The sequence below is a fragment of the Callorhinchus milii genome, unplaced genomic scaffold, assembly GCF_018977255.1.
Source record: "Callorhinchus milii isolate IMCB2004 unplaced genomic scaffold, IMCB_Cmil_1.0 Scaffold15, whole genome shotgun sequence".
In the NCBI taxonomy this organism is placed as follows: Eukaryota; Metazoa; Chordata; class Chondrichthyes; order Chimaeriformes; family Callorhinchidae; genus Callorhinchus; species Callorhinchus milii.
In genome coordinates, this window is record NW_024704756.1 from 3,235,547 (window position 1) to 3,357,442 (window position 121,896).

The following is a 121,896-nucleotide window of genomic DNA, read 5'->3' on the forward strand; positions in this document are numbered from 1 at the left end:
CCAGTCGGTTCAGTGGCTTGGCTTACTAAGGCGGCGCTGATGTGACTCTTCACTAACTCCAGTTAGAAAAGTCTCTTTAAGACCTGGAGTCTGAGGAAACTCCATCTGTGTAAGCAGCGAAGTCCACCCTTGCAACTGAGGCTAACTTTGAACTTGTCCCGTCCTGTAACGCTGCAATGTTTTTCTGTTATTTAAGTTACAAGGGCTAGGCGTGAGTCAGCCTAAAACGCTATCAATCTCTGTCCCAAGGAACCGAGGATCATCACTAAGCGGCAGCACTGACGATATAACAAACAATTGTCTCACTCATCCTGTAGGAACAATCTCTTGCTTTCTACACCCTAAAATTCTTTAACCATTGACATGCTTCTGCTACATGTATTGACTCAGCAGCAACTGGGTTCTTAATAATAATGATATTCCTTTCATTTGATATAGCGCTTTATCACGTCGTTAAGACATCTTAAAGCATTTCACAGAATATACTGTAAAGCAAAACATACCTAATTATTTTGTGGGCAAAACGTACCTAACTATTCTGCTAACATAGAACACTCCTGTTACAACTACAGTCCTGATAAATTTAGCGATTATTTTTGGGTGGAGGGCAAATAGTCTCTAAGCAATGATTGACAGCTCCACACACATTCGCCCCAACTGACACTGTAGATCTATATTGACATTTCAATGGAAAATCCCTTTGCAATGTGACCCCCATTACATCCATCTATGACGTAATAATAAAAATATCATATTTGGTATGTGAGTCTAGTGTAATCTCTCTGTGACCCTGCCTGACACTTTCTTTAATGGTGTCCTGGACAACAATCCTGTATCACCGCTGGCCAAACTATGGCCCACAGGCCGGTTCCGGCCCACAAGTGGCCCACCGAACATTCACACTTGTCTAGGTAAGTCTGTGTTCAATCGGTAGTGTGTTTCTGGGTTTTTATTGATTGAATATTTCTTGATCTATGGCATAATTCAATCAAGAAATTTAATTTTGTTGACCGACCAAAAAAATCGGCCACTGCTGGACTAGATAAATCAATCATTCACCGAATGACTATTTATAGGATATGGCTATGTGTATGCCAAGTGACATTTGCCTACACAAACAGTCACTAAGTTCTTTCTCTGTAAAGTCGACAATGTTGAGGGTGATAACTGCAGTGTTACACAAAGACAGGTAATGCTGGACTCTGTGTTTGAACTGATTCAACTGTGAACTAATTTCCTCTGTAGGGCAACAAGAGGGCAAGGTCACAAGTCCAACTGTTTGCCCAGAAGAGTGAAGAGATTCCTCACCAGTATCTCTGCTCCATGTAGACGACCATTCAGTGGAGCAAACCAATTGGAACTATGTTGAACTTGGATCAAAATCAAGATGCTTCTCTGCTATTTGCTGTCTGAGAAATGACCTCTGATTCATGTATTAAAGGTCAAGCTACTCTTTTTGGAAGAGAGTTTTTTAACAAAAATCTTTGTGGGTGGCTTTCTTGTTCTGTTGGGCAATTGGCATGTTCTTGTGTTCCAGGAAAACTATGATTTACAATGTGCAGACTTGCGAATATCTCAACTTGGACTGAATTTCCTAAGGATTGCAACTCTGAAGTGATTGCGATTCAGACCCTCACCTCTGGGAATAAGGAAAACAAAACCCAGGATAATACTTTCAGATGCATTGAGCAGAGGGTCACGGGTTCAGGATCATGAAATGCGGTTTTAGAACAGACACCAGGAAGTCTCTCTTTACACAATGGGATCACGGACAATCAGAACTGTGGAATCATTTAAGAAACAGCTTGATGCTGTGATGGAAGGACGGTAGAGTGTGTGTTCTGAAAGATTAGATCAAATGGACCAAAGGACCTTCCTCCCACAAACCTCTTGCGTGATCCTGTGATCTTGTGACTGTTGTGTTGCTGACTGCCAAAATAAATGCTGAAGTAATAATAATCCTGGCAGTAGATGTAGTACCTCCACGTCAAGAGGACGTCACAAAGAATACAGAATTCACTGTAAAGTGTAGTGACTGTAGTTTTTTTTGTAGGTAATCAATATGTTGTATCACTACACTTTTACTTCCAGACCCTCTGTTAACTAGGGGCTAACCCATCCATTCCACTGGGGTTAATCAGAACATTGCTTGCCCCGATCAACGTAAGGTGTTATATCAGATGCAAGGATTATTATTATAATAACAACAACAACTTGCATTTATATAGCACCCTTCATGTGAGGCAGCCTCTCGGAACACTTAACAGTGGCAGAGCCTGATGCTGAGCTGGGTGGATGGAGGAGGTGGTCGAAGAGGAAGGGCTTTAGTCGACCTCTAGTTGATAAACACAATCGCCTTATCTCCTCTGCCAACAACTTCCCGTCCTCACAGCCCTAGAGACCATCTACGGAAAATAAAGGGCTTGATGCTCCGTTGATTAGTAACTCATAAGACCACACAAGAGGTCCTGGTCAACAAGGTTTTTTGGCACATGGGATCTCCTCCTCCAGGATTCCATCCTGCTAATCTCCCACTGAACTGATTCCTCAATGAGTCCAGTGTCGTAGCCTTAAACACATACTTATCAAGTGGGGTGTATTATTGTCCATTCCCCTAGTGGAGCATTGCCTACTAGATATGCAAGGGCTTTTCAGTTGGGAGAGAAGACGACTCAGAGGAGATTTCATAGAGGTGTGTAAAATTTTAAATGGGATTGAGAAAGTAAACCCAGATCAATACTGAAGCGTGGATTAAGACAGTAAGCAAGAGGACATGGGTTTAGAGTTGCAAAGGAAAATTTCAGGTTAGATACCAGGCAATTTGTCTTTACGCAGAGGGTAATAAATGACTGCAACAGGTTGCCAGGAAAGGGTGGTGGAGGGGGGAAGGTATAGTAGGCTGGGTGGACTGGAAGGATGAGATTGGATGAGCTAAAGGGCCATCTTCATCCAGTCCTATCCTATTGTGATCTCTGGTAATAAGCCCCAGTTGACAGTCGGACCTGACATTGTGGAGTTTCACAATTATCTACAATTTCCCTTCAAGTCACACAAACAATCGTTTCTTATCCTTGATCCGAACCTGTGAGCCTTAGGATGTACACTAAATAATGTTCCTAATTACCCTGAAACATGACTACATTATCATTGCTTTACCATTCTTCACATTGGCCCCTCAATGGGAAACGTTTTGAAACGTGGTATTGCGAGACCGCATGAGAACTACCATTAAGTCATGATAATAATTGGCACTTCAAAGCTTCTAATGACAAGAGAAAATGTTATCTCTAATTGGACATTTGATCAGTCTCCTCCAGACATCTTAAGAATGCAAGGATCATTTTTCTCACAGTTCAACAGAGTACGAACTAATACAGCCTTTACATTACTAGTCTGCCTCCAGGGAAAAATCTTCCTCCAGAAGCAACTAATAATTTAGTCCTGGTATTCCCAACCCAGGAAGCAGAAAGACCTGACTCACAGTTCGAACAACTCTTCCCATCAGAGCAAGAACGAGTGCCAAAAAAAAAGCCATGGTTCCGAAAGTGGACAATTCATTATCCCTGGAAAATGACCTTCACGGAAAAGGTGAAACATTTTCCCACATTTCCAGAATCCCTTTGGGTAATATTGGAGACCACTTAGTCCCTGAACTTCCACCCAGTCTGAGCCTGTAAGATTAGAACATTAGAACATAAGAATTTGCCAAACGAAAGAAGACCAAGGTCCATCCAGTTCACCTTCCACCATCCTGGCAGTTGAATGCACATGTCATGTCCCAAACTACATATTGTATCCTGAGATATTATTTCCTAATAGAAATCTACCTAATTTGTTCTTCAAAGAATCAACGCTCTCTACTACCATCGTCTCCCTAGGCAGACTGTTTTATTTTGTCTTAAAATTTAAGATTATTCAGAATGTGTGAAGTTCATAAATTCAGTACCAATTTGGAAGTCGGTTTCCCACAGTACTCAAAAATTAAGACTGAATTTAAGGATTTGCCATCATATTGCAGTTTGGTTTCCAAGGGTGAGACTGAGTGCATTTTTAGGCATTCACTCCTGTGTTACTGATCCCATGGAGGAGACCGGTAGAGTAATGGGTAGCACACTGGCCTCACAAGCAAGAAGACCCGGGTTTGATTCCTAAGTGGGGTGAAACCTTAGGCAAGTTTACTTACTCCAAATGCCTCTGTTTACCTAGCAGTAAGTAGGAACCCGGTCATTAGTTGATTGGCGGATCACCTTCTGGGGTAATGATTTTTACCAGTGCGGTTAGTAAGTGATCTTCTTGGTTATTCCTTGTCAACAGGTTACACAGCTTGCCGCCTTAACAGCGTGGTTGCTCTGTGGGAAGCAGATTCTATACTATAAACAAATTCATGTGCTCAGGTGATCACACTGTGTGGAACGGCCATCTTCTGATACGAAGGCAACCATTATTACTGCCTCCATCACTGATTAGAACATGGCTTCTATTGCCTGTACCGTCCAGTGCTAGATGATACTCTGTTTAAGGTCAATTTGACCATTTGACCCAAAGAAATAATAGGTGGAGTCAAAATAGCTTTGAGTTATTTTGCAGAATATCAGAATATCAATGCCTTAGTATTAAGAGTGTGAATTAATACATTGCCCTCTCTTTCAAACACTATCACAATTCAGGCTACATAAGATCCTATCTAACTCATAGTCAATATTACAAGCTCTCTCTATGTGTTTTGAGGCATGACTTGTGAAAATGCTTTGAAGCAAGCTTTGAGGTTCAGCCATTTGGCCCTAAGTAAATCACACTCAGCGCAGACTTGTGACTCAAACAGACCTGTTATGTTTCATAGTCTTCCCTGCAGCTCTTTGAAGATCACACTTGAATCAGCACTCCAAAGTGCGTCTTCTCTCACAAATCTCAAGGCATCTTCTTAAACTGGGATTTAAAGGCATCCCAATCTGCCAGGAGTGCCACTCCCTCAGATCACAGCCCTTATGACTATAATCAGACCTTTATCCGATTCTCTTCAAATGGAAAAAAAACGCACAAATACACTCATTCTCCGACTTTTTTCAAAGAATCAGTGAACAAACTGAAAAGTTTGCAGTTTGCCGAGACTTTTCTTGAGCCGTATCTTGTCTCATCGCTTTCAACAACACCAACTTGCATTTGTACAGCGCCCTTCGCGCTGGAGAGCTTTCCCCCTGCATTTGCAGAGGATGCCACTATCGGTGAGCGCCCCAAAGAACTGCACCCCAGAGACAAGAGTGCTACCAACTGAGCCAGACCTGACACCTAGTTAATATTTTCTTTGGCTCTATCCGTGACAGTGAGATATTCTCAATTTCAGTCATGCATACAATACACGTGAATGGCTTGCTCTCACTCCCAGTCCATCTGACTGACCCAAGAGCAAAGGCAAAACAAGGCAGTGGCCCTCAAGCACAGAGCTGAGCTGCTGTGAGATACTGAGGAGTGAGAGGCGGAGAAGCCTACGCAGACAAGTGGAGTGACACATGCATTACACTGCAACCTTTACAGTTTAGAGCTGTACAAGAGGAACAAACTTCAGTGTGTGAGGGAGTCAGACCAACTGACAATAACCCTCTCACATGCACCCAGACATCAATTACATGCATGACTGGGAGGCGAGCACTAATCCATTGCCATAGTTACCACAGAGCTCGCAGAACTTTAGCAAATATGATTTTTTTCCCCTTTCAGCTGCCTTGTGCTATCCTCTCCCTGAAAAAAGAATTGAGTCTGCAACCAGTTATTACATTTCAGCATAGACCCATAGAGACATAACTTTATATCACAGAAGGTTGAAAGGTCGACCCATCATGTCTGTGCTGCCTATATCCGTAATAATAATAATCCTTACATTTGGTAAAATGAACAAAAATACAATTGGTCATTCACTCTGTGGCTGTTTGTGGGACATTGCTGTTGCATTTCACTCACAGAATATGTAGTCAATCCACTTTACAATGAAACGCTTTGAGACATCTTAATGATATGCAAAGGTTCCTTATCAAATGCAAGGATTATTATTATTATAATTTTTATTATTATTGCCCCTGGTCCATTATAGGCTGCCTTTGACACCGAGGTTCAGCTAGCTTCAGTGCTGTATTTTGACTGTGACTATCTGAATATTAGTTTGAATATTGGATATATATTGAATATATCCAAAAAACTGCTAGTTCACATATTTATATAGTCAGTGGGTTCCTTCTTGCGAAGGGTCTCAACAGGAGGTCAAAGGACTGGATGGTGCATCTTACGTAACTTATGAGGAACATTTATTGTGACTGAGAGACCCACAGTGCATACCTTATTCATTGTCTACCCTCAATAGGCTTATCCAGCTCCCTGAACTAGTCTTAATGAGCACCCGAGCAAGGCCAACCGCCAAATCAATGAATTCTTTATATATAATGAGCAGAGCTGAGTCTCAAGGTCAGCGTTGATGAACAATGACTGCACTATCAATGAATGCCATTTAAAGGGGCTTGATTTGGGGAGGGAGGCCTGGGTTTCACAGTGTGCTTCAGAGTCCGAGCAGATCAATGCAGTGGGAGATTTAAGATAGTACTTACATTTTGAGCAGATTTGTCACCCAACGAATGTGTTTTGTGCGGTGGAATGATACACAGGCACCTCCTGAGCCCCAAAAGTAACTGAACAAGACCTCTGGCATGTTTATCATTCCTATTGTAGCATTGACTTGCTTTCCACCATCCCATTACAGAGAATGTCGCCCCCCCTCCCCACCCCCCCACCATATGAGAGCTGTAGCAATGTTATGTGTTCTTCCTGAATTCGTAAATTCAATTGAATTGGCCTGTCATCTTATTGTTGGCGATGGGACTTTGCTGGCACAGATATACCAGCCATGTTTTCTTGGTTCCCTTGGGCAGTGGGAAGGGGAGACTATGTTCTAATTTTAAGATTATGCCCCCTTGTTCTGGATTCCCCCACCCACTTTAAGACGTACTTCCGATGTGAAGAGGTGCTGTGCCAAATGCAAGGATTATTATTTTTATTTATGATTGATTAGAAACGAAAGTGAATGGTGTTATACAATACAGAGAAAGGAAAAGGCAGAAAAAGTCTAGAATATTTCCAGACGAAATTCTCTTCGACGGTGCCTTCAGCTCCCCTCTCGACTCTCTACCCCCTCCTCGCTCCCTCCCTTACCTCCCCTCACCCTGACCATTTCCCCCCTGCTCAGGTCTCGACCCAACTGTCCAGTGCCTTGGGACGTCCTCCCGACGTGAAAGGCGCTCGATAAATGAAATCTTGCTGTTGTTGTTGTTGTTGTTGTATGTGGCTGTTAACAAGAGAATTGGGTGTGAGGCAGAATGACAGAGTTGCATGACTTTTTCTGCCTTTTCCTTTCTCTGTATTGTATAACACCATTCACCTTCGTTTCTAATCAATCATTAATAAAAATAATAATCCTTGCATTTGGCACAGCACCTCTTCACATCGGAAGGTACGTCTTAAAGTGGGTGGGGGAATCCAGAACAAGGGGGGCATAATCTTAAAATTAGAACTAAGCCATTTAGGAATGAAATCAGGCAGGTTTTCACCCAAAAGGGAGTGGAAATTTGGAACTCTCCCCCAAAAAGCCTGGATGCTGGTATCAAGGGATATGGGGCAAGGGTGGGTAATTGGAGTTGGGGTACAGATCAGCCATGATCTTATAGAATGGTGGAACAGGCTCAAGGGGCTGAATGGCCTATACCTGTTTCTATGTTTCTATGTCTTTGTACGTAAAACAAAATTCACTAAATATTTCCAGACGAATATCATTGAATTTGGAATAACTTGGGGAGGAAGGCCTCTCAACTCATTTGGAATAATCTTAAACAGGATTTATCTGATCCGGTTTAAACAGATGAAAGAGCAGTGTTGCTGGTATATAGTGCAATTATTTGTCATTGGTGGCTATCTTCCACATTTCTTTACGTTTCTCTCTGAAGTTTGGCCAGTTTCATACTAAATTGCTGCTGGCAGACATTCCTAGAAACATTTCCCAATGACCACTGACCTATTCCATACCTCTGAAAACTTATATGACTCTCAGGATAATTTTTCTATTTTCATACAATACTCCTTTCTTAAAAATTACAGAATTTAATTTTTTTTGGCGGGGGGGGGGGGGGTGGGTGTGTGTGTCTGACATATGCAGAAACCATGCTTAAGAGTATCCAAACCAAACTGAGAATTCCATGCATCCCATCTACATATGGAAATCCCAGAGATACACTGTTGGAATGGAATGCCTGGAGGGACTCATCCAGTTTGGGGACCCCAGAGTGTTGGGGTACTACTGGAGTCTAACCATCTAAAACCGCATCATCTTGTAGCATTGCCTGGCAAGAATTTAACAGCACTTAAGGAGGCCATTCAGCCCATTGGGCTTGTGTCATTCATCTAAACAAACTATTTTTAAGTCCCACTGACTTGTCTTCCCTTCAATCCCTTTTTTTATATTTTTCCTTTCCAAATATTTATCTCATTCCCTTTTAAAAGCTATGAAAAATTCTTGATTCAACCACAGATTTTGGTCAGACATTCCATATCATCAATAACTATCTGTGTAAAAATGAAAGACACTCCTATCATTGTTTTGTTAATGATTTGAAACTGATGTCCACTAGTTACAGACTCACTGACTGGGGGAATAGTTTCTCCCTATTTATTTTATCAAGATGCCCTCATAATTTTGAACCAGTGAAGCCTTGAATATTTTAGAGTAAACAGTGACAACATTGGGATTATTGACTTAGGGATCACTGAGTCTCACAAATATTCCACAAAGCAGATTAATTGGTCATTCACCTCATCGCTGTTTAGTCAATGTGTCTGGGACAGATTAACTGTTCAATGAGTGAAGCGCTTCTTGACTGTATCAAATTGATTTTTTAAGAATTAATGTGTCCACTTATTTTTTCCTATTTCTCTCCTTACATTTTTTTGTGGGCAAACACAGCAGCCAATTTGTAAACAGTAATGTCCCACACATAGCCATGAAGTGAAGGTCCAATTCTATTTGGGAGAATTGTTGGCCAGGACACTGGAGAGAGAAACTTCCTTCTTTCTCCAAAAGTGCCGTGGGATATCTAATATCATATGCCTCTCTGCTCCAAGCCTTAAATGCTCCAAGATGCTAACCCACATGAAGAAAGTTATATAAATGCAAGTTGTTGTTGTTGATGCTAGTCTGGCCTGCTCTTGCTAGGATGCAGGTCCACGGACTCTGGTCCACATTATAATAATAATGATCTTTGCATTTTATATAGCGCTTTACACATCTTCTAGACGTCCCAAAGCACGTCACAGAATATGCTGTAAAGTGAATATAGTATATTTGCAGCCGAAACGTGGCAGCCAATTGCACACAGAGTGTCCCACAAACAGTCGTGGATTGAGTGAGCAAATTATTATTGTTTTTGTTTTTATCAAGGACTATTATCCCCAGTAAAGTGATCCGCCAATCGACTAACAAAAGGGTTCCTACTTACTGCTAGGTAAACAGAGGCGTGTGGAATAAGGAAACTTGCCCAACATTTTGCCCTGCCAGGCATAGAACCCAGATCTCTTGATTGCGAGGTGAGTGCTCTAATCAGTGAGCTACAGGACTCCACATTATATGTTGAACACTTTTCCTCTGACACGTTGCTATCAAAATGCATCCACGGAAGGTGATTTGATTGGTGCCAATTAATTAACAAATTGTACGGAGCAGAACATGATTGCCAGTGCACCTTTCAAACAGATGGATTGTTACAGTGGAATCAAAGAACATTTGGTAAAAAGAAAAATTGCTGAATAGGAAATTAATCAGGCAACACTTAGCAATAAAGGATAAGGCAAGGAATTCAAGTACAAGCTCAAAAAAGGGAAGGTGAATGAATCATTTCGATTGAACTGTTTTTTTTGGTCAGCCGGATGTGTTACATGTGCAAATGCAAACCCATGCTTAAGAGCCAGATGGCAATTTTACCTCCGTTTGGAAATTTCTTTTTGTCTGGAATAGAGTGTGCGCTATATCAAATGTAAGGATTATCATCATTAAAGTGATAACAACACTTGGATTCAATATAACAACAACAAATTACATTTTATATAAAGCCTTTCATGTCGGTAGGACGTCCCAAGATGCTGGACAGTTAGGGATTTGGACCCGAGCAGGAGGGTGGGATCAGGAGGGGTGGAGGGCACGGTCAAAGAGAAGGGTCCTGTTTGGTCGGCCAACAGAATACGTTTCCTTGACTGAATATATTTATGCTGTAAATCAAGAAATATTCAATCAAGAAAAAACTGAAGACACTATCAATCGAACACGGACCTGCCTAGACAAGTGTGATTGTTCCGGGGGTCTGCTTCACGATGCACAAGTTGACCATATTTTGTAAACCAATTCCGGGGAAACATATCTAAAAAGATGAACTCACCACAATTGCTGATTCTGTCAGTTACTGGAGAAGCATGTTGGATTAATGGCTGTATTTCTCTGATGACTGTATCTGTTTTGGAACTTTATTGCTCTTGCTCAGTTTGCTGCTGAATTCAAGACGGGACAAATTTGGCCCCAGGGACACAATACATTATCTAGGGACTGTCCTCAGGAATCAGTGAAGTATGGTCATCCTGTCCCTCAGGCCACTTCCGACCCACGACCCACAGGTTGGCCACCATTGATATAGAGACTACAGTTGGATACCTAACAATTTGTCCGTAATCTTTCATGAGAGCTTGTTTTTATTGAGCATGTGGCTTTTTTTCCCCTCGTTCAATTTGCACACAATTTGCCACCAGCTGAAGCTACTCATAAGCTAAGCTTCAATGGTTTATTTCTATTTGGTTTATTTCTAACAACCCCTTTCCAACTTGTTTGGCCTTTTACACTGGCCCTGTGAAGTGCTTTGAGATGTTTTCCTATGTGAAAGGCTCTATATAAGGGATGATTGATGATGCTCAATAAGCTCTTATATCAGGTCCTCTTCCAGCTGATGATAAATAGGTTATTTAGTTGATTGTCGGATTACTTTTTCGGTGGTAATAATCCCTTCAAAAAAATAACGACTGTTTGTGGGCCATTGCTGTGCTGTCGCGTTTTGCCCACAAAATATACAGTCAATTTACTTTACAGTATATTCTGTGACGCACTTTGCGACATCTGGAAGATGTGATAAGGTACTATATCAAATGCAAGTATTATTATTAAGTGACAAAGCATACTTAATGGCACGATTATGTCTATCCAATAATATTCCAATAGGGAGATGTGGAGTCCTGTAGCTCAGTGGTTAGAGCACTGCTTTGCAAATGAGAGACCTGGGTTCGATTCCCGGCAGGGTGAAACCTTGGGCAAGTTTTCTTACTCCACACACCTGATAATAATCCCTCAAAAAAAACCAATAATAAATTGGTCACTTCAACCCATGACTGTTTGTGGGACGCTGCTTTGCGCAATTGGCTGCCACATTAAGCCCATCAATATACAGTCAATTCACTTTACAGTCTATTCAGTGAAGCGCTTTGAGACATCTGGAAGACGTGAAAAGCGCTATATCAAATGCAAAGATTATTATTATTATCATTTAGGAGGAACTTCTTCCCGCAGAGGGTGGTGAAAATGTGGAACTCACTTGGTGGCCGTAAGTTGTGATTGAAACAATGAGCATCAATATATTTCAGAGGAAATCTCATGCATACATGAGGGAGATGGGAATAGAGAGATGTAAGGAATAAAGGGGACCAGAAGGGGTGTGAGCTTGTGTGGAGTTGTAAACACCGGTGTGAAGCGAATGGCCTGTTTTCATGCAGTAATGCGCTATTGACCCCTAGTTCTTTGGATCTGGAATGTATTTCCTGAAAGGGTGGTGGAAGCAGATTCAATAACAACTTTTAAGAGAGAAGTAGATAATTATTTGAGAAGGATAAGTTTGCAGGGCTATGGGGAGAAAGCAGGGGAGTGGAATTGAATTGGATAGCTCTTTTCAAAGACCCGGCACTGACCCAATGGGCCGAATGGCCTCCTTCTGTGCTGCATAATTCTACGATTCTACATAACTCTTTGCCAAATAAGAAAACACACTTTATGTTAAAGATTTCCTCATGGTGACATTTCACCTGAGGCAGTAAATTAACATTATTTCAAATTGAACGCGATTGCACATTAGGAAATCTGCAGATTTCTTGCCAAAACAACTCGTTTCTCTGCCAAGCAGCAAATCAAAACACACTCCCACCCCACTCCCCCTCTCTACCGTCTCCTAACCCCACCGCTAGCTGTGCTGTTGGCAATTGGTCAGAGTGTTTTGGAACTGATTCAGTGCTTACAAGCAAGGAACACATGGTTGTCTGAGCAGGGGAATTGAAACACATCTGCTTTATCACTCTTGCCTGAACCTAGGAGGAATTATTGCTGTAGGACATGTCTCTGGGAATCATGTTTTGCTTGCTAAGGTGAATCCTGGGGAAATGGAGCTTTTTGTCTATTTTGCACAAAACCAGCCCCGGTCACGTTCCTCACGGTTAATTGCCGACAAGATCTCCCTCTGGGTCCGCCTCAACAATGTGCTAACCTTGGTCTTGGACAAACACCCCCTAGTGTGTTAGCCTGGCTCACTGGTAACACTATTGCCTCTGAGTCAGAAGGTTGTGGGTTCAAGCCCCAGTCACGTTGGAATTTGGAATCATTTGCATTTCCAGAGATCCCGTTCTTCGGATGAGATGTTAAATCAAGGTCCCATCTGCCTGTTCAGGTGGGCACTAAATATCTCATGGCACTATTCAAAAAGAGTAGAGAGTTTCTCTCTCCCGGTGGCTGTTTGTGGGACTCTGCTGTGGGTAATTGGCTGCCGTGTTTTGCCCACAAATACAAAGTCAATCCACTTTACAGTATATTCTGCGACGAGCATTGAGACAACTCGACAATGTGATATGGTGCTATTTCAAACGCTGTGGCCGAGTGAGAGCGGTTGTGCGGAGGTTTGTGCCCAGGCCGCTGTCCACCAGAAGCTCCAAATTCCAACTGACCCCAGTGTCGATTTCTTTAAAGTTAAGATGGTGCAGAAGTTTGGAAGGCACTTAAATTCAGTCTTGACTTGCTAAGCCATTTTCCTGCAGTTCTTAAAGAGCCGGATTCCAGATTATTCTAAAAAATTCTAGGAATTCTAAGAACACGTCTCCTCAAGGAACAGGCTCCCTAGGGTCTCAGTGGAAGAAGAAAATGTTGTTTGTTTCAAGAATAAATTAGATAGATTCATGCTAGAAAACAATATCTACGGCTACGTGTATAATTTGAGACACAACATTTAATAGAAACATAGAAACCGGATTAGGCTATTCAGGCCCTCGAGCCTGTTCCAACATTTGACAAGATCATGGCTGATCTGTACCTCAAGTCCAATTACTCACCCTTGCCCCGTATCCCTTAATACCCTGACCTAACGAATATAAATGACTGCCAGGATGGTGGAAGACAAACTAGATGGACCTTGGTCTTCTTTCGCCTAGCAAATTCTTATGTTCTTATGTTCTCAAGAAGAACTAGAGCCAAGACAAACCAAATCAAGTACCCAACTCCACCATAGATTGTGACATGTAACACACTCAGATAAGCCCTCTGAAATTCACTGCAATTGATGCTTTTAAACCTGAAGGCCTCAGGTTCAGTCCTCACATCGGGAATTGAGTTTCGGCAACTAGAATAATCCTTGAGACGTCTCAAAGTGCTTCACAGAATATACTGTAAAGTGGATTGACTTTGTATTTTGTGGGCGAAACATGGCTGCCAATTGCACACAGCAGTGTCTCACAAATAGTTGTGAATTTTTTTCTTCCCACAAACCTTAAAATCAGAGTTTCATTTACCAGGAAATGGGATTTATTTCCCTCATTACCCAGTAATGGTATTTACTAGTGTGTGACCCTAAATGCCTAAGTAAATATGGAACAAGGAAAGAACATGTCTTCAAGACGTCTCAAAACTCTTCAGAGAATATAATGTAAAGTGAATTGACTGTATATCTTGTGGGCGGAATGCAGGAGCCAATTGCGCAGAGCAGTGTCCCACAAACAGTTGTGGATTGAGTGACCAATTTATTATTTTTTGAAGGAATTGTTACCCCTGAAAAGCGATCCACCAATCAATTAAACAACCAGGTTCCTACTTACTGCTAGGCAAACAGAGGCATGTAGAGTAAGGAAACTTGCCCAACGTTTTGCCCTACCGGGAATCAAACCCATGTCCTCCAGGGTGCAAGGCGAGTGCTCTAACCACTGAGCTATACGATTCCAAGAGTAAAGCAGTGATGCTAAAATACTACAAATTATTGGTTAGACCACAACTGGAGGAGTTGTGCATTCAGTTTTGGGCACCTCACTTCAGGAAGGATGTTAAGACTGGAGTGGATGCAGTGGAGAATTACCAGGGATGAGGGCTATATTTATGAGGATAGATTGGAGAAGTTGAGTCTGTCTTCATTGGAGCAGAGAAGAGTTGAGAGGGGCCCGATAGAGGTGAACAAAATTGCGAGGTGTTTTAACAATATTAAAAGTACATTGTCACTGATGAGTAACTTAGTGTTAACAGTTAATCACCGATCAATGGTAAACTCCAGTCCCAGTGTATGGTCAGAACTGTTACTTGAACAAGGTTTAAAGTAAAAAGAAAAAATAAAGCAGACGTGCATGAGGTTAGGAATGTTAACTGCTGAGCTTTGGGAGGCGCTCGGGGGGGGGGATTAAGTTAGAAGGAGAACCAGAGAACAAAACAGCAGAGGAACAATTGGAGGTAAGGGGTGATAAGGAAGAAAAATTAATAATAATTGATAATAATAATCATTACATTTGATATAGCGCCTTTCATGTTGGGAGGATGTCTCAAAATGCTTCACAGGATACACTGTAAATTGTAGTGACTGTATTTTGTAAGTGAATGCAGCAGCCAATTTGCGCACAGTAACATCCCACAAACAGCCATTGAGTAAGTGACCAATTTTATTGTTGGCCAGGACGTCGGGAGAAATTCTCTTCTCGCTTCTCTTTTCGAATAATGCCATGGATTCTTTATCATCCACCTGAACAGCTAGATGGGGTCTCAGTTTAACGTCACATCCAAAGGACAACACACCAATAATGCAACACAATCCCCAGGGCATTGGCCTGTCAGCCTAGATCAGGGGACTCCAACCGGTCAGTCACCAATAGGTGACATCTCGCACAAGCTCAATAAAGACAAGAGCCACCATTTAAACATTACAAAGTTTAGATTTTTATTCCAAGATGCGAGAAATACTTTGTGCATCTGCCTTTGTTTTCAGTTTGACTGCTGAATGATGTTGTTCTATTGTTCCTTCCTTTTGTCTCTTGATCATTCCAAGTCCCTGACTGTCCTGCGCCTTGGGACATCCTTCCAACATGAAAGGCATAAATGTAATTTTGTATTGTGTTGTATTTGCGATAGCGATACCTAGTGGGGATCAACCAGTTGAAGACATCCTGGTCTAAACTATATGAGTGGAAAGTCCCAACGTGGGGTTTTGAATCTACAGCCTTCTGATTCAGAGGCAAGAGAGCTACCAACTGAGCCCGGCTGACGCACAATACATCACACACTCATACATAGGAAATAAGGATATTTAGTCGGGGAAATGGGATTAAAAGATAATTTAATAATCTGGTGGAAGATTGGGGTTGAATGGTCTCCTCCTGTTCCTAAATTGCCAATAAAGCTAAGACATATGAGTTGTGTTCAATATTTATAGTTTTTTTAGTGTTTCTGGTGTGAGGCGAGGGGGTGGGGAGTGGGGGAATGGGAATGGGAGGGAGTAAAAAGGGGTTAATGATTGCGATCCTCCAACTTTGTGTCAAAGAGAGAACTTTGTTGTCAGACAACGATAAAGGCTTTTCTATTCTCAGGTCCTTTTATTTCCAAAACACAACTCTCCCTCATCACAACAGAAAAAGGGAAATTCAAGCCCCCATGGCTAGTGGCCAGTGTTTTATTGTTGTTGCGGGGAGGAGCCAAACGAAGAGCTGAGGCCTGTCTGCACAGATCACCAGCAATTCTGCAGAGATAACCAGAGCAAAGATTGTAAGAATTACTGTAATTGCAGAAGTTACAAGAAGTCAGCAGACAGGGTATGGTGTACAGTCACAAGGCGTAATGGAGGGGGCCTTGGTGTAGCTCAGGGAAGACAATGGTCTCTGTGTTTGACTATCAAGGCAAAAATAATCAATAAGTGCGAGGCGGGACCCTTGACTTGTAAATGAGGCTCACAGCTTTTTATGTGATAAACTTGTATAACAGCTGAATGCCCCCAGGACCCAGAGCAATATATTAGGAAGGCAACAAAGAGTAAGTATGCACCCCCAACCTAGTCAAGAGTCACGCCAGATAGTGTTGGAAACCAACAGCAAGTTTCAGGAGGAGAAGTCGACCCAAACGTCAAATGCGCTTTCTATTTTGAATTTCAAATGATCCGTTCGAACCACTCAGTGTCGCCCGTTGTCAGTTTCTCCTGGTGTCCTGGCCAACGAGCCTCCAGATAAAATCGGTCAATAATGACTGTTTGTGGGACACTGCTCTATGCAAATTACCTACAAATAGATTACTGTATCTCTGTATCATCGGCGCTCTATGAAATGAAAGCATTATTATGATTATCCACAGCTTTCCTTTCTCACTCCCATCCATTCACTGACCAGGACCGCCTTTTTCTCCTCCGCCACATTGCTCGCCTCCGTCCGAACCTCACACCCACAGCAACTGAGACCCTCAACCATGCATTCGTCACTCCTCGGCTGGACTTTTCAAGTGCCTGCTCGCTGGTCTCCTCAATTCCACCATACACAAAATTCAATTAATTCGGAACTCCGTAGCCTGGATACTAACACCCCCCAAAACTCCGGACCCCAGTCCTTGTTAGGCTTCACTGGCTCTAATTACCAAATGGATCATCTTCAAGAGTCTCACTCATTTTCAAATCCGTTCATGCCCTCGCACCTCCCTATCAATCCAATTTGCTTACCCCCCCGCCCCCCTGCCCCCCACTCCACCACTTGCTGCCTCTGCTTGGCTGGCTCCGGCCTCCTGTTTGTCCCTCATCCCCTTCACTCCAACATCGGCGGCTGAGCTTTCAGTCACTGTGCCCCGAAGCTCTGGAAATCCCTCCCTCAATCCCTCTGCCTTGCCGTCTCCCTCCCCACTTTCAAATCCCGCTTAAAGACCTTTCTTTTTTATTGTGCTTATGGTCACCTCAAATGAAAGTATTATATCGTTGTTGGAATTTATGGAGGTTCCCCCCTTTAACAACCTAACGGAATGGCTCAGTTTGCTATCAGCCTGGCTTTGTTGCCAGCTCCAATCCCAGACTGACCACTGACAGATTGTCCCAGCTCCGATCGGCTTTGCCTCCGTAAGGAAACAATTTCTTCCCCATAAATTTAATTTGCCAAATCAGCGTGAATGCTGGTAACCCTCTCCCTCCACACTCATTAGCACTCACCCACCTCCGACCTCCCCTCCACGGAAATGCTATCTTGCAACAAATCCTATCTGAAATAAAAGGAGCGACATGGTTTGGTCAAGCAGCTTTCAGTGATGTCGGGCACACTGTGCAGCACACAGATTCCACAATCCTGATTAGCCACAGAGATTATAATAATAATCCTAGCATGTCATTGAGACGTCTCAAAGCGCTTCACAGGATATACTTTAAGTGAATTAATTGACTGTGTATTTTGTGGGCGAAATGCGGCAGCCAAAGCCACACAGCAGTGTCCCACAAACAATCGTGGATTGAGTGACCAAATTTCTGTTTGTTTTTATTATTTTTAAAGGGATACCCCTGAAAATGATCTGCCGATCGCCTAACAACCAGGTTCCTACTTACTGCTAGGTAAACAGAGGTGTGTGGAGTAAGGAAAGTGGCCTGAAGCTTCGCCCTGACCAGAAATCAAACCTTGGTCCTCTTTCTTGCGAGGCGAATACTCCCAACCTCTACACGATAGGATTCCACATTAGTGAGACACAGACAGATGCAGACACAGAGTACCTGGGGAATACTGGGAGTGCCCTCTTGCAAGGAGGCTACAGGAAGGAAAAGCCCTCTGGGTTACTAAACAGTCCTATAAACATACTTTAACAAATAAATCAAACCGCTCTGACAAATAAAATAGGCCATGCATCTATCTATTCTGATAAATTTCTCCAACAGCAAATAAGGACTTGATTTCAGCAGAACAATATTCATCACAGAACCCCCTTTATGGTTTCTCACTAAACCTCAGCCGCATGACTTCTTTCACAAAGCATGTCTGGCTATGTTAAATTAAATCAAAGTCGTTGAACAACATTTCCTCTGTGATAACACCAGTAGGGCTCAGTCCCATGACTGTTACAGCTACAAGACTGGTTCACAAGTTGATTTTATGCAACATTGTTTTCCTCATAATAAACTATTGAAGAAGGATTAATATCAATATATCCATCAAAGAATTATTACAGGATGGATTGGGGTGTGTGAGAGAGCTTTTGTTGGGTAATCAGATCTTACTCACGTGAATCTCTGCCTTACTTTGAAGCATGCCATTGCTGCCTTTGCACCACTCAAGTGGAGTCGTGTAGCATAGCGGTTAGCACGCTCGCCTCGCAAGCGAGAGGACCAGGGTTCGATTCCCGGGCAGGGCAAGACCTTAGATTTAATAAGTTTCCTTACTCCATACGTCTCTGTTTACCTAGGGATAAATCGAAACCCGGTTGTTATTCGATTGTCGGATTGCTTTCCGAGGGTAATAATCCCTTCAAAAAAAAATAATAATTTGGTCACTCAATCCATGACTGTTTGTGGGCTCCTGCTGTTTACGATTGACTGTTGCTTTTCACCCACAAAATATACAGTGAATTCACTTTACAGTATATTCTGTGAAGCTCTTTGAGACATCTCAACGATGTCATCAATAATCAATAATAATATCAAATGCAAGGATTATTATTATTATATTGATACACAACACATCGAGCCCCGAGTATTGGGGACAATGTATCTGTAAGGGAAGAGTCTGTGTGAACCAAAATTTCTTACAGTTTCAGGCTTAAGAATGTTGCCTTTTAAATATAAGGTGGTGCAGGTTTTTTTGAAAGCTCTTAAATTTAGTCTAAATTTGGGATCCCGCTTTCCATAGATTTTAAAAAGAACTGGCCTTCAAATTAAACACTTTCCCAAAAATTCAGCACGGACTTAAATGTCAAAATGATGGTCTCGAGACGAAGACCATGATAAATTGTAGGGTCTCTCATTTCTCCAGAATTGCCACATGCCTACAGGGGATCAGCACCTTGAGACAGGCTCCCACCATGAAAGGTGCTGGCTGGTGACTAGTGCTCTGACAAAGTGCTCTGAGACGCCGTCCGGCGTGGAGGGCGCTATATAAATCCAAGTTGTTGTTGTTGTTGTAATGGCGGGGGGGGGGGGGGTGCAGGGGTGCACGGGAGGTGGGGTTGGAGTGTGGAGTGTGGGTCAGTAGGAGTCTACATATACGTGATCCCACTGAAATTTTCAGTCCAGAATTTTTTTACATTTTTTAGGATGAGGATCCGGTCCAACTAGGTCCGAATTCCGGATACCTGGAGTCCGATGAGACGGGTTTACCGTAAATGCAGTGTGTTCTTGCTGTAGAGCTGTCTTTTACAAACATTACACAAGATTCTCTGGCCCCTTTGAGTCACTGAGCCAAACCCACAGCTGCCAGAACTTGCCTTCGCTAGACTTGCTGCATAAGCCTTAGACACGTTGATTTGTCTCACAGTCACACACAGGTAGGCTAGCAACGAACACACTGTGCGGTACTGAGACCCCAGTGTTACAGTGAGACCCAGCAAACGTCTTGATGTGCTTGCGGTCACAGAGAGTTCTCACAGAGAGCGCAGAGGAAACATACGCTGTCGACACAGATGAGCTTTTTTTATATTTTCATGTTAGTCAGGGGACACGCCTTTTCCTCAGATTAAGAAAAGGAAAGCGGGCAAGGCCTTAAATCCCGGAATGCACAGCTTGTGAAGAAAACCAAAATGTAAACGGACAATCTGAATCTTCAAAGTCTCACGTCCATCCTGGCCTCAGTGTGTTTTGGGGGACTTTTGCGTCATGTCATTGTGTCTAAAAATAACAGAGGAACATAAGACATATTGAAGGAAAGGGTGACCTCAGTACATTAGGTTGATTGACTGTGAAATTATCCCTGTAAAATGCTAGTGACATGGATGTGGAGTCCCGTAGTATCGTGGTGAGTGCCCTCGCCTCGCAAGCGAGTGGACCCGGGTTTGATTCCCGGGTGGGATGAAACTTTAGGCAAGCCACCAATCTTCTAACTCGGAGATGAGAGTGACACCAACTGAGCCAAGCTGAGACATGACTTTATCAAGTTGCTCAATCTTTCAGATTCCAATCAAAATATAGCATTTGGATCTGTATTGGATCAAACACAGCCAGCAACACTCCTCCTGGCCCGAGCCACACACAGGAATTCAACCTCTTGGCCCAGATCCATCAGCCAGAATCAGAGGCTGTGATGGAGGACACATCAAGGGACGCAATACAGAAAAAATGTATACACAGATTGTAGCGCTCTCGCCTCTTGAGCAAGCCAAGCCTCACATCAGGACTTGAGCTCATCGTTTTAGTTGTCATACAGTCTCAGCACAGTACTGGAGAATGATGCACTGTCAGTTAAGAAGTTAAACCAAAGTATTTCAGAATTACCTTGGTTTAATTTTCGTGTGTTCAGGTGGACCCTAAAGATAATCCTAATAATAATCTTTGCATTTCATATAGTGCTTTATCATGTAATTGAGACGTCGCAAAGGATTTTATTGTGAAGTGCAGCTACTCTGTACATTGTAGGCAAACTCAAAAGCCAATTTGCGCTCAGCGTTGCACACAAACAACCAGGAAATGAATGATCAATATTATTTGGGGGATTGTTGGCCAGCACACCCTTTTTCGAATTGTGCCATGGGGCTTGAAGAGGCAGACAGGACCTTGGTTTAACATGTCATCTGAAGGACAACACCTCAGATAAAATTCCCCCACCACTGCATTGCAGTGCCAGCCTTGACTGTGACCTCAAAGACCCGATATGGGGTTGAATCCACAACCATCTGACTGAAAGGCAAGACTGCTACCAACTGAGCCAGGCTAGCACTTAAAGATCCCATTACACTGTTCAAAAATAGAAGGGAGTTTCTCCGGATATCCTGGCCAACAATCCCCAAAGGTAATTCGGCATCCACTGTTCATCAGACTTACTTGTGTTCAAAATGTTTGCCACATTCACCTAGAAAAACGGTCACTACACTTGTCAAACCTAACACTGAGCCAAAAATTGCAAAGGGCTTTGCACAGCTTTGCACAGCTATTAGGCATGAAATGTTTTGAGTTGTTTTGATGTGATAAGGCACCGTAAAAAAACTCTAGGCTTCTCCTGACCTGTTCTTTACTTCTATAATTTATTCTTTCACAAGGCATTAACTGGATCATATATAATGGAGATAAGGAATAGGATCAAATGTGTCCCAAGTTGCAATGTGATAGCTCTGGCAAAAGTACTGACGGCAGCACTGGCAGGACTGACAGCAGCCGTTTTAAATTGTAAACGGTGACTTTGAAGTTCTGCGTGAAGACTCCCCCATTCGCTACCCACATGTTATCATGTGCTGTTTCCATGCCTCTTATCTTAATGTCAGATCAGAATGAAGACCAAAGCATTATTACGCCTTTATAAGAATGAGCATTGTAAGGAGCTGCTCTTTTACATTGCCCGGTGCTGGAACAGTATGTCCATAGTTTTATAATAAACAGTAACACTGGTTATTGTGCCATGTGTACTTAGAACATTTCTCATTTGCCTCTTCTTATTCTATCAATTTACTATTTGTCACAGTTGTGAACGTGTGATTAATTCACTCGAAAGACACTTTTCTTGCGATTTATTCGGTGCACAATAAACAGAGATATTTTTGGACGTAGTAATACACAGATTGTTTCCCATAATGAGTCTGTATTCTTTCATTGGCTTTGCTGGCCAGGACACTGGGAGAGAAACTAGCTTCCCTTCTGAAATAACGCCACGCAATCTTTAACATCCACCTGAACAGGCCTCGGTTTAACATCTCATTCGAAGGACGGCATCTCCAACAATGCAGCACACACAGTATTGGAGGGTCAGCTTAGACTATGGATGTTCCAAGTCCCAATGTGAGACTTGAATCTTCTGACTTGGAGGTGAGAGTGCTTCCAGCTGCTTTGACTGGGGCAATTGTAATCCTTTTCATGGGTTGTTCATTTCAGAATCAATGGCATCAATAATTGTTTCCATACAGTTTACACCAGGTTTATGCTAGTCCCACGATACAACAGTTAGCATTGATGTGGTACCTTTCGTATAGACGAACGTCTCACAAAGCATTTAATAGGAACGATATGGAACCCACTGATAATCTTGGGCTAGGGTTCAAGTTTAGGTTCTGATTGGAGCTGTGGCTACGGTCAAAGTTTAAGTTTTTGTTTGAGTTGTGGCTAAGATTAGGATTAGGGTTTAGGGTTTTGTATTCAGTATGTGGCTAGGTCAAAGTCACAGACATTCACGTTGTCTGCAACCAGTGTTCTAGTGGTTACGCTGTTTATCTCGTTGGTTATTAGAACAGTATCCTATTTATTCTCTCATAGTGATTACTGAACAGATCATATCTTTCAGCATCTGCTCTCTCCCCCCCCCATCACTCCTCCCCCAAACAAACTCACTCACAAACCATGCTCATAGATGCATTCTTTAATATACACCATGTTCATAAAGTCCTGTTAACACCTAGCCCCTCCTCCTTCCCACCCTGTTTTTTTCTTTACAATTTTTATTTTCTGTTGCAGGTGAGTTGAGTGTAACAATGTCTGATCCCAGTAACTCCCTCCTCACTCCATCATGGAACATGGTGACGGATCATTATCTGCCATGAAGATGATGGAGCTCACTCACACAGAAACATAGAAACAGGAATAGGCCATTCAGCCCCTCAAGCCTGTTCGATTACAGAAACTCCCTCCTCATCAGCCTTCCCAACTCTTCCCTTCACAAGCTGCAGATCATCCAAAACTCTGCAGCTCGTGTACTCTCGCGCACCAGGCTCCGTGACCCCATCACTCCCACTCTCACCCGACTCCACTGGCTCCCCATCCCGCAGAGGATTGAGTTCAAGATCTTTGTCCTCACCTTTAAGGCCATCCATAGCCTCGCCCCCTCCTACCTCTCTGACCCGCTGACTACCTACCAACCTGCCCGCTCTCTTTGTTCATCAGGCTACGGCCTGCTCCATGTCTCCCACCCGACCTACTATCGGTGACCGGCTTTCAGCCTCTCTGCCCCCGCACTCTGGAACTCCATCCCACGGTCCCTTCACCTCACTTCCTCCCTTGCCTCCTTCAAGGCCGGTCTCAAGACCCTTCTCTTCGACCGGGCCTTTGGTCTCCCTCCCACCTCTCTGCCTTCCCTCACCCCTACACCATCCCTCCCCCATGCTCGGGCCCCAACACCTGACTGTTCAGCCCTCCCGACATGAATGGCGCTCTATAAATGTAATTTTGTTGTTGTTGTTCCACCATTCTATAAGATAATGGCCGATCTGTACCTCAACTCCAATTACCCGCACTTGCCCCGTATCCCTTGATACCCTGACCTAACAAATATACCGATCCTCTGGACTTCTAAAAACTTTAAACAGTTGTACTGAATAGAATGAAGTACTTCTAAATACAATTATCATTCATTCTTCCACATGTTTCACTTGTTGGTCAGTGCAGTGAAAGAAATTGAAAGAAAAAAAAAAACATGAGGGGTGCAGCAGGACTTTGTGAACACCCTGCCGTTTGCTGCGTACGTGCTTTTCAAAACATACTGAGTGCTGAAGAATCGTTTGATTGAAATGTAGGTTGTTCTTTGTAGCTAAGCGATGGAAGGCTGTCTTGAGTGCATTGGCTGGAGGTGTCTGGGCTGAAGCCATCTGCTGTGTAGAGCCGCCCTCTTTGAGACACGCTCTCAGTATTGTGTAGCTATTGGTGCCAGTGCTTTCAGCTCTCAAACACAGAGGGACTGAAGTCTATAAAACATCCTCTGCCTCTCACTGTCCCATCTTAGACACAGCCAAGGGTCAGAGAGAAAAGACGGAAAGGGGAAGGCACTGGGTTCACCCCCTAACCACTATTCCCAGCTTGGTGAGAATTTGGAGCTTAAATCAGAACTTCTGCTGCAACTGTTATGGTGCAAAGTGAAGCTGCTGGAATCTGTGACATAGCAGCAAGTCTTTCCTACTGTGGACTTTCTCGTCTTAAACAGGAATAAAAAGGTAAAGAACTGTTTGTTAACTTATATCTTGAAAAGGAAGGAAGGAAAAAAGGAAAGAGACAGAGACAGAAAGATAAAAAGAAAGACAGATAGAGAAATAATAATGATGATGAGGATATCATAAATCAATTTTTAGTAATACAATAATATTTCTGTCAGGACTTAAAGCAAAAAGTTCAAGGGAACACTAGTTATTTTATCTGATATTGCGAACGTTAGCCAAATACGAGCTGTCAAAGAGAAATATTGAAACCAGCATTAAAAACTTGTGCTGAGGATTAGAATAAAGAGTTGTGTTTGTCAGTCACGCTCATCTGAATTTGTATACTTGGGACATGTGACTTGGAATCTCAGCAAACTTTTCAATCAATCCGATTAGTTGTTTTGTTTGTTATGAAATTCATCTCATGATTGGGTCACGAGTCCAACAAACCATCAAAAATAAATCTGGCAGAATATGGGTCTTAAACTGTTATACTCAATGCATGATTGTCTATGGGACCCTGTTGTGCGCAATTGGCTGCAGCATTTCGCCCACAAAATAACAGTCACTCCTCTTTACAATATATTCTGTGAGGCGCTTTGAGATGACTCAACGATGTGATAAAGCACTATATCAAATGCAAGGATTAATATTATTATTATATATATGTTATTGCAAAGTCCAAGACAGATTGCAGAAGCTGTCATTTCAAACAGTCAGAGATTGTGTCAAATGAGAGGATTGTAATGAAGAGATGACAGAAACCTCATGAAAGGGCATAACTAACCTCTACCACTTAGAAACATGTATAAACCATCAGGAGAGGACAATACATTCAAAGATCTGCCGTTTTGTGCCTCTCAAACTTTTGCTACAGGCAACAATATTTAATAATATAATATGATATAATTCAATATTAATATTTCAATCCTTCGCTCTGTTGTTATGCTAGATACCCTGTAGCACAATCCTGATAACCCTTTTTTAAATAATGACTGATTCTTTCCTTGCCGAGAGCATGACCATTACTTTACATTCTAAACTCTTTATTAAAACGTTATTTAAAAAAGATGAAAGCCCTATCTATACAGTACAGTCAGGGCCAATTTAAGATGGTTTGCATATCAAATTGTGTCTGAAACTACAGGAATGCAGGTCCTCAGGGGCTATGGATATTCATCCTGTATTTGATACAGTGCCTTTCATATTGGGTGAGTGTCCGAAAACGCTTCATAGAATTTACAGCAAAGTGTAGTGACGGTTTATTTTATAGGCAATCAATTGCGACAGCCAATTTGTGTACTGCAAATTGTCCAGCAAACAGCCCTGAAATGAATGGACAACTTTATCGGGGGGATTGTTGGCAGGACAGCGGGAGAGAGAAACTCTTAGTAACGCTGTCCCAAGTTCCCCACCTCAGGATGTGGTTTCAGAAGTTGGATTGCTGCATTCCGTGCTGCACGGTTTTGTACTGATTTTGTACTGCAGCTAATTGTAAACATAAAAAATAATTTGTTAATTCATTGTGGAGTGCTTAGGCTTTTACTGTTATGCACAGCTGGTTGCTTGAACCTCGCTTTAATAACAGTAACAAATAAACGAAACAAATAAGCAAATCATGGTATATCCTTACACAATATTTACATTCGGATTTTGAGGTGACATCTGATTTTGTTTGTGCTTTTGTTCATCTAGTTATTTGCTGGAGAGCATACTTGATCGTTGCCAATTTTTAAGAGAACCGGACGCTGTTGAGATTTTGACCTGTTATCGTTGCCAAATGGCTGGCATGAACACTGTCGTGTTCGTTGCTGTTCTTCTGAGTTATCACGTTCACACAACTCACGAACAAAATGCATCCTCCAAAGATACTTCCACTGGAGACTTTATGACACCGAATCTAAAATCAAACAGAATCCCAACTCCAAATCCAACGAAATCCAAAGTCATGGTGCCTTATGTCGTTGCGTATCAGAATACTGTCATCCCCCCACCTCAACCCCTTGGGCCAGTAGCACCCCCTCCTCCTATGTGTGTCAAGCAGACAGAAATTCGTCATGCCTTCAAATATGTCAACACTGTGGTCTCCTGCATGATCTTTGTGGTGGGAATCATTGGGAACTCTACACTGCTCCGAATAATCTACAAGAACAAATGTATGAGGAATGGACCCAATGTCCTGATTGCCAGCCTTGCCCTGGGAGACCTGCTCTACATCCTCATTGACATCCCAATTAACGTCTATAAGGTATGGCAGATATGGGGCGGTGGGGAAAACAAGCTTTATGGGATGAATGAAAATAGTTGATTGGGGACCTGGTTCAGACTTCATGGAGGAGCGGTGATCAGCTTCTTTGCAGAAAAAGAGGGTTGGGTGAAGCAATATTGAGCAAGGTCCGTTGGGAATAGGGAACCAGACTCTATTGTAGGGTGGGAACAGGTTCTACAGGGGACACAAGAGATGGAGATGGAAAGCCAGGAAGTACAGGGAAACTGAAATCTATTAACGAGTAAAATGAGGTTATAATGGGAAAGCTACAAGCAGCAGATTAATGTTTTTTGTTCTGCTGGGGAACGACACATGCTGAAACCCATCATCATGCTTCAGGGTATCCATACCAAACCGAGAGTTCCATATGTGTACGCCACTGACACATGGAACTGTCCCTGTGTCTGGAATGGAATGCACACTCTCTCCTTGGAGGGAAGCACTCCACTTTCCTAATTCAGGAGGGTATTAGTCACAGATGGGCAAGATCAGGTTTGGGGCAAACCAGACTGTGGATAGATCAATAACAGGCAAATTGTATTCGGAAAGAACTAAGGTCTATGGGATAATGAATTTGGCTCTATAGAAGCAGCAACAATACAAAACAAAATTACATTTGTGGAGCCCCTTTTACGTCGGGATGACATCCCAACAAGGTATAACTAAAGGGATGTTTAAAAAAAGAATTGGACGAGAACATGCAAAGGAAGGGCATTAGAGGATGTTGGGAAAGAAAAGGGAATTTGGATTAGGATGGGTGAGTTCTTGTAGGAGCAGAGAGTCGTGATAAAATGTCCGAATGGCTTCCTACTGTACAGGACATGTCTATGGTTCTAATTGTACATTGAGTAAAAAGCACTAAACTCTACTGCAGGAAGAGCAAGCATCAAGCATTATTGGGAAGGTGAAAGAACACAACAACAATTTGCTTTTATATAACGGCTTTCACATCAGGAGGACATCCCAAGGTGCTGGACAGTGAGGGATTTCCACTGAGCGGCACGTTGGGATCAGAGAGGAAGGGTGGAGAGCAAAGTGGGGGTGGAGGAGGGAAGATGACTGAAGGCACTGCCGAAAAGGAAGGTCTTGAGATGGGCCTTGAAGGATGCAAGGGAGGGGGACAAATGGAGAAAGGGACAAATGGAGAAAGGTATTAGGGGTCTGGGGTGAAGTGTTATTTTTGTGGCTTGGCATAAACAAGAACAGAGATTAGCAACAAAAATGTACGAGATGGGAATGGAAAGAGAACATGCCACAGAGAAACTCAAGCCACAATACCACCAATACAGTATTGGGAAATGCAAACGGATTAGCCCATATGAATTACCAATTGGCCTCAAAACATTATTTATGTGTGCCTGAAATATGTAGAAAAATCCCATCAGTCAAAATACAATGGAACTGAGAGTGTAAACAGCTGAAACAGGTGGTAGAGACATTGGTGAATAAAAGGCATTTATGAATAATAGAAGGACATCACACATGTCACGTAGACTTGTGGGAACTTTGCTCAGAAAGTAGACTGCGTCAGAGGGAATTCCCACAAGGCAAAGTGACGTACTTCTAGATTACTCAAATAAAGAGTCTCGATTCAACTGTCTGGGTTTCAGACTCCAGTATGATGTGAATTTTCACCACATTAGAACATTAGAAGGATTGCACACAAGCAGAACGTGTATGATTAGGGTCTTGCCTTGGGCCAATCCACTGAACCTACTCCTTGAACAAATTATATACTGTCAAGTTATCCTTAACAGACAGACAAATAGTGGACTAAATAGCAAGCAGGGCACTTTGTTATCCTCAAGAGAATAAATGGCTAAGGAATTTGAACTTTGAGACTTCCAACAACAACAACTTACATTTATATAATGTGCCTCAAGTAGGGTAGCATCACGGAGTGCTTCACAGAGTCTGACAATGAGCCAGGGGGAGAGGGAGGTGACCGTAAGCGTGATCAAAAAGGTGGGATTTGAAGGTGGGGATAGAGGGAGCAAGGAGGAGGGATTGAGGGAGAGTTCCAGAGTTTCGGGGTGTAGTGGCTGAAGGCACGGCCACCGATGGTGGAATGGAGGGCAGGAGGGACAAACAGGAGGCTGGAGCAGGCCAAACTGGAGGCAGTGGGTGGTGGTGGGGGGGGGGGGGGGTAAGCAAGTCGGATAGGTAGGAAGGTGCCAGGGAATGAAGTGATTTGAAAACGAGTGAGAGGATTTTGAAGTCGATCCGTTCAGTGATTGGGAGTGAGTGGAGCCTTCCAGTCGAGTGTCTACCTCCACCCACCTCCCCTGACTATAAACCATATAGAAACATTGAAATTTTCCACACAGAAGGGGGTCCTTTGGCTTATCGTGTCTGTGACACTCTTTCCCATTTTCCCAAATTCGATATTTTGTTATTAACATCTTTTTTCAGCTCTCTTCCCCGCATCCTTTGTTGTTTTTGCTGCTCAAATGGTTATCCAATTCCTGTTACATCAACAACAACAACAAAATTACATTTATAGAGCGCCTTTCACATCGGGAAGACATCCCAAAGCGCTGAGAATACTCCTACATATTCCTTTGTCATTTATAAATCATTTGATACTAATTTTCTGCATCTGACATAGGGCCTATAATGCCTCGAAAATATACTCACAACTTGTACACATAATGTAGTGGATTCATAGGTGAATGAGGCTGCCAACTTGCACACGCCAATATCCTACAAACGGCCATGAAATGAATGATCAATTTTACCCGGAGGATTGTTTCACTAGGACCTCAGGAGAAACTCCCTTCTCTTTTCAAACAATGCCACGGGATCTTTTAAGTTTCACCTGAACAGGCAGACGGGAACTTGGTTTGGCATCTAATCTGAAGGATGGCACCTCTGACAATGCAGAAGCGTTGCATTGGAATGCCATCCTGGCGTGTGAGTGCAAAGCCCCGACATAGGGGTGACTTATTGAGGAACGATTATTTATGACAATGGATCACTGTTAAGTATGGGTTGTTATAGCACTTGTATCTCAGCTCAAACACCGGTTCGGGCTACATCTGAATTTAAAGTGAACTTTATTAAACACAACTGGATCTCTCACCAGAAGCTGCTCCTGGGCATAAGATTAGCCATGTTCAGGGTTACGAACATAACAATTATATGTGTTAATGGGATATTGAATTCCGTATGAAGGACTTGGTTCACTGGATATCTGTGTAACAGGAGCACGTGGGAAACAAGCTGCTATTCCGTAAACTTGGAAAAACGAGAAGGGATTTGGTACATTGGAGATAAATGCTTCCATATGCATGCAGTTGGCTGTATTCACTATTCTCCCGTCCTGTTCAATACTGACATCAAACTTTATTGCTGAACATCAAAAGCAATGCTAACAATAAATCTGCATGACAGCGGCATACTGAGCTAATCTCCCATCTACTGTTAAACAGCCAAAGCTGCGCTGAGAGGCTGTTATCTGTTTCACCTGAACCCGGGAAGGACAGAGACACTAAACCAGCACAAAATATAGGCTAACAGTTGCCAAACAGAATAGGAACACACTATTGTTGCAGGAATTCAATAAATGCGTTCCTAAGAACAATTCCCTGCTTGAGTCAGTCAAGCTATTTGAGAAGAGACAAGGATTCTCATTGGAAATGCCAGCATTCTCTCCATCAAACTATACAATGCATTTTATCATTTGACCCCCCACAATGTTAATTATGACCAGCTAGTGACTATCTTCCTTGGGAGTGGAGTAAGCATGGTCTCCTCGGAACTCAGCTGGCTGTACCTGGAGGCTTAGTGACCCTTTGCGATGGTCTGTTCTTGAGCTACAGTACTCCAAATCACTGCTGATGGCAGACCAATTTGCTTGGCTCACCAACAAGACTTGGAGGGTAGATTGATCACTCGGGGCAGGAATTCAGGAATTGTTCCCATTCAACTCCTGTTAATTCTTCAAGTCAAAGTTGTCCATTTTGGACAAGCAGCAGAAAGCTTGCCAAGCAACACTCCCAATGGCAAGCAATGTGGCTTTAGCAGGTTAAGCACTAGTAGTAGCCTAACACACACTCTAGGGTCTCCAAGTCTTGGTTCTTGACAACTTGCACATAATCTCTTCAGAATTAGATAAACAGGGTGCATCCCTCCAGGGAGAGAGTGCACATTCCATTCCAGACACAGGGAATTTTCCATGTCTAGGTAGCAAACATATGTGAAACTCTAGTTTGGATAAGCTTAAGTATAGTGATCGGTTTCTGCATGTGTCAGACACCTGGCTGCTCACCCCCTACCCACCCCCCCAAAAAAAATGAATATCAGCATTTGTAATGTAAGTTTCAGTTAGATTCCTCCTTCTAAATGCAGCATAAACTAATTTGTTTTATCGTCCGCTGCGTATCTGACACATGTGGAAACCAATTGCTGTGCTTAACTCTCCATACCAAACTGAGAGTTCCACTTATGCATGAAAATTTCACTTTTGTCTGGAATTAAATGAACACTCTCTCTCTCTCTCACCAGAGGAATATACCGATTATCTTATCCCAGAGAATTTAGCTGCAGGATGCCAAGAGCCTTAACCATCTGAACACTGCAAAAACTGCCAAGCTTCCAGTTGCTTATCCAACTGGGGCCATCCTACCCGACAGGGCTTTGACTTGCAGGATTAACAGAAGCCAATGTCCATGAATCCAAGGTCCCAGTGACTGGGCTGTTGCTCCAACTTGTGCTCATGTTCCAGGCTGGCTTGTCCATCATCAGCAGTGTCCTGGAGGACCACAGACCTCAATAACTATCACACGCAACACACTGTCAAATGTTGCAAACTTTACTCCATATTCTCATCTGTTATTAGCGTGGGGTTTCTAATATTTTAATGAATTCAACTTTCTTTTTCTGTTTCCTTTAAACAGTTACTGGCTGAAGACTGGCCTTTCGGGGTTGAAGTGTGTAAGATTGTGCCATTCATCCAGAAGGCATCTGTTGGTATCACTGTCCTCAGTCTGTGTGCTCTGAGCATTGACAGGTACCTTTAATTCTATCTGTAATGGATTCAGAAGTTCAAAGGTCTTTTATCCTAATTGTGCTACCAATTCAGCAATGTATTACTGAAATAAATAGCAATCCTGGTGTTGCCATCTTGAGAACGTCATAAGGCGCTATATCAAATGTAAGGTATACTATTATTATTCAATAGCCTCCTACATTCAATGAAGGCCATTGATAATAATAATCCTTGCATTTGATACAGCACCTTATCATTTTGTTGCGAGACATCTCAAAGATCTTCACAGAGTACACTGTGATAATAATAATAATTACATTTGATATAGCGAGTCTCACATCTTCTAGACGTTTCAAAGCTCTTCACAGAATTTACTGTAAAGTGAATTGACTGTATATTTTGTGGGCGAAACAGCAGACAATTGCGCACAGCAGTGTCCCACAAGTGATAATCCTTATATTTGATACAGGCCTAATGTCTCAAAGTATTTCACAGATATTTACTGTCAAGGGTAGTGAGTTGAGCATGTGCACATCACCAAATAAAATGCATTGACATGATGACCTTGTTGCCTTCTCTTGGTTTGCAGATACCGAGCAGTGGCCTCATGGAGCAGAATCCAGGGGATTGGGATTCCTTTGAGGAAAGCAGTAGAGGTGACAGCCATTTGGCTAATCTCAATTGTTTTAGCTGTTCCAGAAGCTGTAGCGTTCAATATGCTCTCAGTGAAATATCGGGGTGAAGAACTGAGAGTGTGTCTGCTTCATCCATCCCAGACATCAGTATTCATGGAAGTAAGTTTCTTAATAATAATAATAGTAATAATTGTTGCATTTGGTACAACATCCTATCACATCGGAAGGACGTCTCAAAGCACTTCACAAAATTTACTGTGAAAAGGAGTGACTGCGTATTTGTAGGTAAATGCAGCAGTACATTTGCTCACAGTCATGTTCCACAAACAGCAATGGAGTGAGTGATCAATTTTATTTGGGAGATTGTTGGCCAGGAAACTTCCTTCTCTTTTCGAATCGCGGCATGGGATCATTAACGGACACTTGAACAGGCAGACGGGAATTCGGTTTAACGTCTCATCTGAAGGACCGACTGTGTCACATTGAATGATACACATTTAAACCTTACAAGCGATCAGGTTTTTAAAATGACTGGGACAAAATGATATTTTCATGAAGTTTGGAAATCACAAACCAATGTTTATTTGATGCAAACATGATCTATTTAATATTTATAAAGGATCCTTGTCCAGTGCTGTGTTAAAGCTTTGTTCTTGTGAGAACAAATTAGGAAATAATATCTTTCCTACAAAATACATAGTTTGGGACATGACATGTACAAGCGACTGCCAGGATGGTGTAAGGTGAACTGGAATGGACCTTGGTCTTCTTTTGTCTAGCAATTCTTTTGTTCTTAAAGCTCGCACTCATGGTTTCAAATCTTTTCTCTTGCAGCACTACAAGAATGTGAAAGATTGGTGGTTGCTTGGGTTTTACTTCTGTCTGCCTCTGGCCTGCACAGCTGTTTTCTACACCCTCATGACGTGTGAGATGCTGAGCAGGAGGAACGGGATGCAGATCGCTCTCAACGATCACATAAAGCAGGTGAGGGGTGAGGAGATCTGCAGTGGTTAGCGCACTCGCCTCGCAAGCGAGAGGACTCAGGCTTGATTCCTGGGCATGGCAAATCCTTAGTCAAGTTTCCTTATTTCACACCTCTGTTCACCTAGCAGTAAGTAGTAACCCGGTTGTTTGTCGATTGATGGATCACTTTCTGGGGGTAACAATCCCCCAAAAATTGGCTACTCAATTGATGACTGATTTGGGACCCTGCTGTGGGCAATTGGCTGCCGCTTTTTGCCCACAACATACAGTAGTTTGAGACGTCTCAGCAACACGATAAGGTGCTAAATCAGGAGAGGCTAGAGAAGCTAGGATTATTCTCCTTAGAGCAGAGAAGGTTGAGAGGATATTTGATAGAAGTTTTCAAAATTATGAGGGGATTTGATAGGATGAACAAGGAGAAACTATTTCCACTGGCGGGTGGGTCGGTAATCCGAGGACACCAATTTAAAATAGCTGTTAAAAGAAACAGAGGGGAGGTGAGGAGAAATTTTTTCACACAACGAGTTGTTTGGATTTGGAATGCATTGCCTAAAAGGCTGGTGGAGGCCGATTCAATAACAACTTTTAAGAGAGAAGTAGGTGAATATTTGGGGAGGACAAGTTTGCAGGGCTATGGGGAGAGATCGGGGGAGTGGGATTGATTTGGATAGCTCTTTTCAAAGAGCCGGCACAGACATGATAGGCCGAATGGCCTCCTTCTGTGCTGTAAAAGTCTATGATTCTATGATATGAAATGCAAAGATTATTATAATTCTTTGCATTTCCTGTGGTACCTTTTACCCACTAATGAACAGCTATGGAGAAATACTTATGTGCATCTTTTCTTTCCCTCAGCGACGTGAGGTGGCAAAAACAGTTTTCTGCCTGGTGGTTATCTTTGCCCTGTGCTGGCTCCCTTTGCATTTAAGTAGGATCTTGAAGAAAACCATTTACGATGAGAAAGATCCAAACAGATGCGAGCTGCTCAGGTGAAACTTGGCGCATTTATGTTAAGGCAACTTGACTCTACAGATGTGTTACCTAGTCATCACTTAATTTTATTTTTTNCCTGACAAAACTGGAAATATCTGGATCGTGAAACTGAAATGAAACATGTGGTGGAATATTACCTGTGAAAGTTATCACATCACGTAGCCCATTTTCCTGATTGCTTGGGTAATAGTTCAAGTTCGTTATCAAATAGTACTCCAGTAGTAACTTGCATTTCTACAGCACCTTTCATGTAAAACAATGTCGCAAAATACTTGGTGTACTCTAGAGCAAGGAAAATAAGCAATAAGAAATAAGAGATTTCTTGCTGATAGTGGGAAGACAGAGATTGATAGCAAGGTGAGGTGGCGCTGGAACTTCACCCATGAAATACAGTCAATCCACTTTACAGGATATCCTGTGAAATGCATTGAGACATCTCAACGACATGATAAGTCGCTATATCAAATGCAAGGATTATTATCATTATCCCTCTTATTCACTCTCTTATTAAGAGAGTTTCAGAGGACAGGGACATGTGGATGAAAACTCGGCCACCAATGGTGGAGTGCAAGGAGTGGCCTATCACAATAGTAATTTGTGTTTATTCTCAACCATTTCAAAGCGGGTAGAAACCAAATGGTAAAAACTCCCTTTACTGCTGCGCATATGCTGATGTTTAGATGTTATCTTAACTTGGCTACAATGGGTAATACTTATTGTGCAACCTAAATTAGTTCTTTTGTAAGCTTCGCAGTGAAATCCTGTGAAGCTTTTTGAAACGTCTCGATGGTGTTATTACTATTAACTCTGTGCTTCTGTCTTCTCTTAGTTTCCTTCTGGTTCTGGACTATATTGGGATTAACATGGCGTCTCTCAACTCGTGCATAAATCCGGTAGCGCTGTACTTTATCAGTCAGAAATTCAAGAACTGTTTCAAGGTAGGAGTTTAACACAGAACTTGGTTACTTTAGCTTTGGCTGCTCTACCTTCAAAAGCAAGTAAAGTCAGGGAAAAGCAAAAAAAGTGAGCTGCACCGTTTCTGATTGACAAAAGACAAGATAAAATGCATGGGGTGAAGTCAATGATTGGGTGAATTTTGCACAGCTCTGAAAGGATTAGGCTAAATGGCTCTGGAACTCCATCCCGGAGTCCCTCTGCCTCGCCCCCTCCCTCACCTCCTTCAAGGCCCGTCTCAAGACCTTCCTTTTCGACCGTGCCTTTGGTCATCTTTCCTCCTCAACCCCTGTGCACTCCATCCCTCTCTGATCCCAACCTGCAGCTCGAGTGCAAACCTCTCATTGTCCAGTGCCTTGGGACAACAACAACAACAAGAAGATTCCTTTTATAGACCGCCTTTCACGTCGGGAGGGCGTCCCAAGGTGCTGGACAGTTGGGTCAGGACCTGAGCAGGGGGGAAGTGGTCAGGGTGAGGGGAGGGAAGGGAGGGAGCGAGGAGGGGGTAGAGAGTCAAGAGGGGAGCTGAAGGCACGGTCAAAGAGAAAGGTCTTGAGACCGACCTTGAAGGAGGAAAGGGAGGAAGCGGCGAAGGCACCGGGGGATGGAGTTCCAGAGCCTCGGGGCTGAGAGGCTGAAGGCCCGGGCACCGATGGTAGGGCGGTTGGGGCGGGGGATGTGGAGCAGACCGGAGTCAGAGGAACGGAGGGTACGGGCAGGTAAGTAGGGGGATAGTAGGTCGGAGAGGTAGGAGGGAACAAGGCCGTGAATGGCCATGTAGGTGAGGATGAGGATCTTGAATTCGATCCTCTGGGGGATGGGGAGCCAGTGGAGGCGAGCGAGGGTGGGAGTGATGTGGTCGCGAAGCCTGGTGCGGGACAGTACACGAGCTGCAGAGTTCCGAATGACCTGCAGCTTGTGGAAGGAGGTGCCGGGAAGGCCGACGAGGAGAGAGTTCCCATAGTCCAGCCTTGAGGTGATAAAGGCATGGACCAGAGTTTCAGCAGCGTGAGGGGTGAGGTAGTGCCGTAGTCTGGCGATGTTCCGGAGGTGATGGAAGGCGGTGCCAGTTGTGGCGCGGATATGAGGAAGAAAGGACAGCTCAGGGTCGAACAGAACGCCGAGGTTCCTGACGGCTTTGAGAGGTGGAGAGTGCAGCCTTGGATGCTGACGCTGTCAGCGCCTGAGGTGCGGAGGCGCTGACGTGAGCCAATCAGGAGGGCCTCAGTTTTGCACACGTTGAGCTGAAGAAAGTTGTCTCTCGTCCAGGACTCGATGTTGGACAGACAGCTGTCAGGACATCGGTGGTCGTGGAGTTGAGGGTAGAGGAGGAAAGGTAGAGTTGGGTGTCATCCGCATACATGTGGAAGTTAACCCCATGTCTGCGGATGATGTCACCGAGGGGGAGCATATAGAAGGTGAAGAGGAGGGGACCGAGGAGAGAGCCCTGAGGGACACCACACGAGACAGTGCGGGGGCTGGAGGAAAAGCCGTTTGTGGAAACAAAATGAAAACGGTGGGAGAGGACGTACTCCTGACGTGAAAGGTGCTCTCTGTATACACGCAATCTTTTGTTGTTGTTGTAAAATGACCTTTTCTTGTGGTGTGCATCTTGCGCTATCTGTGCGTGGTGAGCTTACACAAGTTGTGCTTACGGTCACCTCCCCCCCACCCCCCACCACCCCCTTCTCCCCTTATCTCATTGTCAGACTCCCCCACTGCGAAGCCCTCTGGGACCCTACCCTGCGTGAAGGGCGCTATATAAACACAAGTTGTCGTTGTCGTCGCTTTCCTCTGACGCCCCTTTGTGTGCCCTCCTCAGTCCTGCTTATGCTGCTGGTGCCAGCAACCCGTCCTGGACTTGACACCGACAGACGAGAAAGCGTACGCTGTCAAGTGGAAAGCGAATGGCCACAAACACTGCCTGGATCGGAGCAGCTCACGTTTCAGCAATAAGTACAGCTCGTCCTGAACTACTGTTTTTCTTTTTTAATTTCTGACCCAAACCAAAGCAAGTTAAAACTATAGGAAAACACTCCCGTTGAGAAGTAGACATTCCCTACCTGAACTCACCTCTTTCCATCATATAGCGTGTAAAGTCTCTTACATCAGCTCATTGCAAGGCATGCAGAAGAAGCAACCATCTTCTCCTCTAAGGACCTTGCAGTCCAGTTCCTGACCCTCATCCTTTTGATTCTGGCTCGCTCCACCACTTATTGCCCTATTGAGAGAGAGAAACATCAAGCCAAACCATCAATTAAACAGTTGTTAGTACTTCCAGCCAGACTTGTCGCAATCTGCATTGGCCCAATGTCTGACAAGGAACTGTGAAGATCTCGCTGATTCCAGTGAATGTGTTGAACCATAAGACTATTAAAGCACTGCCAAATTGGCTAAGAACTATGAATAACTTCAGAGACCCTCTGACGCTTGTGCAGCTGTATTTTCTCTCTGTCTAATGTCTTGCTCCCTGACTTTTGCCTTACTTTTTGAACGAATTCCATTCTGAATCAATTTGGCTGCTGTAGGTGTAAAATTTGTAACTTTGTGTTGCATGCACTGACCATTTAACCACTGAGGCCCGCATAGTGTTTTCCGCTCCAAAGGATCTTATGTATTCAGTGAATCCTACATTAAATGCTGCCTGGTTCTTGCATTTTACTTACATTATGCCTTACAAGTCTCCCGGGCAACCCTTCACATTTCATAGCTGTCACTTGGTGACAGCTCTGTCCTTCAATGAGTTATCTCGCTTTCGCTCACTGGAAAATGAATCAAAACAAGCAAAAAAAGCGAACCGCGAAGCACGGAAATAATCAGCAAAGCCCCACAAGCTTGAGAGCGTGATCCTAAAGTGGAAAATAGCGATTTTCGATTCGCTGCCCAATGTGGGATTGTTGCTGGGAATTGGGCGAGGTATTCTGCCACATTCCCCGAGATACGTTAGGGGAAAAATTGTAAGACAAAGAATGTGTCTCACCCTTTGTCTGCTTATGAATGCTGGGAGAGCTCCAGTGCCATAGCATTCTCTTGGCAAAGAAACAAAGAAAATAGGACGTTGTAAAAATATGAGGTGCACAAAAAAAGTCCAGGTAACATCACTGACACTGCACCGAGAGAAGGATATTGTACGGAATTGCGACGGCTGGAAATCTGAAACAAAAAACACAATTGCAGTGAGAGGAGTATTCACACTAGAACGAGTGTTCAAGTGTGGGTAGTAATCAGAAAAGAATGTGCAATGGGTGTGTAAGAGGAGTACTCATGCTAAGGCAATTTTGCATTGCAAGGGATTTTCACGAGGCGGAGGGACTGCTGGATGGAGTTCCAGACGATGGGGGCAGAGTGGCAGAAGGCTCGCCCGCCAATGGTGGGATGGGCGAGGCGGGGGACGTGAAGCAGGCCGGAGCCCGCTGAGCGGAGGGAGCGGGCAGGATGGCTAGGGGGTTAGGAGGTGGCAAAGGTAGGGAGGAGCAAGACCATGAACGCAGTGTACCCGATAACAATTAGATGGACTGATACGTGCAAACTCCACCTAAGAGCAGTATCATTTTCCAAACAAATACCACAAAGGATTTTAGTTGCACTTAAGGTTCTTTTGTATATCAGAATTAAGCCTTACTTGAAACCTGTAAAGAAATGGTCCTGAGTAAAGGGCATTGAGAAATCGCTTGGGATGAACATGTTCAGATAGGTAACAGCTAACTTAAATGGCTGATGGGCTTCTCAACAAAGGAGAAGTGCGGAAAACAAGCTGAAGAACACACTGGGTTAATCACAGTAAAAGGGACACTAATCTCAATTAAATTCCATTCCACTCCATTAAGGTGAATGTATGAAACATTCACAGACTTGGCCAAATTATCCCATTGATTGGGCTCAAGGGGCCGCAGGGTCTGCACTTGAATAAAGCATGATTGAAAAATAAAAATATTCTCAAAACTTATAATAATATCAATAGAGAGGGTCATGGGGGGGGTGGGGGGGCTCACTTCATACCTTCTAATATTCACACTAAAACAAGCATGCAACATGAAGTGAGGGGGACGGGTGGAGAGAGAGAGAGAGAGAGAAGGCATACTCTTCACCACATTTTTTTGTGCTTCTTGGGAAGATACCCAGCTGTTTGTTAGCTTTACATCTGCTCCATTTACATCATCTGCTCCATTTCGCACCCTGGCTTTTGCTACTAGAACCATTAGTTGGCTAGTGAGCTAAAGTAATAACAATAATAATTCTTGCATTTGATATAGTGTCTTTCACGTCAGCAGGATGTTTCAAGGCACTTTACAGGATTTGCTGTAATGACCAATTTTATGTGGAGAATTGTTGGCCAGGACACTGGGAGAAACTCCCTTCTCCTTTCGAATAGTGCCACGAGATCTTTTAACGTCCACTTGAATAGGCAGACGGGACCTCGGTTTAACGTCTCATCCCAAGGACAGCACCTCTGACAATGCAGCCCTCCCGCAGGACTGCACTGGAGTGTCATCTTAGACTATGTCCCTATACACCCACATGGACAGGTTTTCTTATACCACATCCTGAGTAGCTGACAAACAACATTCCCCCCATACACAACACAGTTGTATAATCAGTTCCTGTACATAACTTGGTATTCAGTAACAAAAAACAGCAGCAAGTACTTTGTGTGACTGAGACACCCACGAGAATTATTCCAATTGTCAACTATCTCTTTAAAAATGTTTATTTTTTAAATCAAAATTATGTACAATATTGTTGTATTTTCAAAACTGGTATCAAAGTTGTTCCATTTCCTCTTGTGGTTCATAAGACTCTTTGTATTCGTTCACACTGGTCTGGAATGAGAAAATAACCCTTGTTATTGGGATGAAATTGAAATGCATTGTGCCCGGCTGATGGAACAGAGGAAGTAATCTTTTTCTATCAGGGAGAATAAGCACTCCCTATCCCTACAACAACAATTACTTGCATTTATATAGCGTCCTTCAAGCCAGACGGCATCTCGGATCACTTAACAGTGGCGTACTCTCATGCGTGACGAATGCTGCCATAGCTTTACATTGACTTTCAGCTCCAGATCAGCTGATGATCAGCCAATGGTTGTAAGCAACCATTCCTGACTGTCACTTCCCATCACCTCTCTGCCCTCATGGCCTGACACGGTTGCTCTTTGTGAGCAAGCGTTTACACCTCGCACAAGTGTCTTCACGCAAACTTGCTGAAAACGGAATCGAAGCACAACTTTTGCTGTGAAGCAAAAAAATGAGAAGGCGCGGTCTCAATTGCTTATTCTTGCCAGGTCTGGGCTCCCCCCGTTCGCTCCAACTGTCTTGTACGTTTGTATTAATTATATGCACTTTTTTTACAAATTGTTAATAAAAAAAACTATAATGTATACAATTCTGTCGCACGTGGAAGATCAAGAAGGATTAGTTAGTAAACAGCGGTGACTACGCTAAGAGCGGGTCAATTTTGAGCGCCTCAGCTTAGGTACTGCTCTTTGTACAGCATGAGGATTAGGCATTAAATGCATTGACCACCACTGCCATTCTGTACCAGCTCCAATTCCTTTCACTGAATTTTCAATGTAAATGAACAAAACAACATTTTTCTTCCAATTGGAAGCATTAAAATTTAAACCAAATCCATTTGTGGTCATTGTTTTTCATTTGTAATTTGTAGCAAATTGTGCCATGGTTGATTCCATCGGTACCGGCTCGGCTCAGCTCAGCTCCCCAATGTCTTGTCCAGTCGGTCGCTCTTCACGTAGGAGCCGAGACCAACGAGTGTTGGCAGGATATACGATGATTGGGGCTTCAAAGCCAAGATTCTGAGTGCACCTCAAATCCACACGTGCTCAATGTAAAGCTATAGCAGCATTTGTCACACATGAGAGTACACCACTGTTAAGTGATGGGGAAGAGAGGAAAGGTCATCGGGCAGGGACAAGAAACAGGAACCCTTGCTTGTTCCCTCCACACCCCCATCCCTTTAACACAAAGATGTGGAGGCCAATTTAGTGTCTCCTCCACTGCTCCAGGTGAACTCAGAACTGACCTTGGAACTTTCCTGCTTTGTGTACCTCAGCTCTGTACCACTCCATATTTAACCAGTGAGCCCATTGGAGGAAGTTCCATCTCCAAATCTTTGCTTAGATATCCACACAGCTAACCTAACATTAAGCAACTCATAACTATCATTCTCTCTGACTAGGATAGCTGTTCAGTATTCATCTGCAATGATTTTCATTCTGAGCTAGCGCAGAGAGAAGAGCGATTATATTTAGGAGGTCAGTTTGGGGTACGTCCCAAGGCGCTGGACATTTAAGAATTTGCACCCGAGCTGGGGGTTGGGATCAGGAGGAGTAGAAGGCAGGGAGGGTGGGGGTAGGAAGGTGACCGAATGCGGGGTCGAAGAGGACAGCCTTGTGAGGGGCCTTGAAGAAGGCAAGAAACTTTAGGATAGAATGCCAAAGGCTGACATGGAACAGGCGCAGAGATAGGGAGAAGCAGGGCCATGCGGGGGGTGGCTATGAAAGCGAGGATGAGGATTTTGAACTTTACCCTCTGGGAGATGGGGAGCCAGTGGAGCCAGGTGACGATGATAGATTCACGGAGCTTGGTGCAGTGGGAATACATTCTAAAATAAATTTTACATTAGGAGGCTGAAATGCCACGGCCCGTTGGTGACACCTGATATTGATAATCCTTGCATTTTTTTTATGATGTTATTATTAATCCTCAAAAGCCAAAAGTCCCAGCCTCACTGCTGCAGCCACAGATAAACAAAACGGAGACTTACCTCGAATGTAGTGAGCACGTGCTGACAGACTGTCATTAACTCACTGAGGCCCCTCCGGAAAGGCTCTAAAGCTGGAATCCCTGCTGTAAAGAAATTCGCAACACAAGAATCAGTAACCCTTTAGATTCCATAAAGCATTTAGAACCACATCTCAATCCATCCACCATTTCCTGCAAACTCCTACAAATATGGGTATATTCCAGGCCTTGCGGACTTACAACACAATACGCTTTTACATTTTATATAACGCCTTTCACGTATGGCGAACATCCCAGTAAACAGTAAACACTGTTGAAAAGGAAGGTCTTAATTGTGATCTGCAAGAGTGGAAGGAGGGGGCAATTCAGAGGGATTGTGGGAGAGAGGCAATAGCTTTGGGGTGTAGTGGCTGAAAGCGCGGTCACCGATAGTGGAGCAGAGGAATGAGGTACAAGCAGGAGACCAGAGCCAGACGAGCAGAGGCAGCAGGTAGTGGAGTGGGGAAAAAGCAGGTCAGAAAGGAACAGAGGTGCCAGGGCATGAAGGGATTTGTAGATGAGTGAGAGGATCTTGAAATCGATCTGCAAGATACAGAGCTTAGTATGGGTCAGAATATAAGTGGCGGATGTTGCAATACACACACATAAATTAGATTAATCACAATATGCACAATCAGGTTGATCCAGAGGACAGAGGGGTTCAAAACAAATCTTGCTGAGTACAGCGTAAATCAATAAACAAAGGCAAGGAGTTCATAGCAGAGCATATGCAGGTGACTAGTGAGAATCATTCACAAAAAGACGTGGTGCCAAGTCCCTGAACAGGAAGCTTGGTATCATGCCTCGGTCCAGGATGTTGAAATGCTTTTTGATAAATTCAGTTTAAAAATACAAATCGGAACATAGATTAAAATACATCTGTGTTCCATGTGTGTTGGTTTTTCAAAAAAATTTTTTAAAATTAACTTGACTTCTTTTAAATAGGAATTTTTTTTTACATTGAGACTTGTGTGGAGTCCGTCAGTGGTAGAAGGTTTGCGTTAAGGCTTGTGGAAGGAACATGCTTGATGGGCTGAATAACCTTTTTATTAAAAAAAATCCATGCGTTCGGATGTGTTTTATGTTCTCGAGATGCTTGTCAAGAAAGGCTTCAGGTTTTACCCATAATATATAATAATCCTTGCGTTTGATATAGCACCTTATCATGTCGTTGAGACGTCTCAAAGCACTTCGCAGAATATACCATAAAGTGGATCAACTGTGACACTAGCTACTGGGTCCGATAAAATAAAGGCCGAGTTTCTCTTCCTGACACAACAGGATCCATGAGTGGAGAGGGGAGAAAAATGGGGACGGGTACACTAGAAGGTAAGGCATTATAAGACTTTGAACTCATACAGTCTAGGTCGACAATGCAGTTCTAGGGGTGCACTGTGTTGTTGGTTGTACCATCCTTTGGATGAGACATTAAACCAAGGTCCGTCTGCCTGTTCAGGTGGATTTTAAAGATCGCCAAACTGAGATACGGCTCAATCATCAATACTCAGAATGCACTCACATCTGCTCCTCGCAAATGTCAAGGTCAAAAGGCTTTAGCATAAAGGTAACCAGGATCCAGAAGTAAACATGGAAACACATTCAGGATATCTTCTCATCTCTCTCCAGTGCAGGCAAGTCTGCCTTTGGGGGATTTGGCTCTTTATCTTGCGCTTGCCTTTCTTTAACATCAGCCATAATTTTGGCAGGATTGAACAGAGCTATATAAATGTAAAACTGATGTCTCTGTTTCATCCTCTGCAGTCTATATTTCTTGGTCTTACAGTGCGCCAAGACAACACCACCTTGCATTTATATAGTGGTCTTTACTCGGGCAGCGACCCGGAGTGCTTAACAGTGGAAGAGCTTGACTCTGAGCCGAGGAAAGTAGGTACGGTCGAAGAGGAAGGTCTTGAGGTGTGATGGGAAAACAGAGGAGGAGGCAAGGCAGAGAGACTGAGGAAGAGAGTTTCATAGTTTTGGTGGCTGAGTGGCTGAAAGCATGTTAAAAACCCAGCAAAAAAAANTACAGTGGAGCTCCACAGTTGGGGTGGGTGTGGGGAAAAGTTCATAAATTTCCAACTAGATTTATCACAGGGAGAAGTTGCTGGTCAGCAATTATGCATTACTCTGCATATGTGCAGATAGACACTAGCTTCAAAAGGCCAGCAGCTTAGCACTCATTAATAAATGGGTGAAGTGGCATTGCAGTCATCACTTAACAATACAACTTCTTGCTTTCATGTAGCTTTTTGGTAAGTAAATGTTGGAGCCCACACGCTGTGCTATTATGATTGCATTCTAACAGGGTTCGACTACATCACGATTTAGTGGAGACTCCAAATCCCACATTAAAAAAAAGAGAGGAACTGGCAATAAGAACCAAGCTTAAACATGCCACAATCATCTTCATTCATTTATATGTGCCTGATGCTGGTAATAATAATAATAATAATCCTTGCATTTGATATAGCGCTTTTCACGTCGGGAGGACGTCCCAAAGCGCTTCACAGAACACACTGTAAAGTGAATTGACTGTATATTTGTGGGCGAACGCGGCAGCCAATTGCGCACAGCAATGTCCCACAAACAGTCGTGGATTGAAAATGACCAATTTATTATTGTTTTTGGTTTTGGAGGGATTATTATTAGGCGTGTGGAGTAAGGAAACTTGCCCAAGGTTTCGCCCTGCCTGGAATTGAACTCAGGTCTCTCGCTTGCAAAGCGAGTGCTCAACCACTGAGCTACAGGACTCCAATGACATAATGGTAATGACATAAAAGTAATTGAATGAAGCTGCTGAATGAATCACAGAAATCTGAGCACAGAAGGTCATTCAACCCATTGTGCTTATATCACAGTAACAGTGCCTCCCCCACTGGAACTATCTTCTCTGAAACATTTAATAATAATCCTTGCACTTGATATGGCAATGGGAGGCACTCGCATTGTTTCGCCCACAGAACTCGCAGCCACTATACTTTACAGTATTTTCTGTGAAGCGCTCTGAGACATCTCAACGGCATGATAAGGCGCAATATCAAATGCAAGGATTATATTACTGTAAAGTGTAACAAATGTGTGTTTTCGAATACCCTGGCCAACAATCCGTCAAATTTAACTGGTTATATATCCTGTGAAGCGAAGTGCTGTGAAACACTGAGCGACGTGATAAGTTGCTATACCAAATGCAGGGATTAGTATTAATGTGCGTACTGATTTACAGCCAAATTTTGTCCAAAAGCACCAGGCTAAAACCATTTCTGTTGACTGTGTTCCAGCCTCTTGCGCACCTTGGTTTCATTTCAGTGCTCAGCTCTCCTCAAGTGCTGGAGAATCATAAAGCAGCGAGGAAACAATGAAAATCAAACACGGACGTTACCTTTTGTTTGAATTCGAAAGTTGATCTTGCTTTCTGAGGGATGAGTGATGCTGTAGCCACAGAACTCCACCTCAGGGCTGAGAAAAAGTTCATACAAAACCAAGGTTAAGCAAATGCACATCTTAAAAAGCTCTGCTTTCGAAAAGTAATCTCTTAGCGTTTATGTAATTTTTAAATCAAGCACCATTCTAACATGTGGAATTTCTCCAAGTTCTTAACAGTAAGAACACAGTGGAATCAGCTAATAGATACTTCTTATATGCCTGAGCCAAAGAGGTGAATCTTAGCATAGTCTCATTCTCACTCTGCAGCTTAGTGGTTAGAGCGGTTAAGCACTTGCCTCGCAAGCGAGAGGACCTGGGTTCAATTTCCGGGCAGAGCAAAACGTTGGGCAAGTTTCCTTACTCCACACACCTCTGTTTACCTAACAGTAAGTAGGAACCCGGTTGTTAGTCGATTGGCGGATCGCTTTTCCGGGGGTAATAAGCCCTTGAAAAAAAAATGTGGTCACTAAATCCACGACTATTTGTGGGACACTGCTGTACACAATTGCCTGCTGTGTATTGCCCACAAAATGTGCAGTCAATTCACTTTACAATATATTTTGTGATAAGGCGCTGTATCAAATGCAAGTTATTATTACATCAACTTTCACATCCAGACAAAGGCTAGTGAATGTGGGTTCCAGCTCAGTCGGGTTATGTAGCTGTGACAAGGTTATAGCTTTGATTCGGCAGGACCACAGTAGGTCCAAGCTATGGCTGAACAGAAAATTGGTTCTCTGCTTCTGTGGTGCACTCACATCCTGAGGCTAGTGCTGTTCAGTCACAAGCACAATCACACGAGTGGCACACAAACAAGTAGCATCAAAATTACTTACTGTATCTCCTTACTGTGAAAGAACTTAAGAGAACATGGAATGAGAGAGCGACCTTCAATCCTACAGACCATGCAAAAAAAACTTCCTCATTGTTTGACATCACCTCCACCCACTCTATCACCCAGGATCTTTACCCCAAGGTAACCAACCACAAACTACAATATTTCCCATTCCCCCATTTTGTAATCTGGCCTCTTTCTCTCGGTAATGAACATCTTCTACCCCTACTCCTCCCCCCCGCGCCCCCCGGCTCACCAGCATCCAAAACATATTGTGCCCCTCTGTACCCTTTAGAGAGTGCTGCTGCTTTTTCCTTCAAGGCCGGTCTCAAGACCCTTCTCTTCGACCGTGCCTTTGGTCTCCCTCCCATCTCTCTGCCTTCCCTCACCCCTACACCAGCCCTCCCCCATGCTTGAGCCCCGACACCTGACTGTTCAGCGCTTTGGGACATCCACCCGACGTGAAAGGCGCTCTATAAATGTCATGTTGTTGTTGCTGTTTGTCAGAGGTGCCATCCTCCAAATGAGACTTTAAACTGAGATCCTGTCTGCCTGTTCAGGTGGAAGTTAAAGATCCCATGGCCCTATTTGGAAAGAGAAGGGAGTTTCCCCCGATGTCCTGGCTAACAATTCCCCAAATAAAAATGGTCATTCACTTCATTGCTGTTTGTGGGACATTGCTGTGTGAAAATTGGCTGCTGCGTTCACCTCCGAAATACAAAGTCACTGCACTTTACATAAACTTTGTGAAGGAAGCACTTTGAGACATCTTGACAAAATGATAAGGTGTTACATCAAATGCAAGTATTATTATTATGTATTATTATTAATACATAGGAAACAATGTCACCAGCGATGCTTGCACATATGCAGTGTGAAATTTGAAAGTCAGACAATTCTGACATTCAGAATACAATTTTTTAAAAAAACACACGCGAAGAAAAGAAAGGGAATTCATTTTCCTTAATTTGGAGAAAACTGGAAAATCTGACGGACCATTTTTTTTCCTTAAAACCACAAACCTGTGTGTCTAGAAATACCCAATGGTTCCCAACCCTGCTCAACCAAGAAGCCTTTTGCACCCTTTAGAGAATAAACCACAATCTCCTCTCTCAATACAAACACAGAACCAGTTTTAATCCACACATGTGGCAGTTCTGTGCAGGGTTTTTTTCCTTTTGAAAGAAACAACAGTATTATTCTTTTCAGTTATTCTCTTGTGGGATTTACTGGAATACGGTTTGCTGTTCGGTGTAAGCTATCTAGCTAGTTTCCCAATTTGAAACAAAGTTTATTACTGGGAGGAGAAACACCTACTTCTTCATAACCATGTACCGCAGGGCGTTCCCAACAGTGTGGTCTTCTTCGTGCAATACAAACGTAATGCTGGAGTCATCAGAGCCATCTGCCTGGACCTGGGAGAGATGGAGACAAACGGCATGGTTCTTATAACAAACAGATCTGGACCAGAAGGCAAAATGCTGCAGATGCTGGAAATCTGAAATAAAAACAGAAGTGGCTGTGAACACTCAGCAGGTTAGACAGCATCTTTGGAGAGGAAAGTTAAGGTCATCGACCCAAAACTGTTGTTAAGAACTGTTAAGAAACTACTGTTAAGAACCAAAAATGCTACCTGACCTGCAAAGTGGTCCCAGATCAGGACTATAGTATAATGCAGATACCGCTAACAGCTATTAAACAGCATGTAGACCTCCCCCCTCCTATGCCTCTATGACTGTGAGACTAATCACAGATCTCTATCACATTCCTTCAGTGCTTCCAGAACACAGCACAGACCCTTACTTCACTCAGTCAACAACAATATAGCTGAGCTCAAACAGTCTATTAAAACAGATTATCACAAGACAGCACGTGGCATCTCCGTAACCCCCATCTTCAATGGTCTCAGTAATCCTCTCGGCACATGTGTATTGGCGAGATCTTGTGGTTACTGGAGCCAGCCTGATTCTCACAATCAACTGACTTGGCATGCGCCATTAGAACAAAGTATTTCATTAGAGCATACATTTGCAGCCTAATTCCAGTATCACGGGTTCCAAAGTGCTTGCCAGAAATCATCCACATAAAACAACTCGGATCACTTGTGATGAACAGAATGTTTTGATTCCCCCTCAGCACGGAGAGCTGCAGTACCACTAATCCCCTAGAGGCGGCCCTGCAGAGTAACACGGCTGTTTGCAGCTCAGCACCGCCACCCGCAGACTCTTGGGGAAAAGACACATCAAGAACAATTTGCGTGTGGACATCAGAGAGAGACACTGCAGAGCTCTGGATGGTCTGCAACTTGTGTTGGGTGGAGCTGGGGGTCCAGAGTAGGGCCATGACGAGGGTGAAGATAAGGGTCTCAGCTGCACGGTGGGTGGGGCGGAGGGGGGGGGCGAGATGAACAATGTTGCGGAGATGAGATGAATTAGCAATTCACCATCATGGTGCGTGGCTGGCCCTTTGATAATACAAGTAGCAGTCTGATTTGCTTACAGTATAGTCACTAGATTTGACAGCAATTACTTGAGAGACACAATGAAGTCACTAGACTTGACAGCAATTACTTGAGAGGACGCTTAAGAGACATTTCAACGTGATCAGTTCATTCATTCCCATTCATGATCCAAGACACTGCTAAATGGCTCAATCTAGTCCCATGTAACTACTCACACAAAGTTATTGACAACGTTGCAGTTACCAATATTGGCCAAAGGTGACCGACAAGTGTGAAAATATGCTATGGCCGTAATATCTAATATTATTATTAGATGCTGGTCGATCTGTGTTCACTCCAATGGCCATAGCATAACATAGAAATCCCATGCATCCCACCTACACATGGAAATTCCAGGGATATTTGTTGGAATGCGCATTCTCTCCCCGGAGGGATACATCCTGCTTACCTAATTCGAGAAAGCATTAGGTGCAGGTGGGCAAGAGCCGCGATTGGAGATCCCAGAATGTGCACCGGGGTAACTGCTGGAGTCTAACCAGCTAACACCGCATAGCTTGCCATCGAGAGCACCGTCCGGCAAGCTTTCCCGCTGTTTGTCCAGCTGGGACCATCCTACCCGTTAGGGCTTTGGCTTGCAGCGTGAACGGCAGGTGAGTCCCGGTCCCCAATGACTGGTCAAACCTTCCAAATCCTGCCAACGAGTCGATCGTCATCAGAACCGAAACACACACGCGCACAATTCCGTGCGGTCGGTGCCGTTGGCGTACGTGGAACTACCAGTCCGGTACGAATACTCATTTTGAGCGCGGTGACGGGGTTTCCGCCCGCGCCGGGCATCCTCGCCCGGACCGATCGAAAAGAAAATGAATGTGATTCGGTCTTTTTTGGGGGGGGGGGCAACCGCGCGTCTGAACCACGCGGAAAAAACCATCACCCAGTTTGAGAGCATCCAAACCAAGACGGGAAGGACCTCCACCCTTCCCAACCCACACATGGAAACCCCAGGGATAGATTGTTGGAATGCCCTCTCTCTCTCTCTCTCTCTCTGTCTGTCTCCCCTCCTCCCCCACCCCCCACACCAGGCGCAGACTGGCGAGAGCCAAGGCTTGGGGACCCCAGAGTGTGCGGTGGGGGGTAACTGCTGGAGTCTGACCAACTAACACTAAATAAATTAAGTGGGATGGAATTCCTGCCCCCAGGGAGAGCCCTGGGATCATCCCGGCCTCCTCTCCCCCCCTCCCCCACACAAGCCCAGAGCCAGCCTGCAAACCCCAGACACACACGTCCTGGTCTCTCTATCCACGCCGCGGCCACACGACTTTCCTCTTGCCGGCCCGCGCGGGAGCGCCGCCATTAGCCCTCACCATCTCCAGCGCAGGCCTGCTCTCGCCCTCCGCCGTTGCCATGCTCACGCCGCTCGCACCGGGGGGCGCCTCCAATATACGTCACTGTCACTGCCCGTCGCGTGGCGCGAGGGCTGCCGGGAGTTGTAGTCCTCCCCCTCCTCTCTCTCTCTCCAGCGCTCCTCGAATTTCTTCGGATCCCTTTCATCTCAAAGGAAGACAACGGTACCTCCCTCCCCCATTACCCTCCTCTACCCAACCCTCCTCTCTCCCCCTGATTCGGTGCTGGAGGAGTGCTCACAGGAGGGCGACCATGAGTGGCCAGAAATCCGTTTGTAGCCCAAAGTCCAACAAATACGAGCCCAAAAGTAGCCCAATACGGAGCGTCGATTTCCACCCTCGCCGGGTGAGTTAGCGGCGAGGCTAATTTAGCTCAGTGCTTTTGAAACTGTGTCAGAAGAAAAGGTCTTCAAAGGTTTCTTTTCTGGGGGGGGAAAAAGGGAAAAAAAAAGTTTTGCAAGTTTAAATTTTTTTTAAAAAAATTGAAATACCCGCCCAAAGCCGTTTATCCCCCCCCGCCCCGCGCAGCGGAGGAACAACCCGCCCGATTGGGCGTGAAACCCGCCCAACCTGGGAACGCTCACAGCGGCACCTGGCAGCGGCGCATGCGCAGTGAGCATGTCGTGTGCGCGCGGAAAGGGGGAGTGAGACGCCTGCGCAGTGAGCACGTGTGCGCGTGTGAGAGAGTGAGGCGCCTGCGCAGTGAGCGTGTTGTGGGTGTGTGCGGGTGGGGGGGGAAGAGAGTGAGGCGCGTGCGCAGTGAGTCACCAGCAGCTGACCGGACGTGTGTGTGTGTGTGTGTGGGGAGCGACAACAAGGCCTGAGAGAGGAGGCAGTCAGTGGGGATTGGGCTCAGCTGAGAGCGGCGGCGGCTGTGTATATACACACACACCGGGGGGGGGAGAGGCAGGAGAGCGGACCAGACACCGGCCATTCCTGCTCCCGCGGTGGTGGCGGCTCCAGGGTAAAAGCAGAGGCTCTGTCGGCGGCTCCATTCCTTCTCCGCCCGGTCCTGGGGCTGTTGACTTAAGGGGCTGTGTGTGTGTGTGTGTGGGGGGGAATGTAATGTCTCCATTTAACTCTTCCTCCCGTGTGTGAGGGAGTGGGGTGTGGGGGGGGATTCGGTGTTGAGTGTGTGGAGCCTTCTGAGAGGCTGTGTTAATGGGGCACAACCCCTGATCTGCCCAACAGATTACCCCCCAGATAACATTGGTCATTTGCTTCCTGGTTGTCTCTGGGACGTTGCTGTGGGCATTTTATAGTAATATAACAGGGCGCTGTGTTTTGCCCACCAATATACACGGCCAATCCACTTTATATAGTATATCCTGTTAGTGTGCTTTGAGATGCGGTTGTGATGTGATCGTAAGGTGCTATATTAAATGCAAAGATTATTATATAACAATCCTTGGGATTTGAATCTGCCTTTCGTGCCGCAGAGTGCTTTGCAGGATTGCTGCACGGTGCGGTGACAGTATTTTGCAGGTGAATTGTCAAATTGGCCGCTGTGTTTGCATGCAAATGCACAGTCACTGCACTTCACAGGAAGGATCCTGTAAAGTGCTTTGGGCATCCTCCTGATGTGAATGGGGTTATAATAATAATAATTCTTGCATTTGATATAGCGCTTTTCACGTTGGGAGGACGTCCCAAAGCGCTTCACAGAACACACTGTAAAGTGAATTGACTGTATATTTATGGGCGAACGCAGCAGCCAATTGCGCACAGCAATGTCCCACAAACAGTCGTAGATTGAAAATGACCAATTTATTATTGTTTTGGTTTGGAGGGATTATTATTAGGCTCTGTGTGGAGTAAGGAAACGTGCCCAAGGTTTCGCCCTCTGCCTGGAATTGAACTCAGGTCTCTCACTTGCAAAGCAAGTGCTCTAACTACTGAGCTACAGGACTCCACAGTGAGGGCATTTGAGCAAAATTATTCCCTCCAGATGTAAAAGGGCAGTTTTTGATCTCGCAGTAAAATTGCCAATAAATACATTTCCCAAGGTCTGAGCAAGTTTTTACAAAGTGATCACTTGTAGAATTTTTCATGGCAATTTGACTTCTGTGAGGTCTTTTAATAATAATAATCATTGTATTTGATGCAGTGACTTATCATGTTGCTGAGATGTCTCAATGTGTTTCACAGAATATATTGTAAAGTGAATTGACTGTATTTGTGGGTGAAATGTGGCAGCCAATCGCGCACAGCAGTGTCCCACAAACAATCGTGGATTGAGTGACCAATTTCTTATCAGGATTTAACTTTTTTTTGGGGGGGTGGGGGGGTATTTTAGGACAAATTTAAATTTCAGCTCTTCAATTACAAATGTGTAACTGACATTAACTGCAGTCTGCATTTTTTTTTACTGTGGTTTGACTTTGTCTCTTACGACATCTTTTAGAGCAGCCATGGCAATTTTGTTTGGGGTAGTCGCACGTGGCACCACTATCCTCGCAAAACATGCCTTTTGTGGAGGGAATTTCTTGGAAGTGACTGAACAGGTACTGGCAAAGATTCCATCAGAAAACAACAAACTGACCTATTCCCATGGAAAGTAAGTATGGTGAAGGTTTTGGCTTATGAAGCCTAATGGCGTGCATATGCTGGTTGATTTGGTGACAAGTTTGCTGAATTTGAATATATATGTGTGTAATTAATTCTTAATCTGTGCTTCTCTGAAATAATGCATTGTAGTGAATCCTCTTCCTGTCAGAGGGCCCATTATAGCCATATTGTAGCTTTTTAAAAATAAAATAGCAACGCTTAAAGCCGTTCTGTAACATTGATGACGAGAATGTGAAATCACTGGCAAACTGCAGGAATATGGACGTGAATCTGGAGAGATTGGAACCTGCTGGAGCTTGTTGCTGCTGTTTACAGTGTTATCTGAACTTTTCACAGTTGTAACCTTGTAACCCATGTGATGTGCTCTCACACAACTAAAGAATCTGGTGTTTGAGTTGTATTTCTTGCAACAAAAAATCTTTTGTGCTCAACAAAGTGAGGACTGTGTGTATTGGAAGTAGTACAATGTGGAAAGAATATAGCATATAAGCATATTTGTTTTTCTTCAGCAAACAAGACTTAATTCAATCTTAGAACATTCTCTGCTGCACCTGTGCCTTTTCTTACACTGACCATCATGTGGCAACTTGGAATGCTATTGCCAATTATTTGCCAATTTAGGGACTAGTTTTTCCCTGTGGACCAATGTCCATGGAATTGTTGATACCTCCCTAAACTGATTTTATGTTAGAATAGTACAGATTCCATCATTCTCGGCTGCAACCAGGCCTGAGAGATGATGAGAGGTTACTGTACAACTTTTTTAAAAGCGAAACAAAGGCTAGTGAACAATAAATAAATGAATTAATGGTGAATTTTCATTTATCTTATTGAAGATGAATGACACGATTGTTGGGTTTAAGTATGCTATAGATTAATAAATGTATAAAATACAGATTTCTCTTCTCCCCCACTTGGTGACTAAATTAGCAATCTGTCACACAGTACAACAAATTACATTTACACAGTGCCTTTCATGTGAGGAGGACATGGGGTGAGGGGACTGGAATAAAGATCCATGATGTGGGGCCAAAGAGGCTAAAGGCCTGCCTGCTGATGGTAGGGCAGACTGATGCTGTACACCAGAATATTGATAATGATGAAGCCCCCAAAAATGTAACTGTTGCCACTGCTGCATAACTAACCACTTTCTATTTCTCCACAGCTACTTATTTCATTATATTTGCCAGGATAGGATAATCTACCTGTGCATCACAGATGATGTAAGTCTGGAATCTTGGTTTAATATTGGGGTTTAGAAGCATATGCCTTGAGTTTGTGTGGAGTTTGTTGTTTCTAAGTAATTAGTCTTCCAAATGCAATTTTCAAAAGTGAGTTTGACATCTATTGTGGCATGCTGTAGGCATGTTTTTTTTAACTTGTTTGATTATCGATTTCAATTGCAAGATGCTTTGTCTGTGGAGAAACCTGGTCCATGTAGAATCATATTACAATACAGGAGGAGGCCACTTGGCCCATCCTGCCAGTGCCGGCTCTTTGGAAGAGCTATCCAATCAATCCCACTCAAGTACGAATCCAATTATCTTTTCAAACCTTTACGTAACTTATGTACAATACCTTTTTTGCTGGAAGAATGTCTTAAACGCCTTTTGCAAAGGCTGAGCTGGGAGGGAGTGTGGAGGGAAGTGGCCCCAATATACAATATCTAGGTCTTCAGATGGGATTTGGAAGGGGGTGAGATGGATTTTTCAGGAGAATTTCATCCGTTCCAATAATATTCTCTCCTTTAATGTTGTACAGGACTTCGAAAGGTCCAAGGCCTTCTGTTTTCTAAATGAAATCAAGAAAAGGTTTCAAACCACATATGGTTCAAGGGCTCAGACAGCACTGCCTTATGCAATGAACAGCGAATTCTCCAATGTGTTGTCTGCACAGATGGTGAGTACCTGGCAGTTTCAACTCGGAGATGTCCATAAACTGTTTTGTGTAGTAATTGTAGTAGATGCACTGCAAGCCTAGAATAGTCAATTACATTGCACATGTGGGGAGCAACACACAGTGATTCTAGACAGCTGCTTTGAGTTGGAGTGTGTAATATACATGTGTTGCTTAAACATTGGGTTCGATATGTCTGGTTTATAGCTGGTAATCTTGGTTGCTGATTCTGCACAAAATAACCCACTATTTACATTATTGATTCCCTTTAATATTTATTAAAAAAATTCCAATGAGAGTATATTTATTTTCATAACTGTTCTTAAACCTGGCATTGTTCTTCTCAATCGCTTCCATAGCCTCTGTCTTAGCTACAGTCGTTCAATGTGGGCTCGGTGAGCCTTTTTGGTGTTGTTAATCTTTCACTTGTAATTGAACAAACTAGTATTTGTTGTGAAATACCTTAGTTATGCTGTGTGCTGAGTAGACATGGTGCATGATTGGGTTGCTTATGGAACTAGTTTTTGTATTGAAATATTCTGTTAAAATGACATCAGCAGTTTCTGTAGACATTGTCACCAGTTTGCTTTCAGTTTCAGCAATGTGCATTGTCTTTGGAGAGCAATACCTTTCACAATGTTGCTGTCAATCTGCACTGAATACTCTAACCTGCATTAATATAAATGTTTACTTCTTCACCACATGAGCAAAGACATAGCCCAGGGGTAGCACAAATCCATACAATCTAGAAAATGTCAGATTTCTCAGTCTTTGCCAAGTTAGGTGTTTCAGCTGCTCCAGCACTTGGAACGTGACAATCTCTCTGCTCATGGAAAAAAATTCAGTCAGTGTTCCTCTCCTGACTTCTGTTCAGTGACCTCCATATGTGTATACATCAAGTGAGAATAGGGTAGGGCTCTGATGTCAAAATAATTTGCTGAAGCCCTTTCTGCAGCTTCAAGAGAAGTTGTATTGGACAGAGCTTATTTATGTAGGCATTGGCAATAATTGTTACCAGACTGTAGTTAATGTCAGCATCTTTATTGGTCTGCCCAAGTCAACTAGAGTGGGTCAGACAATCTGTTTTCTGCATGTAGAATATGGGCTACAACAAATAGGATTAAGACTGAAACTAGTACATTGAATCTATTGTGCTCTTCTATACTGAAGACAAAAACTGATGGACAAAGTGGGATTTGTGCTTGTGTACATGCCTTGCTTTGGTACAAAGTAATGAACTGTGTTTGTATCTCTGGGTTGGTCTTTGTGCCAAGCCATATAGTCTTTGGAGAAAGAATATCTTGTTCTCAAATGTTTAATGCTGTTATCTCTTATCAGTGATGACCAAACTGACTATCAGCCCTCTGGCTCATGGCTCTCATTGTGTAATCCATGTGGTGCATCTATATTTTCAAGCTGCCTTATAAGCAGTATTAATTTAATAAGGATAGCATAGAGGACATTTGGTTCAATCTGACAATTTGCATTTATGTAATGCTTTTAACAATATGAGATTAATTAGAAACGGTCAGTTTAAAAGTAGAAATGGAGACTTGGGGCCCAAATAATAATTGGCAACAAATGGTCTTTTAATCTAATGCATTGCATTAAATTCTATTTTCACATGGAATAATGTGAACTCATTACTAATGTACACCATTATCCTCAAAGCTAGTGGTTTAATGGTGTGGTATCTTTAAAAGACCACGTTGTCGGTGTTGTATTGAAGCCTGTGGATTTTAAATACATAAGCTAGGCTGACACTCCAATGCAGACCTGGGGTGTGCTGCATTGCAGGGAGGTGGTGACATTAGGATGGGATATTAAACTGAGATTCCTCTCTGCCTTTGCAGGTGGACACTAAATTTCCCATGGCACTAAAAAAGAGAAGGGATGTTTAACCCAGTTTTCTGGCCAACAATCCTGTAGCCCTTCAATTCATGGCTGTTTGTTGTGCATTGCTCTGCAAATGGGCCGTCACTTGCTCCTATAAATGGTCACTACACTTTTACTGGATATCCTGAGAAATGTTTTGATGTTGTTCTGAGTGAAAGATGCTATTATACAATGCAAGTATTATTAGCGTTAACTTTTAAATATTTTCTTTTCAGAGACATCTTTCAGAAAACAAGAGCACAGACCGTCTTACAGAGACACAGGTGCAAGTAGATGAGTTGAAAGGAATCATGGTTCGAAATATCGGTACGTACCAAAATGTGGAACTTTGTCTTTTGAAAAGGGAATAATGAAGGTTCTCTGCCACGGAGCACCATTTACTGTTGCCTCACACTGTTCCCTGGCCGAGTGGGTTTTAGTGCTCCATAGGCTACTGGTAGCTTGATTCCCCGAGGCTTGTGATTTATTACCTGATTCAGAACATACCCCGTTGCCAGATGAAATGATGCCAGCATGAAGCTGCACTCTGGGCTCATCGTGTCACATCTTTGAGCTACCAGTATTGTTTAAAAAAAAAAAATTGGGGTGGGCACTCCACTGGGCAGCCAGGTAAACCCATCACTGTGTCTAAGAGTGTCCAAACCAAACTGAGAATCCCATGCATCTCACCTACACATTGAAATCCCAGAGAAAGATTGTCAAAATGGATTGCACACACTCTCCCTGGAGGAACGCATCCTACTTACCTTATTCCTGTAAGTATTAGGTGTAGGTTGGCAACAGCCAAGGCTTGAGAACCCAGAGTGTGCGTCAGAGTACTGCTGGAGTCCAATAGGCTAGAACCGCATAGCTTACAGGCTGGCAGGCTTTCCTGCTGCTTGTCCCACTAGGACCACCCTCCTTGTTAAGGCTGTATTACTACATTCACGGTATCACACCTTACTATACAGATAATACTAATTGTTTAGCTGATCATGGATGAAATGAGCCATTCCTGATTATAATAACATAAGGATCTGTGCGACTCTGTAATTAAATACAAGATGTGTGAGCTTTATAAGTCCCCTCTTTCCTGCTGTTGTGGCACTTCAGTAGAATATTAAGTGAAGTCTGACTTTTATCTTTGACCTCTTGTGATGACTAGAGACCCATGGCTTCCAATAAAATGTTCAATTTAAAGAGCAGCTTAAGTTAGATGTGAAGACTTGTGGAACAAATGTTGTGGTTTTGTTTCTTTTCCAAGTTCACCAAATTTATATGCTTGTTTTTATACAGCAATCCTGTTTTGTCAGAATTGAAATGTATTAGCAATGTACTTCAGTCAGAAATAACCAAATTTAGTTTCCTGTGTTTGTTTTGTTTGGCTGCCTGTTTTCTTTATGGCTTGACTTGGTGCTTTTTTTTCCCCCATCTGCAGATTTGGTGGCTCAAAGAGGGGAAAAATTAGAGCTTCTAATCGACAAAACTGAGAATCTAGTAGATTCGGTGAGTTTCATATATTTTTATACGCTTCAAAATGTTACTAAAAACAAAACCATTAGTGCTAGTACTGGGGGGTGTGTGTGTTAAAGTGAGCACAAATCTGCTCACATTGTACTGTGCAATGGACCAGTGTGATCTTTTGCTCTCGGCTTGAAGAATGCAAGAGCAATGGTGGGGACTGGAGCTTTACTGCATTAATATTGGCACAGTGTAGATTACTTCAGTGGAGATGAGGAGAAGCATGCTGGATGAGTTTGAGCCTAGGTTTGATGTGCTCGTACAGAATTGCATCAAAATTGTCAGTGAGTGAGCCCGACAATGGTGGAACAGAGGACACGAGGGACATGCAGAAGGCTGGAGCCAGATGAGCGGAGGCAGCAGATCAGAGAGGTAGGGAGGTGCCAAGGCATGAAGGGATTTGAAAATGAGTAAGGATCTTGAAATCTATCTGTTTTGGTGATAGGGGGTCTATGGAGCCTGGCTAGAACTGGTCATGCTGTGAGCCCTGGAAATAAAGGCACTAGGTAGCCTTGTCTTTGATAGGTTTTGCAAGGTTCACTCTCTAGTCCAGCACAGGATGGAGTTTCAGAGATGAGACTTGCTGGAGAAAACCAAACTTCGAGACTGCTTTATCAATGGGGTGGAAGGTATGAGAATGCCATCTAAGATCAGAAAAGATGGCGGGGCTGAGATTAATCAAAAGGATCGCGTGGAGGCAATAAAGGTAGCTCTTGTTTGGATTTGTGAGATGAGGTAGCATTAGCATTTGAAAGCAGATTTCCGTTGAATTGTTATCTGGATAAGAGTTTGACTTCTTTTTCTTCCCCACCGCCCTTTGGTTTCTTCCTTAGTCGGTCTCATTTAAAACCACCAGCCGAAACCTGGCCAGAGCAATGTGTATGAAGAACCTCAAGCTGACTTTCATTATTGTCATTGTTGCCATTGTAAGTATACGCTTCTCCAACATGTATAATGTAGGTGTGACGTGTGACCTTGTGCTGTCTCGCAGTGGGCAGTGCCTCCCTCTATAAGAGCCAAGTCTTTCATTGGAAAGTGAAAAGACACAAGTGTCTGAGGACCTTGTAGTATGGAATAGAATTGCAACATCGTTGAATTTTTTTTTCTTTCTCCTCCCCCTCTTTCTCCCCCCCTCCCTCCCTCCCACTATGTTGCACAAAACGTTGTTACTTCCTTCTGTTTTTCAATGTTCTCTGTATTGCTGCCAGTGTTCAGTTACCATTTGGGTTCTTAATGAACACAGATGTGCGGGAGGGAGGGGAGAGAAACCAGATATTTTGGTGGAAGTAAATAAGGTAATTAATCTATTAGACTCTCCCTTCATATATAATTATCAAATGACACTCCCGCCTTGTAACAACTGCTTCGAAGCTCCTAATTAAAATCGTAACTTCTCCAAAAGTGCTGGGAGGGTAAGGTTTTTGGCTCAGTTATGAGTATTGAACTACAGTCACGAGTATTGAAGCTGATGTGAGTCATGCACATCCTCTGTCCAAACAGTGTGCAGGAGGTCGGTGTGGATAGACAGTAAGTGGTGTTTAGGGAGGCTTCCTCACACTAGCTGGGCCCTGAACCAAAGGCAATATCTCGGTAACTACTCATTTTCAACTCTACACAGACTAACATTTAAGGAACAATCTCAAATCTTAATTCATGATTGGATTTCTTATTGCATGCAATACATATTACCTAAAAACTCAGGTTAGCAGGATCAACCAAACCATCACTTACCCTACCTCCCTCCTTTTTGTGACCATTTCCAGCAGAGATCCTCTTCAGTGACTTTTCCGAGGGCTATCAAACTCCGTGATCCCATTTTCACCCGACTCCATTGGCTCCCTATCCTTCAGAGGATCCAGTTCAAAATCCTGGTCCTCACCTACACAGCCCTTGATGATCTCGCCTCACCCTATCTCTGTGACCTCCTAACTCCCGACCATGAATCTCATCTGTCCCTTTTACTGAATTGCTGTATTCTCTTGGAACCAAGAATATATTAAATACAAACCATTATTGTGTTTTAATGACTTCAAAGAATAACTAGTGAAAGGTAATTCCTCCTGACTCTTAAATTGACCAAGGGAGCATAAGATCAGGTCTGTTATTCGAAGAGTTGAGGGGAAAACTGGAAGCATTTTTTTCATTTAGAGGATTATTGAGAAGTGGAATCTTTGTCACAAGTAGCTATGATAACAATTTAAAAGGTAATTGGATAAGTGAAAACAGTATATCCTGTGAAGCGCTTTGAGATGTCTCAAAGATGTGATAAATAACTATATTAAATATTATTATTAGGAGTATTAAAAAAAAGCAACATAATGCTGGGAATTAGGATAAGAATGGAGAGCGACCAGGCAGGAGAATTCAATAAATCTCTGCTTCAGTGTTGCTCAATCATTGTTCTTTCAGATTGTCGTTTACATCATTGTATCAGCTGCATGCGGTGGACTGTCGTGGCCACATTGCGTCAACAAATGAGCAGAAATTGTGGTCCTGTTGGTTGGAAGAACAGACTGATTAAAACCTGAGTTTGACCACTGGCACAAAATGTTCACAGGAGACCCGTGTGTTAAATTTATTTTGTTTCTTCCGCCATAGGTTGAAAGGCTGTAGTTTTTTGCTTGCCTTATTTTTCACACCTTTTTATACTTATTAATTAAAGGAGTTATTGCATTACAACTGAAATAACAAATATTTTATTCTTAGGGCAGTATTCTGTGATCGTGGAATTCAAATTGTTCAAATAGCTTTTGAGTTTTAATTGATATAGTGCATTCTGAGCTATTTAATTCAAATCTGTTGAGCACTTTCTAAAATTGTATGCAGATTTTCCTGTGGCCAACTGTCCCTTGTGGTGACAACTGTGATTAAGACTGTGAAAGAAATCCTTACATTGAAGGCAGGCACCACATCTGGTTTGGACCCTTACCCCTCAAATAGAGTTGTCTTGTGAAGTCCTATTGGGAACAGTGTGATGTTCTTGATTGTCTAGGTGGAAATGGATATAACTGGTTCTGTTCCCGTGTGAACTGGCTAGAGATATCAGAACAGTCTTGTCTACCTCTGGATGACAAAGAAGGAAATGGGGGAGGGGAGGAAGGGACCTTAGTTGTGAAGTCCAAAATGAAGATTTGCTTTTCACGGCAACTTGGAATGCTAGCACAGTATTAAGCAAAAGTGACTTGGAAGGGATTTTAATTTGCCCAATTGAACAGCAATCATTACTAAATTAATGTAAAAAATGTAAATAATTTTCTTATTGCTAGTCATGTGGCCAGTATGTGTACAGTACATCTCAACAAACGGTTAAAGCAGGTGTGGTGCAAATATTAGTTATTGTGATTATAAATAATTGATAGTAATGCTGCTTTATGGACAACTGTTAATCTGTGCTTGCCTTTTTTTATAGTTCATATCTTGAGAATTTGTGCTGCTTTGAGCCCTTTGCAGACAATAAGAAGCATGAATGTAAATGTTTCGCTGACTTTTTTACAGAAATGGATTCTTCAATACTCGAGTGTCGCCTGTTTACCCCAGGGGCCTGACTAACTTGATGACTGTTCTTTCTTGGGAAGTGGGGTAAAGCTCCGTGAAAAATGATCTTATTGGTATCCAAACATGGAAACTTTCCGATATTGCAAAATGAATATGACTTGAGCTTATGCTTTCATTGAGTTCTCCCTATATTACAAGTGGTTCCTGGACAACAGTAGTAAATGATATGGCTTTTTCCCTTTGGATCACTGTCCAGAGTATTTATGAGGGATTACATGGCACAGTGAATAACTTTGTTCTTCACATGTGGGCTATGCATTCATATCTAGTCAACGGGTGAAATTGCAAAGACTCCCAGAGTTTGGCCTGTTTCAGTCCACTTCTTATTGATGTGTGGGAACTAGATATGTATTTCTACCCATCTTCAGGTCAATGTCCCAAAATTGATAACCCAATTCAACTAATCCATGTTGGGTGCAGGCATGTTAGCAGTTGTGCTGTGTGTATCAATGGTGGAATAAAGATGAGGGGTGCATGACCAAGTGGCAAATGACAACCAGTGATAGTGTAACAGGTTTTCTCAGTAAGAGCCAGTGTGTTTAAATGCCCCAACTTGGAGATTCAAGTTGATCACTGGGGTCACAAATGTGTCTTTTTCCCAGTGATGTGCATGTATTTTATGTCTGTCAATTCAAATCTATTAATGAGCACCTAACTTGATAATCTCTATCTGGACTGTTGCATTAGGTGTAGCTGCATGGTTGTGTTCTATATCCCACATCCTTGCCTTAACACTTGCTAATGTAAAACTTTGAGAAACGTGTGATCCCTAAAGCCTGGATTTAATGGAGTTCCTTTTTTTAAAAAATGTTTACATATTAAAAGCATCTCAAGCAATGTGTAACACAGAGCAACTAATTTTCATAACTGTAAATTGAGCAATTTTAGATTAATACACTAATCCTTAATGTAATTCTGATTATCTTGTGCTCTAACACTTGCACTCTGTGATATGCTCACCCTGCCCCCTCATTAAAGCACTTTCTGATATAATACTTCCATGTGAAATGCCCTCTGTAGATGCTGATTGTATCTGTCCCTAGAAAATGCCAATATATTGATTAGGATTGCCGTCCATAACCGTTTTAAATCTTTTAAAAATGGGAATGTAGTAAAATAAATCAATAGAATCTTACTCTTGTTAATGTGTCTTGTAATAAGTACATCAATTGTGGCTGCATATAAAGGGGTTTTTGCTCTTGTACTTTGCATTACATTGAATGGCAAAAATAAAACATTTAAACAATCTTGTTTTCTTAAATGTCAAACGTAAGACAAAATATTTCCAGTTAGTTTTGTAAGGGGTGAAGCTATTGTGAAATTGGTGAGACTTTGGTTGATCAGGTCCAAAACTAAAACAATTATTTGATGATAGATCTGATTTAGCTTGATACAAGTTTGGTTAGACATAGGTGGCCTGATCTGATGCCTGGAAGCTTCCTTTCAGATTTTTTTATGAATGGTGCAGTTTTTATTGGGGTTTTGTAACTATGTGGAAGATTCTTGGAATGTTAGTACTAGCCTCCAAATCCCTGACTATCCAGTGCCTTGGGAAGGTGCTATAGAAATGTAATTTGTTATTGCCCTCTAATGAATCCAGATTTTGTAGTTGGCATTGGTGATTTTAAAATAAGGCTGTTTTAACTGTGGAAGGGCAGGGGCAACAGTTCCCTCAGGTCTGTCTAATTGACAATTTTACTGACTGCTTATTTCTCAAGTGGTCAGTGGGTGTCATTTTCATGCCCAGAAAAAAGATAAGGAATCTCATATAGTGGTAGCAAGTGGCAAGATAACCTTACATGTGGTCAGTATGATGTGTATTGGAATGAATCTGCCACCTTGAATACATGCTGTTCCTTACCTTAAAACATGCAGGATCAAGCTTCTCATGGCTTGCAAAGTATGTCTTCACCATGATACTTCCAAGTATGATCCTTACTATGTCCTGCCTGCAGGTGTTGTAAACAGATGCTTGACTTCACCAAGTCCCACTTAGGCTGTAAATCCAAATTGAAGCTTTCATTTATATAGATACTGTTGCTTCTCTCTTGCAGAAACTTGAAACTAAATGTGTGTGAAGCAATAAGAATTACAAGCTTCAAATCTTGCATACTGCATCCATTGGTGCTTTAAGCCAAGGCTAACTGTGGAGAACATTTTAATTATGAAGTTCATTCATATCCCTTAACTTCAGCTGTTCCCAGACTTGAAGAATTGACCCAAAAGAACATTGCAAGTTTATTTTAAAAAAAGATTTAATTTAACTAAGAAATTCAAGTGGAATGCCATTTACAATCAACATTTACCCAATCAATGCCAGCACAGTGAAAAATAAAACCACATAAAAGGTTTCATGCTAGTGTACAAACTGGAAATTAAGCAGACTTTCAACGCTTCTATCTTATAAAGACTTTGTAATACTGTATACATTAAAAGTAAAGGTCCCTCAGTAATGTCCTTTAAGAACTAAAAATGTACAATGAAAGTCAGTTTGTGTAAATCAGCTGTTTGAGAACTAGAACAGTAAAATTCACATCACAGCACAGACCTGACTACTCACAAGTGAGGTGAGTTGCATAAGAAACTAACTCAATATTGGTGCCACACATTTATCTTGTACCCTTACTTTCATCGTGGCTTTTTATTTTTCCTAACTTGCAAAGGAAATGCAATATGACCAAGTCACACTATCTCCAAAACCTGACTAGGGAAAATAATATAAATGTGCCACAATGAAAGCAAGTCATTCTTTGCCTCTGGCAATAATCACAGGGTTTTCTAAAACTAATGCAGCATAAAAAAATTGCATTCCTCAGGAAAGTATCTAAAGTTTTTAGATGGCCTGAGCAGAGTGATTGGGTCTTCACCCACCTAACTCCAGCAAGGTGTCTAGCTGATCACCAAGTGCATTAGTCCCACAAGGGTGTAGTGCTTTTAGTGAGATTTCAATGATCCTAATCTTGTTCAGTGAGGGGGTTTGCCTGAGGTAACAAATGCAGGTCACTGGTAGTTCCATCCACCGGTAAATACAGACAAGCTCAGGTTAGTTATGCAAGGAGAAAGGGAATGAGATTTCAAAATAATCTCCACTTTGTCAAATACTGGGAAAAGTTTGAAACAGGCAGATTTGGCAGTGACTCAAGTGCAAACAGCTCTACTGGGGGTTTTCATATATAAATAGAGCAAACCAATCTAAGATTTGCCACATATCAAAACACTATTGTTGGTGGGTGCTAAGTGGTTAGATGATGGATCTTCATATTCTGTGACACATCAAGACTGACGAGTCTTGTTTCTTTCATTCCTTATTTTCAAAGCAATCCTTTCTTCAACTTTTTGGCATTGCAAGTACCATTATCAACAAATGTTTCATCAGCATTTTCCAATTCACCTTTGATCCAATATTAAGAGATGCACAAAAGCATAGTTATCAACTCCCCTTGGAGAAACCTCATGCCTAAAAGATAAGAAATACACTGAATAGAGAATGCACATCCTAATACTACATGTCTTGCTCCCAGCCTGCTGGAGAAGATTAAGCATAGAGGGAGCCCAGATGCCTATAAACAAGGCAGGTCTGGAAATCAGTGCTGTAATGCATTGTGTAAGAATACTGAGACATTTCTTCTCATAGATAGCTAGACTGTCCTGCAGAGATTACTACTCCAATCTAATTTCCCAGTCATGACAGAATCCAATTCAGGAAGGCAGTTTTATAAGATATTTAATTTTCTCTCATGTTGCCCATATAGCAAGGTCAATGACGTATTAACCAATTCACACACCACTAGTGCTCTAAACAGCAGGTGACAATGCAGAAGAATAGCTTCGGTGTCACTTCATTTCCCATCTTTTAACCATTAATGATCAATTGCAAATCTAAACCCAAATCCCACCCAGTAAATTTATGAACCTACACACAGCACGGCAGAGATCACACATCTTGCACTGCCAATTGCACAAGTACAAAGGAGGCAGCAAACCTCTAAACTAACTACACCCTAAGAAAATATTCTCAAGAATTTGTTGTACCAGATTTTCAAATTCCACACACGCATATATTCACATCTTGATACATTTGCAAAAGGGATGTTGGTCAACAGCTTGACTAAACAGTTTTCCCAACTGGTGCAATGCAGTTGACACCAAGTTAGAGGAACACAATGTCCTGTCGCAGCAAACACAGGGACATTTGTGTTTGTTGTTGATAAAAATCCTTTGACTGAGAGCTCCAGAGCAGAATTGAATAAAGGAATGTCCAGACACTTGGCAGCTACAGGCATCTCCAAGTAGATTTATGCCACTGACCTAAATCACTCTCCCCATTATCTCAGTTGTGTTTACATTAGGAAATTATAAGTTTCAAACTATAAAGCTTCAAGGCAAAATGTGACGACTTTTGCTGTTTCAAAACAATCTGGTTCCATAATTTTACCCTTTACCACCGGTTAAGGTCACTGTCAGTTTGGAAGGTTTCAGCTTTCAAAGCTTAAATATGTAAACTAGTCGATTTAACATATACCTATCATGGCAAACCCTGGCTCCATATAACTAGCCCAATGATTCAACACAAAACATGGGCCCAGGGACCAAAATCTTAGCACAGGTGACCACTAACATTTAAAGCCAGTCTTTACAAAATACTGTTCCATTGTCAGAGCTTGATTTTCTCCCTCTTCTTCCCCCCCACCCCACCCAATATACATTGATTTCAATTGGACCCAACACCCAGCCAGCTGGGCTTTCACTTCATTAGATGTCAGCAATTTGTGGATGCTCGAGCTTCACTCAGTAACAGCCTTCTTTCCACTTGTCTTCGGCCACACTGCCGTGCGTCTTTGGAGGCTGAAGAGATCTAATAACAGTGGAGTTTGGTTAATAGCAAATAGCAAGTACACAGAGTTAAATACATGTAAATAAATATATTACTAGTTTGCATGATACTACCTTGTCAAGAAAAGTCATTGGAATCAGTTTAGTTAGCTTCAAGGAAAAACATCGGGAATTGCACTCTTAGTCTAAGCCTGGCTCATCAGTGGGCGCAAGGATTATTCCCACTCAGCTCCTGTTAACCCTGCAAGCCAAAGCCCTAATGGGTAGGATGGTCCTAGCTGGACAAGCAGCAGGAAAGCTTGACAGACAGTGCTTTTAATGCCAATCCGTGCTAATTTAGCTGGTTAAATACCCCAACTCTGGGGTCCCAAAGCCTTGGCTCTCGCCAACCCTGCACCTAATACTTTTCAGAATTAGATAAGCAATGTGTCCCACCAGGGAGGTAATGCGCATTCCATTCTAATAACTATTGCTGTCATTTCCATGAAAGGTGGGGTCCAGACAACCCTGTTTTGTTTGGAGGATCACGATTGGTTTCCGCATGTATCACCCAGATGACCCCCAAATTTTTTTTGAATGTACTCTGACAGAAAAAAAGTAATTCTCTTGAATACCAAAACAGAAAGTGTTCAAAACCAAAGGAGATAATCTTGCTACATTTTCTTCCTCCTCAACTGAGGACCTGAGAAAAATCCCTTTCGACTTTGAAAATATTAATAGTTCCTCCAATGGAAGAGATGGAGAAGTCATGATGGGACAAGGTATTTTTTCTGTTCCCTTTAGGGCACTATGAAACAAAAATCAAGCAACTGTAGGTAGTGTAATGCCTCGGATAAATAGATGTACCATCATTTCAAAGAACACATTTTTGAATCTACAGTAAACCTCACACAAGTATATTAACAACAACAAATTACATTTGTAAAGCTCCGTTCACGTCAGGAGGACGTCCTAACAGTTGGGACCATACATTTAATATGACTTATGCAAAGTACGAGTTAAGTCAAACTTGAACCCTAACTCTTGAATGGGACTTGAGCAATGTATGACTTAAGCAATTATATCATCTACACAGATCAGACAGTGAGTTTTACTGGACACGGAAGTGATCCACATCAATGCCTCACCTTCGTACTGGCGGTACAAGCTTGCTCTTGGGCACCGAGGCAGAGCTGGTGCCTGAAACTCGTGACTTGGCAGGGGTGTTTCTGGCTCCAAACCCTGAGCTGGAGGATCTTACAGACGAGGCAATGGCAGAGTGTGATGCAGAGCTTGAAGACGAGGGGGACTGGATTCTACGAACAGCACTCACAGAACCAGGGTATCCTGCAGCTTTGACTGGATGCCTTGTCATTAAGGGAGAACTACTGTTACCAACAGCTTTGACGGGCTGTCTGGTGGAAAGAGGAGACTGGTTGCTACTTCCAGTGGAATACCTGAGCTTGCCAGTAGATGGTCCTGTAAAATAAATCAAAAGAGATTATTAATCATTACTGGGCCGTTAGTTTGCTCAGCATAAGTTTTCAATAAAATCATGTATTAATCATGGTAAAAATATCAATTCCTGGTTTAAAAAATGAATCATCGTAAGTCAGTTATTTTGCAATTGCTAAAACATTTTAGCTTTGCTATTTTAATACATTATGGACTCACAATATGACTGGAAAACAGATCGTAAAATGAGTAAGATTTCGGAGTCAGCGAAAATAGCTTATAGTTGCTGGTAATTAATCGCAGGAGATAAGCCACAATGCCTGTAAGTACGTGTAGCTTTCCACAGAAAATGTATACCCAAGTTCCACTCCACATAACAGAAGCAGCTGTCAGATTAGTGACTTTAGTATGAGGTAAATAGTTAATGTTACAGAATCACTTGCATTCCAATATAAAAGTTGCTTGACTGGTCCAGTCACTCACAGTGTAGGCTTTAGATTGCAGTTTCAGCATGTACCCGTTTAAAAGAATTCTTTAGAATTGCAGTGGAGCAAGATTTTTTTACCATAACCCCTAACATATCTTTGCTGGACTGGCTGCCGGATGTGAAACAAATGGAAGATCCTCTTTGAGTGGCTAAATTTACATTTTATTCTTCAACAATGAAAGGAGATGGTGAAGGTAATCATATGGACTATAACTGTGTTCTGGCAGGCTAACTGTGACAAAGTTAGTTTATCTTTGGGAATGGAACAACCAGTTGAGTTTTTTTTTCTAGGTCCTGAACTAGTTCTGGTGTAACACACCTGCTGGAGACTGCGGAAAACAGGAAAAACGACTGCTGGGCATTTGGAGATTAGATTCAAAGCTTCGGCTGTTCCTGCCTGAGTCAATGGAGCGAATCCCAGACTTGGCCAGATTGGGCATACTGCGGCGTATATCTTCTGTAACAGGAGATGAAATTAGATTGTTAGCCCATTCTGTGGGTTACAAAATAACTGGAGGGGTTGGGCAGGCAGGCAAGACCTCCTGCAATTATGTGAGAGCAGGCAGCATCCATTCATAGGAGTAAGGATCTTGCTTGAAACAGACAACTGTGCAGCTCAACTGTGCCCAACATGTCTGACAACAGAAAGTAACAGCAAAATGAGGAAATAGTTTGAAAATTAATAAAGACCAGATAAGGCAAAAAATGTGCAGGAAAGCCAATATATCCAAACCAATAGTTTCCTCAAATGGATCATTGGGAAAAATATTTTCATTGTGAATTTGCTTATTGTTAGGAGAGAGAATGAGCTGCTGTTTGCAACTGAGGTAAAACATCCATTGGAATAAGGTTTGCTTCACGATTAAACCACTTCAGCATTCCCGCAATTTGTGTCCCTCAAAAGGGATACTGCCCATCTTGCAGTATCCAACTGCAGTGGTAAGCCCTGACAATGGATGCAGTTCTTTCAACAAAAAGAATATGCATTGATACAAGCACTCCACGCGCAGGATAGCATCTGAGCACTGCACAATGGCAGAGACCATAGACATGGTCGAAGATGTAAGACTCCAGCAGTTTTAAGTGGCTGATGTGGTGATGCCACCAAGCTTCATAGTTGGCTTTAGGAGCGTGGATGGCTGTTCCACGTCGGGGGAAATGAAGCGTACCAGCGAATGTTCAGTGAGATAAAATCAGGAGTGTTGACAATCAGCAGTCGGGGAGGTGAAGAAAAGGAGCATGTGGAAGATCACAAAGACAACTACAAATTACATTTGTATAGCGCCTTTCACGTCGGGAGGACGTCCAGCTTTCTTGGATATTTCCCACTGTCAATTTGGACCTAACTCCAGTAATAATAATATATAATAAAGTGCTGTATCAAATGCAAGGATTATTATTATCTTTGCATTTGATATCACACCTTCGAGACATCTCAAAGCGCTTCACAGAATACACTGTAAAGTGTGAGACTGTATATCTTGTGGGTGAAACACATCAGCCAATGTACTAGGGTACTGAAAAGCCATAACCCAGAGCGGTGCCTAACAATTCTCTCCTGGCTGCTAACCACAACCTGTGTGTGTAGCAACATGGCAAACTGGCTGTAAATACTATACCTAATGGAGGGATCAGGGAGGATTTTTACATATAGTTACAGAGCGACCCAACTAATCAACATAGTTAATGATTCTCAGTGTGTCTGTGAGTTAAAATAGCTTTAAAGTACTCCTACTAAATCAAAATTTTGTTCCCTTTTCCTCCCCCCACTTAACTAAAAGTAACCCCCTCCCCGCCCCCAAACAACAATCTAAAGGCCTCAATGTAACAATGGGGGAAAGATGCGGTGGTACCTTGATTCTTTGTGTAATTCATTAACTCGGACACTCGGCCCTGCAGACCTCGCCGAGTGGGCCGTGCTCGCCCACTGGTTGCTGCTCCTCCTCTGACCGGAGACTGCGATCGAGGCGAACTTCGTGGAGAGGGGGAGTATCTGTGCATACTGCGCTGTGCGAAGGCGTGATCATATTCATCTTCATCATCCAGACTGTAAGTGTCAAACTCCTGGTCACTGTAGGTACCCCTCCGCAGGGAGTTGAGGGAAGCACTGGAGCTACGACGGGAAGCGGATGCTGAACTGGAGGCATAATCCTGGCGAAGACCTTTTATGTATTAAAAAAAAATCACTAATAAATTCGTCAAGCGATCAAGATTTCCTTTCCTCTCCTCGTTACCCCTAGAGTCTCAACTTGGCTCCAAATCAACCTCTATATGCACTCCCATTCCTTCCCATTGGAATAAGATGACCTCAGGCAATTTGCCTTATATTACACAATGCTGACTGCAGAACCGTGTTTCTACTTACTCTCTTCCTGTAACCGAGCCATTATCTGAACATCTGTCAGGTCTTGCAGTTTATAGCCCATGGAGATGGAGTCATCGGAGGTGCTGAGCTCACTGTCAATGGATGACTGGGAACTCAGTGCTGAGTGCATGCTTGGATAACCTTCAAAACAGGAAAAAAAACAGAATAATGTCAACACAAAAAGCATGGATCATCCAGAAAAAGCAGACTTAGGAAACATGTCACGACCAGTCAAATTTACTGCTTGGGTATTAGACTCAAATGCTCGGTTTGCTGGGTCACATATGGAAGCTTTAGCTGTACTCCAGTTCTTACATTTTTTTTAATGTGTATTGCTCGGTTGTCGAATTTTATCCAGACCTTCGTGTCATTGCACACACACATTACTCTTTCTGCTTCATCAACAGTACAGCAACAATCAGGACATTTAAGATCAATGATTTTGCATTTACAGACAAACAAATTGCTCAAGCTCTCCATCTCCCATTCTGGTTTGTCTTTCAACCATTCATGATGTGCCGACAGCTAGCATTGGGAGCCAAACCATTCATTTTGTAAAGTTTGCATTACTTTTTTCGTGTGCACACAACAGATACAATTTTTCCTACTTACAAAATTCAGTCACTGCCCTTTACAGTCTATCCTGTGAAGTACTTTGAAGCGACTCAACGACGTGATAAGACACTATATCAAAATGCAAGGATTATTATTCTTATCATACGTAAGTGTTATTAGATACAATGGATCAAAGAAGCTATAAAAATCTGCACATTTATTGGGAGTTTAAAAAAACATTGCCACAACCTCTAAACAGTGTTTGTGTAAAAGCAGCAGCAGAGCAACTAAACAGAGCTAAGCCAACAACGAGGATCCATTGTAAAATCGAGGATATTGTACAGAATAAAGTGCAGTGTAGATTACCGACTAAATCGGATTTCTCCGACTCCTACGGCTTTCCTGCAAATCGGACTTTGAGTAAGTCATATTAAATGTACAGAATAGACTGTAAAGTGAATTGACTGTATAGTTTATGTATAAACAACTCTACAGTAGTTGTTAAAAGAAACAGAGGGGAGAAGTAGATAATTAGATAATAAGAGAGAAGTAGATAATTGTTTTGGGAGGACACGTTTGCAAGGCTATGGGGAGAGTGGGGGAGTGGGATTGAATTGGATAGCTCTTTTCAAAGAGCCAACACAGACACGACGGACAGAATGGCCTCCTTCTGTGCTGTATGATTCTACGAAACTTACATAAGTCCTAACAGGTCGGGACCACGACATTTAATATGACTTACTCAAAGTCCGATTTGCAGGAAAGCCTCAGGAGTTGGAGAAATCCAATTTAGTCAATAATTTACACTGCGCGTGTGTACTTTAATGCAGCCGGTAAGTGCGCATCCAGTGAGAAGTTAAGACTACATTTCCTGCTATTCAATCCATCTCAACACGTCACCACATGCACACGAATCGGCAAACTTGGAATCACATCTCAATTGTGGGAAATTAATTTCTTCTGCGCATGCATCGATGGATGAAGACTGCTTCTCCCACTTCATCCATCGATGCACGCGCAGATGAAATTCATAGGTAGTTCGGGACATTGAGACAAATTGGGACATATTTGGGAGTCCTGTAGCTGAGTGGTTAGAGCACTCGCCTCACAAGCGAGAGACCTGGGTTCGATTCCCAGCAGGGTGAAACCTTAGGCAAGTTTCCTTACTCCACAAGCCTGATAATAATCCTTTGAAAAAAAATTGGTCACTTCAATCCACGACTGTTCGTGGGACCCTGCTATGTGCAATTGGCTGCCGCGTTTCGCCCATAACTATACAGTCGATTCACTTTGCAGTCTATTTTGTGAAGCGCTTTGAGATGTCTAGAAGATGTGAAAAGGCGCTATATCAAATGCAAGGATTATTATTATCATGTACATGCGACCGTCAGGAAGGTAGCAGGTGAACTAGATGGACCTTGGTCTTTATTCGTCTAGCATTTCTTATGATTTTGTGGTCTTAAGTGTGCATGTGTTGAATGGTCAGGACGTAATTTCCCACAAATCAAGGTCTCTGGTAAGTGAGGGAGTAATGGAGGATAGGGGAGCGGAGTTATGAGCTAGGAGGCGAGTAAAACGATTAGTGTAAAATAATCAAAGCGGTTTTGATCGGAAACTGAATGGGACTTGGGTGAATGCGTGACTTAAGCCATTATACGATTTATTGAAGACTTATGTGAGTTTTACTGTTTTCTGCAATACTTATTAGATCTTGCAATAGGCATAAAACAGAAAAAGATTTTCCTTAAACCATTTCCATTCAATCAAAAACAGCCTTTTTTTAAAAAAAAAGTCATGCACTGGTTTGCAATATTTAAATGTGGATTTGCAGCACACTGTGAATAGAAAGCAGAAAATTGCATGTTGACTTACTTTAAACTGTCTGCCTCCTAAATAATCACCTTAAGCACTGTCTGCTGATTCATAACAGCTTATTAAATTCATGGGAGTTCATACACCACAGACCAGGCAAGACTGAATTTCTAATTCATTGTTCCTTTTAAAAAAACAAATGAATTCATAAAAGACTCACTACTGAGCACTGTCCAGCGAGGTAAGCAACCTTAGTCGTGTTTCGCGAGTATACCTGATGTCTAACATTTCCCATATGCCTGACTGTGGTTATAGGCCTGCTCTCTCACTCTCTGATCTTCACCCTAAAACATAAGTGGGTCTCCTTGGAGCTGAACTGGCTCCAAGGTGACATGTTTGGCAACAGAATGTCATAAAATCTCTGCGGTGGTCTTGGTAGTCCGGTTCCTGAGCCAAGCAGTTTTGCAGTATTCCAGGGCCCTGCTGATGACAGCACAGCCCAGCAAAAGGACATGGAAGGGCAGACCAGTTACTGGGGGCAGGAAGTCATCCCACTCAGCTCTTGTTAACCATGCAAGCCAAATCCCTAACGGGTAGGGTGGTCCCAGCTGAACAAGCAGCAGGAAAGCTTGCTGGACAGCAGTATCAATGGCAGGCTATGCGGTTTTAGTTGGTTAGACTCCATATGGACACATATTCGTAGCTTAGATCAGATCAGCTTATCACTAGATACAAGAAATGGAATAAAACCATCACTAGTGGAGAGCATTGAGTATCCAAGTCAACTTGGATTGCGATGGTTGAAATGGCACCAAACACATCACAAACAGATTATGTGAAGGTAGGATGGACAGATTCTTCATAGTCAGAGGGGTGTAAATAGACAAGGGAGACCTCAACAGTTGGGGAAATTTCTAAAGATAAAAGCTCTTAAAAGTTTTCAGTACATTTTCAGCTTTGCATTAAACTACAGTTAAATCTACTGCTGTACTCATAATTGAACATGGAGGCCACAATCCAACACCGCAGGAGCTAATATTAAGGAAATCACCACTTTGGGTACTTAATGGAACTGACATGGTCAATCCCAGACGTGCATCTTGTGATCAATACTGGAGCAAGTGGTTTAGGGCAACACTCGTGGTCTTGGAAAACAATGAAACAAGGTTAACGATGCTCTTACCATCGGACAATTCTTCAGTTGCTTCAAGTCACTTTGCTCCAGGTATTGTCTTCTTTGCTGGAGTGTGACAAGACATCCTTGGCATCCTGAATAGCACCATCACCAACGGGGGGGGTGGGAGAGAGGTGAGGGCAGTGCCATGACCCACATCCCAAATAGGTGCAATGAGCTTGTGAGACCCTCTCCCTCCACCAAACATTCTTGCTCTTCTCCTGAATTTAATAATAATCCTTGCATTTGACATAGCGTCTTGTCATGTCACGCCATTGAGACGTCTTAAAAGCACTTCACAGAATATATCGTAAAGTGGATTGACTGAGTATTTTGTAGGCAAAATGACACCGAACATTGTAACAAGGTACACTTATCTAGAATACCTCAAAGATTCTCACCACTGCTACAGGCCATTTTTCTACTGTTGACCATCTAACTCACTATATATTACTTAATGTTATATCTAATACATTTCCTAATTAGATGTATACTGAGCCATTTCCCATCAGCATTGGTTGCACAAACTAATTACATTTCTGGTGGTGCAATTTACAGCATCTGAGCAAGTGGCAGGCACAGCCTGGAGGGTGTGAGGCAGCAACACTTGGAAGGAAGAGAAGTATGGTAAAATAGGAATGTCAGGAACAGGGAGGCCTTGAACTTTTGGCCATGGATTAAAAATAATCTTCTAAAACAGGGAACCTGCCCAGCAAAATAAAACAACAGTCTACGAGTGCATCATTTTTAAATACACATGAAGCAAAGCAGTATCGATTTGGATTAACCACTGTATCCTAAGCTCCAAACATTTTAACAGCAGATATCATTATCCTTTGTGGAATCGATGGTCCAATCCCCAGAGGCATGTTTAACCCTGTTGTGGGGGGAAAGAGGCGTTTTGGAAGCCCTTCGGCCAACAGTTAAAAGTTCTCTGTTCACCACTCCCAATAGCAAATTTAACCCTGCAAATGAGAGATCATGCAGTGGTAATGCAGCAACTCCCAGCTCATTCAAAGTAAAGTTAGACTGAAGAACTTCATGAGCGTCATATTGAGAGAGTCGTCTTTCCAAAGAGAAAGGCGCCATATGTAAACTTGTATTGTAATACATGTGCTGCACGTCTTGGACCACAACATACCTCTAATTTCTGTTCTACAGACAAATCTTTAAGAGGTAACTGTCTCTGCCTCTCACTAGGTTGCTCTTACAAACTGAAAAAGTTTAACTGACGAGCGCTAAATTCCTGATAATTTTATCACATTGCTACCACTTTTAATATCAAGCCCTCTGAAGCCTTACCATGCAATGTTTGAGGATGGATTCAAACCGGTTCCACATTAAAAAAAAAACTTACTAATCTGATTGAACTACAAATCAACATCTACATGCAAATCTTTGGCTACAGTGCACTCAAATGTTCTGACAAAGGGCCAGAGAGCATTCAATAACATCCCAAAGAGCAAAAGTGAAAACAAAAGCTGGCGTAATTTACAGGCACATTTAGAACTAAATCCCAAGCATAAAGAAAGTCAAAGAATGAAACTGTGCCAGAACACAGACCTCAGTCAGTGTCAAGGTTATTGGGTTACAGTGATGTTCCCATAGTAAGTGCGTCCTTCTCCACTGTTTGGGATAGGTTTGTACAAAGCCACTCATTGATGAGCAGGGCCACCAGAGATGCCAAGAACAACAACTCTGAGCCAAGGCTCAGGGGGCAACATTTAGCTTGCAGCACAGCACCAAAGGATGACATTAAAAACATTCAGAAGCATTTCATATATGTTTGTTAGGGGCAAACCTCCTGTTAAACTGGTATGATGTTGATGGTAAAAGAATGTAACATGCGTCTTTAGAAATGAGTCAGTAAAATATCCTAGAGAGCATACATGGAATGACCGTTCTGTCTGGGATTCCTGGACTTGAGTATTGGTACACTGTGTGCTTTGGTTTCTCATTGCAAGGTTCAGCAGTAAGATTGCGCACTTGCTCCAAAATTAATAAGACTAGATTTTCACTAAAGCCATGCAAATCTCAAACAGCAAAAATGCATATCATGCATTTAGTTTTTAATGCCTTACACTGATAAAACCTGGATCAGCTCCAACAGTACATGCAGCAGTCTGTGTAAAGGGAAAATGCAAGGTTAACAGTTTGAAATGCTTTGTAAAGCTACACTTCATTAATGGGACAGACAGATGTACCATACCTGGGGTTAGTACTGGTTTAGTAGACGTTTTGAGGAAACCAGAAGAGCTTAAGACATTGCTACACGAAGTGACATCTGTGTTGCAGCTATAAGCACAGGCCGTGGAAAATGGAGTACAATAGAGGCTTCTCCATCTGTTGGCTAAAATGGAAGAGCAGAAACGCATGCACAGTCAATCACACATAAAACCAAGCATAAAGGTTGCATTTACATTGAACTGTTAAAATGAACCCACCCCTGGACCAGTGTCGAGGGAGCCACCCTGCCTTTGGAACGGTATTTTTCGACTCGTACTTCTTCCCCAGAGCATCACAGTATTGCTCTCTGACCTATAACTCACTTGATTAAATGAAATTGGAATTGAAACCTGACTGCAGTCAGATACTCTCATTCACGAGTGTGTTAAAATCCCATTCTAAGTCTTGCAAAATGAAGTAAAATTAATACAGTGACAATTTATGGCATTGAATTACAATCCTGCTATCATGAGCCATCTTTTGTATATGAATGAAGACGGTTGCTATATTAAATGAGCAACACTGATTTTGGCCAATTAAATCGGCCAAAAGAAAAGCATAAGTTAAAGTGTTAAAGGGACATTTTATAATAATAATAATCCTTGCATTTGATATAGCGCTTTTCACGTCGAGAGGACGTCCCAAAGCGCTTCACAGAATATACTGTAAAGTGAATTGACTGTATATTTGAGGGCGAACGCGGCAGCCAATTGCGCACAGCAATGTCCCACAAACAGTCGTAGATTGAAAATGACCAATTTATTATTGTTTTTGGTTTTTGGAGGGATTATTATTAGGCTCTGTGTGGAGTAAGGAAACTTGCCCAAGGTTTCGCCCTCTGCCTGGAATTGAACTCAGGTCTCTCGCTTGCAAAGCGAGTGCTCTAACCACTGAGCTACAGGACTCCACATTTTCTTAGACAGATTTGAAAGTTTCCAACAGACAAACTTACCCAACCTGAACGCAATCCCAATATTGATAGCAATTTGGTCAGGACTGAACTCAAACTACAAAGTTTAATTTATGCAGCCTGCCAAATCCTGCTGCAATCATTTGTGATCAAATTGGAAAGCAGCACAAGCAATACAGTGACAAAGGATTCCAGCAGGAATATTGTTAGAAGGTTATGCTAGAAGGCTTAGTTGAGGAAGGGTAGGAGGCTCATGTGGAGCATAAACATCGGCAGAGACTAGTTGGGCCGAATAGCCTCTTTCTGTGCTGCATATTCTAATGTATTCTAATGTTCCTCTCACTTACTTATTACTATATTTCACCTTGGTGAATAACTTATCAATATAGAGCATGTTAAACTCTTGTTAAAGAAATCACTTCAAGCAATGGCGGATAAATTACCCAATAAACAGCAACAACATTACATTTGTATAGTGCCTTTCACATCGGGAGGACGTCCCAAGGCGCTGGACAGTGTACAGCATTTCAGATCAAAACGAGTGTAAGCAGTGGATAAATGCTTCTTGCTGTTAGATACATCAACTCTGATCGTGTGAACTTAAGAGTGGAAATATTTTCCATTTTAAGTGCAGTTTGCTAAAGTTGATATACTTAGCAACTAGAGAAATATTCTAAGAGGAATATCCTGTCCCAAAATAATTAGTCAATTCAGTATATGACAGTCTGTGTATGATCAAATAGAATTACCTTTGCATACTATTTGAGAGTTTAGTACAATTTGCCATGTTGGTGGCAATAGGTATGTGAAAGTCTGTGAATTCGGGAGGGTGTGGGGGAGAATTAAAAAATTGCAATACCGCCATTGACAGAATTAAGTCAAAATCTTCAAGGAAATAAATGAAGCTGGAGCTCAGGTCAATACCACTACCAGACTGCCTGACACTTCTCAAACAGAAAGAGCAGGACAGTTACCTTTCAGCAACAGAACTACAACATAGTCTTTCTTCTAAGTATACATAATTGATAATCACCAGTTCTGTACATTGTCGCGTGGCATTGATTTAATGTGCAAAGGTACAACAGTTTCTTGGGATCTAAAATGGATCTCGTCTTAAACGGGCGGTCAAACTCTATTTTAAGAAGTAGGAGAAACTGTCTAATTTGCAATCCAGATAATCTATTTACAAATGTAAACTGCTACTACTATAGGTGAGTAATTAACAGCACTGGACTCCTCTGTGCACACTACAGTATAGTACAGATGCAATACATATATGATTTTGCAACAGCCATTAACCCTCCTCATATGGATACTGCAGAGTAGCAAATAATTTCAAACAGTAGAAAAAACTACTCATCCCCAAGAGCTTCAGATGATTAGATGGTCATTTCCTCAACTCAGGCAGCTAAACCACCATACGACAGGTTTCAGAGAATTAACAAGAGCCTGTGAATTGGATAACCTTATCTCTGGGAACCAAGTTTGATCACTTGAACTGCAGCAGGAAAGTTAGTCCATAAAACCACAAAGACCTTCCTGAAACACCCTGTTATCTTCATTAAAAATAAGCACAAGGGGATACTTCACTTGCAGCAGATGCAATGCCTGAATGTGGCCAGAATGTTATGGATGACAGTGAAGAATGGATCTTCGGGAAGCATGGGAGTCGTGGTCAAAAATGTTCGTTAGAACCCTCCCAACTGGTAAGGTTCAAGTGACCCTGTGGTAATTCAACACACAATGCACTTCATATATACCTCATGTACTTAATCTTCTGGGCAACGCCAGAACAATCATTTTGTAGTAAACACCACCTAAACCTTGGATATGATAGCCACATTTTAGGGACCTGAGCTCAGAACCAAACAAAAAATATTGGTCAGCATTTTAATATTGTGGCTTTTTTGGAGGGAGCGGGTGAGGGCACTGTTAATAATCATTAGTATAACATCCAAATTTCTGTCCAATTAATCTACTTGAGGGAATTGGTAATAGGATGGTGCTGTTGGCTTTACTGCCCTACTTGGAAAAGTATCAAACAAAGTAAAATGTTAACTCAAAAAGTGCCAAACTTTTTTTTTAAAAAAATCTATAAATCTGTAACTTTTCAGGTCTTAATATGGCAAAGCAAGCTCCTATTAATGATATGAAGCAGTAATCAGTCATTTTAAAACTAAGTCAGTAATCCAATGGTTACACTAGTTCAGGGGAAAACAGCTTTTCAAATCCTACTAAATTTCATATGGCTACAGAAAGCTAATTATATTAGTCCATTCACCCTGAGGAAATCATGAGTCTCGATTAATCCACAATTTCACACACACATAAATAACTGACATTCAAAGTTTCCACACACTCGTATGTGAGGCACGTATTCAGTTGTAAGTTTCGAAAGACTGTAACCCTTTCAGACAAAAAATGCATTCAGAATTGCCCAATACATATCCACCAGCTTATTTATAACCCAGGCATTCTCAACAAACAATGAGAAACAGTGAATAACCTCAGTTACCAGCAAAGAGAGTAACAAGGGCAGAGCCCCTTTAAGACTGGTCATGATCTAAACAAGAGCTGCACTATTCTAGTTTCTGCTCCACCCATGTTGCCCATGACTTACTTAATCTTGAAAAACAATAATTAAGAGTACAATTTTTTTCTGAATCCCAGCATCATCAGTCTCAAAAGTATTGATATAATTATTGTATCTTGCCATATGGACAGGTTTAATCTGTGCTCAGCTGGGCAGTCTCAACCTGGATGAGAAGACCCGGGCATCCTGCATTATTGTACAAGTGTGTAAAAGCAATTTGATTCTCCAAGAAAATTACTACTTGGAAACCATGTCCTGTTTCTGCACAAAAAAAAGTTGTGTTGCAAAAGCTGATGTCATAATCAAACTGGACATAATACAGAAACTCGTGTTCACTTAGAATTCAGGTGCCCTAAAGGAGGTGTCATTACTCCAAATGCTGAGGGTAACAGATGCAATAAAGTTGTGTAATGTGGACTGAGTCCTAAACTAATAGACTAGAAAATAAAAATAAGCTTGAAAGAATTGAGGTCAAAAGTGATAGACTTGTGGAAGAGACGCCCAGCTAAATTACTGTTCTGATGAGTTTGGATTAAAAAAAAGGAACGAACGAGTATCGGATTAGGAACAAGGCTGAAGGTCACACACTGATCAAGATACAGATTGAATACTATGAATACAACTCTGGAACTTTGCAACGTTGAATTGTTGTTCCAAGATAGACAACAAGTCAGTTATTTTTTAAAGTCAGCTGGATATCTGCTACCGACGTATGGAGAGCAATGGCCAGATCAAAGGCTTGGGACACCCCATAGTGTGCATTTTAGCCAGATATATCTGCATGGCTTGCCATTGAGAGCACCACCTGGTAAGCTTCCTTCTGTTTGCCCAGCTAGGATCACCCTTCCCTCCCCATTAGAGCTTTGGCTTGTAGGGTTAACAGGAGCTGAGCAGGATGAATCCTAACCCCCCCAATCAGGGATAACCTACATACATCATTCTCAATCCATGACTGTTTGTGGGACATTGCTGTGCGCAATTGGCTGCCGTGTTTTGCCCACAAATATACATTCAATTCCCTTTACAGTATATTCTGTGAAGCACTTTGAGACACCTAGAAGATGTGAAAAGCACTACATCAAATGCAAGGATTATTATTATCATTAAATAGATGTAGCTGAAGATCTGCCTGATTTATCTTTAGATTGAAAGAGAAACTAACTGAATCTTCCTGCAGATTAAATAGGTTGGATTGAGCTCATGAGAATGAATTGTACCCGATTGATACAAAGAATACATTTGATGAGCTGAATAGCTTCTTCTCATTACACATTTCATTATGTGCCCGAGCACAAAAGAAATTTAGTTAACTTATCCAATAATAAATCTCCCCAGATGAACTGATGGGTAAGAGAATAGCTCCAGGATATACAATCAGAAGGTAAAGCTCCCGCGAGCAAGATAATAAGCAGAATCAGCCAAAGCTCCCGCTCTGTGCTGATCCTCAACTGCCCTGCAACTTGACCATGTGAAACAATTTATATGACAGCCTGGAGAGGTGAAAAAAATAGGATATAGAGAGAAAAAGGAGGAGCTCAAAGGGAATTACTATTTAGAAAATTGTCAGGTGAGTAAAAATATTTCTTACACCACTCCCTCTTCACTAACTCCAGGGTTCTATCTGCAGTTATCATAACTAAAAGGCAGAAGCTCTCAGCTAAAAGTTGTCTGCTAAAAACTGATGGGATTAGAGACTTAAATGTCAGAGTCAGCACTCAGATGGAGACTCTTTGTTCTGTGAATAATTTTGTACATCTCACAAAAGGCTTTGAAAATAAGTACTGATACTAATCAGTTACCAGTGCAAAACACTTGATTGGGCTTTCTGCAAGACAGACACCTTAAAAGAAGCTTTCCCTCAACAGATGGAACTGTTTTTATTAAATGCAGAACTAGCCACAAAGCTGGCACCCAGAATTCACAATGCAAGTCAAGAACAGCTCAAAGGGATTTAGCCCTTGTGATTTTCTCAGATGACAATCTGAGCTTTATCTTGCACAAGTGTCCTGAATGAGAGGATAGTTGAGGAAAACGAAGCCACAGCTGTCTCCTTTCAGGAGGCAACACAGCAGATATGGGTTTTAACATCCCTTGGGAGACTGGTCTCCTTAGAAGTGACAGATCATCTACCAAATTCTACATTCACCTAGAATTAAACTGCAGATTAAATAGTGGCATTACGTGATGTTACTGTTTAGATGTCTTAGCAATTAACCAGACAGATTGCCATTAACCATACGCCTCTCCCCCCACCACTGTAAGCACACACGAAAAACAAAAAACAAAAAAAACTTACCTTGATCAAGTCTACATAGAAGACTGCGACAAGCAGCTTCTGTCTCAGGGCTAGGATGGTCAAGCACCTGCCTGCACCATTTCAGTGGGTTTTGGGCCTTCTGGTCGGCTGTCACCGTCTTCTTTGGCGAAACGTATAACCTTTGAAAAATTTAAAGCACAGAGAATCAATAAAACTGCTACCACTGGAGATAATTCACAGAAGAAAACTATCAATACAATAAGAGTTAAAAGCTAATCAAAGGATATAATTAGTTTACAAGCAGATCTGTTCTGGATAGCCGGTTTCCAAAAATAGTCTGATTTACACACAATATGTAAAGTACATCTTTACCTTCCCAGGTAATAGGATCAAGGTTTTTACTCCTATTCCAAATTACGTGTTCTATGACTCACCCAATTATATTAAAAGTGTTAGAGCTGATTGCTTAAGTCAAGATAAAGCCAATTCTTGATGCTAGTTTATACAGTGCTAGCTGTACCCGTTGCAGCTATGCTTGCAACCAAAGGATCCAATATGAACGTAGATTTCAGTGATACCACTCACATACCATCTAACATGCCATAAATACTGTGTACACCTTAAGCAAAACTGCCATATATGTGCAATGAGCTTGTTTGGGTCATAGCTCATGAAAAACAGAAGATCCTACCAAAGGGTCATAGCTCACGATAGAAGATCCTGTCAAAGCTACGCCAATGAAGGGGTTTGCCCTGTGATCCGGCAGGCCCTTGAGTTATTGAAATGCAGCTGTGCCGTTTTTTGTTCTTCAGTTTCATTTAATTGGCCTTTTTTTTGTCTGGCATTCTTATTTGTACTTGAAAGGCTCAATGTTCGCTTAGGCATCTTTATCTTGTTCCTGCTGCTTGGCTTCGTCTGAGTGCGTGCGTACTCTGTGACGGACGACGGGAGTCGGCACAGCCACCAGGTGTAACCGCAGCGCAAAACTGCCAAACGTGCGTGGTGAGCTTATTTAGGTCACATTTCATCAACGATAGGCGATCCCCGAAAAAAAAGGCCTTTCCGATGAGATATAAATCATATCTCTACGTCAATGGGTTATTGAGATCTTGGTTGACAGACAAACATTGCTCACAGTGCATTTATGACCAGGTTAGGTAGTAGTTAGCCATTTTAATTCAAGGTAACAATGTATGTAAACCAGACTATTTGGAGAAGGTAATGCCAAATATACCGAAGTAGAGCACGCCAGTATTCGTAAAAACATGGAGCATTAAATACTCCAGTTCAGTAATAATAATAATCCTTGCATTTGATATAGCACCTTAATACATCATTGAGACATCTCAAAGCGCTTCACAGAATATACTGTAAAGTGAATGGACTGTATGGAGTAAGGAAACTTCTCCCTGCCCGGGTCCTCTCGTTACTGGTTGAGCTCACAGACCAAATCTCGTAATACAGATCAGGAACATCTCAGGTTTGAGCTGAGCTATCAGATCTCAATTTGTAGAACACTGCAATTGGCTTGAGCACCCCAATTTAAGGAAGGGGAACCAACAGGAATTGGACACCTGTTTGTCCTGTTTCCTTCTTTCACCTGTTTCTAAATAACTGTAAGAGACGCCACAGGTTTACTGGAACTGGGAGTCACTTTGCCCTTCAATAAAAGTAGTAACCAGAAACAGATGGTGCATGCACAATTACTTGATCACCCATAGGTGTGGTAGTCTTGAAAAGATTGAAGTAAATATAATAAAATGTGTATAGCACATCAGATAATCATATAAAGTTACTGTTTCTTTTTTAATTTTTACTCGATTAAATCAATTTCCAGATATGACTAGATCAGAACAAGTATGTCAAAACCCACTGAAACATGTCAATGAACAAAAAGCACAAAATGCCTCCGCACTCTTTTTCGAGACCAAATTAATTTGGGAATATTTTACAAATGTAGAGCCTGTTGCAATTACAACTAATAGTGTCAGTTTTATTTTCAGCCTAAATTGTGCTTAGTCATACAAATGTAGCCACATAAACACATTAGAAAAACAGAATATTTCGACTGTTGGATCTTACAACTACTCTCCAATTAGAGTTATGAAACCGACTTGTAATTATCTATAAATACTATGCCAAGTTGGTGTATCTTTTTGTCCAAAGCTTTTTGCTGCCCAAATCACTAGTTATACTAGGGTTGCCATATACTTGCTTTGAAAATGCTGCCATCACAAATTGGCTGCCACGTTTGCCTACAAATAGTCAACAAAATGAATAAATTCCCTGTCAAGCACTGTGAGGTGTTTTGATGGTACTATTCCAAAAGCGATGCTAATTATCATTGGAAATGAATATGTTTTACTCCCAAATAGAAGAAATTTCATGCAGAATGTCATGGACCTTTAAAGGGAAAGGAGCCTGAGAATTTATCAAACAACATGTTTCTAAATTAACAACCTGTCATCCTATGGATCTAATATTTAAAACATTACAGGTCTTTGTAGAACTAAAAGTTCCAAGCGTTCCTTGAAATTCTATTTTTTCACCATCGTATCGGAACAAAACAAATGCACTATATTTGCCTGCCAGTTCGAATGGAAGTTATACAAAGCTTTGCCTTACAATTTCCTCCTCCCCTATTTGTCAGAAACCTGTCAGGTTGAGATTCTAATGATCAGATGGATTTATGTAACCTACACCCCCAAGTTCATTCTTAATCTTTACTTCTGGCCCCCACTCCAAAAAAAATTGAATGCTCCATGGAAACCAGGGTTGATGCGAGTTAACAACTCCCTGCTTGCTGTGCAGCATATCACACCAATCACCAGCCAAAAGGGAAGGGAGCCCATTGACTCGCATGTTTGTGGAATTCAGTTCAACCCAGGTGTTAGGAAGCATCCTTTCCATTTAAGCGTTTCATCCTTTCTTCTAAGTTTCTATTGATTGAATTCTAATGAAGCTTCACGTGGCTTTTCCACACCACCAAGAAAGCTGCCTGCATTTCCGCAAGAATCTCGGTAAGCACATCGTCACGAGTGAACGAAGTCAAAACTTTATGCAAGCTGAAAACATTTGCTGAATAGATTGTTTTCGCCGCGGTAATGCTGGTAATTCATTTGAAACCTCTCACCAACCAGTCAGTAAAACCATACTATAACCTTGACCGTCCAACTCCGTTGACGTAGAATGCATCCACCTTCGCTTCCCAATCTAAAAACAATCCTTACATTTGATATGCCTTTCAAATCTGGAAGACATCCCAAAGCACTTGTCAGGATTATACTGCGAAGTGATCGGAGGTGAACACAGCAGCCGATTTGCAGAGGAGCAATGTGCCAGTCAGTCAGCCAGGACCCCAGGAGGGTCTCCCTTCTCTTCTCCAACAATGCCACGGGATCCTTAAGCATCATAACAAGAGCGGGCAAGGAAGTCAATAGAAATCTCGGGTCCGGGAACTGAGCCCATACACCGCCCCCCAAAACCAAAAGAAAACGTGAATACCGCGCGGGACTCACCAAGTGTCCTCCTCCACAGTGCCACACTCCAGGTCCAGGACATCCTCCTCCAGCGCCGCCGTCACCGACAGCAGCTCCCCCTCCAAGAGAGAGCATCCAAACAGGAGGTCGGCAGCTCCCGCCGGGCCCCCCGCCAGCACCTGCGCCTCCCAGGTGCTGAGCAGCGTCTCGTACTCGCACAGGATGGGGTCTCCGGGGCTGAGGGACGGCGCTTTCCCCACGCACTCGGCTTGTGTGCTGTAGTCATTGTTCCCGCCTCCCCCCCCGCTGGAGCCGTGCTCGCTGCCGCCCGGGCCGCGGCCGCTCCTGCTCCGCAGCTGCTCGTTCTGCATCTCCAGCTTCTTCACCAGGTCCTGCAGCTTCTTCACCTCCATGTCGGCGTCGGGCAGCCCGGTCAGGTCGGGGGGCCCGGGGCTCGGGCCGGCGGCGGTTGCTGCTTCTCCCACGGCCCCGGCTCTGGGCTCGGGCTCGGCCGCGTTCGGCCCCACCATGTCCGGCGGCGGCGCAGCGGCGGCAGCAGCGGCCTGGCCGTGAGCGCTCTCCGAGTCGCCGCTCGCTCTCACCGTCCAAGCTTCCAGAACTCTCCCGCCGCCGGCGCCGCCGCCATCTTGAATAAAGGCGGCTTCTGACCTCCTACCTGTCATGCGCACTGCACTGCCCTCTCGCCGCCCGCGCAGCCGCACACGGTGTGCGGGCGGGAAGCGGCGAGCGGTTCAAATGCACAAGCGAACCCGGCGACGTCACAAACCGTCAGGCGAGTCACGTGGCAGGGCCGCTTCCCGCGGGACGCCCAGAGCCGCCGCCGCCATTATCGTCATCGCCGCCATCACCGACCGCACAGGGGGCCTCCCCTCCTGTTTACCGTGAGCGGGTAGATTGACAGGGCCCATCGCCACACGCAGGCACCTGTCGACAGCCAGAATCTGTCTGGATAGCACAATGGTCACCTTTATCTCTGCACAGTCTCTTCCCCCCAAAAAACAACAACAACAACAACTTCTTACATAGCGCCCTCCCCTCAGGGCAGGGTCTCGGAGCGCTTAACAGTGGCGCAGCCTGACTCCGACCCGGGGTGAGGGGGGGCAGTGGGGGAGGTGGCCGTAAGCACGGTCGAAGAAGAAAGTTTTCAGGCGGGACTTGAGAGAGGGGCCAAGGCGGAGGGATCGAGGGAGAGTGTGCCAGGGTTTTTGGGGCGTAGTGGCTGACCTCCATTGGTGGGGCGGAGGGTGCGAGGGGACCGCGCAGGAGTCCGGTGCCAGTGGAGCGGAGGCGCCGGGTGGTGGACTGGGGGAGTGAGGAGGTCCGAGGGGTAGGGAGGTGCCAGAGAGTGAAGGGGTTGGAATACGAGAGCGAGGATCTTGAAGTCGATATTATAGATCTCCCGATCAATGATGCAATGATCCTTGAGTGACCAATTTATAAAATATTCTATAACTACAACAACACTACAACAAAATTACATTTATAGAGCGCCTTTCACGTCGGGAGGACGTCCCAAAGCGCTGAACAGTCAGGTGTCGGTTGGGGGAGGGGTAGTGTAGGGGTGAGGGGAAGGCAAGAGAGGTGGGAGGGCGACCGAAGGCACGGCCGAAGAGAAGGGTCTTGAGACCGGCCTTGAAGGAGGCAAGAGAGGAAGCGAGGCGAAGTGACTGTGGGATGGAGTTCCAGAGTGTGGGGGCAGAGAGGCTGAAAGCCCGGCCACTGATGGTAGGGCGGGTCGGGCGGAAGACATGGAGCAGCCGGAGCCCACTGAACGGAGGGTTGGGCAGGTTGGTAGGGAGTCAGCAGGTCAGAGAGGTAGGAGGGGGCAAGGCCATGGATGGCCTTAAAGGTGAGGACAAGGATCTTGAACTCGATCCTCTGGGGGATGGGGAGCCAGTGGAGTCGGGCGAGGGTGGGAGTGATGGGGTCCCGGAGCCATAACCAAATACTATGGCTTGTTTTTGCTACGTCAGTGTATCTTTTTGTCCAAAGCTTTGTTCTGCCCAAATCACTGGTTAGACTAGGGTTACCAGACACTTGCAGCCCAATTGCCCACTCCTTCATTCGAGCCACTGCCGTTCAGGAATATATAGTAAGTTCCACCTTATGCAACAGAACTTCTGTTATGACTAAATCCAGCTTCCTATGCAAACCTTTTGCTCACCAGCCTGCTTTGTGTCCCCCCATCTGCCTCACCATCAGCTGGCAGTCTTTCTGCCCCTCCACTCTCTGGGTCTTCATTCTGACTCGCTCCCTCCATCAACTCGTTTACCGTCTGCTACCTTCATCTTTGACCATGCTTTTGATTGTCTTTTCCCTCCCTCACGGCCTCAAGACCTGAACCTCGGATTGCAATGAGGAGGAAGGCAGCCAATGACATTCTGCAGCAGTTTCTTGATTCTTCAAGGAGAAAGGTGTGTTTCAGTTTACCTCATTTCATGCTAGGTCTTCCATGCTGTCTCTGAAACACTTTGTGACATTATTCTATGTGAAAGGGAGTATACAAATGCGAGTTGTTGTGTTGTATATACAAATATAAGGTCAATTCACTTTACAGTATATTCTGTGAAGCGCTTTGAGACATCGAGAAGACGTGAAAAGCGCTATATCAAATGCAAGGATTATTATTATTATTGTACGAAGCCCTTTGAGATTCTCAAACCCTGCCAGTACTGCCGCTCACCAACCTGCTTCATGCCCCCCATCTGCCTCACCATTGACATGCAAGGTGCTGGATACTGTATATGTAAATTGTACTACTGTATTAGTTCATTACCAGGCTCCCCACAAAAACTCTATCTAGGACTCTTCAACTCTGCTGCAATTTCTTTCCTTCACATTACATATGAAAAGACTTGCAGCCCAAATGCCCACTCCTTCACAAGAACCAGACTAGTGCCTTCCAGTTATATTTAGTAAGTTGCACCTTGTGCAACAGAATTTCTGTTATGAGCAAATCCAACTCCAATATCTTACGGTAATCCCTGAAATCCAGTACAATTTAACTCTCTCAACAGCAGCTGTTTATTTAAAAAGAAACAGATCCCAACATTTCCTATCCTGAAATTGTTGCTGAAGGTATACATTTAATGATTCACATCACCCAATGGTCACACAGAAAGCTAATGATTAAACATGTTAAATTACATAATGACATAAGGTACTTAAACATGTTAACATTTATTGATAGGTTAGAACAGAAGATCATAGAAGACAAAGATAAAATGTAATACAGGCAGTCATTTTCTGTTGTTAGGGACGTATGTTATTATAATCTGTGTGTACGGTATTTGTAATCACAGCAAAATCTAATTCACATTCAAAGGATAACATTGTAAGTTGCAAAAGAAGAAAAAATTGCTTCATTCACAAAGTAGGACTATGGTTCCTTTCACAATTCAAAGTCCTCTTTGTTTATTCTGAAGTTGAATGAAGTTTAATCTGAAAGGGAAGTTAAATGAGTTTCTTTTAAATAGATCAAGCTAAATTGATTAAAATTTGCAATTCTAGGGAATTCTAGGCTCTGGGACAGCTGGTCTGTTTTGTTTAGCTCACAAACTTGCTGAAAATACATTAGTACCACAATACAATGCTACTGAGAAATCAAGAGCAACTTCAGTACTGTATTATTAATGTTTAATAAAATGTACCTTCAAAACAATTCTAAAGAAAAATGAAACCATTTTAAAAGCATTCAGTCTAACTCTACCTGACTTTTCTGCTCATTTTCTCTTCTACCTCATTTTCTTCTTTCTATATTTAATAATTTAACTCATTTTACATCATTTCTAAACTAAATTGAACATTATTTTTGATATTCATTTTAGATCTGGGTCCTAGATAAATAATATTCAGCCACGGCTTAGTTAAGCACAGTTTCCTATGACCTGTGATGTGAATTTCCCACTTCCTCGAAGTAATACTGCATTGTTTTGCAATTTTTTCCTTCCTCTCGTTGAAGTTCCTTTTTCATTCTACAAAAAACTGATGGTCCATGCGCAGAACTATTATTTGTGTGTGAGCTTTGATAATTAGTATTGGCAGGCCATTTGACCACAGGGGAACTGTCCTATCCTCACTCAACATTCACAGGCTCACATTTTGGCAGTGGGTCAATATTTATTAATAAGGAGCAGGAACCCTGGCAAAATATCCTAGGATCGCTAAGAATTATTGTTGAAATCAGCTAAATAAGCACAGACCAAGGATCTGTGCTGGGCCCTTCCTTGTCTGTATGATTCAACTAATCATCAATCAAACTTACTGAGCTGAGCCATCAAAAGTGTTCAGTAACAGACACTTAATTGAGTGTGATAATTTATTTGGATGGAATTCTAATTCATTGATCATGATAAGGACCCACCTTCTAGTAATTTATCATAGCATTCTTCACAGTGCACAATCCTGCTATGAATCCACAAGTTATCTCCAGCTTCCAAGTCTCCCAGGGGTGCACTGCATTTGCCACACTGCAGAAGTACACAAAAACAGAGCAGTTTAATTCTCACTCTTACTTTCCCATTGCACTCACCACTTTAGAAATTATTATTATTATAGAAATGTATTAATTAATCAGTGTTTAAACTCAATCAGTCGTGATGCAACATCAGAGCATTCAAAATACTTGCCAGACATACAGGTAGTTTTATGGGGTTGGAGTCCTGTCTTACTCTCCAGTCTATCAGTTAAGCGAGATGAGTGTCAATAATTCTCAATTCAGCACCATACTGGGTGATGAAAGATGTTAAGATATTGATGGTTTGGATACTTTTATCAGTTATGACATATATCATGTCAAACTTTGGTAGAGCAGTGCAAGCTGGCAGCACAGATCATACAGGAGAGCCAGCTGCTTTCGTCCTAAAAAGTACCCAGTGACTGGGAAAGGCTGAAAATGTCCTGTGCGAATATCAAAACTATGTTTACAACAAAAAGTGTTCTCAGTTTCCTGCAATTATGCAGCATTTACCTTAAAACAGGATGGGTGGCTACAGATGTTCAGATGTTCAATTATTATCTTGATGTCTTCCAGAGCCATTCCACAAAAGGTGCACTCCCTGTCCAAAACAGTTAAAACAATTGTAACTTGGTCATCTTTGCCAAGCTGTTCCTTATCCTGTGTGTTCCCATTATTTAGAGGAAATTAGCACAACTTCGTCTAAGTTACACTGAATGGCAAATCACTGTAGGAATGTAGATGCCAAAGGGGAAGAATATGAAGTGAAATTAATGTACAATATATAAGCAACCAGTTTTGATTGGTCTGTATGTTTAGTCCAGTCATAAATGCAAATATGTGAGAGAAACTGAGGATACTCATTTGTAAGTCACAGAAGCTATTGAATATGCAATGATTCAGGAGCTGAAAACTGTATTTTGTATGTACTTTTGGCAGTAAATACAGTATGTGGAAATGGTCATCTGATTTATGGTATAAAGTCTACATCCAATGACAGCACTTTGTATTCTCAGCCTTTATATCATATTTGTGTAGACAGATTTTATGAATCAGGCTAACTGAATCAGGCTACATGTATGCATTGGGGAAATGGCAGGAGAGTTCAGTATTCAGTGCCCTAGGACATCCTCCCAATGTGAAAGGTGCTTTACAATTTTGTTGTTGTTGAGAATGAGGTTGAACGGATAGCTCTTGGGACAAATGGCCTTCTTCTGTATAGTAAATTATGATTTATTTTGGGACATTTGATGACAATTTGGAGAATTAAAAAGAATGTTATTTGGTTTCTTGTAGAAATAGTTTGCCAGATTATTTCAGATAATACGCACAGTAAACAGGATTTACCTCTCTGGAGCCTGAAACAATTCAGGATCTACTTTTGCCATCAGTACGTTGTGAATTTCTTTTTTTATAACAATCACATTCCTGTTGTGGGAAATAATAGAAAATTGTTAAAAGCAGAATAGAATTTAATCTGATTTCACAGAAAACATAATGGAAGAAATTCCACTCAAAGGTAAAACAGATAAAAGAGGCAGAGAGAAAACGTAGACCACCAGTAGCCAAGTGAATAGAGATACAACACAGTGCAGTACTAGATTATATATTCCAGAAAGTCAGAACTTCAAATCCCACTTTGTGCTTAGTTTGTGGAACAATGGCAATTAGGACAAAGTAGCGGTGAGTGAGTTTGTAGACCTTAGAACTATATCCTAGACCTAGATGATGAAAAAAGATATCCAAGAGGACAAGAGAAAAAAAGGACAGAAAAAAGCGAGAAATAAACATGGAAAGCCATATGTATGGAATACAACAACTTGCATTTATGTAGACTTATGCATTAAAGAAAATTCAAAAACATTTAATGATTGACTGACGCTGAGCAAGAATGGGAAGAAATTTAGATGCATCTCAGCACTTGGTAAGATTGACAAGTTTTCCCTGTTTGTTTCTCCGTTTTACTGAATACCTTTGCCAAGTCGAAGAAAGTACTAAATGGGTAGATTTACCTCTGGTCCACAGATCCTGGAATTTCATCATTTCTATTACCAGTCTTAATGTCCGATAGCTCTCCAGAATCATCTCCAAAGGGAAGTAACTCAGATCTATTAAAACAAATACACTTAAGACAGTTAAAGAATTCTCTTGAACATTTTCACTCTCCCACCTCACTAAATCATTATTTTCTCTCTGTCCTGGAAAAGGATCTAGTTCTCCCCGATTCCCATTTATACTGTTTGCAGCAATGCCTTTTCCTTGTAAATTTATTATATCTATTACAGTTTTTTATGAAAATATTTTCCTAAAATTTCTAAGTACCTTATTTTTACATGATGTTCCCATCTATGTATCCCATCCCATTTAAGTGCTCTGAGACACTACCCTGGGTAGAGGGTATATATAAGTGCAACTTGTTGTATGTAGTATATAGCTGTAGGTCATAGACTTTCATGGGCACAGAGCTACTTCTGCTGACATTGGGCATCATTTCTTTCAGACTTACTTCTCTTGGTCATTGTAGAATTTGGGGCTGCTGTTCATTATCAGTTTCGAAGAAGCAACTACTTCCATTGACCCTTTTGACAAGTTCATTGGATTCACAGGACTGAAAATAAAACAACCTTAGAATATAGGAAATTACTGACCATGAGATAACAACATTCTCTAGATATTCATAGTTAAACTGTTATTTTACAATTTACAGTTAATTAGCATCCTTCACATTGGGAGGATGTCCCTAAGCAGTTGACAAAAGGGCTTATAAAAGAAGATCGCCATTAAATCAATTTCTATTTTAATAGACCAAGCAGGTTAATTAATATAAATTGTAATACCTGTCACTTAACTGGCATTCTGGTATAAATTTGACGTGACTGAAAAGCAGGGGAAGAAGTTGATAGGTGATTGTTCAGGGGAAATTACAAGGGCCTGTAACTATGTTAATTTCTTATTAATTAAATTAATGATTTGTTTCAGTTAATTAAATAAAGATTGCCAGCAATTCCCACTGTACATGCGCTTAAACGGTTTACACAATGAACATAATAAACCTATTGACTAGGTGCACTCTGGCATGCAAGACTGGATTAGATTGTTGACTAGTTGAATTCTGCTGGATTTTGAATTTAAAATTTTTCTCAATCTAGAAACAGGATTACAGAGTGCAATCTAAAGCACTCTTGCTGACATTGAAGATCAATCTTTGTTGATGCACAATTTCTGAGCTCAAAAATCCATAAAAATAAAAAAATGCAGTTGTGGTCTCTGATTGATTTGGAACAGAATTGTACAAAGCTTTTAGGTAAGTGTCATTGATATTGACAGTTTCAAGTAAGGTGGCGAACCTTCCAGAATCATTAGTTCTGTTTATTTTGGGGGACGGCTTTTGTAGTTACTGTAATGTAGACCTGTTTAAGAGTCAAGTGAAGTCAAAGAAATATGATCAGTACTGTGGTTTGAAATTCAAAAACCCCTTTCTCCAATTGGGGTGAAAATTGTGACCTGTGATGTGTTAGTTGTCATTGGTAATAATTTAACACTTGATATATCACATCCTTCATCCTAAATATCTAATATTTTGTTAAATGTCTCAATCAATCAATCAATCAATCAAATGACTGGGCCTTCATGAGTTGTTAATCGGGGGTGGCTGTTGAACGGATTTGGTTGGTTAAATACGTTTTACTGTACCTCAGCAGAAATGAACAGCAAATCACTATGGCAAAGTATATGAAAGAATGAGTGTGTGTATATTTCGAAATCTAACAATCCTGAAACATTATTCGCAAAAATAAACTCACCATATCCTTTTAATTCTATCCTATCATTTCTTACCTGGTGCTGCCATTACAGACCCGTGAAGAGGGGATGGTTTCCTCATTAACTATGACTCTTTGAAAGGAAAAATAGCTCAATTTACATGTGTAGAAAACAATGTGCAAATAGTTTTGAAAAATCTCCTCAAAATGCCATGGCAGCTATTTATAAAATGACAGAATCCTGCTTTAATACCAAAAATGATACATTTGTAAATTTGAATATATGATAATAACAAATGGAGTACATCCTGACATTCTTGTTAGAGAGAGGTAAATAAATATGAGAAGACATGGATATCATTCAAAGATATGATATGCACCAATTTAATAGTAGGGCATAGGAATGGCAGCTACATTGTTCTAATGAGCAAAACATAATAATCCTTAAAATTAATTTCAATATTTGATCAATTTCTAAACTGAGGCTCTTTTCTTGTTCATTTTATTATTATTACAGTAATAATAATGCTTGTATTTTAATCCTTGTACTCAGGTTCTTCAAATATTATTGTGTTTTACAATTAAATGATGTAGAAAGGCAATGTACATTCTCACCTTCTAGCAACAAATGTAGGAGATGGGAAGTTTGCCTGCGGAGTTGAAATTTTTTGGGAATTAGAGACCGGGCCAGTGTTAGTGTTAAGGCTGTAAGAGAGAGCAATTTGTAGGGATTACTGTGATTTGCAATTATTATCATTGCTATAAATTGACAGAGTACACTCTATAATTGAATACACTTGGTAAGACAAAGGCAACCCTCCCCAGATTCAAATCAAGTGGCTCTCAAGCAGAGAATCAACCTACTAGTATTATACTATGTCAACTTGGGTCAGTTGGTAGCACTTTTGTATATGAATCAGAAGGTAGTGGTGCAAGCTCCATGCTGGGACTTTGAACTCACTGGCCAGGCTATCTTCTCTAGTGCAGTACTAGAGGAGTGCTGGAATGTGGAAGCTGCTATTCTTTATATAAGATGTAAAACTAAGGCCCCATCTGCCTGTACAGGTAGACATTAAATATCTCATTGCACTTGAAAAGAGAAGGGAGTTTCTCCTGGTGTCTTGGACGACAATCCCTCAGATAAAACTGGTTATTGGCTAGGCTGTTTGTGAAACATTGCTGTGCACAAGAGTCAGTTCACCTACAAATAACATACTTACTACACTTAATAGTAAATCGTTTGAGTGTTTGTTAATATGCATTCCATTTACATTATACCCCAGGTAGTTAGAAATTATTATGACCTTCGGCATATTCTTTGGGTGAACATGATTCATCCTCAGAACTGTTCGTCTTGTTCAGTGAATTATTCAATGAATGTCTACAGCAAAGGTCTATAGGTTTGGATGAAAAAGATTGAATGCTGTGTTGAACGTGACGGTTTGGCATCAAAGGAATATTGTGAGATTATCCTCCATTCTTTACTAATTGTATAATGGTACAAAGAAGCAAAAATAATATCCTCACCTTCTCACTGCAAATGTTGGAGGTGAGGATTCTGTCACTGGAGCCGAAGAGTCTTTGCTGTCAGTATCATCATCAGCATAAGCATTCAGCCTGTGACAAAGGTAAAGCTCCAAGGTGTATTTAGGATTTCTCATAATGTATCATTGATACTATGATAAAGTAAGTCATACACTCAAATGTACAGTGAGCTGATCAACAGCTGACCAAATATCAGCACAAAACAAGCCCTACAGAATCAACTGCAAAGTGTGTTCACCTGAGTCGGGAAGAGTTGAAATGTGAAGGTTTTGAAAGGCGTTAAATAAAAAGGATTTGGTTGGAAATGCTCAAAGTAGCATCAACCCTTCTGGACAGTGATCATGATAAAGTATTCAGAAGCTCTAAGTTCTAGCAATGTGCATTGTCTTGAGTCAATTAAAACAATTGCCCCTCCGCTATAACTGATATAGTCTATTGCTACTGTGTCAGTGAAAGTCTTTTTTTAATCCCTCATCAATTTTCGCCCTCCTCTTCTGAAGAAGTTCAACTGTTTTTTTCCTTCAATTGGGATTCAGTTAAACACTCGAGCAATACGATTCAGTGTTGTAAAGTGACCGAAACCTCACCCGTTGATTGCTTGTACACTCTCAAGTTTCTTTTCTCTACTCAGGTTTGATGTCTCAGTTTTAGCTACCATTGAGAAGCATGAGCCAGGAGCAGACAAGAACGAAAAACAATGTGAGGACAGGAATAGTGGTAAATCAGAACAGACAACAACTATAATGATAATAACTTGCAATTATATAACGCTCCTCACGCAGGGTAGCGGCCCATAATAATAATAATAATCCTTGCATTTGATATAGCGCCTTATTAAGTCGTTGAGAAGCACATGACAGATTATACTGTAAAGTAGAATGACTATTTTGTGGGCAAAACGCAGCAGCCAGTTTGTACACAGAGGTGTCCCACTAACAGCCATGCAGTGAGTGATCAATTTTATCTGAATTTGATATTGTGCCTTTCACTTCGGAAAGACATCCCAAAGTGCCTCCGAGGTAAAGTGCAAAGGAAGTGATTGTAGTGTGTTTTATTACAATATACAATATATATACAATATATACTACAATATACATTCAGAAGGTTGGTGGAGCTAATGTTGCCCTTACTGTGGTATGCCGTCTTCCTCAAGCCCAACCTGATTGCTGTATATCCAGCTACTGTCATCCTTCAAAGGAATTCTCTTTAACATCTGGTTAATCACATGCTGTCTGTCCTCCTCCGCAGGAGACGTGAACTTCGGGGATCCAAAGTCTGAGGAAGATTAAAAAAGCGGGTGGAAAGCACTTTCTCACCGCAGACAAATATCTTGCCACCAAAACTGAGATATGTCTGGGTTACCCCAATGATGACAGAGACAACACTCTTGCTGGTGCGCAGATATGTTGACAAATTTAAGAGCTTAAAATTTAATTTTGTGCAGAATTGTGGAAAATTCCTTAAATTCAGCTTTAATTTGGTGGCTAGTGTTCTGTAGTTTTCTTAAAATCAACTGCCATACTGAATAAGAAGTAACTAACCCTATGATTGTCAGATTAACACAAACACAGACCTTGCAGGCTGTCAGAATCATAGGATTGTCAGGTTAGTGTAACCACAGGATAATTGAGTCTAATCAAAATGTTATACGACTCATAATTAGCACAAAAGGGCTTGCTTGATTTTGAAGTTGGTTGCATGGTTTAGTAGACAGGAGAGCGGCCTTACCTTTCTTGACCGTAACATAGTTGTTACTGCCGTTTGTTGTCATATTGAAAGATTTGTGGGTTCCGATGCTCAAGCCAGACCCCTGGTGAAAGATGTACAATCTTTACAAAACAAAGTTAATGGAGTAGGTGCATTACAACATCAAAATGTGTCTGAGCACACAGGCTATGAAGTACAGCTCAAAGAAAATGGATGCTGGAAGTCTGATATAACAACTAAATGTTAGAAACATGCAGTGGACTAATCATGCAAACAATACAGCACATAAAGGGTTATTCAACCCATTGTGTCTTTGCTGGTATGTGCCCCCTCCACTGGAGCTATCCACTCTAATCCCATTTCCCTGCTCTTTCTGCTTGCCTTTTATTATTTTTCCTCTAAATATTTATCCGTTTATATCAGCATCTAAAAGGGAGCGATAGGTTAACATTTTGAGTAAGACCCTTTGGAAGAAATGTAAAATTGTTCATTGATGCACACAGCAGAATGTAAACTTAGATTACCTGTATAACACAGGAGTCAAAGCACTAATCCGGTTACATTCAAGTACTGTTACCAGCAATTCTGAGGTCTGCCAATTGTAACATCATTCTCCCAGTACAACACTATGGAAATAAGTCATTTTCGATACCTGAGATCTTAATTGAAATATTCCTTTGTCAAGTGTTCAGTGAGTGTCACTGATTTACAGCTCTGATGTGTTTCCAATTAACCGATTAAATCCAATTCACTCTTCGCCAAAGAGGTGTCCCAGGGTACCTTTGAATTGAAGTTAATTTCTCACTGGGATGGTCAACTAGTTCAGCAACATTCCGCAAAGTTCTTTCATTTTTTCACAACGTATCACAAATGCATTTCACAATAAAAAGCCAATTCTAATCCGAAAAACTGTGGACAAGTACAACATTGGCTCATAAACATTTTACTTCTTATTACTGTAATAATAAGTAGCAATTGTTTCTACATTAGAAAAGTATTTGGAAGCTGATTTAATTTGTTTAGTTAGAATGCAACTGACTGTTTGATATATTCTCCTTTTACATCTTCAGGGAGTTAGCAGATGCTATGCAAGCCATTTGCCCCACTGCCTCTGGAAATTGGGCACTATCCACTATAGTGCAGCTTCAGTACTAAATGCCCATCACACCCACATACTTCCTCTCTCACATTTCCACAACGCATTTTTTGAATGTTTTTGGCTTTTTTTTGCCCTCCAATTGTTTATCCAAATACTGGAATTAATCTGCACTAGAAAAATCCTTCAGACAACAATGAGATAAATGACCAACACAGAGGGAAACACGGCAGCCGTTTCCACCCAGGAGTGTCCCACAAACAGTTATGTGTTTAAAGACTGATTAATTTAGATGGCTGTTGGTCAGCATACCAGGAGAAACTCCTTTTTTAGCAGCTCATCTTAAGGACAGCACCTCTGACAATACTGTGCTCCCTCCAATACTGCATTGGAATAACCGCGTAGATTATGCCCTTGTATGAGTAGCAATTGTTTTTTGTTAATTATAATTAGTCACCTCAATCGGAATAACAAAAACTGGATTCATAACTAATATAATTGGAGCAAATCCCATCTGTTTGTAGAGAATGCCAAAAGAATGATGAACATCATTTTCATATTTACGTGAAACTACAGTAGCTCACTTTCAAACCTGTTACTCTGGCTGCAGAATCTGGTAGAATTTCAGAGTAATGTGGAGGAGGATAACTAGTTTGGATAGTTGCAGTCAGGAGATTGATGATAAAGTCGGCCTGCTTGACCAACCATTCCAAGTTTATTTGCATTTTCTATGTAGTTTTTACAGTACATCATTGTGCCCTCCCCCCAGTGTGAAATACAATGCCCAGCTCAGTGTGCTCAAAGCTCCTTCGGACTCGCTGTTTATTTTGGTTGAAGGCAGCATTCCTGATTCCTGATCTCCAAAAATGTGGCTAGGAGTCCTATAGTATAGTGGTTAATGTGAGGACCCGGGTTCGATTCCCAGGCAGAGTGAAACCTTAGGCAAGTTTCCTTTCTCTGCCCGCCTCGGTTTACCTAGCGATAAGTAGGACTCCAGTTGTTAGTCGATTGGCGGGTTGTTTTCCAAGGGTAATAATCCGTCCACACTAAAAAATACATCACTCAATCCACTACTGTGCATAATTGGCTGCCACGTTTTGCCCACAAAATATGCAGTCAATCCACTTTACTGTATATTCTGTGAAGATATCTCAACGACAGGATAAGGCTCGATATCAAATTAAAAGATTATTATTATTATTAACCAGGTGATTAATGTCTTTGAATGGCAACAGACTTTTCTTTTTAGCACTATTTAAGTTTCTGGAATGGATCCAACCTCCCTTCTGGATAACCTCAGGCTGTGCTATGTTCCTTGAATGTTGATTATCCTGTACGGGGAGATTCCAGCCCCTCCTCTTGAGATGTCAATGTTATCTACCTCCAGCCCATTGATTGGAATGTAAGATGATAATTGAAGATATGAATCTCTTTGACTTTGTTCTGTCGATTGTTGCCTGTAAAACTTACAACCTGACTTTAAATTATTTTTGCATTCACTTATTAGAATGCACTTAGTAAAAGACAGTGAACATTACAGGGGATTATTCTATAATTGCCATTAAATTGACTAACGTTATTTGCTTGAGTTTATATGAGAAAGTTATATGTGCCCATTGCTGGATTAGTGAACTAGACAAAATAATCCTCCTTATTGCTCCATACTGAGTGCCAGCCATTGTCTATTCTATTGAGAAAGTGAGAATTAGGCGCAAGATCCATAGTACAATACATCACTAGGGTTAAACGATCAGAGAAGAAAATGATGTCAATGAAGAAGCAGGTGGCATTAAGCTTGGTCTTTAAATGCTTTTTGATTTAAAACCCAAGCAGTTAAATCTCTGGCGTGTGGGTTGGTAACCAGAGGATACAGATTTAAGATAATTGGCAAAAGAATTAGAGGGGAGCCAAGGATATTTTTTTTATCCAGAAAGTTGTTACAGTCTGGAATGCACTGCCGGAAAGGGCAGTGGAAGCAGATTCAAAAGTAACTTTCAAAAGGGAATTAGATATGTACTTGAAAAGGATGAATTTGCAGGGCAAAGGGGAAAGAGCAATGGGGTAGGACTAGTTGGTAGCTCTTTCAAAGAGCCAGCCGGCACTGGCACGATGGACCGAATTACCTCCTTGTGTTCTGTAAAATTCTATGATTAGAAAAGGAAGGGAAGAGTGAGAGAAAAGTGACGGAAGAAAGTAGTAGCATTGTCTAGGAATCTAAAAGAATGTTACTGACCTTCATTTCAACAACAAGATTACATTTGTATAGGGCCTTTCACGTTGGGAGGACATCCCTAGGCGCGGGACAGTGTACAGCATTTCAGACCCGAGCTGGGGTCAGGGAGGGAGAAGGAAAGGGAGGGGAAGGGGGGTGATCGATGGGTCGAAGAGAAGGGTGTAGAGCCGGGACTTGAAGGAGGCTAAGAAAGGGCGAGGCAGAGTGATTCAACTTCAATGCACTGAGGAAGATGATAGGAGCAAATGTGTAGCTTGTATATTGGTAGCAGAGTTTGTGAGAAACAAGAGAGGATAGTTTAAAGGAGCAATGACCATAACATGATCATTAAAATGAAACCAAGAAAGATTGTGACAGTTATTATAAACTCCCTTGAAATGTGTCACTACATTAAGAATAACACCAGTGTGTATGTTTTAAAACTAAGCGCTATAACTGGTAGCTGCCCTTTTCCCAGTGGTTTGGGAATATCAATAGAGCACCCAGCAAACTCTGGATATCCAAATTTTAGGACAAAAGTACTCAATTAAACATGTAATGAAAAAGGGGTAAATTGCCAGTCAACCTTTATCTTATTTTCAACTGTTCTTAATTCCCCGTTAACCAATGGTTTATAATTTTGAAAGGAAGAGTTACTTAGCACAGTTGCTCATGTTTGCAATTGTTTCCCCAACTTTTTAAATTTGGGTCTGCCAGGTAGGAGCTGCCGAGTTAGGGTTATTTCCTTACATCCGAAATCATAGTAGAACAAAAACCTGGGTACAAATGCTTACTCTTTTCTTGTCTTGAAGTCTAATATGACCCTAGATTCTGCATGCTGACTTTGTTTCTCATGGCCATAAGTTATGAATGCATGTCCTTATAATATTCTACCAGTATTTGAGTTACTTTAGGTATCTTTGTATACAATCTGTGTAGACAAGACATTGTAGAATGTGTAACTAATAGTGGAGCAAGTTGCAGAAATACCGTGCAAGCTTTATGGGTTACTTTGAATGTTTTATAATTGAAATATTACGTTAGAACACACACTTTTATAAAACATTCTTTTAAGTGGAATGACATTGTTTTGTAATTTCAGTTAGATCTTTTCAATTTAACACTGGAGACTTCCTTGTTAATCTGCCTGCTGCTGGAAAAGCGGACATGAACTCACCTGTACAGTAAAATAATTCAGTTGAACGTCAATGAGTCTCAGACTTCAGGCTCAGCTCTCCTCAAACAATGCTGTTCATTCAACAGTCATCAGATCAGATCAGATCTAGTAATTCAAGTGTTCCACAGCATGGAAAATAGTGAGTCTTAGTGCTGCCGGGCTGGTTATACCTACAGCCTCTCGTTTCTGGGTGGAGCTAAACATTTATCTTTAGGTTAAGTGGTGTGGAATAACATCTATTGGTTTCAGCTTTGTTTATGTGTAAATTCCTCACAACTCACATTGAATGTCAAAGTGCTATTGGAGATAAGTTTTTTTTCTTTTCGTGATAAGAACCTAAATCTATGGAATGCGTAGCTGAGAAGATCGTTCTCTGCCGCTTTCTAATCAGAATCAAATGTTGAAGTGCTACAATTGTATTTCTAAAATCCAGGTTTTTTCTGACACAACAGTCTCAGCAGATAGGATTGTCATTGATTTAAATAGATTTATATACACTGTACAGCACAGAAGCAGGCCATCTGGCACAACTAATCTGTGCTGGTGTTTCCTGGACAAGAATCTTTACATCCACTCCTTATTGCTTCCCATACCTTTCTATATATGGTAAAGTGAATTGACTGTATGTTTTGTGGGCAAAACGCGGCAGCCAATTGTGCACAGCGGTGTCCCACAAACAGTCGTGGTTTTAGTGACCTTTTTTTACCCCCGGAAAAGCAATCTGCCAATCGACTAACAACTGGTTTTCTACTTACTGCTAGGTAAACAGAGGCGTGTGGAGTAAAGAAACTAGTTCAATGTTTTGAACTGCCGGGAATCAATTCCAGATCCTCTTGCTTGCGAAGTGAGTGCTCTAACGACTAAGCTACAGGACTCCACAAATCCTTTACAATCTTGTAGTGTGCAACTGTTTGGTGAGCACAGGATGGGTCTTGATTATGATGTCGTACACTGGTGGAATAATAATAATAATCCTTGCATTTGATATAGCGCCTTATCACGTCTTTGAGACGTCTCAGTTTCCTTCTGCCTGGGCACATTTTCTGCCTAACATATGGCTTTCTGTACACCATTCTACCGATATGCTTATTGTGAAACCTTCTCCCCTGTGCTATCATTTCCATACTTACACCAACCATGATTCTCTTTAACAGAGCTAGGCTTGTACTGTATCTAATGGGAAGTGGGTTGAGATGGTAAACCAGTGGTAGCCAACCTTTTTGGTTTGCCAATAAAATGATCATAGAAATAACAAAATAGCATTGATTTGTCACAAATCAAGAAATATTCAACCAAGAAACATTTATTTTGTCACCATTGCGATATACTCACTTCACCTAGACCACAATTATTATAATAATTATTATTATTTACCAAAACTACTATGAAAACTAAAAAGACTTTCACTTTTGTATCTCTCCATCCCTCTATCCAACTCAGCATCCAGCAGTAAAAGGAAAGAGTTCTGACCCAATGCTCCACCCAGTGTCCAAGCTGAGGATTGTTTCGTAAAACTCAGAGATGGGTAAATAATCATAAACAAAAAATCAATGAATATTGAAAGTTTTATTATTATGTTCACTTCATGACAGTATTTGCTGCAAAACAAGCATTTAGGACAATAATAGCTTTGTGTTACATCCTACAAGGTCACATGAAAAATCAAAGCTTAGAGGAGGAAACTTTTGTTCCTAATACTCCCACTAGATATGGAAAAATAAGCATTGTTCCCACTCAGCAGTTTCCCTTCAACAAAGGATCACAGGCTTTAATATTGGACTTGGACTCTACTTCCTCCTGCACAAGCTGGCTCCAGTCATATATACAGTATAAGGGAGAAGGCAGCCACATCCCGGTGTGTTTAGTGCAGTTTGGCACTTTGCATTGGACTAGAAGCTAAGACACAACAGCCTTATCATGGGAAAGTTCCAATAATGGCTGTTTTTTCTGCTCTCAAATGCCTTCACAGCAGTACTTCATCAGTAAGGAATAACCAGAGAATTATCCCAGAAGAGCAACTGATCTTTAAACCATCAGTGGCTACAGGCTGTAGTATATAATGTACAGAAAACTGCACAACCACACAGCACCTTGAAAAGGAAAAAGAGTATCAACCCCTCTGGCCAGGAACATTTTGACAAGACATTGACAATTGTCTATTGGGACAATGAGTGGAATATCTTTTATCTTCACACCCTCATTTAAGACAGTGTGACCCTCTGGCTTTGGCTGTCAGTGCTATTAACCTTCAAGGCACAATTTTGCCTTTTTGCAAAGTTATAATTAGCCTGTTCCAACAGTGTTTTCAGCAGTGAAAGAAAAGAGGTTTGACCATATAGCTGAAACCCAGGGGAGCTAATTAATAAACGTGGGATTATTCTCACTTTTTTGGGGAAATTTTCCAAACCTTAGTGGTGTGAGATATAAATAGTAAAATTCCATATAGAAAATGCCAATCCATCTGCTTTCTAACTCCAGGAGGATGGTTCAAGGAAGCAAACTCTTTACGAGAAGACTTGACTCTTGTATGGGAACTTTACCTGAAAGTCAAATGTAAGCGAAAGAAAAATTGCATCAACTCAGCCTCCCAGCAGTGTGTCAGCATGTTTCTACTTTTGAATTACAACCTAAATATCTTCCCAAACCTAATACTGTACAAGTGCTGCTTTGCTTCGTATAAGGCTTTCCGGTTGTCTAAATTATTAGACTGTTTGTTTACAATGAACCTACAGGAAATGTTCTGCACTTTGCATTCCTCCCCCTCCCCACTTCCTGTCAGTGAAGTGCCCCAATCCTGAGATGTAACCCTCGATGTGAAGATTGAGAGTCCAGCAATCCAACACACACTGAACTCTCTTAATTATGTCGCTATCCTGATTGCCGAAGGTGTGTGAAACTTTGAACTGTGTTCTTGACCCCTTCGCTCAGACTGACCACAGGCTTGTACCCCAACTCCTTCTTTGCCCTCTCACAGCTATAATAATGGAATGTTCCAGCTAACGCCACTCGCATTGGGGTGAAAGTGGGTTTAATGGTCACAAATGGCTTTAGTATTAGCACCAGCAGTGAGAGCAAGAAAGCCAAATAATAAGCCAGCAGATAGGGTATATGGTACTTTGGGGCCTCGTAATTTAATCCAACCAACAGCTGAGATAGGAAGGTCCAAAAGGGAATGGGTTCGTCATTTGTAATGTGATAGGCCTAAGGAGGAAAGGAATTAAAAAAAAGTGAGTATTTTACAAATAATGAGGTTAGAATCTGAATCTAAAAGACATGACAGTGACAATTGTATTGATTTACAACCTGGAAGTTCATGTTAATATAAATCTTAAATGAACATTCAGCAAAAACTTTTGTGTGGACTAAACACCAGCAAGACTGGATGGGTTAAATGACTTGTTTCTGAGCTGTATCTTCTATGAATTGCTTCTATTGCAAATTTAAGACCAAATCTGTGTTTACACGGCAGCATTAGCATCAAATGACCAATGTTTCTGGCAGTGATTTGCTGGTAATCATGCAGTACAAACTGGGGCTCGAATGTCACACAAATCGTGTTGGAACCTTCCTGAGCAGTAATTTGCATTCATGCATTAAGTATAAACGTGGAGGGTGTCAATTGGGTTTGAAAAGAGGACAGGGTGGTCTAATAGGCACCCTCCATGCCAGGAATAGGAACTTTTAATGTTCAAATTTCCAATAATGTTAAAGAGATAATCAGGTTAACTGATAGTGGAATTAGCTCTTTGATACAATTTTTGTTTTTTTAACCGAATCAAAGTTATGTGGAGTGGCAAGTATAAATCAGGCTGTGCTTTCAGTACTATAAACAGTATTCTGTCTTTCAAGTTTGTACCAGCTATGCATCAGTGTACTTATACAATTACACAAACCATTCAATACCTTAGTTAAGGGGCACCCGGATCCAAAAGGACTTGCCTGATACAGGACAAGCATCAATTAACAATTAATAATAATAATAATAATCCTTGCAATTGATATAGCGCTTTTCACGTCGGGAGGACGTCCCAAAGCGCTTCACAGAATATACTGTAAAGTGAATTGACTGTATATTTGTGGGCGAACGCGGCAGCCAATTGCACACAGCAATGTCCCACAAACAGTCGTAGATTGAAAATGACCAATTTATTATTGTTTTTTGTTTTTGGAGGGATTATTATTAGGCTCTGTGTGGAGTAAGGAAACTTGCCCAAGGTTTCGCCCTCTGCCTGGAATTGAACTCAGGTCTCTCACTTGCAAAGCGAGTGCTCTAACCACTGAGCTACAGGACTCCACAAATAATATTAACTGACCTTTCTGTTAGCTCCTGGATGGTTTGGGTCAGGCTTGTGTGTGACTACTGTGCTACTGTTGTTTATTATGTGGAGAGTTACAACATGGATTGCTTTGCTCCAAATATGTATTGAGGCTGAGACAATAACATTTGAAAGAGAATTGGGTAAACATATTAAAAAAATCAAGAGCATTATTATTAATTAAATCATTACCTTTCCACAGATGGGGGAGTTAGGGTGTAGATTCTCTGCTGCCAGAATCAACCCGTGCACAACATTATCAACATAGGTGAAGTCTACCAGGTTCTTGCCGTCGCTGTAAAGTAAAAACACACTAGGTTAGAATCTACACCAGCAATATAGTCGTAATGTCAAACAGGCTTGAGGATTCAAGCCTCACACCAGCACGAGTTCAAAATTCAGGCTGATACACCATAGCAGTTCTGAGGGAGTCGTTCTTTCTGCAGCTGATTTGGCTTTGAGGAGACAACTGGTAAAACCAGGCAGGTCTACAGAAGTTGAAAGCAACTTTGACCAGTATGTGCGATATAGATGTGTCCTCAACTCTGAACCAAACTTTGCTGGTTGAATGCAGTGCTGTATAGTTGTCATCTAATGGGTGTCTATTAAGTGGGCAATGTGCATATATAGTACTGAGCAGCTATACCTACCCAATCATGAATTTCATCTTGCCACTTTTAGCAGCTTGTACAAGGACAGGCACCAAATGGGGATCTTGGGGTCCAAAAATGCCATGAGGACGAATTGCAACCGTCATGAAGTTCTCATCTGGATTATTAGCTCGAAGAACTTCCTGTAATAAAATAAGTACAATTTAAGACAGATGCTTTAAATAGATCTGGCCTGAGTGTTGATACCAAGCTGCCTGACCAAGGTATATTCAACACCAGCTGGATATTCAAGGTTACTGTAGTAATAACATCCTTGCATTTGGTGTAATAATAATAATAATCCTTGCATTTGATATAGCGCTTTTCACGTCGGGAGGACGTCCCAAAGCGCTTCACAGAACATACTGTAAAGTGAATTGACTGTATATTTGTGGGCGAACGCGGCAGCCAATTGCGCACAGCAATGTCCCACAAACAGTCGTAGATTGAAAATGACCAATTTATTATTGTTTTTTGTTTTGGAGGGATTATTATTAGGCTCTGTGTGGAGTAAGGAAACTTGCCCAAGGTTTCGCCCTCTGCCTGGAATTGAACTCCGGTCTCTCACTTGCAAAGCGAGTGCTCTAACCACTGAGCTACAGGAACTCCACACATTGTTGCCTTATCACATTGTTGAGATACCTCAAAGCGCTTCACAGAATATATTGTAAAGTGAATTGACTGCATTTTGTGGGCGAAAGCGCAGCAGCCAATTGTGCACAGCATTGTGTCACAAATATTATTATTTATAATTATACATGATTATCACTGTAAAGTGACAATGAGACCATGAAAATGCCCATACCTTCTCCTGCAAAATTTTGGTTTGTGAATAGTAATCAATGGGTTTTTCGGCATAAGGCAAGTCTTCAGAGCCATTTTTGAGGTCAGTCCCTTCGAATACTACACTAGCGCTGCTGGTCAGCACTAGTTTCTGGTACACAAGAAGAAAAACAGTGAGTTGAAGTTGGGAGAGAGAACAAAAACAAAGATTAAAATGGCACAACAGAGTTTCCTACCTGCACTCCAGCCTCTTTACAAGCTTCAATGATAGTTTTGGTCCCTGTGTAGTTCACCTTGTAAAAAAGTTCTCGGTTGTCACTGGAAGGTGCTGGAGAAGCACAGTGAAATACAACGCTCACATCCTGAAACGCTGGTAGCACATCCTAAATAAAAGGTGAAAGAGGTTTCTACTCTGAGGTAGTTGGGAAGGTAACCCTGTACATGTAGCACTTAAAAAGTAATCTGTAGTTAATCACCTTTTGGTTGATTATATTATATGAAATATTCGGAAAATGTTCCTCACGTATTACAAAATAAGGATATCCTTGTAAATGACCAGAGAAAACTCAATTTCTAACGTGTAGTACTGCATATCAATTCTACTTTATTTGACCAGGAATGCTAAATCTTTCAGTATGTACTGTTAGAGCTACAGTGAATATTTCACACTGACCTCTTTACTGCACAGGTCTGCAGTGAAGAACTGGACCCCTTGCTTGTCAAATGTTTTTCGGACATCCAAGATATTGACTGTGAATCCTTTCTCCAGCAACTTCTGTACTAGATGTTGGCCCAAAAACCCTGAACCTCCAATAACGGTGCATTTCTTGTGCTATGGGACAAAAAGAAAACAGTGAAACTTTTAGTCAGAATGAACTGCGCCCCTTCATTTCTGTCCTGAAACTGCTTATGACACCCGTCCGGAATGCATTGCCTGACAGGGCGGTGGAAGCCGATTCGGTAACAACTTTTAAGAGAGAAATAGATCATTATTTGGGGAGGACAAGTTTGCAGGGCTGTGGGGAGAGAGCGGGGGAGTGGGGTTGAATTGGGTAGCTCTCTTTGAAGAGCCGGCACAGACACGATGGGCCGAATGGCCTCCTTTTTGCGCTCTATTGATTCCACGATACTTGCTCCGCGGTGCAGTTCTGTGGGAAACGGTTGCTTTCCAATACCGCGTCATCCAGCGTCCGTTCGTCTTCACGCGTTGCTGGTGAGCACTCGACCGCTGGGAGGCACCACGGCCGTCCCGGATCACTATCCTAACACCAGATCAACCGTCGAGAATTTTGCTTCCAGTCGGGAAACACCTGATATTGTTTCATTCCGATCTATTTGTTCCCGGCGCCAGCACTACTCCGACCATGTTTATGAGTCGGGAGTGGAGGCTGCGCTGATTCACCTCAGGGCTCCCTCAGCCCCAGAGCCACTGCGGTGGTTTGCACTGACCCCTGTGCTGTCGCTCCCACAGATCAGAGGCCAGAGACCAAACCGCTGACCTCCCGAGCAGGACTGGCTGCTCGGATGGATGGACGGACGGACGGACGGCGCGGGAGCCACAGCAGCGCTGCTGAGCGCGTTAGGGACTTTGCAGGGAACGTGGCCGCGGAGGGTCTCGTCCCCGGGAACCCCGCGGCGAGAGATACACAGCCGTAAAGTCACTCACCGCCCGAGATCGCGTCGCCATCTCCGCGCGGTTCGCAGCGATCTGTGCGGTGTGTGTGTGTGTGTGTCTGTCCCCCCCCGTCACTGAGACCACAGTAGCCCCGCCCCCCGCGGCTTGTCGGCTGCTTCCAATTGGTGCACGGGGCAGCATGCGGTCCAGCATTGCCCCGGCAACGGCCGCAACGGCCAATCCGATCGCGAGCTGATCATGGGCTGGTGATGACGCGGGGGAAGCAGTGGCCAATCGCGACACGGTGATTCGTCGCTCCGCCTCCGCGCACGTGACCGCTCCGCGGCGCTTCATTCATAAATACGCACTTGGCGCGGGTAGGGGGGTGGGTTCGTTAACCGGCTCTGTTACTGCAGCAGCTGATCAGTGCTGCCTCAGTACTGCAACATCAGTGTAACAGAGCGGGAGGTGTTGTGTGGGGGGGGTTTACATGGGAGAACATGTACTTGGTGTTGTTTATGAATTAATTACCTGTTGTACCAAATGCCGTATCGAGAAGACGCGAAAAAGTGCTATTATCAAATGCAACGATTATTATTATTATTATTATTATTATTATTATTTACCAATCTATATATATATACGCGAAAAAATCACCGCATCGCCGGCAGCGCTCCCCGCGTGAAGGGCACCGTGCAAATGCAAGTTGTTGTTGTTGTGCATTGCAAGATGACTATATTCCTCTCACCCGAGCAATCTAGAAATTACTTTTTTTTATATCGTATAAATATAAAATATAATTAGATATTTTATAATTTTACTTTTTTCACCCACAACACAAACACACACACACACATATATATATATATGATCGATCCACTCTACAGTATATTCTGTGAAGCGCTCAAGAGACATCTCAACAATGTTATAAAGCGCAATATCAAATGCAAGGAGTATTCTTGTTATTTTTAATATTGTTTATAATAGTAATCCTTACATTTAGTATTGTGCCTTTCACACCGGGAGGACATCTCAAAGAATTTTACAGGATTTACTGTAAAGTGTAGTGACTGTGGCTTTTGTGGGTCACTATTGTCCAACCACGGTGAGCTAAGTTCTTTATTCACTTCATGGCTGCTTGTGGAACCTTTCTGTGGGCAAATTGACTACTGCATTTGTTTACAAATTCACCTGATACCCATTAAATGTTTTGAGACATTTGAATATTATAAGTGCTACACCAAATGCAAGAATTATTTATTATTATGTTATTCATTCAGCTATAATTACAGTATTGAGAACGGTCTATACTAGGTTGGACTATCAAGATTATAGTTTATTATACAATAAGGAAAGTAATAAATATCGAACTATTGTACTAGTAAAGCTATAATAATTTCGTATTTGATATAGCGCCTTATGTTGTCGAATTCTTCATAGGATATATGTGTAGTGATTGTGTATTTTGTGGGCGAATGTTAGATATACACTTACATACATTACTGGTAGTTTGGAAATATTACTGTAGCAATGTTCAGATTAATACTCTCTGCAATAAAATTATTCATGTACTGTTAATGTCATACTAATGTTAATAAGCATAGCAAACTGTAGCAATACTCGTAATTAAAGAGTTAGAGAATGGTGTGGAGAAAGTGGTATAATTTAGCTACAAGAATACTGCCAACATGTATTGTACATTGAATGATCTCTCATTCAAATCTCCAATTTGTAATTAGTATAAATTGGAGACTCAGTTCTGACTTTGCAGTTGAAAGTAGTGTCAGAAATTGACAGATTCCTAGATTTTGTCAATTTTCTCTGTGAGGGTGGGGTCTGTGACCCCAACACACCCACCCTCACCCGGCTCCACTGGCTCCCCATCTCTCAGGGATCAAGTTCAAAATTCTCGTCCTCACCTTCAAAGCCTCTATGGCCTTGCCCCCTTCTTCCTCTCCGAGTTGCCAACCCCCTTATTAACCTGTCCGCACCCTCTGCTCAGCAGGCTCCAGCTTGCTCCATGTTCCCCGCCCGTCCCGTCCCACCATCAGCAGTCGAGCCTTCAGCCTCTCCGTCCCACCTGTTGAACTCCATCCCACATTCCTTTCGCCTTGCGTCCTCCTTTGCCTCCTTCAAGGCACATCTCAAGACCCTCCACGTCGACTGTGCCTTCGGCCATCTTCCGAGCCTCCCTGATCCCGTCCCCCCCCCCCCCCCCCCATTCAGGTCCTGATCCCAGACTGTTTAGCGCCTTGGGATGTCCTCCCGACATGAGAGGCGTTTTACAAATGTAATTTTGTGTTGCATTGTACGTAAGTTTCAAAATGGATGGTGGGACCATGTTATATGGGGAGCAAGAAGGTCGCCAGGCGACTTTGTTAGAAATATAAAGTTAAGTCCTGTAGCTCAGTGGTTAGAGCACTCGCTTTGCAAGTGAGAGACCTGAGTTCAATTCCAGGCAGAGGGCGAAACCTTGGGCAAGTTTCCTTACTCCACACAGAGCCTAATAATAATCCCTCCAAAACCAAAAACAATAATAAATTGGTCATTTTCAATCTACGACTGTTTGTGGGACATTGCTGTGCGCAATTGGCTGCCGCATTCGCCCACAAATATACAGTCAATACACTTTACAGTATATTCTGTGAAGCGCTTTGGGACGTCCTCCCGACGTGAAAAGCGCTATATCAAATGCAAGGATTATTATTATTATTATTAATATTTTTAAAAACACAGTGCATGGAAAGGAGAAACGAGAAGGAAAATAGGAACGTCAGGACGAGCACAGGTATTTAATTCAGCAAAACTATATCAGGAAACCAGTTGAATGTAAGACACCTAAATCACCCTTAAACACCTAAATCACCCTTAAACACCTAAATCACCCCGGTTTATCAGTGCATATCAGGGAATCAAAGTTATTTTAACGTTTGAACGGTTTTATGATTGGGAAACGATGAGGAGAACGTCTCTGGGGGAAGAAGCGCAGAACCAGAGACTCCCCACAGAGCTGCCGACAGTCCCGGGGCTCAGGTTTATTCTGTAAGTTATGATGCGCCGTTCGCCCTCGGGGGGTTGTTACAGTGCCTCGGGACGTCCCCCCGACGTGAAAGGCGCTCTGTAAGTGGAATCTTGTTGTTGTTGTGGGTGTTGTTGCAGATCCCCAGTGGCACTGCGCACTCCGCAATGCACCGCATCGCACATTTATGTTTCACTCTCACACTAAAAGGTACTCACAAACGCACTGTCTCTGCGCCAACAACAACAACAACAACAACAACAACAAGAAGTTTCCATTTATAGAGCGCCTGTCAGGTCGGGAGGACGTCCCGAGGCGCTGTACGGCGGCGGCTCCGGGGCTGCGTTTAATTGTACGTATAATTTTGGGTGGAATTCAGCAAAGATCGGGAACCCGCGCGGAGGGGAAAAAAACACCGACTCTTTCACATTGATTCCTCTTTTAAGGAAACATCTGTCCCCCCGAATACCATGGGACGGGGGACGGGGGACGGGGGGGGGGCGGGGGGCCGGGGGGGGCGGGGGACCGGGGGGCGGGGGGGGCGGGGACCTGGGGGCGGGGCCGGGGGCGGGGCCGGAGTGACGGGCAGAGCCGCCGCGCGGGGACTTACACCGGGTATTTATTTATTTATTTATTTATTTGTCGGTTGATTGGCTGATCACATCGCAGTGAAGCCGAGCAATGGCTGCGGTGGTGAGTAGAGCTTTCTGCAGCCCTGGATGGGGGGAGAGGTGGAGGGAGGGATGGTGAGAGAGATGGAGGGAGAGGTGGTGAGAGAGAGATGGAGAGGTGGTGGGAGAGAGATGGAGGGAGAGGTGGAGGGGATGAAGGGAGAGCTGGAGGGAGAGGTGGTGGGAGAGATGGAGGGAGGGATGGTGAGAGAGATGGAGGGAGAGCTGGAGGGAGGGAGGGAGGGAGGGATGGTGAGAGAGATGGAGGGAGAGCTGGAGGGAGGGATGGAGGGAGAGATGGAGGGAGGGATGGAGGGAGAGATGGATGGAGGGATGGTGAGAGAGATGGAGGGAGAGATGGAGGGAGAGATGGAGGAGGAGATGGAGGGAGAGAGAGAGATGGAGGGAGAGATGGAGGGAGAGATGGATGGAGGGAGGGAGAGAAGGATGGAGGGAGGGAGGGAGGGAGGGAGAGATGGATGGAGGGAGGGAGGGAGGGAGGGAGGGATGGAGAGATGGAGGGAGGGAGGGAGGGAGAGATGGAGGGATGGAGGGAGGAGGAGGGAGGGATGGAGAGATGGAGGGAGGGAGAGATGGAGGAGGGAGGGAGGGAGGGAGGGAGGGAGGGAGGGAGGGAGGGATGGTGTGTGAGAAGAGGAAATAACAGAATCCAGAATAGGATGAATGGCATTTTGCGAACGTGTATTTACAACGCAATGATGGGGAGCGGATGGAGGAGATGAAAGAGGGATGAGATCATTCGGGGCGGATAAAGGTTATAGGGCAAAACATGGGAGGATGCAACCCAGTCATTATCAGCAGAGATCTGAGGAGATACACTGCAAGAGGGGGAGATGATGTGAAACCATAATATACAGAGAAATAGTGATTAAAAGCAATAACATGTCAGAAGAGGGGTTTGGGATGAGGATTAATAAATACACAGCTCGTGTTGGTGCGTTCGAAATAGTGAAAAAAATGTTTTATTGGGGATGACAATAACACAGGATATTGCATTAGTGATGGCACTGTTGCTACCAAATAATGTTGCATTGGTGGAAGATAATGTAGAATGCTGTAGGCGTAACAGTAAGTAATGGAGGAGAATGTATAGTATTGGTGAAGAATCATTAATGATGCAGTATCCAATGTCATTGTTTGAGGTGCACTTAAGCAGATTAACAAATTAAGGCATGTTGTGCCTGCGAGGAAAATATTCTTGTCCTTGTGGTTAATCACGGGTTATAAAAACTGTCTGGAGGCGATGTAGATGGAAACTCCTCTCATCGAACCCCACTTTGGGATTTTGAGCTCACAGTCGAGGCTGACACTCCAGTGAAGTTCTGGGGGATGTCGCCCCGAATCTTGGGAACTCCTTGCCTCAACGCCTCCGCCTTGCCCGCTCCTTGCCCAGCTTCAAATCACACCTGAAGACTTTCCTCTTCGACCGTGAATTTGGTCGTCCTCCCAACATGAAGGGCGCTATACAATTGTAATTTGTTGATGTTCCTGTTGGTCACCTCCCCTCTCTTTGCAGCTTGGTATCAAACCACCCTGAGACGCTACCCACATGAAGGGCGCTTTGTAAATTAAAGTTGTCGTTAGATCATATTCGGTATGGAACTGAATCTTATTTACTCTTGCCTCCACCTCATGAGAAGGTGCAGCAAATATTCCCAAACTGCTTTTTAAAAACTTTGATGGATGTTGCAAAATGCCGACAGAAATTAACCGTATTTCCATTGTTCTAGGCTTCCATCTACAGAAAGCCATCATCCATGTGTGCAACAGTACAGAGGAAGAAATCCGGACCAAAGCCAGACATTAATGAAGAACAAAAGCAAGAAATAAGAGAGGCCTTTGATCTGTTTGATGCAGATGGCACCGGAAATATTGATGTCAAAGAATTAAAGGTACAGGCTACTGATCATTTCAGAAGTCTTTACTCAAACCTACTTAAAAGATTTGAAAGTTCTGGTTGTTGTAACCAGAATAGTATGTCTGTAGTTAGCTATTAAAACTCTTTTGTTCCAATATTACTTTTGAATTCTGGCAATCAATAGTTTTTTTTTGCCTATGCAATAATAATCCTTGTATTTGATATAGTGCCTTATCATGTCATTGAAATGTCTCAAAGCACTTCACAGAATATATTGTAAAGTGGATTGACTGTTTTTTGTGGGCGAAACGCGACAGCCAATTGCGCACAGCAGTAACAACAACAACTTGGATTTATTTAGCTCCCTCCACGGCAGACGGCGTCTCAGAGCGCTTCACAGTAACGGATCCCGGGGCTGAGCCAGGGGGAGGGGGAGGAAAGTGACCAAAGGCGCGGTCGAAAAGAAAGGTCTTCAGCCGAGACCTGAAAATAGGAAGAGAAGGTGCGAGGCAAAGGGAGTGAGGAAGGGAGTTCCAGAGCCTCGGGGCGTAGTGACTGAAAGTACGGAGAACTCGGGGGACAAGGAGGAGACCAGACCCGTGGAGTGAAGGGAACAGGCACTGTTGTGAGGAGAGAGGAGGTCAGAGAGGTCGGGGAGTGCAGAGCAGTGGAGGGATTTGAAGACAAGGGTGAAGATCTTGAAGTCGATCATCTCTGGGATAGGCAGCCAGTGCAGTCTGGCCAGGACTGGGGTAATCGGGGAGAAGAGTTTGGTGTGGGTAAGAATGCAGGCGGCTGAGTTTTGGATGACCTGGATTTTGTGAATGGCAATAGAGGGGAGACCGGCGAGGAGGGCGTTTGAATAGTCCAGCCGAGAGGTGACAAAGGCATGGACCAGGGTTTCAGCAGCTTTTGGAGTGAGGTATTGGGAAAGGCAGGCGATGCGTCAGAGGTGGAAGAAAGCGGTGCTGGTGATGGACCGGATTTGGGGGAGGAAGGATAATTGGAGGTCGAACCTGATGCCTAGGTTGCATAAGTGTCCCAAAACAGTCTTGTAATAATACTAAGGTCATCCTTAACTAGACAGGTTCAGGGAAATTCCAGGCTTTCATAGAAGTTTTCAGATCCACTGTTGGTGAAACAAATGTTAGCAAGAAATCTATTCAAACATTATAATAATAACCATACAATATGAAAATGAACACATTATAGGTAGAGATACAAAATATAAACCCTTTACATGTTGTTGCTTTTTTACTCTAATTCTAGTGTCTCTTAATACTAACCATTCAGACCCCCAACCCCCCTCTCCACACCCCCATTAGCCAATCTTTCTGCAGTGGTCATTGACCGTAAACTAAACAATCAGTTTTCCATTTCGCTCTCTCTCCAGGTTGCAATGAGAGCTTTGGGATTTGAACCCAAGAAAGAAGAGATAAAGAAGATGATTGCAGAAATCGATAAGGAGGGCACTGGGAAGATTGGCTTCAATGACTTTATGGTTGCAATTACCCAAAAGATGGTAATTTTTTTTGCTGTCGTTAGCTCTGTGATTCATATAAAAGCATCTGTTGCCTAACAAACCTTCACTGCACTCAAAAGCGCATTTTGAGACCTTTCGATGTGAAACGGTGCTATGTAAGTATTATTTTTAAGGTGATGGGAAACCCTACATATGGCTCTTGACCCCTCTCTTTTATACAACCACAGAAGAGCCACAATTCCAGTGGAGCAGGAGAATTTACCCATCGCTGCACAACTTCCTATACCAAAGTGGCAGTCATATATGTTCTTTGTTATTAAAGAAGAAATAGCATCTTATCACACTGAAATAGCTCAAAAGCTCTGTAGCGTGACTGACAGAAGGCATTCTGATTAACTCTGCAAGTCAAAGCTCTGATGCTCATTACCCGTGTGTCTGTTTGTGCCAGGCTGAGAAAGATTCAAAGGAAGAAATTCTGAAAGCCTTTCGGTTGTTTGATGATGATGAAACTGGGAAAATCTCATTCAAAAACCTGAAGCGTGTGGCAAAGGAGCTCGGGGAAAACCTGACAGATGAAGAGCTGCAGGTTGGTTCTCTTTGCTGTGTTTCAGTGTTTTAAGTTTGACCCTTTTTATGGAATTACTTTTAGCTTCAGAAATCTCGCCACCAGGAGCTTATTTGCTGAAGCCACTGCTTGACAGAAACAAAGCTGATCTCAAACGGGATAGTAGTGGGGAAGTAGAAAAAACAAAAATAATTCCCATTCTGATCGCTATCCAGTTGATTATTTTGGTGACACTCTCAAGGCTCAAATCTGAATGATTGCTTGAGAGAGGTACCAGAGGGCGATCATGAATTAACCAATTTCGCAGTAGAAAGTAGTATAGTGCAATAAAACTCATATCAATATCGTAGCAGTCGTGACCATAACATTTAATATGACTTACGCGAAGTCCGAGTTGCAGGCAAACTCTATGAGGGTTTTACTATATATTTACAGCCCGAAAGAAGGCCGTAAAGTCATGTCACTCAGCTCAAAGCAGCCAAAATTGAAGGTCAATCTGGCTGAGATAAGTTAACTAAGCATAGATCGGTGATTAATTCTTTGATCAGCTACTTACTACATAAACTCATCGAGGTTTCAGAGACCTAGGTTTTATTTTATGATGTGAAGAGTTCCACCTAATATCTAATTGCTGCTAAGGTTGGTTTAACTGCGGTAGATAGTTAAAGATAGTTGAAGTGCCTGCCCTAATATAGGAGAATGTGGTTTCTTTGCAAAATTTCTTCTTTTACTATTAATAGAAAATTTATGCTTACTATTAATTTACCATTAACTTACGCAATTAACAGCATAAGCACAACCTAGCATCAATAATGGTTTTAGTTAGTTTATTGTCGACTGCACTAAATTAAGACTATGGAGATCATAAACCATTATTGTTGGATTCCACAGTTGTTCCAGCGTAATTGTTTGTGAAGATCGAACAAGTGAGACTTTAATAGCAGTAATGTTAACCATATGACAAGGTTACCAATATCTATGCTAATTCTTTTCAGGGAATCATGTCAGACTTCTCCTCCCTGCTCTCCTCGCTCAACCTCTCCCTCCACATCAACTCCGCCACTCACAGTCACGGCCACCCACTCGATTTGGTGATCACCCGGGGCCTCAGTGTCTCGGATGTCACCATTACCGACAAGGCCGACTCCGATCACCACTTCATCTCCTTCACCACCTCAACCCCCCTCCCCACCTCCACCAGACCGACCACCATCATCTTCTACCCCCACAATCCCTAACCGCTGCCTTGGAGTCCTCTGAACTCCTCTCCCTCTGGCCTTTAACCCTTACTGACCCCTCTTCTCCTCTCACCCTCCTCCACAACACCCTCTCCTCCACACTCGACACTCTTGCCCCCATCACCTCCCGTACTGTCTCCTACTCTCGTTCCTCCCCCTGGTTCACCATCCACCTCCGCTCACTGAAGAGCCAGTTGCGGGCCGCTGAACGCACCTGCCTCAAATCTGGCCTAACGGTCCACCGACAAATCTGGCTGGACCTCCTCAAAATCTACCGCTTCACTCTAGCCTCGGCCAAGTCGTCCTTCTTCTCCAGGATAATCCTGGAGGCGAAGAACATCCCCAGGCTTCTGCTCTCTACCACATCCCGACTCCTACCCATCCTCCCCTACACACTTTCGTACCCGTTTCCCCACCCTCTGTCACCAAACTCATCCTGTCCCTGAAACCCACCACCTGCTCCTTTGACCCCATCCCCACTCCACTCCTTATCTCTCAGCTCCACCTCCTTGCCCCACATATCACAGACATCATCAACCTGTCCCTCTCCTCTGGCTCTGTTCCCATTCCCTAAAAACTGCCACCATCACTCCCACCTTGAAAAAACCCTCCCTTGATGCGTCGCAGCTATCAAGCTACCGGCCCATCTCCAACCTCCCCTTCCTGTCCAAGGTCCTTGAAAGAGTTGTCGCCTCCCAGCTGCGCTCTTTCCTCTCCACCCATTCATTATTCGAACCCCTTCAGTCGGGTTTCCGTGCTGCCCATAGCACAGAAACTGCCCTGGTCAAGGTCACCAATGACATCTTGACCATCTGCGACCAGGGCTCCCTCTGCCTCCTCGTCCTCCTCGACCTATCGGCAGCATTCGATATGGTCGACCACGCTATCCTCCTCCACCGCTTGTCCTCCCACCTCAACCTTCAAGGCCCTGTCCTTGAGTGGTTTAGGTCGTACCTCTCCCACCGTCTTCATTTTGTTTCCACAAACGGCTTTTCCTCCAGCCCCCGCACTGTCCTTGGTCCCCTCCTCTTCACCCTCTATATGCTCCCCCTTTGGTGACATCATCCGCAGACATGGGGTTAACTTCCACATGTATGCGGATGACACCCAACTCTACCTTTCCTCCTCTACCCTCAACTCCACGACCACCGATGTCCTGACAGCTGCCTGTCCGACATCGAGTCCTGGACGAGAGACAACTTTCTTCAGCTCAACGTGCGTAAAACTGAGGCCCTCCTGATTGGCTCACGTCAGCGCCTCCGCACCTCAGGCGCTGACAGCATCAGCATCCAAGGCTGCACTCTCCACCTCTCAAAGCAATCAGGAACCTCGGCGTTCTGTTCGACCCTGAGCTGTCCTTTCTTCCTCATATCTGCGCCACAACTGGCACCGCCTTCCATCACCTCCGAAACATCGCCAGACTACGGCACTACCTCACCCCTCACGCTGCTGAAACTCTGGTCCACACCTTTATCACCTCAAGGCTGGACTATGGGAACTCTCTCCTCGCCGGCCTTCCCGGCACCTCCCTCCACACTGCAGGTCATTCAGAACTCTGCAGCTCGTGTACTGTCCCGCACCAGGCTTCTGACCACATCACTCCCACCCTCGCTCGCCTCCACTGGCTCCCCATCCCCCAGAGGATCGAATTCAAGATCCTCATCCTCACCTACAAGGCCATTCACGGCCTTGCTCCCTCCTACCTCTCCGACCTACTATTCCCCCTACTTACCTGCCCGTACCCTCCGTTCCTGTGGCTCCGGTCTGCTCCACATCCCCCGCCCCAACCGCCCTACCATCGGTGACCTCTCAGCCCCGAGGCTCTGGAACTCTATCCCCCAGTGCCTTCGCCGCTTCCTCCCTTTCCTCCTTCAAGGCCGGTCTCAAGACCTTTCTCTTTGACTGTGCCTTCAGCTCCCCTCTCAACTCTCCACCCGCTCCTCGCTCCCTTCCTTCCCTCCCCTCACCCTGACCATTTCCCCCCTCTTCGCTCCCTCCCATCCCTCCCCTCACCCTGACCATTTCCCCCCTGCTTGGGTCCTGACCCAACTGTCCAGCGCTTTGGGACGTCCTCCCGACGTGAAAGGCGCTCTATAAATGGAATCTTGTTGTTGTTGTTTCTGCAGACTTTCCCTGGAGAGTTCAGCTTCAATCACGGGGTCTTTATTTCCTCTGGTGACTTACATGATGTGTGCTTGCTGTCTTTGTACAGGAGATGATCGATGAAGCAGATCGCGATGGAGATGGTGAAGTGAACGAGCAAGAGTTCCTTCGAATCATGAAGAAGACAAGTTTGTATTAATGTGCTGTTTCATGCTTGTCAGGTTGTGTTTCACTGTTCTGCTCTGAGATGCCCTCAAACAGTGATGAACGGAGTAGTAATAACGTTGCATGAGAGAGGCTTGCCATGGGGCAGGAGGAATAGGAATGAATATCTCGAATCACTTACGTACATCCCACTCACAAGTGGGATGAATTCAATATTTAATGACTTACTCTTGAGGATTCTGTTCATAGAAGTGGGACGCAAAAGTGAGATTGGAAGAAAATGTAAATTTATTAGCAATTTGTTTTATTTGGAGCTTTTATAAACTTGGCACTTAGGTACGTATTCCCATTACATTTCCAGCTCCATAATTCATATATATATTTATTTCTGAATATCAGAATAAAAATTGGAACCAGATCAGGAAGGTGGAATTAAGCTGTAAAATACCTTGCTCCGAGGAGGCTAATTATGTCAAACGACCTGGATCTTACCAATGTTTTTTTTGATAAGAGTGAAAGGCACATCCTTTACAATTCAATTGGGAGCTATTGAGACTGAGACATTGAGCCTAACGGTAAGAGAAGAGAATAGTTTTCCAAAGAAACCCTGGAAAAATTAACCAGGCATTTCATTTTTCTTACATACCTTTTATAGGTGGAATCCCTAGGAGAGTGATTCCATTACTGAACTGAATTAGGTCTCAGCCTGTTCTAGTAAAATGTACTTTTATCAGTATGGGGCACCTGGGAGCATGTTGCTGCTCAGATACTAATTCATCCATTTCTTGTGTACTAAACTCACTCTCTTTCCTTCCAACGTTACTATAACTGGATTTTGAAAATGTCTTAAAAACACAAGTTGAATGCTATACATTTCTGGCTCCCCCTCCAAATCCCTTCAGCACCAACCCCTCTTAGGTGCCAAAGCAGTAATATTAAGCGCCTTGGGACATCCTTCTGAGCTGAACAGTGATGTATATATGTAAATTTGCATTGTGCTGCATGAATTGCTATCGGGGCAACCTAGATTTTCAAGTAGTTTATTTTTTCCCAGTGGGTAATCTTGTTTTGCTGATCTAGAACCCCAGAACCTCTCCTAATCTGAGGAGGCAGTACCTCATCCACTTAAAGTCAACAGGAGCAAAGCTTTATTACATAATAATAATCCTTGCATTTGATATAGCACCTTATCACACCTTCGAGACACTCAAGTGCGCTTCACAGAATATAAAGTGAATTGACTGTATATTTTGTGGGCAAAACGCAGCAGCCAATTACATAAATGTAACAAGGAATTGGAAGATATTTAGCACAGGTACATCCTGAAGCTTTGGTGTATCTGGGGCTGATGAGACAACCCTCTTAGTGTAGTTAATATAAGCCAATTAATAAGGGAATGGATCTTAAGTTTGAAGGCACTATTACTGTCTCTCCAGGGGTCAAACCATATGTTGATGAACAATAATTTTGATCCTGATGCTTCCATTAACAATCCCCATCACAATAGTTAGATAAAATCCCCAAACTGTTTCCTTTCAGCCAACACTAAACATTTGCTCTATTGGTAGTAAGTGAAAAAGTTAACCCAGATCAACACTTGACATAGCAGAACAAGAGGACTTAGGTCTAGAGTTGTAAAGGGCAATTTAGGTCAGATGCCACGTCTTGTTTCTTTACCTGAGGGCAATCAATGACTAACAGATTGCCAGGCAGAGTGGCAGAGGCCAGGACATGAGACTCATTTAAAAAG

At 42.6% G+C, this 121,896-nt stretch overlaps 7 protein-coding genes across 12 annotated transcripts; 3 read left to right on the forward strand and 4 right to left on the reverse strand.

Annotated features, from left to right (window-relative positions):
- The first annotated feature begins 24,090 nt into the window (after positions 1-24,090).
- On the forward strand, positions 24,091-37,884 carry LOC103177276 (endothelin receptor type B-like). Its single transcript, XM_007891374.2, has 8 exons — positions 24,091-24,412; positions 26,090-26,642; positions 31,562-31,674; positions 32,243-32,447; positions 33,123-33,272; positions 34,128-34,261; positions 35,095-35,203; positions 37,042-37,884. Exons 2-8 carry the CDS (start codon positions 26,175-26,177, stop codon positions 37,189-37,191), a joined length of 1,329 nt encoding a protein of 442 aa, XP_007889565.1. The 5' UTR covers positions 24,091-24,412; positions 26,090-26,174; the 3' UTR covers positions 37,192-37,884.
- A 2,034-nt stretch (positions 37,885-39,918) lies between these two features.
- Positions 39,919-50,348, reverse strand: polr1d (RNA polymerase I and III subunit D). Of its 2 annotated transcripts, none has more exons than XM_007891379.2 (5): positions 50,106-50,348; positions 47,598-47,695; positions 45,402-45,478; positions 42,006-42,088; positions 39,919-40,039 (listed from the first exon to the last, which is right to left on the reverse strand). In XM_007891379.2, the coding sequence occupies exons 1-5, from the start codon at positions 50,145-50,147 to the stop codon at positions 39,980-39,982; spliced, it is 360 nt and encodes a 119-aa protein (XP_007889570.1). In that variant the 5' UTR covers positions 50,148-50,348; the 3' UTR covers positions 39,919-39,979. The 2 variants fall into 2 exon arrangements, with proteins under 2 accessions (XP_007889570.1, XP_007889577.1); XM_007891386.2 differs by having other exon boundaries at positions 39,964-40,039; positions 42,006-42,085.
- Positions 50,349-50,866: 518 nt separating this feature from the next.
- sybl1 (synaptobrevin-like 1) lies at positions 50,867-60,539 on the forward strand. The gene is made up of 8 exons (XM_007891398.2): positions 50,867-51,108; positions 52,549-52,701; positions 53,878-53,935; positions 54,474-54,611; positions 56,720-56,810; positions 57,922-57,989; positions 58,838-58,930; positions 60,414-60,539. The coding sequence occupies exons 2-8, from the start codon at positions 52,556-52,558 to the stop codon at positions 60,480-60,482; spliced, it is 663 nt and encodes a 220-aa protein (XP_007889589.1). The 5' UTR covers positions 50,867-51,108; positions 52,549-52,555; the 3' UTR covers positions 60,483-60,539.
- Positions 60,540-63,802: 3,263 nt separating this feature from the next.
- On the reverse strand, positions 63,803-86,307 carry LOC103177298 (SLAIN motif-containing protein-like). Of its 3 annotated transcripts, XM_007891411.2 has the most exons (8): positions 85,724-86,307; positions 82,245-82,384; positions 76,429-76,569; positions 70,679-70,819; positions 70,167-70,475; positions 68,633-68,770; positions 67,520-67,850; positions 63,803-66,414 (listed from the first exon to the last, which is right to left on the reverse strand). In XM_007891411.2, the coding sequence occupies exons 1-8, from the start codon at positions 86,212-86,214 to the stop codon at positions 66,348-66,350; spliced, it is 1,758 nt and encodes a 585-aa protein (XP_007889602.2). In that variant the 5' UTR covers positions 86,215-86,307; the 3' UTR covers positions 63,803-66,347. The 3 variants fall into 3 exon arrangements, with proteins under 3 accessions (XP_007889602.2, XP_007889615.2, XP_007889610.2); XM_007891424.2 differs by lacking the exon at positions 76,429-76,569; XM_007891419.2 differs by lacking the exon at positions 68,633-68,770.
- Positions 86,308-88,583: 2,276 nt separating this feature from the next.
- LOC103177317 (zinc finger protein 185-like) lies at positions 88,584-101,886 on the reverse strand. Of its 2 annotated transcripts, XM_007891443.2 has the most exons (13): positions 101,660-101,886; positions 97,827-97,954; positions 97,196-97,277; positions 96,598-96,742; positions 95,450-95,539; positions 94,538-94,627; positions 93,999-94,055; positions 92,668-92,769; positions 92,174-92,269; positions 91,509-91,589; positions 90,675-90,762; positions 90,069-90,174; positions 88,584-89,146 (listed from the first exon to the last, which is right to left on the reverse strand). In XM_007891443.2, exons 3-13 carry the CDS (start codon positions 97,236-97,238, stop codon positions 89,142-89,144), a joined length of 903 nt encoding a protein of 300 aa, XP_007889634.2. In that variant the 5' UTR covers positions 97,239-97,277; positions 97,827-97,954; positions 101,660-101,886; the 3' UTR covers positions 88,584-89,141. The 2 variants fall into 2 exon arrangements, with proteins under 2 accessions (XP_007889634.2, XP_007889626.2); XM_007891435.2 differs by lacking the exon at positions 97,827-97,954 and having other exon boundaries at positions 88,585-89,146.
- A 1,324-nt stretch (positions 101,887-103,210) lies between these two features.
- On the reverse strand, positions 103,211-109,161 carry nsdhl (NAD(P) dependent steroid dehydrogenase-like). Its single transcript, XM_007891455.2, has 7 exons — positions 109,075-109,161; positions 108,082-108,240; positions 107,645-107,791; positions 107,431-107,559; positions 106,626-106,768; positions 106,168-106,270; positions 103,211-104,860 (listed from the first exon to the last, which is right to left on the reverse strand). The coding sequence occupies exons 1-7, from the start codon at positions 109,093-109,095 to the stop codon at positions 104,528-104,530; spliced, it is 1,035 nt and encodes a 344-aa protein (XP_007889646.1). The 5' UTR covers positions 109,096-109,161; the 3' UTR covers positions 103,211-104,527.
- A 3,438-nt stretch (positions 109,162-112,599) lies between these two features.
- On the forward strand, positions 112,600-121,342 carry LOC103177340 (centrin-2). 2 transcript variants are annotated; one of them, XM_042340873.1, is made up of 5 exons: positions 112,600-112,657; positions 114,465-114,626; positions 115,986-116,114; positions 116,524-116,661; positions 120,091-121,342. In XM_042340873.1, the coding sequence occupies exons 2-5, from the start codon at positions 114,492-114,494 to the stop codon at positions 120,178-120,180; spliced, it is 492 nt and encodes a 163-aa protein (XP_042196807.1). In that variant the 5' UTR covers positions 112,600-112,657; positions 114,465-114,491; the 3' UTR covers positions 120,181-121,342. The 2 variants fall into 2 exon arrangements, with proteins under 2 accessions (XP_042196807.1, XP_042196806.1); XM_042340872.1 differs by lacking the exon at positions 112,600-112,657 and adding an exon at positions 112,684-112,735.
- Positions 121,343-121,896: the final 554 nt, after the last annotated feature.

Coding starts and splice junctions, on each gene's coding strand:
- LOC103177276 (XM_007891374.2), top strand. CDS start 26,175: ATGGCTGGCATGAACACTGTCGTGTTCGTTGCTGTTCTTCTGAGTTAT. Junction 33,273..34,127: donor TCAACGATCACATAAAGCAG/GTGAGGGGTGAG, acceptor TCTTTCCCTCAG/CGACGTGAGGTGGCAAAAAC. Junction 35,204..37,041: donor AATTCAAGAACTGTTTCAAG/GTAGGAGTTTAA, acceptor TGCCCTCCTCAG/TCCTGCTTATGCTGCTGGTG.
- polr1d (XM_007891379.2), bottom strand. CDS start 50,147: ATGGCAACGGCGGAGGGCGAGAGCAGGCCTGCGCTGGAGATG. Junction 45,479..47,597: donor CGGTACATGGTTATGAAGAA/GTAGGTGTTTCT, acceptor ACTTTTTCTCAG/CCCTGAGGTGGAGTTCTGTG. Junction 40,040..42,005: donor ACGTGCTCACTACATTCGAG/GTAAGTCTCCGT, acceptor TTCTCATTCCAG/ACCAGTGTGAACGAATACAA.
- sybl1 (XM_007891398.2), top strand. CDS start 52,556: ATGGCAATTTTGTTTGGGGTAGTCGCACGTGGCACCACTATCCTCGCA. Junction 56,811..57,921: donor AATCATGGTTCGAAATATCG/GTACGTACCAAA, acceptor CCCCATCTGCAG/ATTTGGTGGCTCAAAGAGGG. Junction 58,931..60,413: donor TTATTGTCATTGTTGCCATT/GTAAGTATACGC, acceptor TTGTTCTTTCAG/ATTGTCGTTTACATCATTGT.
- LOC103177298 (XM_007891411.2), bottom strand. CDS start 86,214: ATGGTGGGGCCGAACGCGGCCGAGCCCGAGCCCAGAGCCGGGGCCGTG. Junction 82,385..85,723: donor ACTGTGGAGGAGGACACTTG/GTGAGTCCCGCG, acceptor AATTTTTCAAAG/GTTATACGTTTCGCCAAAGA. Junction 70,476..70,678: donor GGCTCGGTTACAGGAAGAGA/GTAAGTAGAAAC, acceptor AATACATAAAAG/GTCTTCGCCAGGATTATGCC.
- LOC103177317 (XM_007891443.2), bottom strand. CDS start 97,238: ATGACAACAAACGGCAGTAACAACTATGTTACGGTCAAGAAAG. Junction 96,743..97,195: donor CTATGTTACGGTCAAGAAAG/GTAAGGCCGCTC, acceptor AATCTTCCTCAG/ACTTTGGATCCCCGAAGTTC. Junction 92,270..92,667: donor TTCTACAATGACCAAGAGAA/GTAAGTCTGAAA, acceptor TTGTTTTAATAG/ATCTGAGTTACTTCCCTTTG.
- nsdhl (XM_007891455.2), bottom strand. CDS start 109,095: ATGGCGACGCGATCTCGGGCG. Junction 107,560..107,644: donor GTAAAGAGGCTGGAGTGCAG/GTAGGAAACTCT, acceptor CTTGTGTACCAG/AAACTAGTGCTGACCAGCAG. Junction 106,769..107,430: donor CCAAAATTTTGCAGGAGAAG/GTATGGGCATTT, acceptor ATTTTATTACAG/GAAGTTCTTCGAGCTAATAA.
- LOC103177340 (XM_042340872.1), top strand. Junction 114,627..115,985: donor TTGATGTCAAAGAATTAAAG/GTACAGGCTACT, acceptor CTCTCTCTCCAG/GTTGCAATGAGAGCTTTGGG. Junction 116,662..120,090: donor TGACAGATGAAGAGCTGCAG/GTTGGTTCTCTT, acceptor GTCTTTGTACAG/GAGATGATCGATGAAGCAGA.